This window comes from Erigeron canadensis, chromosome 4, assembly GCF_010389155.1.
Source record: "Erigeron canadensis isolate Cc75 chromosome 4, C_canadensis_v1, whole genome shotgun sequence".
NCBI classification, from domain to species: domain Eukaryota; kingdom Viridiplantae; phylum Streptophyta; class Magnoliopsida; order Asterales; family Asteraceae; genus Erigeron; species Erigeron canadensis.
In genome coordinates, this window is record NC_057764.1 from 38,815,369 (window position 1) to 38,959,116 (window position 143,748).

A 143,748-nucleotide genomic window follows, 5' to 3' on the forward strand; every position below is an offset into this window, starting at 1 on the left:
ACTTATCATGATCATATCCTCTTGATTTGGTTTTATATTTTGATTTGTTGGGCATTCCATAGGAATTTTTGATTGGTATCACAATTTGCGAGTCTCAAGTTATTATTATCGTATCGATTGGTCACCTCTAAAAAATTTGTTCCGAGGTATTTTCATTAGGAAATTCTTTTACATATCATTAGCTTTAGGTTACTAATTTGGGGCATTACCTACTAGCTTCAAGTATATCTATGGCTTGCGGGAACGTAATCAACCTAACTAGCACATATATAATATTAAAAGTACGGTTGTTACATGTATAGATATTTAGGATGTTTAAATGCAATTTGATGCTTTTAGGACTTTATTTTGATTTGTGGATGGAAACTGGGTTTAAAGAAGCTAGAAAAACATTCTGGAAAAATAGTTTTTGGTAGATTTTTGGCAAATTTAATATACTTTTTCGACAGATTTGTAACAGATTTCCAACAGATTTGTTGCAAAAATTATACTTTCCAACGGATTTCCGACAGAAAAATTCCATCGTAAAGCTAAACAATTGGTTATCTTTCGTCTGGAATCCGTCGGAAGCTATCCGTAGGTAAACTGTGTATATTACCGACGAATTAGGGACAGATATGATTCGTCGGAAATAGTAAATCCGTCGGTAATAATCAACATTAGTATCGTCTGAAATCCGTCGCAACATGTGTCCGTCGGTAATATGTTCGTCGCAAATCCGTCGTAAATGTTCCCACGTAAATCCGTCGGTAATATTGTGTGCCGTCCCAAAATCCGTCCCTAAATTTTTCCGAGGCTGTTTTTAGGGTCCGATCAAATCTGTCCCAAATTCGTCGCTAAACATGTTTTGGGACGGATTTGGGACAGAATGTGACCGTCGGTAATACGAGCTTTTCTTGTAGTGTATCACATAAACATGCAATTAATCAAAACTTGGACTAAAAACCCTAAAAAACAAAAAAAAAAACTATATATATATTAAATAAAACATTTTCCTTATTTAAATAATGTAATTAAATTACAAAATCAATTTAAATATATATATATATATATAGCCTAAAATTTGAAAATCAAGAACCCTAACCCCCCTTCAAGTTTTGATTTATTGGTAATCAAAAACATACATAGTAGGCTCGTGATATCATTGTTGGAATATATAACAAATTATCAAATTAAATCACAAAGCACGCAACGGAAGACAAGATCTATGTAGTTATTTAATTAACCAAGATAGAGAATGTGTATCTTAAGTTGGAGAGATTAAAGCAAGGAAAAGGTTTAAAATAACCTCTCTACGATTGCACACACAACGTTGGAATGTATGTATGCTAGTACTTGATCACGAACGAACAACCCTTTGTTTAAACCCGAAAACCTAGCTAAACCGGAAACCCTTTTACCTAGCTAAGTGAACCGAAAACAAAACCCTTTTGGGGTTTGAGTTCGGCCGAGAGAGAGAAAGAGAGAAGAGAAAAAACCCTTTGATTTTTTTAATTGTGTGTAAAACAACTAAACATAGGTTTGTATTTATAGGATTAGGAAACTTAATGACCAAGCAAAGGGTTTGTGAAACCCTTCACACGACCGCCCCCCCTAGACAATTCTAGAGGGTTTCCTAATTGTTTCCTAATTCTAACTCTCCTTATTTAACGTCTATTAATTAATACCATTAACTATTTAACATTTAACGGACTATCGATAGTTCTTCGTGATCAAATTAATTAATAAATTACATTTAATATATTAATTAATTATAATTACATTCATGTTGAGGTGTGACCCCGTAGACTTAAATACCATTCGGACATACGTTCATTTTACGTGATCATATTCTAAGAACATAAACATATTGCCTACAAAATAAGCATACGTAAACATATTGCATACTTAACTGGGAAAAATGGAGCCATTGACATATAAACTACACCAGTACACCCACAACGGTCTAAAAAGTAAAAGAGAGCCATCCACGATTGCATACATACATAGTACAAAACTAATAAGATGCAACATGCGAGAGACCATGTCTCGTTAAAAAATGATATACAACGACCAAAAATATTCATCTGGCGCAGCTAAGCCCTCAGGGGCCTCACAAACAACGCGCTGAGGTGGGCCTCATGAAAGTGTGTCGCCTCATTAATACAAGCCCATCAGTTTGACCCCATGCGAATCAGGGCCTGGGGGTGTAAATTAGAGTTATGTTATATACTTATATCTTTAGAGTCATCACCCAATAGACGTACAAAAACCAAGGAGGAGTACATGTGATAATAGCATGCCAAGATATCAATCTGGATTCTGGTCCAGGTTAATACAGAAATATCAGATTTTATAAGTAGTCATATGGTGAAACCGAGCTAACAGATAGAGAAATTAGTGGGGATAATAGTTGCCGATTTCTAAAAATGAATATGCAGCAGGGATTAAGTTGTCGAGTAATGATTCAGTAGACTCATCAAGATCCTCTAGTGGGTGATTGAGAAGGGATCCCTTGTATACCCTTAGCTTTTGTACCTATTTAATTATCCAGTACAGACATAGCATGACGATCTATTTGAAACTGCCAATCGAAATTTGAGTAAAATGTTGTCAAACAGGTTCAGAAACGAATAAAGGCAGTGGATTTTATTTAAAAAAATGATTAAACCTTCTAATATATACTCGTAAGGATATGATCATCACACATACTACAATCAAAGGATGAGATTATGAGATAGAATTTGTGAATTACACTCAGTGGCGGATGTAGGAACAAAAATCACGTATCCAATTATAATTTACCTACTTCAAATGTTTCAAAATACTTACTCATACTTCATGATTTACCTAGGTCCAAAATGTTGTATAACATATGTCCAAACATAATTTTCAATATGCTTACCAAAAAAGTTTCCAATTTAACCTACGTACATGGACCTATGTGAGGACCATGTAGAACCGCACTTGTTTACACTAGGATACATTAGGAAGATTATTAGAAGAAAATATCATTACTCTACAAAAAAAACAATGATTTCTCATGGTTATTTCTTCACAGTTTCATTGAGTGTGAACTTTTTTCAAAGATTATCTACGGTTTTATGCCTTATAAAACTTGTACACGGTAAATGTAAGGGGGTGTTTGGCCTAGCTTATATTTTTTGGCTTATGCTTATAAAATATAAGTCGCTTTTGTCTTTTTTTGCTTTAAGTTTATAAGCTCTTATGTAGTGTTTGGATTAGTTTTTGGCCTTTGAAAGAAAAATAGGAAGAAAAGCTAAAAAGCTTTGATTTCTAGCTTATCAAAAAGTGGCTTATAAAAACTAAAAAACAAAAGCTCAAAAGCCCACACAAACACTTAAAATGACTTTTTTTTCCCTCAAGATAAACAAAAAAGCTAAAAGCCCCTAAAAAAAGCTAGGCCAAACACCCCTAAGAATATCCACATATACAGCCGTGAATAAACATTCAAAGAGAAGTCACGCTAATTTTTGTGAAAAAAAATACTATATCTTTTCCAAATAAAATACTGTGAACTGATAACTTGTTTCAAGTTCTCAATAAAAAAAAAGTGAACTTTTTCCCCTTTATAAATACACATTAAAAACTGTGCACTTTCTCCTTTCATAAATATTGGTATAAAATGTTGTCAAACGGGGTTCAGAAACGAATAAAGGCATTGGAATTTATTGCACTACAGAACCGAAAGTAATAGCATGCTAGTAAAGAAGTAATACTAGAGACATTACTGACCAGTAGTTTGAGAATATGGAGGTGCTAGAGGGATTAATATTTTGTTGGCCACGGGCTCACTTAATCTTCTTTTCCGGGCGGCTACAAAGGTGCAAGCAGATGAAGAACATTATAACCAACATGATACAATAATAAATAATGATGATAGGGAAACATAAGAGATTGGAACTAGCTATTACCCTGATATGCACGAAAATTGAAGAATTTAGTACGTACAGGTCCACCATAAGTAAGAGTGGTTGTGTATCCATCGATGGGATCGTCTTTCGTCAGTCGAGGTTTGTCCTCTTACAAACAATATATATAAACAAGTTAGCATAATAATAAACACTATAGTGATTATAACCAACACCAGCAACAAGTACACTAATTAAACCAAATAATAATTAAAAAATTAATATGTGATCAAGATGGTAGTAAGTAACCAAACCAAGTAAGCCAAGTTCCTTGAGCTTTCGACGATTGGCTATCATCTGTTGGCGAGAGATTGGATAAATGTCGGTGCTGCAAACAACCCTCGTCGGGATCCCCGTGTATGGAACTTCATCTTCGTCAACTACTTCCGATGCTTGGCGCCGATTATTATTATTATTATTATTATTATTATTATTATTATTATTATCTCCGTCTCCATCTCGTCTTTCATCGCACCCCATTTTTTATTATTATTATTATTATTATTATTATTATTATTATTGTTTTATCGCTAACCAAATCTGGTTCTGGTTTTGATTTATATAGGGTTTATAGTGTGTTTTGATAAGATAAAGTAAGCAAGTAATGCTCTGTGCCGCCTTCGGCGAATTTTGTTTTGATAAGATGGATAACAATTTTGGTTTTGCTATCTATGTTCCCAAAATGAAAAAAAAACTCCAAGCTGAGTGGGTTTTTCAGTTTTTGGGCTGAGCTTATTTTTTCTCATTTGGCAATACTACTATGGTCAAAGGCTATATTATTTCTTAAACTTTTTTTGAAGTATCAAAATAGAAAAACATAATCAATTTCTCCAAAATTTATTGATCGTAAATTCGTTCATATCCATTTGATATTGGAAGGGGCATAATCAATTTATATGTGAATCTCTCTACTTTTTCTCCTTATAGTGTGGATTTATATATGTTGGATAATTTTAATTGGTTGAGTTTTTTTTTATTATATTTATGGTACTTAAAATCCTTAAAAGATGTGGTGTTTCACGTGTTTGTCAAGAAATTCTTTAAACTTATATAGTCGATATATTATCAACCTTGGGCTTTGCTACATCATTAAAGATCCATAATGACACACACAACCTTCCTGGTGTGTCATTGATCTTACATATAGCATCGAAGATACAATATTTGAGTTAGCATCAAAGATATAAGATATTAATATGCATATAACTGCATAAAGCTAACTAGATTAAGCTATATCACATGTGATGAGATATAAACTATTATATAATGTTTGTAGAGCAGATATGGTATAGGTCATGTAAAAACCTTTAATTTATACCGTATTAGACAATACACAATGTGGTTAGCGTTGTGATAACACTAATTTCAAATTCAACATTTGTGTAAGAAAATCTTAACATATTATCCGCAAAAAGTATATTAAATAATGTTCAGATGAATTGAACAAGTTATAAACATTTTTTATAGTTAAAAATCATAAAATTTAGTTTGTGTATATATAAAATTTTTACTAGACTTTCTTTTGATAAAGCCAAAAAAGTTTGGATGCCACATAAACAAAAAGTTTTTTTTTAGTTTGTGTATATATAAAATGAAGACTTTTCTTTTGATGCCTGTAAACCTGTTTGAATATTGCTTGAACTTATCACATTTGGCTTACTGTTTTATTGTTGTGAATCTATCAAATAGGTATCGAAGCTGATCAAACAACACAAGAACCCCTTCTGAAGCGGCCCAGCAAGGATCTTGGCAAGTCAACTGGATCCATGCTTCTCAATGAACCAAACCCTACTCTAGATTCATCTGCAGAAAGTTCTGGTAAGTGCTTTGCCTCTGCTAACAGTTACCTCTGCTTACTCTCCAATGGTTTCATCTTTTTACTGCCAAAAGTATCTGAACATGGAGCAGATTTATCACCAACTAACATGAATAAACTCTTAAAGTTGTTTGGTTTTATCGTTGATCACTAGTGTTAGTTCAAGATACTTTAGAATGCTTGGTTAAATGTAATCTTTGTCTTTTACTATCACTTGTGCTTCGTGTGGATTTTGTACATGCAGTGGGTATATTGACCATATGGTTATCATAGTCTCAAACCCCACGGAGAAGTGGTTCATAAAAAAGTCCATTCTTTCTTTTTAATTTGTTTCAACTTATTCACATGTATGTAGTATTGAATGCTTCGACTTATGGTGTGTTATTGTGTTGGTTAATCAAAGGTACCAAAGCTGAAGTGAAGGAAGGATCCCACCCTTCAGCAGATTCATCTGCAACTGGTGAGTTCTCTACTTCTCTGCATCTGCCAACTGTTAATTCTTCTCACTTGTCTAGCCATTGGTCAGGTTCACCATTTTACTAGATAATTAACTTGGTCAATTGCAATCTTTGCATAGTCAATCCTGAGTTAAATTTCAACCCGTTTAACTTATTATGGATATAATTCCACTCTCTTTAACATAATCATAACTTACCTTGTTTGTGTGATGGTTTTTTTGGTTAATTTATGGGTAACAAAGATGAAGTGAAAGGAGGGTCTGTTCTCAAGCACCCGCGTGTGGATCCTGGCGAATCAATTCATGGTCCGGAATCTGAACCCTGCAGCACATCCAACAGCTATTGATGAGTGCTGCTTTTATTCTCTTATAGTGGATGGGTTTCATCATCTGAATTCTAACACTATATGTTATTACACCACTTTACTTCAGAGTTCATTTTGCATATTGACCATATGATGACCTCACACCCCGAGTGCAAATTGATCTTTTTGTTTTGTAATAAAGTCGGTTTTCGTTTTGTAAGTTGTTTGTTAGAGCAACTTTCAATCCGTTTGACAAGTTTGACTGGTTAAAGATTATCTAGCTCAAACCAACTCATTCCTAAGTAAAGCGGTTGATAATTACTTGGCTTATGGTATTGCTGTGTTTGGTCAATTAATAGGTACCATAGCTGAAGTGACAGGAGGATCTTAGTGACTTGAGTGAAATCGTTGTCATATACTATATATGATATGTTGGAGCAGATTCATTAGTTGCTTCTTGCAGTATAATTAAATCCAGTTGAAACAAATGGACTAGTTGGTCAGATATAAAGATTAAATCATTTGTTTTTGCTTGTATTCTACTTCGGATTTTGTACCTGCTTCTGCCTTTTGGTGTGTTGACCTTTTCGGTTATAACAGTTGTCATCTCGAGTATTATTCTCATTGGGGCTTGTTAGTATTTTCCAATGCTTATGGAACAAAAGGGACTTTTTTATGACATGGTCACAATGATTCCAAGTAAAATATGTTCGTTTGTTACACGGTAAATTCCAAGTAAAATAGAGCAACCCTCAAACATCCAGATTCCAGAGTAATAAGAGCAACCTTAAACATGTCCAAATCTAAAACTAATTCCAAATGTAAACTTCTCATTCTAAATCTGTGATCTTACATCAGTATCCGTTTCAATCAAAAATGGATCATAAGACCAAATGTAATTCTGCCTCGTCTATAAATATTTCTTTTGCAGTTAAAAAAACAATATCCCCCCACAAAAAAAGCAAAAGAAAAAAGAACCAATAAAAACCAAATCTTTTGAATTATTATCTTTGAGAACAATAAAAAGCAAAATCTTGACTTGAGCTTACGGTCATTATTCATCATCTTCTTTCTCAATTAGTATTTTCTTGCATGCCTCATAACACATGAACGATATCCCAGCAGCTGGAACTATTTTAATACAGCTTGGACCCAAACCTCGATATAAACCACCAATACCTTCCTTTTCCAATATGCTTAAAAGAGCATGAAGCATGTTGTCATATACTCGCCCATTAACAGCCCCCGCCTGCATATGCTTCCGAGCCACCTCAAGCGGGAATGTCGCACTACTTGAAATAGCACCAGCTGCTGACCCGATTAATAGGGTGGCAATGTTCTCAATATCATCTTTTTTCATGATTTTCTTGTATGCTTTTCTTAATGTATCGTATGCAAAATAGTTTGTTGCAGCATACGGGACTACACCAATAAGACTTGGTGTCAGTCCCCGGTAGAGTTCTGCAGGTCCCTCTTCTTTCACAATCTTCAAAAACGCGTCTACAAGATTCTTGTACATGCCCCTCTAGAAAAAACACAAATATGTGATCAAAGACATAATTCAGAGGTGACAAAATGGTGAGCAAAATCAGAAAGGTTGACCCGAAACACTGTTTGGCATCTTTTTTGATAAATAATTTATGCATTAGATAAGATTAGTGATTGTACGTATATATGACAATGCTAACTTTTTTAATATATCAATTTAGTAGGTCTGTAACAAATACACACTTCATGCGACTATCAACCAACTCAACCTGTTTCTTGTAAAGCTATAACGTATTATACACGTTTGAATTTTGGCGTGTTAAATATAGATCATAACCCTGACAGGCCCTTTCATAAGTGAACAGGTTAAAATTGCAGTCTTAAATGAAAATTCTTTGATTTGTAAAACTGTGAGTGACAAGAGTTGATATTTTACCTGAACAGTGAGTCTGGTTTTGAGTAACTCGAGAGGGTAGGTGCATATGGTAGAGCTGATTCCGGCAACAGCACCTGCGATAAGTGACTCCGGTACACGGGGTTTTGGCTTTTCTCCAGGTTTAGGAGCTAGGCTTTTCTTGACAGTATCATAAGCAAATAACTGCAAAAGATTGCATACGATTTCAGATAACTAAATTGTAGAACCTAAAAGTGGAGATAAGATCATAAACAGTCAAAATCAGTGACAATAAACGTGCAATAGGATATACGGTTTGAAAGCGACCATCTAATTATTGCAACAATGAAGTGAGAATAATCAGTTTCTAACTTCTGGGTACCCTGTTTTTGCTTATATACCCTTACTTTACGATTCACTAATTATTTAAGGGCAAAATAGTTGGTTTTAATTGTTAGTTTGACACTAGTTACCACAAACTGATTATGAAATGGTAATATACTCATATACCTTTATTTACTCATTGGTTTGAAAGTGTTTGATATCAGCAAGAACAAAACTGGCTATCAAATAGTAGAGTTGAAATTACTTGTAAATCAGAACTCGATAGTCAGCAGTCAGCACCATCAAAAGTGATTATTACCACTTTAAGTAGAATAAACACATTCAAACACTATATCTTGCACTATGTTTCATTAAACTCACTTATTTGAATCGCTTTACTTGATAATTAATCACTTTCAAAACCATGCAATAAAACTCTCTTCAGTATGCATTTAGATTAGCTCAAAAGTACATTGAATTACTACTACAAAACCTATAGAATACCAGCAGTTGGTGGAATGTTCACCATTTTAGACTACCAACAAGCGTAAAAGGTTGATACTAAACGTACTTGCAATGAGTCGACAATCGACCAAAACTCATATAATATATGATCAAATTAACTAAGAGAACATTGATTATTCCAGAGTAAACACATGAGGATAAACCAGAAAAAAAGGTAATACCTCGATTGCTTTGCTTGGGGCAACACGAATGACATTGACTAAATTTCCCCTAAAGAGGCCAGTCCAACCTTCAGTCTGCATAATATCTTGAAAAACTTCAGTAGTAGAATGCCCACAAGTCCCAACCATCAAATGAGTCCTTATCGTCTCTAATGGAGCAACACACGTTCTTGAAACTGCACCTGCAACTGCGCCACTAAGTAACCTCCTTAACGAAGGATTCCCGATCTTGATTTTCAATTTCATACCACCTTTCTTCTTCAAAAAACCCTCATTTACATCCACTTTCGGTACATCAACGGTCATAAAACTAGATTCAGGTGTCGAAACAACCTTAGATAAATATGGAAGTTTGACACCTTCATTATCATTTGTTGTTAAACTTCCAAAACCACCCCTACCACCCATCTGCCCAACACTTGCAAAAAAGCTTCCAGATTGGGATAAATTATCATCTCTTGGACACCAAAGAAACCCAATCCCAGAATTCGGAAATAACCCGTCCCCATTGCTTTCCAATAAACCTCTTGTATCCATTAAACTCACCACCAAGATTTACCACAAATATTGCTTCTTTTCTACAAAAAGTTGAACAAATAAATACAAAAGATATGACAATGGCTGTGTCTTTAAGCTAAGAATATCCTTATGGAACAAAAGGGATTTGCCACAAAACCAATGATGACAGATTAATAAAACATGGTCTTTATTTTAATTATAAAATAATATATACCTAATCTAGTGAAGAATACCATGAATAAGAATAAGCTTTAATTGGTTTTATTTTATTTTTTTCTTTTTAATAGGAAAAAACCATAGGGGAAAATGGATTTTACATTTATCATTTACGATAATAAAAATGGTAAATTTTAAAATCTTTTCTAAGAAAATACAGAACCCAACCAGCCCAATTAATTAATGAAAAATATGAAATGCATACAGGGGGTTTTATACCAAATAATAGCTAAAATTGAAGAAAAACTGAACCTTTTTTCTATTTTATACTGAAGAACCCCAATAAAGTATTAGTATTGATTGATAAGAAACAGAGGAAATGAGTTTTGCAAAAAAAAAAGATTGAATCTTTTTTAGTAATACAGAGAACCCAAATTAGTGACAAAGAAAAACAGGGGAAATGGGCTTTTACAATATTAGAATTATATAACATATACTATAAAAAGAATATATTAACATAGGATTGGAAATGTTTACCAGGTGAGTATCTTGGCTGAATATGAAAGTCAAAGGGGGTCATTCACTCATTGAATTTACTTGTTGGGTCTCTTTATCCTCTTTCAATACAAGAATTGCAGAGAAAGAGAAAGATGGGGGTGTGTTTGGTGAAAAAGGTTGGCGTTGTTGTTGGTTTGGCGACAGTGGGAGTCGTTAGGGTGGGTGTTGCTACGTACGACTACTTTGACCTAAAATTATATCCAGCCAAGTTTGAAGATACACTCTAGTCTCAACTTAAGTCAAGATTACATCGCCGGTTTAGAGTACGAATAGTTATATTTTATTGATTTGTGGTGTTTCTAATAAAATTAGTTATCAACTTATCATAAACATATGCTACATAAGCCATGAGTTTGGTACCAATTACATTGAACCGCTATTGGCATCGAGTATTTTGCTACCGCATCAATAAAACCCGAAATAATTAAAGTGCAGTTTGATATCGTATCAGATACCATAAAAATGGTATTGGCATCAAGTATTTGTCAGATAAATAGTCAAAGTGTGTCACATTGATATCAAGTTTGTACACTAATATGTTTCTGAAGTGCTAAGTAAACACTTTTTTAGATACACGACATTTTAATTTTATTAGTCATGGTTTATCCATAAAAGCCTTTGAAATTCCATGAATAAAATGAATCATTCTAAGTGTGTTAAACCACTAATGGTGCGGCGTTGTAAAACGCATTTTCGCGTACTCGAATTGGTAATATAAAAGTGAAGTATCAATATCCGTCGATGATCATCTTAAATTTGGCCCAAATCAAATACTTGCCTGGTGCATATTTCATCATTTGGTACTTATTTTTGGTACTTTATGTTAATCGTGGTATTCTATTTCTACAAACAATGATGACAATTGACTAAGTAGATTTTACAATCTATATATATATAAAAGTTCTATCATGGTGGTGGAAGAATTTAGCGCATTCTTGACGTTTTATCGATGTGTATTTAATAGGGTTAATTAGTTTACTATAATGCATATATATTTAAGGTTTTGTTTAACATATATACTGTGATAATAATTAAAAAGGATGTAGCTATTAAGTATGTGATTTTAATTTTATATTATTAGTCCAAACTCCGTTCAAAATAACTCTTTGAATCTTAATGAGGCTGTTGATATACGTATTTCTCCTCAAAGAAGTTGGGTAACCCAAACACCCCATCCAATCATCAAAATACTGCATTAATTCATCACATATGCGTATACATTATTTCCCTCCTCTCCTCCGCCGGTTCCCTGCCACTCTCCATACATCACAACCGCCTTTCTACGCTGAAATCGATGATCACCCAGTATGTGTTTTTCCCTCCCTGTAAATTATTCTCCACTCCAATTCTCTGCCTCATCTTATTCTTCATTGAATCTTTAAAAAGTTGACAATCTTTGCAGTTGAAATTTGATCTTGTGGTTTTATATTACAGATTCAAGATTTTTTATATCGGTTTTATATAGTGAATTTGAATCAGTGCTCTATCTAATACGTTCCTTCTAGGATTGAATTGCAGATTCAAGGTATATTTTTTTGCATTATGTTTAGTTTGATGCTATAATTTGTTTAAAGTTTCTTATTTTGATTTGTATTATTAGCCGATTAGGATTCATAAGAAATTTAATATCTAAAGTAAAAGAACAATGTGTGTTTATGTCTTATGTTTTGTAGATTTTGTTGGATATATTTAATAGTATTGTAATAAAACCCTATTTTTCTGTTGTGTGATGTTGCCGGTAACTAATTTTTGGTTGAATTTGATATACTGTCGATCGATTGTTTTGTTGTTGCAGGTAACCTCTTTCAATACATTATCATCATTCTCTTTTTTTATGTTTATATAGATAAACATATAGATAAATACATATATTGAATGTATAAGTCGTGTTTTTATTATAGAATTATGTAGTAGTAGTTTTTGGCTATGGTTAGCCAGAAAACCTTTGGTATTCGATGTTGACCTTAATCGAAAAATTAGGAGTAGATTTTTCTTGAAAACAAAAATTAGGGTTAATATTCTTTTGATGATTTCAGGTGAAAAACTCTTGGTTTCTTGACTAATATTTCATTTCTGTATTATTATTCAACGAGAAAGCTACCGCAAACGGTATCACCTATCAATCTATACGTTTTTCATTAATTGATCTTTTTTCCCATTATGTTTAAGCTTTATATCTCCCTTTTAAAAACTAATCCAGTGGAACAATTGGGGTGATATCTGTTGATGCTGGCATAATATGGATAGGTATGCCAATTGCTAAATACCTTAATGGAATTTGGGCTATCTACTTTTAAGAAAATAACATGTTTTCTTGGTCAGTCATATTATGCTTAGTTTTAGATGATAAGAAATTGAACTTTCGAATGATAAAAACAAAATTACAGGAGACAAAGCTATGGCTATTATTATTTTCAGTTTTGTTTGAATTATAATTTGTTGTTTCCAGTTATTGTTTTTATTCTATGATTTCATGTTTGGGCTTTCATTTGATCTAAAATGTAGTGGCTAAAGCTCTTTGATATGTGCCTGGCTTATTGTGCCGTTGTTAAATGAGGCTTGATTGGGTTAAAAAACTGTAGCTTTTGATGTGACGTTGTTTGTGTTGGTGGTCTTCATTTACGGAAAGACGCCAGTTTGGCATGACAAGGGGATTGGAGATATCTGCAATGAAGTTCATGACAGTCGTAGGTATCACCTTCTTTTTTATAAGTTTATGTTATTACATTTTTCTAATGTCCTTAGATATGATTCTAAGTTTATGTTATTACACTTATATATGTCATTACACATGATTGCCATTTTGATAGTTGTAGCATAATGAAGAAACTCAAAACGGAGAATAGGATGCCTTAAAGGTAAATACACATGTATTGACATCTAAAAAAATGTACAGTCTTAGTAGTCGTCGTCGTCGCGCTTTGTTTAACGTAATTATTGTATCTGTACACTGCTGCAGATTTGATTGGTTATGTGATTAGTGTTGGGGATCCTAAAATCAAATCTAATGGTGCACAAACTTTAGAGTTCAATTTTACTAATGAAAGGCATTGAACGTAGTGTACTTCCTTTACATCTTATAGCATATAGTTGTTACCTCTATTTGCCTGTTGTCCATTGCAGTGGGAGACAAGTCGGGGTAACGCTATGGGGTACTGTTGGAGAAGACATGCTGAAAAAAGGAAGCACATCCAAGATCTTATTCATGCATCCTGACTCCAATGCGTGTTAAAATATATCGTGGTATGTTGCGTAGTGTTGCCCCCCCCCCCCCCCCCCCCCGGTTTAGGTTCTCTACATATGACCCTGAATATTCAAACATGACGTATTCATTTTTGGTGTTTGTATGTTGCAATAAACAATAGGTTTAAGCTTCAGTTGGAGGTAAGGGATGACACGACTTCAGTTGTCGTTACACTGTTTAATGAGCTTGCCAAAAAATTACTGAGCAGGACAGCTAAATCTTTGATTGAAGAAGAGGAGCAGGTTTGCAGACAACTTTAATTTGTGAGTGTTTCCTACTAAACATTTGCACCTAACCCTGTGTGTTTGCTGTTTGTGTTTAGACTGATTGGGATGGTGATGTCCTTCCACCAGTTATTCGCCGACTGGTTGGCACTAAACATGTGTTTGAAATAAAGGGCCACTCATACTATCAAGCTGGGGGGTATGAGGGTTTTAATTGTTTTCAAGTATTTTCGGCTGAACCTAGTGTCCCGGCCGGCGCCATTACTGGGAGCAAACCAGCAAGCATAGCTTCCGTTGGAGGGTCATTGTCTATGCCAACAAAAGAACCTCAGTCGATACCCACACCATCAAAGGAGCGAGAACCAACCAAAATGAAATTGTAAAGACGGTTTTTAAGTTTTCCATATTATATAGTGTCCTGGCACAATTGTTTGGTGACATCCATGTTGTCTGCTCACCAACTTCAGGATCCTTAAAGAACAAACCACTGAAGATTTGGTCATAGCTAACTCGGGCGGGGACCTGGAGGCTGACCAAAGCAAAGGGAAAAAAAGGTATATGATGCAAGTAACTTGGTTCATGCCCTGTTTCCATGTTGTTTGTACATATGTGTTAATGCATAGTTACGATGCTTTTCAAAACAGTGTTGTTGCTAATGCTTCCTTGGAAGTGGCTAATGCCGACAGTGAAGCTGACTGTGTTGCCTTAGATGATGATGTGACTATCAGAGGTAAGGTTTGTGGATATAGTTAGTGGAGAAAGAGGTGTCAATCTATGGGGTCAAGCTACACATAAGCCCAAGTCGGGTTTGTGTAGGAAAATCAATCCGTTGTTTTGACCCGTACTAATAAGTGGCCCTGTTCAACGTATAACCCATATTGCCTGACCCGTCAATCTTGCTACACCTGTTTTATATACCACATATATAGGACGAGAAAAGGCTTGCATACTTGAATGAGCCAGTCATCTTGCAAAGGTATATTGTACTATGCCTCCTCTACTACATATTATTCTTAAAGTGATTGAGACCTTCGATTTTAAGTTTTAAGATGTGTTTGACAGCCACATATCTTTCTTTGTATTATGACATTTCAGGATATTGATAATATTATATGAGACAGAATACCAGGGAAAATGGTGTACCATCAAGAGAAAAATGTACTCTTGCTTCCTTCTTGCTCGGAATTTACTCGGCCTCCTGTTATGCATTTTTTTTATATGACTACAATAAAAGGCACATCCACATTATGTTTTTAAGTAGAGGTGGCAATCTGACCGTGCGCGAGTCAGTTTAGTTCATTTTAATTTTATATTAGACAACAATGTGAAAAAGGTCACACATACTACCAGGCCGGTGAATATGAGGCCTTTAGCTGTTCTCAAGTGATATCCCATGTCATGAATATCCCTGCTGGGACAATTAGTAGCAACCAGCAGCATAGTGTTGCCTTTGCTGGTGGATCATCGACATCACAGCCTGACCCGGTACCAACTCCAAAAAAGAACGAGCCAAAAAACGAAAATTGTGAGTATTGTTCAGCTCAACTATTGGTTCATCAAGGAGCTCATCAACCCAACGCTCAACCTCCATTGTGTACCAATATCTTAGTGAAGCAACCCGATTCCAAAGATCCCGTCCAAATTAATCCTCATTATCCATCACTTACGATATCAAACAAGTCAACAAGCCCGGCCGTGCATCGCACGGGCCTTCACTCTAGTTTGATTTATTTTTTCATCCTTGGTAACAGGGATCTTAGATTGACTATTTTAAGGATCAATAACATTGATTTACAATGGTTTAACATAATATAACACGGTAACGAAGTAAATTATTTTTGTAAGTTTTTCATGATGAGCTATGTCAATTCTAGTTGTATGGAAATTGTTGGTGGTAATATGGTACCATTGGTGGTTGGCATACGATAAATCGGTTAAAAAGGTGAAAGTGATTCATAATGATATTCTGATATGCAGGGGAATAAGTGATCAATAATATGTACAATATTAATAGATAAGGGAATATAGATTTTATTCGCAGTGTGAATATATAATGGTTTATGATTGGATTATATCCATTATTATGATTAAAATATTTTCTAAATGAGATTTAAATTAAACCAAAACTCAGCTCGAACATATTTAACTCGAGTTCAAGTTTTGCATAAGTTGAGCTGGTATAGCTCATAGACACTATGAATCGCCTATAGTTTACATCCTTAATTGGCAATTTCTTTCAAAATTCGAGTAATGTTATTAGTGATTATCTTTATGGTGAATGATCAAATATAAACCATCTTAATTAATTACTTAGGACTTGCATAAAAAAAGATGGATTATGGGTCGATGGCTAAACATAAACAAAGGTCATGGGTTCGATCCTCATCCTATGCAAAGGTTGGAGAGCCTTTTCTACCATTTAGGTAGATACTGGAAGCAGCCTCTCTACTTAGGTAGAGGTAAGGTCTGTCTACATCTTAACCTCCCCATACACCGTCGAGGTATTGGGGCTCAAAACCCGTGGAAGGCGACACTGAGCAGTTACTTACTTACTTACTTACTTTACAAAAATCATATCTGAGGTTTGTTTAAAATTACACTAGTCATACCTACAATTTAAAAATTACGCGAGACATACCCATCGTTGCCAAAACTTACACTGACCATACCTTTCACTGACGGTTGTCTATTTCGCCGTTAAGTGAAGTCACGTGCCATGCATGTGAGGTATGAAAACCGTAATTTTGTGCATACTTCAGGTATTATCCTTGTAATTCATCATAAAAATAATTATTAAGAACTTTAGAGTTTTATTTATACTTCAATTTTTAAGTTTGGTAAATATGAAATTTATTATGAAAAGAAAATTAGTTTTTTTAATGAAAAATATATCAAGAAAAATAGTTGATGCAATAATGTATCTTTATCTATACTAAAAGACAACTGACCTAATAGTTTATTAGCCAATCATAACTCTCGATTTTATCAAATTGGGAATTGATGATGTCATTAATAATCTAATTATAAATTAAAAATCTTAATAATCATTATCCAAATATATTAAAATATTATATTTTACACTTTAATGTTTGTAGAAAAAATATCACTAATTTATACTTTTTTGTTTTCAATAATTTGCACTTTTTACCCTCAGTAAATAATTAATTTATAATTATTTTAATCTACACTTTTTTGTTTTCAATCACAAATTTATACTTTTTACCATTAAATCCAATATAATAGATAATGAATAATAACCGATATAAGTTTTTTAAAATTAATTGTAATATTATCTAATCTTTATAACAATATAAACTCGTGTATTTGACATGGGTCTAAAATCTAGTTTATTATTATATATGTCATCATTATTTTGTTATACATGTATAGTGAATATAACAAGGATGAGAATTATAAAAACCATTAAAATTTTCACTTTTATATTATTATATTTTATTTTTATGATTTATTGTTTTTAATGGAACCCTATTGATACAAAGCAAAAAATATAAAAAAAGCAATATAATTTTCTCGTATGGTTTGATGACATCCATCTCATATTAGAGGGGTAAATAAAAGTCGAAAACTTGTCACCGTTTTAGAATATATCTCAAATTAGCAATCCTGTAGCATTTTGGGTTTGAGTTTCAGGGTTAGCTGTTAGTCTAACTTTAAAATTCCTAAGCCTAAACCTATATCGTTTGATGACATTTTTTTATAAATTTTTTATTTTGAAATAGGTTTTTTAATATATATATATATGTACGTGTGTGTGTGAATTTAATATACAATATTTACCCACTTTAATAAATGAAATATAAATATAAATATCTTAATAATTTTTTATTAGGGTAACTTACACAGATGATACCTGAAGTATACACAAAATTATGATTTTGATACCTCACATGCACGGCACATGACTTGACTTAACGGCCAAATAGACGACTGTTAGTGATAGGTATGGTCAGTGTAAGTTTTTGGCAACGACGGGTATGTCTCGCGTAATTTTTAAATTGTAGGTGTGATCAGTATAGTTTTGAACAAACCTAAGGTATGATTTTTGTAATTTATTTTTGAATATTTATTTAATATCAAGTTACATATTAAGAATTAATCTTTACTCTCGTGTAGACACACAAATTGATTGATTAAGATGTGTGAACAATTATTCGAAGAACCATAACATATTTTTAACCCAAATATGTAAAAGAAATTCTACTTTTACGATGTAACACACACGCATTGGCCCCAAAATTTTCTCAAACAATATTTATCTTGTCTTGATGTAGAGAATAAAATATCATGAAAAAACAATTAAGAAAATAATCGTGAGTTCGTGACCATCATCACAATAGAAGTCAGAAATTACATGATCCCCCCATATGCTTCTTCACCCCCTTTTTCTACATGAAGACCAATTCCTCTCTTTCTCATCTCAATTACTTATAATTTTTTCCAATTAATCTCACAATTCTTATATCCATTAAATTGATTTCCAAAACCCCAATTGAATTGGCTAATCCAAATTCCATATTTTTAGTGCTCAAGATTGGCTTTCTTGATTCGAATTCTGGTAAGAAAACAATCACCCACATCTTTTTACTTCAATTTTAATTATTTACTGTGGTTATTTAGGTTAATTTAGTTATCAAGTTTGAATCTTTTGTCATGGATGGTAATAAAGATGAAGCTTTAAGATGTTTAAAAATAGGGAAAGATGCATTAGGGTTAGGTGATCAAACTCGTGCCCGTAAATTCATTTCGAAAGCCCAACGATTAGATCCATCGCTTAATATTGATGATCTGTTATCGAGTTTAGAATCCGAAAACACCCAGAATGAATCGGGGTCAGGTTCGGGGTCGACTTCAGGGTTATCGAAGCAGGCCGAGAATGGGTCAGGGGTTAGGCGTAGGGCTCCGGAAACGGGGTCGTCAGGTTCGGGAGGTTATACTCAGGAACAGGTCATGATTGTGAGTGAGATTAAGCGGAAAAAGGACTATTATGAGATATTAGGTTTGGAAAAGACTTGCAGTGTTGAGGATGTGAGGAAAGCTTATAGGAAGTTGTCTTTGAAGGTTCATCCGGATAAGAATAAAGCTCCGGGGTCTGAAGAAGCGTTTAAGAAAGTATCGAAAGCGTTTCAGTGTTTGAGTGTTGAAGAGAATAGGAAACAGTATGATCTTGTTGGGTCTGACGAGCCTGTTTATGAGAGGCGTGCTGCTAGGCGTGGTGGAACTGGTAGCGGGTTTTATTATGAAGGTGATGTTGATGCTGAGGAGATATTTAGGAACTTCTTTTTTGGAGGGAATCCGAGGGCGACTACTCAGTTTACTGGTTTTAGTTTCGGACCGGGAATGGGTGCAGGGGTGCAGGGTGGTAACGGGTCAGCAGGGGGAATGAGGACTTTGATTCAAGTGTTGCCGGTGCTTTTGATTATTTTGTTGAACTTTTTGCCATCTAATGAGCCAATTTATACCCTTTCGAGGACTTATGGTTATGATCATGTTTTTACTACACAAAAAGGTATTAATTACTATGTGAAATCACGTAACTTTGAGCAGGATTATCCGCTGAATAGTAAAGAAAGGCAACAGCTTGAAGCAAGTGTAGAGCATGATTACGTTTCTATACTTTCTCACAATTGTCGGATTGAGATACAACAGAATCAGTGGGGGTATTATAAGAAGGAAACGCCAAACTGTGACAGGCTGAGGCAGTTTGAGGCTCTTGCTTAACACTTTGATTGATGTTTCAGATCCTTTATTTTCATATAATTCAAAAAGTTGCTTGTTATTTTTTTTATTATTTTTTTTAACGATATGGAGTATTAGTTAAGTTGATGCATATAGACAATAAGAATTGATGGTGCTACTAAATCATGATTTGTGTTGGTATATGGATTCGATATTGTGAAAATCGCACGGTTTCGCCACTCCCTTGTTCAATATGTGTTAAACGCTATTTTCTTTTCTTTTTGTATGCATTGAGATCTTGGCTAATGTATGTGACAATTGGCATTGCATTAAAAGATTTAGCCATATTACCTTTAATGGTTCAATAAATCATAATGCAATTTTTTGTCTGTTATAACCTGCTAATATCAATGGAGTTTATATATATTTCATGATTAATGTGTTGTGTGTGATCATAAAATTTAGACCTTCATTTTGTATGCAGATTTTGGTCGATGCCAATATTTGTATTGGAGCTTTGAGATTATGCCGAAAGGCTGCGGGATCATAATGCTTTTGTAATAAAGTTGAAATTTGATACCTGCTTTATGCACCAGAGTGATACACCAAAGCTAGTTTTCTAGTAGGAATGTTTGTGTTCCCTCATTTATAACGACAAGAACCATGTTATAACCTATAGGATATGTTTGGATTTGTATGTAAGTTAACATGCGTATATTATATAAAAATTCTTCTGTTACAGAATCCATTCTGTTTGAAAACATGTTGTTTGGTATGGTGAATGGTATTGCGTTCTTTAGGAGTGTGCATGAACTTGCGTGCTCTTCCTGGGTACCCGGACATGATGGCCAAAATCTGTTTATCAAAACCCTTCATGCTTGGATAGACAGAACTTTCCGGATTGAAAAGTCTAACTGGAAACTTAGGTCTGCAAACTCAAAAGAAGTTTAAGGTTAGCCAATGTATGTGACAATTGCCAAATTGAATGTTACTGTCGTGTCTCTAATTCTAACTAGTAACTCGCTCTTCAAAAAGAAGTTTAAGGTTCTGGTTTAGGGCCTAAGTTACCAAATGAATAGAGAGTAATGGGTCAATTTGGGTAAGAGCCTGGACAGGTAGCCTTTGTGTTTGCGGTTAAGATAGGCTTGATCAATGGAACTCACAACACTCGTTCTCTTTATTCTTTCTTTTTTAGCATTTTACAAATATTAAGATGAGCAAATGAACTGGGAAATATTCTGCAGTATGTTTTCCATCTTTTATCACACATTGAGTAGTAAGGATAATTCATGGAATGAAAATCCGTTCTAAAAAAATTCATGGAATGAATATCAGCTCCTTTTTTTTTCTGTAGGGGTACACATACTTTTTTCCCTTTGCAAATAGATGGGTGCATGTTATTGGCAGGAAACAAAAGAGAGAAATAATAAAACTATATACACATTCCGTTCACATACATCAAGAAGTGTTTGGATGCGCCAATTCCCTTATTCAACCTATGTGAGTGTTTCACACCTAAACTTATTCGATTATTTCCTATGTGAGTGTTTCACACCTAAACTTATTCGATTATTTACTACGGGCGAAGTTAACAAAGGTTTAGTTGAGGAAAATACTTTTTGTTTTTCATTTTGTTTTTCAAAGAAAAATAAAAAAACAGAAAACATGATCAAATCATAGTTTTTCTACTTTTTTTTTAATAAGAAATTAGAAAAAACTTTTTTAATTGTTTTTTACTTTTCATTTTACGTTATCTAAATTTTAAAAAATTATCAAAATATAATAACTTCCCCTTATGCCCCCGCCCCGCCCCATCCCACCCCAACCTTCCACCTAGCCATGTTTTTAATGCGTTTTTAAAATTTTCATATATTTTTGAGAGATACAAAACTTTTTTAAAAATTTTGTAAGGGATAAACAATGTAAAATTTTTTACATTGTTTTTTATGAACTTTTTTTTAAGGGATTAACAATTTTATAAACATTGTTATTTATAAGCTTTTTTACTAACAATTTTTTAAGGAATTAAAATTTTTTACATTGTTATTTATAAACTTTTTTTTTAACTTTTTAAGGGATTAACAATTTTTTAAGGCACTCTCGGTTTTTACCCAAGATCTTGAGTTCGATCCTTAAGGTTGGTAAAACCTTGGAGTTTTTCCCTCCGAATACTCATAACCGCTCATAGTCAATATATCGTTGTCTATGGTACATATAAGGTTTCACCATTATACGGTGATGTTGTTCTAATATCGACTGAGGTCATCACGCTTATAAATATCCATGTATAGCTCCAGCCACTCCATGATTTATGTAAAATCACACTTACCGTTAAGAGAAAAAGAAAAAGAAAAAAGAGTGTTAACTCAAAATTTGCAAAACAATAGGGACCATTTGTGACAAAAACTCTTTTAACTTTTTGTTAATTCTTTCTATAGATATATAAATACGGAGTAAATAAAAGCCAGCGATAGATAGATACACAAACCCTAATGAGTAATAAAAACCCTAAAAAAAATCAATCATGAATCGATTGATCGATCCTAATTATTAGGCGGGAGAAAATGTTTATATTCGGTACTCGTCGACGGGCATCCCGATAACATGCGTGTACGATCCCCGGAAACGAGTTATCGTCCCTCATAAACGGGAGAAAAGGGCAATCCGTTTGATGAAGAAACACAAGCTTCTCGGTATCATCCTAATTACCTCATTCTTATATTTTGATATATAAAAATAATGTTTTTTCTCTTTTTTCTTTTCTTATATCTTATCTGTGTTGTAAGGGGATTCACCTCCATTTCCAAAACAGCCAGTCCTCGATTTACGTGAATGGGCAGGTAATTTCATCTTCTGTTTATTATTAATTATAATGTATTTTTCTTGTATGTATGTGTTATATACTTTTTTCTGCATATGGATGTAGCCAAAAGAAAACCAGTCACACATGAACCTGCTTCGATTGTCCGTACTGTGAAAGCTAGAGTGATTTATACAGACGCTGATGGTGAGTGTTGTTGTACGCTTCTTTTGCTGCCATAGTTCAAACCTGTTCTTCTTGAAATATATGTTTGGTTTGGTTTATTAGCGCTACCTTGTCCTATGGTATTCTTTTTCTGTTTGTTCATGAATGATAGGCAGTTCAGTTGAATTGGAACCAGCATCCATTTCCATGTCCTTTGGTGCAGATTCATCTGCAACTGGTGAGTGTTGTATCTCCTAACAATTAACTTAACTCTTATTATAGTGGGGTTTGTATATTCATTAACCGAATCCCTGGTCAACCATACCAACCCTGCAGCAGAGTCAATTGACCTGTATGACTAGTTAATGGTCCAACTTATAATGTGGGTGAAATGTGTGAAGGGATTTAAACAAACTAATGCTTATAGTTGGAAACCTCTATTCTGACAAATTCTATACTTAGTTTTCTTCTCTTCCTGATGATTTAGACTTTTGCATACTTCCAACTTCCCAAATATTATAATCTAGATCTGTTTGTTCTTTTTGACTTGTGCCTTGACTTGCTATACATGCATTAGATATTGACCCCAAGCTTACTAGTATCTCAAACCCTAGGCGCTACTTTAACCCATATGACTAGTTAACTGTCCAACTTACATCTACTCATTTACTTTGGATTTTGCACAAGCATTGGATGTTAAGTGTTTGTTTTTAACTTTTTTACATATTCTCAAACCATGATCATAAAAAAAAATATTTGCTCAATGAAATCGAGATTTGTTATTCTAATGATCATAAAAAAAAAATTTTGCTCAATGAAATCGAGATTTGTTATTCTAACATTGTTTGTGATAGCAACTTTGAACCCCTGTGATTATTTAGACTGGTTAAAATATGTTGTATAGTTTAAATCCACTTATTCGTAAGTAGCATAAATGCTATCTATTATTTGATGTTTCCCGAACTTTCACTTGTAAATGCATCGGGATCTTCTTCTGTCTAAATATATTCTTTTAGGAATTCGTCTCAGGTGCACCCTTTTACCTTGTTGGACTGTTTGAATGGGTACATAAATCAACTTTGGTCAATCTATTCGTAGGTGATTTGGTTGAAACAACCTTGTCTTATGGTATTATTTGATGTTTCCCGATCTTTCACTTGTAAATGCATCGGGATCTTCTTCTGTCTAAATATATTCTTCTATAAATTCATCTCGCGTGCACCCTTTTAACTAGTTGGACTGTTTAAATGGGTACATAAATCAACTTTGGTCAATCTATTCGAAGGTGAATTAGTTGAAACAACCTTGTCTTATGGTATCATTCTGTTTTGTTTATGAATAGGCGGTGAAGCTGAAGTGGAAGTAGGATCCGTTTCCAAGCTCCCTGCTGAAGATTCAACCAGTGAGTGCCGCTTCTCCTGACAATTCACTCCACTCTTTTAGTTGTTGGTTTTCACCATTTGCTACCAAAATTTCTGGAATTAACTTACTCAAACGCAATCTTGGCTTGCACTGGTACTGTATTCATTGGATATAGTCCAACATTAGTCTCAAACCCGCAGCGTCATTCTAACCCGTTTTGAGTAATTTGATTTCTTTAGATACAATTTAACCGCAATCAACATATTGATAGTTCAACAGATTGAAATTACCGATTCTTATGGTGTTATTGTGTTGGTTAATGAATTAATTACCAAATCTGAAGTGGTAGGAGGATCTGTTCTCAAGCGCCCCCTGTGTGGATCTTGGCTAAACAAGTCAAGTTTTGGTCGGGAATGTGAACCCTGAACAAGATTTATCAGCAACTGGTGAGTCTGCTTCTACCAACAATTGTATGGTTGAGTTCCATCATTTAATTGCGAAAATCAACCACAATGTTTGAAATTTTCGAATTAATCTATTAAAAATGCAAATATGCAATCCTACAAGTTAAGTATTGTGATGTCAGCATTTTATTGTGATGCAAACCTACAATATTCGTTGTGATCACTTGTATTTCACTTGGGACTTTGTACATGCGTTGGATGTAGGCCGCATGCTATGATAGTCTCACACAGAATACACAGAATACTGTCTAATTTCTTATTTGTGAGAGCAACTTTCAATCCGTTTTGATTGATCTTAGTGGTTAAAGATATTAATTATAAGCATATTTATTAACAAGTAGATGAGCTGTAATAACTTGGCTCTTATTGTGTTGCCTTAATAGGTACCATGGAGGAAGTGAAAATAGGATCTGTCATAAACAAGGATCGTGGAGGGTCAACTAAAATCCTATTAAAAGTCTGAACCTCGGAGCAAATTCAGTTGTTGATGCTTCTAGTGACACTTAAATCCACTCCTTTAATGGTTGGGTTTCTCCTTGATTACTAGTCTCTAATCAAGTTAAGAAGAAGTATTGTGATGTCAGCATTTTAAATAATTCACTTTTACGTAACTTTGGCTTTTGTACAACACTAGGTGTTAGACCTCTCTCTTATTATAGCATCTTTTAAGAATAGCTTATATATTCATGATTCAATTCAGATCCACTGACTTTTGACTTCTTTCTCATTTTTCGGATCTGATTGGAACAATTGAGAAGTAGGAAGACTTTGGCGATTCATATCATAATAGGTATAATATTTATGTCCCTCATATCGTGTGTTGAATACTTGAATGTACCCTTATGGCAATCTTGTCTTTGCTCTACTGAATTGCATTCTGAAAGGTTGGTATGAGAGTGAAGATCTCAAAAAAAATAGAAAAAAGATTTCATAGAACGAGTCGGAATATCGACTTCCATGAGTGGTGATGACTCGGAAATCCTGAAGTTAGATGTTTTTTCATGTATTTGCTACATAAGTTAATGACTCAATCCTGTCAGTGCCTGTAAGGAGTAGCCTTATGCACTCGTACCTCATTCGTCCTCCCTCAGGAACGAGTCAAGACCGTGGTGTTGGACTCGTCCCTCCATGGCCCATTCGTCCGTCCACGCACATGTGTTACGCATATTTTTTTTTTAAAAGTGCAAGGTTGTTTTTTGAAAGTTTCAGTTTGACACATTTGGCCCCTAAGTTCAATTTTAAACTTTGAGAAATTAACCGGTTTGGCTCCTAACGGATCCTTTTTCTAGAACAACAATATAAAAAAGGGTAAGTTGATAGGAACCCTTTAGTCTCATGTGCCTAAGGCACCCGCATAACCCCCGTGTTGGGACAACATCAAGATAAACTACCAAGTTTGTGGGGATCGAACCTGCGCCCTGTGAGACCAGTCAAAGAATTTTGCGACACTGCCAAAACACTTTTCATCAACAATATATACACTACCATTTACCTAAATCAACAACACACTTATTACTCTATAATCATTCATAAAACATTTCCAAACAACCATGTCAAACTTCTAAGAACCAACAAGTCGACGACTTCTTCAACGCGGCTCTAAACTATGCACCCGCAAGCTAATTTCATTACCACGAATATCGAACCACTCACCGCCAACACCATAATATCCAACCTTTTCATCACCCGTGCATCCAATCCAACCGATGATGCCACATCCAAGTGAGCCCCATTTTCATCAATTTATGCAAAGTTACTTCAATCAATTCTCGCAAGAACAACAACAAATATTTTATCATGTCAGGTCATCGTCATCGACCTCCATACCCGACCCCATTCTTACACCCCAAGCCCCGACCCCATTCTTACACCCCAAGCCGCTTCAACTTTCGTACCCGACCCCACACTCGACCCCATACCTGAACCGTCTCGCCGCAGAGAAGGGGAAACAAAGACGATGGTTAGGCGCAAGAAGAATAAGGAATCAGTGGAAAGCACGATGGAGAAACCGAATTGGTCCGAGTTAGAAATGAAAATTCTAATTGAATGTTGGATCGACCTTCAGAGGATCCGATCGTTGGCAACGACTAAACCGGCGACTGTTTTTGGAGATAAATCTATAAGAACTACAATGCCCGAGCACCCATTCAACGAAGGCCGAATCAATTGTCGGGAAAGTGGAGAACGATCAAGGGAAAAGTGGCAAAGTTCAACTCGATTTGGTCGAGTTATGATTCGCATCAAGAGAGTAGTGAGGACGAGAATCAAGCCCATTCAAAGTTCTTCAATCAAACCAATACTCAGTTTAACATGTATGAAAGTCGGAAGCTTTTGAAAGATAAGTCGAAGTTTCTTCAGGTTTCGGGTGTTGATGTGATGGGTCGCATGATGGAGAAAAGGCGACAACACGTGGATATAGTTGATAGTGATGATGAGCCATCCGACCTATCGACCTTTCAGAGCCAGACATTTTTGGTAGTGATCCGTTTGTGGCCCCTACTATATCAAAGATGCCACAAACCTCGGACACATCTGATGCAGGGTCGTCTCGTCATCAGCTTCGGACCTAGCCACTAGACTTAATGCAGCAACTGTCGCAGCAGATAGAGCCATAGAGGTATCGTTGGTGCAACTCTTTGTGAATAGTCGAGATTAACAAAAGCAAGTGCTGCAAGTCCAATCTGCTTGAAGAGCAACTTTTTTACACTTACACCACCAGTCCCACCCCTACGAAGGATGCCCAAATGAGGGATCCTACATATGTTTCTTGCGATATGCTTCCGAAATTGATACTAACCTTATACTTTAATCTACATTACAAAAGAACAGCACATAGATCCAAGATCTTCCATTTCTAATACCTTGCTACTTATCACATGAATTATACACTAACTCAAATCTCAAAAATTCAATATCCCTTATGAGCTCCTAAGCAAAAGTAGTTATACTGATACTACTTCTCACATAAATTACAATCTTAATTGGGACCAACTAAGATGGCAATCTAATAGCAATGAACTTCTACACTGTACCAAAAATACCCGATAACTAAATAGAATTACAACGGTTCTCTTCGAGATACAGACACACCACTCGAGAGTCTCATTGGGCAGAATTTCTAACCCGAATTCTCGATATAGTTACACCACGAGAATTAGAATTAGCCCTCCAAGATCACCTTCTAACCTCTTTCAAGAAATTAGAATAGCAATGGAAGAAGTATCCTCTAATACAGAGAATAAAATTTGGGGAAATCAAGTCTGCCATCTTATTCCCATTTTCCAGTACATATTTGTGAAAAAAAGAAACTAACAGGAACACTACTCACCCACGTTTCCCACACACGTGTGGAATCTTAAAGTAACTACTTGACAACTTTAATAAAGAACTAACTAGAAATTAGTAAAATAAACACAAGAACAAGATGTGAAATAAAAAGAAACGTGACACAAACTTTCTGCACTTAGGTATTTGAATACTCCAGCTGGGCTAGGTTAACCCATTTTTGAGTTGGGCTTGTAGGTGGTGGAGTATGGGCCTGGGCTGTTGCATTCCGAACGATCATATACAACGAGCATACCGAACACAACAAACATATAACAACATAACGATCACAACGAACATATAGCCTTGAAACCTTGAAACCTTGATTTGGATCATTTAAATGATCACATAAATTGGATCAATAAACAATCACAAGCCTTGAAACCATGATTGGGTCATTAAAGGGACCTCATAACCTTGATACGAACACATAACAATCATACATCCTTGATTGGATTGATAAACAATCCCATATCCATGATTTGATCAATAATTGATCATTTAATCTCGATACGAACATATAACAATCAAACAACCAAAGAAACACCATCTAGCTACACTTCGTACGACTCTGCATTCAAAGAACCTTCGATGCTTATATATAGGGTCACCCACAGCCTTCCCACCACATCTCCAATTCTTTGAATGCATCATCGTCTTCCATGTATGTACAACTATCCTAATCTCAACAAACATTCATAACCACAAGCATAATCAATCGAGCAACAAGTCTATACTTCAATCTAACAATCAATCAATCAAATCAACAAACAAACAAGGATGTACACTTTTCAGCCCGTATCTCAATTGAGTAGGGAAGGTTACGAAACTCACCTTGATCGGCAATAGCAGTATAAGAATGACCATAAGCGGCAATAGCAGTATAGGAATGACCATAAGCATTCAACGAGCATCACAAGTCCACACCTTAGATAATCATCATAGCATAGCCAAAAACAGCAGTTCTCCCTATTTCAGCACCAAAAACAGTAGTGATTCTGCCCATTTCAGCACCAAAAGTAGCAGCAAAACTGCACGTTTGTATCAGCAAAAACAGCTTCAAAATTGCACGTTTTCAGCAGCAAAAACATCTGCAAAACTGCACGTTTTTCAGCAACAAAAACAGCAACAAAACTGCACTGTTTCAGCAGCAAAACAGCACTGTTTCAGCAACGATTCAGCATTAATTCAGCACCACAAATAGCCATAACCTTCAGCACGAAAAACAGCAACAATTCAAGAACAAGTCACGACCCAAACACCACCTTAAACCCAGATGTGACCTGAACTCGACCCATAATACAATTTCCAAGCTCAAATTCGACCAAGAATATACCAAGGACACCAAAACCCTAAATTTTGACCTAATTGCATCTTTGACCCGAAATTTGACTCATGGGTACCTATGTTTGACTAGAAATGCGTTTAACAACATAAAATGATGATATAGAAACAAGTTTTACTTACCAAAATACCCTTCAAAAAGCCAAATCCGAATTTGAGCTTTAAAATGGTGATTTCTTGCACTTGAAGAACCAAATCTTTGATATGATGCTAAAATGATGTTATTGATGGTAAATCTTGAATTAATCTAACTTGAAACACATTAAATGAAGATTTGCTAGAGAGAGAGAGAGTTGTAAGAGTGTGTGTTATTGGATTGCTTAGAGAAAGAAAGAGAGATAATGAATGAGTGGATGGTGAAAATGGGTGAAAGGTTTTGTGAGAAAGAGATAAGGTTGGGTAATTTTGTGTGTCTTGGGTCATGGGTTTCACTCATGGTTCGACCCGTCACATTTACTAGCTTAACCAATTGTTATCTCGTATCGTTTAGTATTGCATCGCCAAATAAGTGGTCAATTGACCCATTAAGCATAATATTCGTCGTTAAATCAAGAAGTGCATTTAATTACATCTTTATTAAGGTCATTAGTCAAATCACATCGTTAATCAAACAAGATAAAAATCACGGTTGTTACAGAATTAAACCACTAAAAAATATGAAGTTACATTAGTGGTCGTCCAAATTCAGGTTGACACTGACCAAACAGTTCAAAAATAGATACATCATCTATTAGAGCATCCGCTATATAAGGTTTTTGTTTATTTGGATGTCTTTCATTCAACCGGATATGTACGCATTATCATTATATATGTGTTTTAACGTTTTGCTCGAATAATTTAAGTATACACTAAAATAAATAAACAACTTAATTATAAATCTATATATCGCATGTTGTGTTAAAGTAAGTTAAATTTACGCATAATATCATTGCAATTTTCATACAATTATTTTTCTGATATATAATTGTGATAGCTTATTATAGATTGCATATATGTTTTTTTGACCAAACATTAATTTAATATAAATGTTACGAGTTAATGATAAAAATCTTATTAAAAAAATCCTTATAACCAAATTTTATTCCTTATATGATAAAAATCATATACAAAAATACAATCTAATAAAAACGTATTGCATTAAAAATAACAGTTCTGTTGTAAAAAATTAAAAATCAATTTTAAAGATTAAAAAGTATGTAAAAATATAAAAATATTAGTTTCCATAATTGTATCATTAAAAGCATTAATTATTAATGTCTACAAACTTAAATAAGGATGTAATAATAATGGGGTGAGTTATTTTAAAAACTAATAAAAAAAATAATGCGAGAACAATTATGGATCAGATATTTTGTGTAACCTTTTATCTCTTCAATTAAATATGGAAATTCATCTAAATCATTCAAAATGTTTTATCTCACAAATCGTAAATCGTCATATGAAAAAAAACATGTGTAGTCTCAAAATTTCGTCCTCTTTCATTAGAGATGCAATTCGATATATTTTTGACGACTTTTTAGTTTTCGTTTTTTTGGTACTTACACATAACTTACACATGTGTAGATTAAACAAAAATTATGATTCGGAACGGGCTTCGCCCTTAAGGATATTCATAAACTAAAGCTGGTGGGGTGATAGGTCATAGTGTGATAGGTCATAGAAGGTGATAGGTCCTAAAAGGTGACCGATGATGAGTAATCTACCTAACAGGCCCCGCCTTTAGCCGCTATGGATCCGCCATGGACTGACGGGCTCCGCTCTTGGCCACGATGGCTCCGCCATGGATTGACGGGCTCCGCCCATAACCTTCGTTGTTGTGTACGTATGTTCATTTACTAATTTACACGTGAAAACAATGATCTTACACATGTGTGGGTACACAAATATAAGAGGGAAAAGAACCAAAAATTAAAAAGTCGTCAAAAGTATATCGAATTGCATCTCTAATGAAAGAGGACGAAATTTTAAGACTACCCATATTTTTTTTTTCATCTAACGATTTACGGTTTGTGAGATAAAACATTGTGAATGATTTGGATAAATTTTATTATTTAACTGAAAAGAGAGAAAGACAAAAAAAAATATGTGGTCTAAAATTATTCTCATATTCTTTTTTATTTGTGGGTTCTTAAATAATCCTTTCTCAATATTATCATTATATAAACATATACATATACATATATACACATATATGAAATAATGATGATCATGACCAGCTTTGTAAAACATTGATTCTTTTAGGACTATAAAGATAAGCATGTATGGAGTCAAAAATCAGTTGCCATTTCTTCTAATAATGTATCAAAAGAAACCGAAACAAACCTAAACCGAGTCAAAAAACCGAACTAAGTCAAAACCGAATTCAAGAGTTCTTGATTTTCTAAAACCAAACAATTCAATCTAAATTTCACCTTTAAGCAAGAATCAACCAACTCTCATGATCGGCCCTACTAACATATAGCTTAACCCTTTATTCAATAATACGTACAAGGCTTTACCATTATATGATAAAATTTCCCTAATGTCACATACCGACTAAATGTTCTAAAAAAAATATTTACCCATGTAAAAGTGCACCATTTGAACATTATCCACAACCTGGCTTCAAAATTACTAAAATAACTTTAATTACGTCACCGTTTGAGACACAATTATCAACAACTTGGCATACAAAATTACTAACATGCCCTTAACAACCAAAAGCCTAGTAGCTTCCTCTTTAAACCCTTGTTGACATTGTTCAGAGTAAAACCCTAGCCTCCCTTTCACCTTCCTCTCTCTCTCTCTCACACACACACGCAGTCTTCAAATCCGCCGTAAAAATGGTATCTTTTTTCTTTAATCTTTTTAAGTTCATAGCTGCATATATATATATATATATATATATATATCATGTATCTATAAATCTTGTTTTCTTTTTAAATCTAATCAAGTTTTGTTATTGATGTTGCAGACTGGTGAAGCTGTGAATCCAAAAGCATACCCACTTGCTGATGCTCAACTTACTATTACAATCATGGATCTTGTTCAGCAAGCTGCTAATTATAAGCAGCTTAAAAAAGGTGCCAATGAAGGTATATATCTATAAAATCAAATCTTTATTTTTTATTCTTTTTCTTTGTATATTTATATATATATATTTGTTGCATGTATATTTTTTTGTATGTAATTTTCAAATCTTGTACTGGTTAGGTCAAATTTGGTTGATATAGACAGCCTTTGGAAGATTTTTCTCATTTAAATTTATTAATAAATTATTATATGGTGTTATTGTATTTAGATGTTTCTTTGAACTAAGGGGAAGTTGATTAATATTGTGATATGGGTTTTGTAAGTTAGTTAAAAGTGAGATACTTTTGTAAAAATCACTCATAGTTGGCACAAGTATAATTGACTTTTTAGGCTATAGATGGATTTGTTATGTATTGGGTTCCTATTTTAGTTAAAATTAAGATACCACTATTGAAAGTCATTCACTTTTTTGTACAAGTATATCAGATTCTTTTAATTCAGATGAAATCTTGAAGGAATTGATGTGGGCGTCTTTGTTTCACAAAATTTTTTTGTACTTTGTTAGTGATTTTGGATCTTGGAAAGAATGAAATATGAGGTATTTGTGATTTTTAATTGGTATTTGTTAATGTTGGCTGTTTATCGATCTGATCATAGTTTTGGTTTTTTGATTTTTACAGCTACAAAGACACTTAACAGGGGTATATCTGAGTTTGTAGTGATGGCAGCAGATGCTGAGCCACTTGAAATTATTCTTCATCTTCCTCTCCTTGCCGAAGATAAGGTATTTAACGTTTCCTTATTGTTGTATCTAGATCCCTATCTAGATATTGTAGTATTGTAGATAGATTGGATGTACTGGCATTATTTTATGTTGATCTTAAACGTGTTCTTAACATGAAGTATGTTAAACTCTTTGTATTACAATAATCTGATAAAAAGATAGTTACTTGTAAATTAGGATTTTGTTCTTACTATTGATTGTTATTTGGTGATAGATACTTGTTTTGGTGTAATGACCTTTGTAACAGAAGCGTAAAAGTGTTGACTTACTTTTGTGGTTTTGGCAGAATGTCCCCTATGTTTTTGTGCCCTCGAAGCAAGCCCTTGGACGCGCCTGTGGAGTCACCAGGCCCGTTATTGCATGTTCGGTGACCAGTAACGAAGGCAGTCAACTGAGATCCCAAATACAGCAGCTAAAGGTTAGTGTCACCTGTCTTTTTTATTGTGCTCTCTGTGCCGTTTCGTTTATGGTCTTAAATTGCTTATTGGCTTAAACTTCTTCTATTTGATTTCCAGGATGCTATTGAGAAGCTTTTGATCTAGAAGAAGAAATATGGAAATTCGGTGTGATGGGCCTTCTGGGATGTGACTCCCATTAGAGGCTTTGATCTTTCTTTTCCTATAAAAACTATCTTTACTGTACTTGAATTTTCTTTCTGCATGCATTTTTGAACCAAGGACAGAATGACCTCTAGTTATATGTAACAATGAAGTTTTATGTGCTATTTTTCTTGGTTATTAAGAGTGTTTTTAAGACATACGTCTTTAGCGAAAGGCATATAGTAGCTTTTCACAAGTGGTATGTTTTGTAGCATTGTCAATTTCTGATGGTTTTTCTTATGAATCTATTGGATTTGGTCTCTGATGGGAAGCTTACCTAACAAAACATGATGTCAAGTAGGTTGGAAGTGGACTAACATCTAGTCATCTACTAAAAACATACCAATGTTTTACATCTTCAAATCTGAATATTTATATATATTTGTTAAAGTCCATTTGACCTCACTATTTCAGCTAACCTGGACTGATTAAACCGCTCTTGTATTTTGGTTTCGACTAGTGTTCCAGATTGTATATATTGATTTTGTTTTTAAACGCTAAGAGTTTTGCATACAACCCTATTTGTTGAAGTTAGACACTTGGTGGTTGTGTTTTGTATCTGTAGCTGCTGCCTCCATGTTTTTGGTGGTTGATAATGTAAATTTCTTTTGGTAGTTTTGGGTTCATTCGTGTTGTTGTTTCTCCACCGCCTTTTTCCCTGATAAACAGCAGAAGTGAGATCTTTTTCATTTCTCCCATCTAATTTACTGCTACCCAACATTTTGTAAGAGAGAACAAACCACATAATTTATAAAAAGTTACTTAAATACATTGTTGAACGATTGTTTTCCAGCATATGGCTTTCACTTCGCTATTTCATTTCATGATTTAACATATCAGAAAGTCAAGACATTATCCATTTGGCATGTATAAACCCCGACATTGCAACCTTATAATCTCTAAATGTTAGATGACGTTATATACTTTTGTATTGGTTTAGGAGATGGTCTCACATTCATGTATAAACATTTCCACCATATTAACACCAAAAGCCTCTATAATCTGAATATGTTTGCTGGAAATTGTATAAACTTCACGACACTAAAGCAAAGGTAAAATGACTTGTATATCAGTAAGTGTCAAAAAGTACCTTTAAATCTTTGATAGGCAAACTTGTCAGGATACTTGCATTATGCAACGATAACAAATATGCAAGAACTATAACATTTTGGGTTTTTATGTCTATATATAGCGGAACATCCACGGTAATGATGTAGAGAACTAGAGATAAAAAGAATTTATTGCTAAACGATGATCCACATAAAAGTCATCTCATCAAAGAAACCTTATTAAAACAACTTATACTGATAGTATCCGTATCGTATATAATTCACTTGTATCGTTATGGTGATATTAAGTATAAATGATATTTTATTATACAAGTGTGTAAATATAAAACCCAATTGAGTTTATATGTTTATATACGTGTGTTGCTTGATCATAGCACAAATTCTGTAACGGTAATAATGTTATTTACCTTTTTATATCAGCTGTGTAAATTTGTTAGAAGATTGTTTTAGTAGTTTTCTGTACAAAATTGATACTTAAATGTTTAAGTAAATGCACAACAAAATATTAGCATATGTGGTGGACGTGCCGGAGTGGTTATCGGGCATGACTAGAAATCATGTGGGCTCTGCCCGCGCAGGTTCGAATCCTGCCGTCCACGTTCTGATTTTTTTTTTTTTTTTCTCAAAGGCCTTTTCTGTTCATCCATTTCATTCCAAAGGTGAGAGCACAGCCATGAGCCATCAAGTGACTGACTTTCTCATTTTGAGTTGTGGCTTCGCTACTATAAGCTATGTTCTCTCACTTCCGAGCTCTAACCCCTTACATGTTTGGTCCACAAACTAACGTTTGTCCTCGACAATCATTTTATCCTCTTTTTTGCTTTCTACGAACTTCTCTGGGATCAAAACCATGTCTAAGAGCTGTTAAAACCTGTTCATATTTCAGTATGGGTGCAAGTTCGAGTAACCATAGCCGAGTTGCTTCAACCACACAACCGACTGCAAGAAGGTACCAGGCTACCTGCCAGTCTTTAAGATGAGGCCACCAAGTCGTGAAAAAACATTGTTGATATTGACACAAAATTCAGGAGACGTTTTGAAAAACAGACTAACCAGCATGGAATCTATGAGAGTGTATTTAGAATATCCACGAAAATCATAAGTTTTAATTGAGAGTGTATTTGAATTTTAAAAATATTGAAGAACAATAGAACATCACATTTAAAAAAAGCAAAAAAAAAAAAGAATTCAAACGGAACATAAGTAAAACCACGGCTTGATTTGTTTTAAGTAATAACAGTGAAATATATTTGAACCAATGAATACATACTTATCGACTTATCAATATTAAGTAGATACCAAGAAAATAGTCTTCAAGTGTACATGCTGAAATGACGAATACTGTACAAGTTGTTTCTTGTGATACTTGAATCTACAACATAGATTTTGATGTCTGCAATATAAAAGGCAACATATATGGAGTGTATCAGACTATCAGTGGTTTCAAAGTGGGTTACTTCATGGTTGCTTATCAACTGTAACTATCATGTGATACATCTATTGATGCTTCGGCGCAAGAAACAGGATTTGATCAACTATGGTTTAAAGAGTCATTCAATGAGAATTCAGTGAGAATTGTGTTGAAATTAAAAGTGAAATGTATTCTTGAGACATATTGATGAAAATGTTGACTTAAAAAATGGACTAATAGTTACAAAATTTGCTTCCTTTTTAAAAATAATCACATCTATCATCTCTATAGAACTTTAACTTGCTCAATGACATCTTTCCCCTTTACAGACTTCATTTCTGATCCAAGAAACCTGGCCATCTGATAAATCTCATCCGTCTGTGGATGAGACGTGTCATCTGATGAAAATGCATGTGTCGACCCTTTGACATTATGAACATCGGCCCAACTTAATCCCACAACTTTCTTCACATTTTTCTCCCTCATCCCTTTCCTTATCTTTGCAACTTCATCCCAATCCCCTCTTTCTGCATAAAGATTCGACATTAACACATATGAACCTGATTCTTTAGGCTCCATTTTCAATAAAACTTCAGACACACGCTTTCCCATCTCCATGTTTCCATGAACTTTACATGATCCTAACAAGCTCTGGAATACTGGGAGCCCGAGCTGGCCCGGGATATGGGATAGAAACTCTTCTGCTTCCGTTAACCGCCCAGCCCTCCCATACATATCTACTATACAAGAGTAATGTTCTGGGGTTGGCTCGATTTTAAAATGTCTGATCATCGACTCAAACACTTCTTTCCCCTTTTCCACCATTCCCTTCCTTCCGCATGCTGTTAACACAGATAAAAATGTAATAGAATCAGGCTCAAAAGATTGGTTCTTTAGGTCTTCATATAAGTTCATGACAGCTTCGTAGTCTCCATGTCTGGAATGAGCTGATATGATTGCGGTCCATGCAACTTGATTCTTATCCCTGATTTCATCAAACACCTTACAAGCTTCGTTTATACTTCCCCGTTTTGCATACATGTCAAGAAGGGCTCCAGAAACTATTGGATCCTTGTCTAAACCTAGTTTTAACAAATAAGAGTGGCACCATTGTCCATATCTTAATGATATGGCTTCAGAAGACGCAATTGCGCTTAAGACGCTCCCAAATGTGTATTCATTCGGTTTTGAATCCATGATTGTAGCGGAGAATGTGTTTAAAGCTTCTTGAAACATCTTGTTTTGAGTGAACCCTGAGATTAAGGCGTTCCATGATATGATCACTTTCTGTTCCATTTCTTGAAAAACTTTGATCGAATCTTTTATTGACTCAAACTTAGCATACATGGTAATGAAGCTATTAGCAACCACTAGCTCTGAAAAGAAGCTAGACTTTATACATAACGCATGAGCCATTTCGCCTTCTTTCATCCTATTAGCAGCACATATGGCATGAACCAAGCCAACAAATGTTACCTCATTCGGATAAACACCATCCACTCTCATGTCGTTGAACAATGATACAGCTTGCTCTTCACTTATAGAAATCATGGTGGTCCACGAAACTACATTACGATTCACCATCTCCTCAAAAACCATCTTTGCATCTTTAATTTGATCGCATTTTGAATATGTAGAGATTAAAACATTGCAGACCGATTCATGTATTCCATATCCTCTTTTAATAGCCAGACCATGTATCTGTTTCCCTAGATGCAAGTTTCTAGCATGCCCACAAGCTGAAACCGCACTGGTAAATGAAACATGATCGAGCTTCATTCCCAATCTAATCATCTCAATAAAAGTTGAAATTGCTTCTGCCCCATAACTTCCTTCCTGACTATAACCTGAAAGCATCGCGTTCCATGAAACTAAATCCTTGCTCGGCATTTCATCAAAAACCCTTTCTGCTTCAAGTATACGTTCCCACTTAGAGTACAACGTTACAAGTGCATTTGCTATAAAACCTTCACACTGCATTCCAGCTTTCAACACTAGCGAATGCAACTGAATTCCAAATAGAAATTCTTCACAATCTGCACAATGTGCCAACGCAGTAGTGTAAGTCACTGCATCAAAAGTAACCCCTAAATAATTCATTCGAAAAGCAAACCTCAATGCATCATTTCCGTCCTTAAACCCCGAGAGCAAGGTGTTCCATGAAACAATATCCCGGTTAGGCAACAGATCAAAAATATCCAAAGCACGATCAAGCTGTCCGGATTTAGAATACATATGCATCAAGGAATTAGATACAGATAAAAATGAATCAAGCCCTGAAGTCAATGCTAAACCATGAATTTGACACCCGAGTTTCGGGTCACCACGACACGCCTTGACAGCAAGAGCAGTCGAAACTTCATCGACATGACTAACACCTACTTCCTGAATTTGCTTATTGAAGATGTCAAGTGCTTGAAATGGGCGGTTTTGGTGTAAAAGATCAAGCATGGAGTGATGCAAATAGCCGAGATTTGGTTGAGGCATTTTATCAAACAGTTGGTGGGCATCTTGTAACGAATGAAAGTTTGCTAGTTTTTTAGTGTACCAAGATTTGAATAATAATTGGCGGGTAATCATTGGGGTTGGGGGTACAGAGCTATACTTTTTTATTTTATTTATAAAACCAGTGTTTTCAAGATTTTGTTGGGTAATTAAAAAAGATTGAATCTTTATAAATCCTGTTTCCTTTCATTGTATTTGGTATTTTTGATTTTAGGTCAGGTTCATGTTAGTTTTTAGCTTGGGGATATGTCCGGCCGTCCGAGAGTGTTAAAAAAGTGTCGGGTTGGGTTTTGGACTTAGAGGCAATAAAACACAATTGAGTTTGGTTAGTTAAGTTTGGGTTATTGGGTTGGTTCTGTTGTATTTGTTTTGGCAATTGGACCGTAGCTACATTTTTCAACATTATTTGTATTTGTATAAGGCTCTTTTATTTTACTAGCATTTTACCCGCGCAATGCGGCGGTAGTCGTGACGGTGACGATGTGGTGGTAGATGTGACTATTTGTGGTAGATGAGACGTCGATTGATGTAGATTATTAATAGAGATATTTAAAAAAATAAAGGATTGATAGTATAACTTAATCATTAATGTTAAGGGGTAGTGTAAGTAAAAATATTTTAGTGTTAAGTAAAAATATTACATATCTTAAGGGTGGTAGATTAAAATATTACATGGAAGAGCATTTTAGACATTTTCCCCATGTAACTTTCAACATAAGAGTTATTTCCTTTAATAAGTAGTATGGATAATTAATCGTTTTTTTTTTCTTTTTAAATTATTTTTTAAACGGTTTCTCATATTTTTTACGGTTTATTTTTTATTTTATATCATTAATACGAGTAGTAGTTTTCATTCGTTTTGATATTGCCATATTGGAGTACATTGTTTTAAATTCCCAAAGCAATAAAAACAAGTTTCCTTTTTAAGAATGTAAAATAACTTTGTTATAGTTTCATTTTACTTTGTTCCAAATGAAACGCAATGCTTCTCCGTATTTCTCTTACTCAAATCAAGACTGTTTCTCCCACTTAAACACAACACATCACAAAAACACAAACAAACACTTTCACTTTTTTTTCTTCAATTTTATCAATGGTTTTGTTCATCTTTCACACAATTATTTGGATTCATCTAAACAAAACCATTCTATAGATATATATCGAAATCATGGGCAAAGGAGGAGCATTAAGCGAAGGCGTGTTAAAGAACATCATCCTTTCTTACACATACGTTGCCATATGGATCTTCCTAAGTTTCACCGTAATTGTCTACAACAAATTCATCCTAGACCGTAAAATGTACAATTGGCCATTTCCGATCTCACTCACCATGATTCACATGGGTTTTTGTTCTTCATTAGCTTACATTCTTGTCACCATTCTTCAAGTTGTTGAACCGGTCCAAATGACACGCGATGTTTATCTAAAATCCGTCGTACCTATTGGTTTGCTTTACTCCATTAGCTTATGGCTTTCAAATTCCGCTTATATCTATTTATCAGTTTCTTTTATTCAAATGCTAAAAGCCTTAATGCCCGTTGCGGTTTACTCTATTGGTGTTCTGTTTAAAAAAGAACCTTTTAAATCACAAACCATGAGTAATATGTTGTCCATTTCTTTTGGTGTCGCGATTGCTGCTTATGGTGAAGCAAAATTTAATGCGTGGGGTGTTATGTTACAACTTGGTGCGGTTGTTTTTGAGGCGACACGTTTGGTTTTGATTCAAATCTTGATGACATCTAAAGGAATTACATTTAACCCGATAACATCTCTATATTACGTTGCACCTTGTTGTTTGGTTTTCTTGTCGGTCCCTTGGATGGTTGTTGAGCTTCCTGTATTAAGAGAAACATCTAGTTTCCAATTTGATTTTGTGGTGTTTGGGACAAATTCATTTTGCGCTTTTGCATTAAATCTTGCGGTGTTTTTGCTTGTTGGAAAGACGTCTGCTTTGACTATGAACGTTGCAGGGGTCGTTAAAGATTGGTTGTTGATCGCGTTCTCTTGGTCCGTGATTAAGAATACGGTGACACTGATTAATTTATTTGGTTATGGGATCGCATTCTTGGGTGTTGCTTATTATAATCATGCAAAGTTGCAAGCACTTAAGGCTAAAGATGCAGAAAATAAGCCTGTTGAGGAGGTTGGAAAGCTTTTGGAAGAAAGTAGAGAATTAGATGGATCAAGGAAAAATGAGTCAAGTGGTTAGATTAATTTGATGCATAAATTTTCATATATGTTACGATTTTGTTTTGTTCAATTTCGTTTTGAGTTTAGAAATTATGCATATGTGAACGATGAACTTCGATTCAATTCGTGTTTATATCGAGTCTCTTGATGTTGTTTATTTAGAAACGGACATAGTTAAGAATATTTGGTATTTTAGCAAAACCAATTACTTTGTATTTTATAATGGACATCAATCAATTTTCACCATGCGAGAACCGCAATATATTTGTCACAACTTAAATTAATAGTGTATAATAACATACTATGACCGTTCTTAAGTTTAAACAAAATAATATTGTTCGTGTTATATGATGCTTGCAAAGTTGCAAATATAAATCAATTATTTTGATTTTGGTCACGATTGAAGAAGAATTAAAAAATTTCACAACTATGAGTCCAAATCTAATACCAATTTAGAGACAAATGCACATCTTGTAACTTTGTAAATAATAACTCTCATAAGTTAATAGATAACATAAACAACATATATTTATTTGTATTGTATGCGTATCAAATTAGATAATTTCACATTTAACAACCTCTCATCACTAAAGTTTCATCAATCAATACTATTATTTTTAATCTTGAAATTTATAATAGTTAAAAGAAAACAATTTAAAATAATTAATATGATAAGTGCTTAATTTTTAAGCTAGGAAAAAAAATATATATAAAACACTATCTTCTTTCAATTTTAATTTAATCAAAATCAAATATTTTAGGCACTTTGTTTTATTTTTGGTTTTAAAAATACTCCGTAACGAAACACTCTCCTAAAAACTAAAACCACCATCAATCAATCAATCAATCAATCAATCAGCATCAGCCACTGGAAAACCAACACTCTCAAAACCCTTCCCAGACCTTCAATAAGAAAAACCCCTGAGGCAAAAAATTAGGGCTCTTTTCCCGCCTTTCTCAAAACCACACACAAAATTATTCTTACTTCGCCGGCGGCGATGGTGACAGCTAAGCAGCTACTATCCACCATTGAATCGACGCTATTAGTCTCCACCACTCCTTCTCCGTCACAGAGGATTGAACTCATTCACGCTATTCGTCACTCCCTTCCCTCTCTCCGTACTCTCTTGTCTTTTCCGGTACTATTATTTTCTCTCTCTATACATATATACACATATATGTATTGTTTAGTGTTTTTTTGATTTTACAAATTTTGAAAATATTTTGTATGTGTTTTAAGTAATTGTGAAGTATTGATGGGAGTATACACATGATAATTTGTAATGTGACTGAAAAGTAGGATTTTTTTTTTTTTTAACATATCGGTTACGATATGGTTAAGAAGCTAGTGTTCAGTTGTAAGAAACCCTATTTTAGTGAGTATACAAATACTTATATGTGGAATGCATTGAATTCCGGAGTTTGATATTTTGGAAAAAGAATCTGCAAAAAGGAACAAGTGTTATTCGACTGTAAACGAACATAAAAAGAATTAGAAAGAGGGAATGTTGAAAGTTTGAGTATATATAGATGTAAGCGAATGTAATGTACATTTATGCAGAATCATGTAAATAACCATTGAGTTTAGCGGAATAGCGGTACATAATAACTATCGAGTATATTTTGATGTAAGCGAATGTAATGTACATTAGGAAGGTTTGTATGCTAATATTCGTCGATTTTGTATCATGCTAGTTTTATATATATATAATTTTTTTTTTTAAAAATTGTCACATGTAGCCTCCAAAGCCTTCAGACAGAGCACAAGTTCAGTTGAAAGAAGTTAGGCTTCCCAATTCAGGGCCAATCCCACTTGACGATCAAGATGTGCAGATTGTTAGTTCTCATGCTATAACTATTTCTTTCTTTAAGTTGTATTTTAGAACAGAACTTGGCTTCTATGTAAATGTTCACAAAGTTGGGAAAAAAACGTTTTGTTACAGAGCAATTTAATTAAGTGTCCACGCTTAAGTAGTCTGTCATTTGTTTCCTAAATCTCACCACACATGTAATTTAGGCTCTCAAGCTGAGTGATGATCTCCACCTCAATGAAATAGACTGTGTGCGGCTTCTTGTTTCTGCTAATCAGGAGGTAGACCTTCTTTTACTGTTTATTTAGTTGGTACTTTTAGTTGGATTTACATATCTGATTGTTATAAATGCATCACATTATTGTAGTGGGGATTACAAGGAAGAGGGCCGTTGGATATTTTACGTCTTACAGCAGGGCTTTGGTATACAGAGAGAAGAGATTTAATAACGGCTTTGTATACACTTTTACGGGTATTCTCTAATCTTCCATCTCCCACACCATCTTTTCTTTTTTACTTTGGAGTTGGCGGATGTTGTTGATATTACGCCATACATAATTTATGTCATTTGTCCATGTATTGTAGGCAATTGTGCTTGATCAGGGACTTGAGGTTGATCTTCAAGCTGACATTTTAAAATATGTTGAAGATCTTATTAACGGTGGGCTTCGACAGCGACTAATATCTCTTATAAAGGTACTCCTTTCATCGACAAGATTTTTAAAAATGTTGGCAATTGATGGATGCGTTGGCAATATTATCTTGAGTAGCTTCACATTTATTTATTTATTTTTTCTTTTTACTTTGTAAGGCTATTTTTATATGCGGATATGTTTTTTATGTATTTATCTTTAGTCGATGAAGCTGTTTCTTTATCTGTGAATAAATTTCTGCTCTCTCCATTCATGATATATCTCTACTAGTGCACCCTTATTTTATTGCGTTAGTTACAACAGTTAAGTTATGATGGTTGTTTTCTCTTGAAATATAAAAATAATTTCAAGATTAATTGGGTAAAGTTAGTCTTAAAGTCAGCTTTGGAACTGGGAAACAGAACTAGTTTAGCAATAGTAAATTTGTTGTTTGGAGATGAGAAGACTGTTATTGTTACATACTTTGCTATCATAAGTAATGTCATATCAGTTTAGGTTATTTCATGGTTGATATCTATCACAATATTTGTTTCCACTTTTAGGAACTTAATCGAGAAGAACCAGCGGGTTTGGGTGGGCCCAATTCTGATCGGTATATTCTTGACTCGAGGGGTGCTCTTGTGGAAAGACGAGCTGTTGTTTGTAGGGAGAGGCTCATTCTTGGTCACTGTCTTGTTCTATCACTGTTGGTTGTACGTGCAAGTAAGCTATCTTTTAATACTTTTTGGGCATGGTTGTAAATCTCAGTTATCTCGGCTATATATCACTTATCGGTAGTCGACCGAGATGACATATTCCCGATATATCCTCGATAAATCCGATATATCCCTGGTATATCGCTTATCGGTGGTCGACCGAGACGATACCGAAAAGCGATATTTACAACCTTGCTTTTTGCTGTTCAGTTCTTTCCCGTTTTATCTCAGTTTTTCATCTTTCGGTCCTATCAGTGTGTAAACTTAACTGGCGAGGGCATGAAGTGAGGGTGGATCTTTTGCTATCTGGTTGTACTTTCACATAAAGGATATATTTTTGATTACTTGAGTGCTTTGTTTTCAGGCCCGAAAGATGTTAAAGATATTTATACAGTTTTAAAAGATAGTGTGGGGGATACCAGCGGCAGTACTGACATTGTAAAGAACCAGGTATTCTTATGTAGTACCCATTGCGCATTGCATTACACTTTTTTTACATCTTGTATGTGCTGCCTTGCTAACTGATTGTTTTTCTTCTTCTTCTTCTTCTTCTTCTTCTTCTTCTTCTTTGTTTGCAGATCACATATAGTCTTCTTTTTTCTCTTATAATTTCTTTAATATCAGATGCACTGGGTGCATCACCGGACCATATGTCTATCTTGTCTCAGGATACATCCTTTAGGCATGAATTCCATGAAACCGTGAGTGCAAAATCTCTCAGTTCTCTGCTGTTAATGTGTTTTTCACCATAATTGGGAACGTGATAGCTGAGTTTCTTCAATAGGTGATGGCAATAGGGAATGATCCCACAGTTGAGGGCTGCATAGTCTGTGTCAGACTTGCATGGGCTGTACATTTGATGATAATACAAGAGACAACTGATTCAAGGGACGACGGAAGAATTAATTCATGTCTTGAAGTTGTTTTCTCGAGCAACGTTTTCCAGTTTTTTCTTAACTCAGTTCTTCGAACGCCATCCTATCAGGTATGTTTCCATGTTAAATTTTTTTGTAATTACAATTGGCAAGTCACAAAACATAGTTTCATACTTTCATGTATGTATTATATGATTATATCTTTATTTATTTCGGAATATAACCTTCATGTGGTTATTTGTTGTCCAGAATGATGATGAGGATATGATCTACATGTATAACGCATACTTACACAAGCTGATAACATCATTTCTTTCGCATCCACTTGCTAGAGACAAGGTTAGTTATATATATCATACGTTTTGACTTTTAAATCTTTAAAGTCATTTACACTACACATAGTCTATTGAGCTTGAGTCATAAGGAAATGTCATCTCTGAGCTTGAGCTGATGGTTTCACATTTTTTCTAAGGTGAAAGAAACAAAGGAGCAGGCCATGACCGTTCTCAGTCCATACAAAATGTCTGGTTCACATGATTTTGTTTTGGATGGTAACAAGCATTCTCAACAAGCTTCTGAATCTTTCCCTCAAACTTTTGTCTCTCTCCTGGAGTTTGTTAGTGAAATATATGAGGTTAGCATACTATATTATTGGGTTCTCAACCAAAGATCTACATAGATTTGGAGTTATTTTTATTAGTATACATGTCAAGTAGTACTAGTTGTCGTTTCATGTGTTCAACTCCACTATCAATTTTTTACTCAAAAGTTACTTTATAGCAGTGCTCTTTACTCTTTTTGGTCTTACTACAGAAAGAACCTGAACTGTTATCTGGCAATGATGTTATATGGACATTTGTAACGTTTGCTGGGGAGGATCACACTAATTTTCAGACACTTGTGGCATTTTTGAAGATGCTTAGTACAATGGTAGGTATATTTTGGCTTATATTTTTAATATTGACAACATATTTATGGTCTATTATGTATTGTCCATCTGTTTGACGCATCATCTTTTAGGCTTCAAGTGAGGAGGGGGCTTCCAAAGTGTACGAGTTATTGCAGGGCAGAACATTTCGCTCTATTTCTTGGAGCACTTTGTTTGATTGTTTGTCTATTTACGAGGAGAAATTCAAGCAATCATCTCAAAGTGGTGGCCCGATATTACCAGAAATACAAGAGGGAGATGCAAAAGCTTTGGTTGCTTATCTGTGTGTTCTTCGCAAGGTGTGTAGTTGTTTTTTTGGCCAGAGCTGGTCTCGTTTCTGTTACATTTATGTTTTGTTTTTAAAATGGCAGAAAGTAATCATATTAATAATTTACCTCGTACGTCTACAAAAAGTTTACCTCATACACATGAACTTGACTAAGTAGGTCACAATGTTGGTTGACAGGTCTTGGAAAATGGGAATCCTATTGAAAGAAAAACATGGTTTCCTGATATTGAACCATTATTTAAGCTTCTTAGTTACGAAAATGTGCCTCCGTATCTGAAGGTTGGTTTATCTCTACGAAACTCAAATGTTCATTTGGAATTTGATTGTTTACTATCTTTTAAAATGTTTTTTTGTTGTGTTGCAGGGGGCATTGCGGAATTCAATATCAACTTTTATTCATGTTTCCCCAAACCTGAAAGATACCATTTGGGGTTTCCTTGAGCAGTATGATTTACCAGTAGTAGTTGGACCTCAAGCTGGCCAAATAATGGGTTCCCAGGTTGGTCTTGCATATATGATGAAAACTAGCTAATACTTTACAAAAAAACAAGAACCTTGGATTGCAAGTTACACACTTTGATAATGATTTGACCCTGACAGGTTTATGATATGAGATTTGAGTTAAATGAAGTAGAAGCAAGAAGTGAGCATTATCCATCCACAATCTCATTTCTTAATCTGTTAAATGCTCTCATTGCTGAAGAAAGGGATGCAGCGGATAGGGGACGTAGGTAATGTTTCATGTTGTTCAATGTTTTCTCAGTCCATAATACTTGTGTCATACCTAACTCTAATGTTTGGCAGGTTTATAGGCATCTTTCGGTTCATATATGATCATGTGTTTGGGCCATTTTCGCAGCGGGCCTATGCAGACCCTTCTGAGAAATGGCAGTTGGGTGTTGCATGTCTTCAACATTTTCAAATGTATGGTACTGTTTCAAGTGTTTTATAGTTATTTTGGTTGTTATAACTCTTGTAGTAACTGAGTAATGGTGATATTGATACTTATACCCTCTATAAATGCAGGATATTGAGTATGTATGACATAAAAGATGAAGATGCTGACATAGTGGCAAGTCAAACTCAGCTCATGGCACCACAATCAACTCCGCTCCAGATGCAGCTTCCTGTCATAGAATTGCTCAAAGTAAGTATGTTTGTTCTTTTATCTGAATTATTCTTCAAGTCACTATATCTGGTGTATATGCTACTCATTTGTGTATCTGGTTTTCTGATTCTGTATATGTCCACATCTATATCCTCATTTGTGATGTTTGCAGGATTTTATGAGCGGGAAGACTGTATTTCGAAATATTATGGGTATTCTTTTACCCGGAGTGGATGCCATAATTGCTGACCGAACCAATCGGACTTACGGTTTACTCTTAGAAAAAGCTGTGCTCTTATCTCTGGAAATTATAATTCTGGTTTTGGAGAGGGATTTATTAGTTTCTGATTTTTGGCGTCCCTTATACCAGGTTAGCATGAATCAAATTTATGAGGCTGAAAGTTTTAGTATTTTGGTTGTGCTGATAATACCATTACAATATCTAACTTCATTGCAATCATATAATCTTATTATTATATGGCTAAATATACTAACATATTACATTGTCTGTTCCTGTGCAGCCTTTTGATGTTATTCTTTCTCAAGATCATAATCAGATTGTAGCCTTGTTGGAATATATCAGATATGATTTTCATCCACAATTACAACAACTCTCCATAAAACTAATGAGCATCTTGAGGTATCCCATAGTCCCTTACTAACATTTCTGATTTCTATTTTGCTATCTTCTTTACGGTAATTGCGACCGATTTATGGGTAAATGGTTACTTATTTTCTTTAATGGGTCAAATAATAATATCAGTGAAACCTGAAATGGGCAGGCCAAAACAGGCAGAGTTTTATTATAATGCAAAAAAAGATTTTCTAAGACGTTTTATGTCAGACGACTTGGCTTATCATCATAGCTGCATGATTTTTGCTATCATAGAACATTAGTTGATGAAAGCTCAAAAGAAAAGTACAGCAAACTGTTTCTTGGTCAGCCCTATCTCTGCAGTTAAATTATCCTTAATGACTTTAATGGCTTAACCTGTTTTGTACAATTGACCAATCTATCCAATCTTCCTATTTTGTCAGTTGTATATGTGACCAAAAAGTAACCTTGTTCTTTGCATGTGATAGCTCTCGCATGGTTGGGTTTGTACCGTTACTACTAAAATCCAACTCTGCTGGTCTTCTGGTTGAAGATTATGCTGCTTGTCTAGAGCTGAGATCAGAAGGATGTCAAGTTATAGAAAACAGCTCTGATGATCCGGGTGTGCTTATAATGCAAGTTAGTATATTTGTCCTTGCCTTGTTTATATTTTCCCCCGATGATTTGGAAACTCAATTTAAATTAAATTATTTTCCTCTGTTTTGCAGCTTCTCATTGATAATATTAGTCGCCCAGCCCCCAACATAACACATTTCTTGCTGAGGTTTGATCTTGATTCTCCTGTAGAAAGAACGGTGTTACAGCCAAAATTTAATTACAGGTATCTTTATAATAAAACTTTGGAATATGTAATTTTCAACTTATTTGTGTCATATCTATTGTGTTATTTAAATTATATCTGTGGTATCAGTTGTTTGAAGGTTATTCTTGATACTCTGGAAATGCTACCAAAGCCTGATATTAATTCAATGCTTCATGAGTTTGGATTTCAGGTTGTTATTTCAGCCATATATAGATATTTTTTAACACCCTATGTCTTTTGTTGCTTATAAAGACAAGTTGTGTTCTCCTGCAGCTGCTTTATGAATTATGTTCAGATCCACTCACAAGTGGCCCTACCATTGATCTACTTAGTACAAAAAAATATCATTTTTTTGTAAAGGTACGTGGCACCCCCCAGTCTTTTATAAATGGATATATATATATATCCACTAATTGTACAACTGACTTATTTAGCATTGACATTGCAATAGCATCTGGATAACATTGGTCTCGCGCCACTACCAAAAAGAAATAACACCCAGTCACTTCGAATCAGCTCTCTGCATCAGGTTTGAATTAGGATACCTCTGTGTACTGATTGCTATAAAGTTATAAAGTTCACTCTCAATTATTACTGCTTTTGATAATAATTATATGTATGCAGAGTTTTAAAATGTTTGTAGAATTTCATTCCCTCTCTCTGAACAATTTTGTCTCAACTCTTTGGATCTATATTTGCATTGTTCATACGTGATGTTTGCTGGAAAAACAACTATGCATATACCAGAATGGTGTTTATAAAGTATCATTTTACACACTTTTTAATCTAAAAGGTCAAAAAGTTAATTAATCTTTTAATATCATAGAGTTTATGATTAGTTAAGATTAATCTATGCCGCAGTAATAGTAATATTCATGTTGAGGTGTATCTGTGGACTGATACACTTCACGAAGCAGATTTCTTGTTTCTACCACGGTTTTATGGTGGCAAATCAAGATACTTGGCTGCCATACCTTCCCCCACCTCACTCACAACCCACCAAAAAAAGGAATTTCTTGTTTATTCTTATTTTTGTTTGATATTTTGACTGAAATCAAGCGTTTTTCTCTATGGTTCAGAGGGCTTGGTTGCTGAAGCTTTTTGCACTTGAATTGCACATAGGCAATGTGACATCACCCACCCATCGAGATGTGTGTCACAACATTATTGCTCACCTGTTTGGTCTAGGTGAAACTGGATACCACAGTGATAACAATATTCTTCTACTTCAAGGTAGTCCTGAAGATTCTGCAAACAGAGCCATTGGCAGGAGCAAGGTACACTGTACACTTTTGGTATTACTGACATGTGTTAGCTTTATATATGAGTAAAATCTTAATTTAATTTATTGCATTTTGAGGGCAGGTGTTAGACTTGCTTGAAATAGTTCAGTTTAGATGCCCAGATATAACAATGAAGCATTCAGAGGTTCTTTCCCACACAAAATTTGGACCTGTGGTAAGCACCAAGTTATTATCTTAATGTTAATCTAAAAATCTTATGTCATTTTATTGTCATGATATCTTTAATTTCTTTTGATAGGCTGATGATATACTTGGGAACCCTTTAACTCAAGAAAAAGGAGGTGTCTATTACTACTCAGAACGTGGTGATAGGTTGATTGACCTAAATGCATTCCGAGACACACTTTGGCAGGTAATTTTTTTGGTTTAATTTAATTTTATGTTGATTTTGACTTCTTACCGCTTTTATTATCTGAGTATCCCCTGCTTTTGTGTTTTCTTCAGAAGTGCAATTTTGACAATCCACAGCTGAGCTCCTTTGGCAGTGAAGCTGAACTCAATGAAGTAAGAAGTGCAGTGCAGCAGTTACTTAGATGGGGATATAAACACAACAAGAACCTTGAAGAGCAGGCTGCACAACTCCATATGTTAACAAGCTGGTCACAAATTGTTGAGGTGAGTTATCAAATTTTTCTTTGATTTATAATTAGTTTGGCAGACACTGCTGTCTAGATTAACAATTTATGTATATGATCTATTGATCAGATTGCAGCTTCAAGAAGGATGTCCCCGATGGAAAATCGATCCGAAATATTGTTTCAGTGCGTCATCCTTCTCTTTCTCTCTTGATTAATGCTATACATAATCCCTCTAATGTCGTGTTGTAACAGTTTTTTACCTTGCCAATAGGTTGCTTGATGCATCTTTAAATGCTTCCAGCTCTCCTGATTGTTCGCTAAAGATGGCACTGATTTTAACTCAGGTATTTTATTTTTTTTACATACTGTTACTAGCATAACATTTATGTGGGTTTTTCCTCATATATCTGAGTGCTGCTTATATTTTTTTTATATATCTCAAGGTTTCTATCACATGCATGACTAAACTACGCGATGAGAGGTTTGTTGGCCCAAGTGTGCTGAACTCCGACACTGTTACGTGCCTTGATGTTATAATGACAAAACGACTGTCGAATGGTGCATGCCATTCTATCTTGTATAAGATTATGATGGCAATCCTGAGACATGATACATCAGAAGCATTGAGACGACGGTATGATTATTATTATTGAAAATATTTTTCTGCTTATGATATTCTGTATCAATGCTGAGTGGTGTTAATTTATTCAAATTGTAGCCAATACACATTACTTTTAAGCTACCTCCAATATTGTCAGCATATATTGGATCCAGATGTCCCTACTACTGTTCTGCAATCATTATTGATGGATGAGCAAGAGAGTGCAGATTTGGATCTGGAGAAGGTATGGAGAGAATGAATTGTTTGTTATCATCAACTCTTACATATTTATTACTAGTACATTTGTACACCAATTGGCATTTGAGATAGAAATTTTGGAGGGTACTTCAAACTCTTGGAGCACTTTGTCACATTCTTAAATGTCCAGAATTTTTTATGAATGACGAAGGTTACATTTTTCCATTTCTTCAGGTTGACCAGGATCAGGCTGAGCTGGCACGTGCAAACTTATCTATTATTAGAAAAGAAGCCCAATCAATATTAGATTTGGTAACCCCCTACTATTTGTGTTCATGTTCTGAGATGTTGTATATTACTGTGGTAAAAATAGTCTCTGTTGGCTGTTCAGTTTCTGCTGGTTAATTGTGTTTCACATTTATATACTCTTGCATATATTTAGATACATAGTGTAAACATCTTCAATTATCTGTCATCATTTCTTTAATTAGATCTTACAGTTTTTATATTTCTGATTGATGTCATCATGTCTTTAAATATAGGGGTTAACAAGTATGCTACTAGAAGCATGCTTCTACCATGATTTTCAGGGGTAGGGGGGGAGATTTATATTCACACGTGAAAAACAGGGGGGGAGTTTGTGAGTGAGAAACTTAGAAGCAGCCTGCTTCTAGCAGCATATTGGTTTTTCCCTTAAATATATATGTCATCTCTTATATACTCCAACTAATGATTGCATCAGTACTTTATTTAATAATTGCATTTAAGTTCATTGTTCACCAATTCCACTGATGTGTAGGCCATTAAAGATGCAACTCAAGGCAGTGAATCTGGAAAGATAATGGCGCTGTTTGTTCTGGATGCATTGATTTGTATCGATCATGAGAAGTTTTTCTTAAGCCAACTTCAAAGTAGAGGCTTTCTTAGGTCTTGTCTCATGAGTCTCAGCAACATTTCATATCAGGTTTGTGCTCATCGTCTAATTTCCCTTCGATTTGTTGTTTCCAATATGTTTGTTGATTCATAATTTAATTTGGTAGTGTGTGTTGCCTTTATGTCAACATAATAAATGTATTTATTGTTTACTATTTAAAGGATAGCATGCACTCAATAGATCCATTGCAGCGGCTGTGCGCTCTTGAGGCAGAACTTGCTTTACTATTGAGAATTAGCCATAAGTATGGTAAATCAGGGGCGCAGATACTCTTCTCCATGGGTGCATTTGAACATATATCGACATGCATGACACAAAACATGCAAGTAAAGGTTAGTTTCTATTCTTTATCTGCTTAAAGTTTAGATTTTTTTTTCTTTTTATTCTTTCTTCTATTAAAACTGAAGCCAAATTCGTGTACAGGGGAACCCAAGGCGCTTTGACAGCAATTTTGGGAAAGATTCATTTGCTGATGTTCACAGACAAAGAATGGTCGTTTCCCCATCACTTCGATTAGTTTTCTCGTTGACCTCATTGATTGAAACAACCGACTTCTTTGAGGTATGCTTCTTGCTTTCTACTAGATTTTTTATGTATGGTATCAACATATATATTTTTTGCAGGTGAAAAACAAAATTGTTCGTGAAGTTGTTGACTTTGTCAAAGGTCATCAACTACTTTTTGATCAAGTTATTCGCCAAGACGTTTCTGATGCTGACGATTTGGCTATGGAACAGATGAACCTTGTTGTTGGTATACTTAGCAAGGTTTGCGTTCTGGCACTATTTCTTTTAAATACTTAGTTTGAAAAAAATGACAATAGTTTTTTTTTATCTGTTTTAATTATAATTTAATATACTCACTTAGTGCTACTTTTCACCTGTTATTCTCAGTTTTATGTTTCTTATGGATCAGTCGTTTACACTGTAGGTTTGGCCTTATGAGGAAGGTGCCGAGTACGGTTTTGTTCAAGGACTTTTTGGGTTAATGCACTCTCTTTTTTCACGTGACTCAACATCTCTTTCTTTAGCTCAGACAGTAAGCTCTATTTATTCTCCTGTGATAGTTGAGCATTATTGGTGACATATAAACTTCTGCATCATCTTATCTAATCATATTTTCTCACTCCGCAAAGGATTTTCAGAGACAGAGGATGTCCGAATTAAGTGCATTCCGCTTGTGCTTTAGCCTTAGCTCCTACCTGTATTTTCTTGTTAAAAGGAAATCTTTGAGACTTCAGGTGTGTATTGATTAATTGACTGTTAATATAAAATTCCTTTTTTTGACAAAATTTTCTGACTACAATGTTATAACCAGCTTTCCAACAATTCAACTGATTATAGCGCGCCTGCTGGACAGCAGCAACCAACCTTAAGCCTACTTGGTTTTCTTCTGAACTCTGTGACCACCGCTCTTGAAAATGCCGCTGAGGAAAAATCTTTATTACTTAATAAGGTTGCCAGTCTTCATATTTGCTTCATCTATTACTGCCATGTTAGCATACATCTGTGCTTAATCATTTTCTGATGCAGATTCAAGACATAAATGAACTACCACGGCAAGAAGTCGATGAAATTATTAAGATGTGTGTTCTTGAAAATCAAGTTGCATCATCAGACAATATTCAGAAAAGGTATCAGCGTTGCTGGAACTTATTATATTTTTATTGTCTTTTATATGGTATTTGATGGTTTTGACTACTGATGCAGGAGGTACATTGCAATGGTAGAAATGTGCCGGGTGGCTGGAAACAGGGATCGACTTATTATTCTGGTGCTTCTTCTTGCAGAGAACTTGCTGAACATTTTTCTTATCCATTTTCAGAACAGGTTTACCCTTAACTGGTTGAGATTTTATCCAAATCAACTATTTCTCTTTAAATATAATGATTGTTGATAATATTGTTTATCTGACAAGTTTTGACTTTTCTTTGCAAGTTCAATATCTGATTCTAGTCAAGCTGTCAAGGCACTTGCATATGGTTCAACAGGAGAAATTGGCGAAGACCTAGAGTCGTTTTGTTCAAAACTTATTCCAATTTTAGAAAGACTTGAATTGCTAAAAGAGGTATTGCATCTTATTACTTTGTTTTTAATCTGTTAAATTCTCAACTTTATAATATTAGAAGTATATGACTTGTCACCTGTGTGGTTCTTGTCAGGATAAAGTGGGTCATAACCTGAAGGTGTTCCAGAGATTAGCGAGTTCTTTGAAGGAACTGACAATTCAAAAGTTAGGACTGTGAAAGGGTTGATAAATTTCCTCAAGTCTATATTATAATGGGTACGAATGTTCTGTTAGGTCTTCTGGCTGGCTCTGGTGCTTAAAATCTTGTATCATGTATGATATTCTTTGCACTTAATTTATAATTTTATAAAGAGCAGATAAAATGATAGATGCAATATTAATTAGAGCTTCCCACTCCGCAAAGGAAGCCAGGAGGCGCATTGACTGTGTTGGGCGACTGATTTAGAAGCCAACCCACCTAATCTGTCACCAGGATTATTTGTTGAATACTTGAAGAGTTGAAGGGGACTGAACCCAGTGGAACATCACTAGATATGTCAGAAGAAAATTAACAGTTCAAAGAATTGCTTTTTTGGTTAATGCAATGATTTTCACTCTACATGTGTTTTTTTTTTTCAAATTTGTTGCGGTGCAAAATGTTATTGGTCACATATTCAGTGACACGTGCTTCTTTATCTTGTTGACTGAAATAGGGTCTCAAATCGGATGGGTTAGAAATGTGTATCCCGCGTGTTGGCATGTTGGAAGCAATACGCAGTTTTTTTTTATATTGTTGTCAAATACATGCTAGTTTGTATTTGACTCGTCCATAGCAAGGATACGCGACTTAGGTATACAGCATTCTAATGAGGAAAGAAAGATACTAAAATATAAATGCTTAAAGGCCAAGAGTAGCTCCTAGCGATTGTCTTTTCTCATCCAGAAAAAAATGCCCTTGCGTATTTATCTTAGTGGATAAATATTTCATATTAAGACTTGATGATGCATAACATTTAAGTTGATGAAAGTTATTAAGTTCTGGGTTTTGTTAGTTGTACACTTATTTTGATTGGAAAGGTATATAATTTTTAATGCACCTCAAGTGAAGCCTTATAGGGCTTTATTTAATATTTTCTTATATTTTTTCCTTCAAGTTTTTAATAATTCTATCCAAGCATAGAGCTTGACTGATAAGCTTGATTCTTGATAGGTCATCAATCCGTCCCAAAGTTGTTGACAACAATACGAATAAGAGTATTGTTGAGTTTTTTGTTTAGTATTAATTCAGTTCTAAGAATATTGAATCTTTTATTATATTTATCTGCTTAATTTTGAAAGTACTCTTTTATTTATGACAACCTAAACCAAAGAAGTGGAAAGTGATTTTGGGACAAAATGGGTGAATAATAGCAATTTCAAATGATAAAAACAAAAGTCTAACTAATATGCACCACAAAAGCAAAAAGCTAAATGGGCACAAGCATTTTAAATAGGCCTAAAAATAAACCTTATTATCAGCCCCATTGGGTTTTTTTATTTATTTATTTTATAGCTAGGACGACGATCTGATTTGGGTAATCTAACATCTCTGATCAAAGAAGAAAAACATCATTTTGATACATTAACTATCATTACTTGTGTATTTAACAACTCTAGTTGAGCAACTGTGTGTTTGTGGAAGGAGTCTCTTTACCCGAGGGTAAAAGTATGGCATCCCACACCCTACAAGCCAGATTGGGTATCGTTGTTGTGTTTGTAGATTATATATATATATTCTAGTCACCAACAAAGAGTTAGTCTAGCGGTAAGGAAAATACTTGATGACCTTAAGGTCTCAGGTTCGATCCCCGCTTGACACAAAAATAATTCCTTTAAGGTACCAATGAAGCCTAGACTCACATGTGAAGTTTAAATGCGTGGGTTTGATCCTTCGGGGTGCCTAGATGATGGGGGTTAAGATGAAGCTCATACAAGGTAAGTCAATGAGTATCCAATTGCGGTACCGAGACTAAGGTTTCCTCCATTACCTTTTTTATTTTCTAGTCATTCGTAAAATTATAGATGATATACTGTTAATTGATTCCTGTAAATCAGGTAGCAACGTGAGGCAATTTCAGAGCTCCTTCTGTGGCAATTTGTTTTCTACGAGTCGGTTTACTATGAGACTAATTAACCTTTTTTCATGTTGCTAATTAACATTACTCTCGTGTATATACACATGGAATTGTACATATAGTTGATTTTTTACTAATTTTTAGGTTTGTGATGTAAGATTAAGTTATGTCAAATGGTTGTCTTCTTGAAAAACTCAGTTATGAAATCGGGATGGAATTTTTTGTTGTTCATGCATGTGATGAAACAAGTGTTTTTTTGCTGTATATTTTAGTTTTCACTTGGTAAGAAGAAGGCCAAAGGTAACCAATTAAGAGAGAAACTGTTGTCCCCGATCCAGAATTGTTTTTCTTGGTTTGTACTGATCCCGTAATCTTTTCCTTTGACAACTTTGCATATTGTTATCTATGAGATGGGCATGTTTATTTACTCCTTCATTTCCTTTCAACACTTTCAGTAAGTTCTGATAGTTTATGTTAAAACATTGATGTAACAGGTGCAACCATGCAACTGGTGGTTTAGTCTATGGAGCTAGATATCTGATAGCAGCTGCTCCTGTCAGTCTCCTTGGTTTACTTCTACTTTTTCAGGGTGATCACAACTTTGCATTTTCTGCTATTATTTATAGATATTGTGCATCTTTTGATGAACTTAAAGATTACTCATTGTCACCATAAGATCGGAAGGATGGGCAGAAAATTGGCAAATTAGTTATATATCTTATTTTTGGGGGATGAATGTTCTTTAACTTTAGATAAACTAACTTTCTTGAAACTTCTATTAGCTATACAAGTTTGTACTTAGCTAATGACTTTATTAAATTGATAGGCTTAACAGTTTGTTCTTGTTAATCTTCTACAGACAACTAGGGTGAGGCTCTTTGACAATGAAGCTCTGGTTTGTGCCTTACTCCCTATTTACTTCAATACATATAATCATAATGAAACTTTTTGGGTGATTCCTGTTTGCAGAAACTAAAGATACATATGTGTACATCCTTTACAGTATAACTATATTGTGAATTGTGAACCCGAGTAACTAAAAAACTAGAGACATTTATATATATATACTTACACATATGCATACATCGACAGGTAAATCTTTGATTTAAGCGAAGGAAGTGAAAGTAGGAAAAGAGCTTGACGAGTTAGGGGATAATGTGTTTGTTGGTGGAAAACTCGTTGGAAGTGGGTATATAGTTTCTTAGATTTGTAGATAAACAATCTCCAGAAAAACTGACATTATGACAGGTACTCATCATTTATAAACTGGGAGCTCTGGTGGCCAAGTTTCCCGATACGGGTTTACTTACAAGAATCACAAACAAAACTGAAGGACAAATCGACTATTTCCAGTGATTTTTGTAAGAATTCAATTGATACGAGGATTTTGTGTATTTTTATTCTATGAATGTGTGTTATTGATTTTCGTATTTTGGTTGATGATTAGAATGGGATACAATTGTATGATGTTAACTGGATTTAGTTTTACTGTTATTTATGGGGATTTTGTCCATAATATCATATTTGGAAGGTGAATATACGTTTTTTAAAGATACATGTAACAGGTCAAATATGATATGTTATTGAAAACTGAAAAGCTAAACATAACACAATGTCTAGTTTGCTAGTGAATTCCTGTTGACTACGACTTCACTTGACCCACCCAGATCCTTCTTTCAGACAGATTCTCCTCCTTTCAGGTGGAAATCCTCTCAAGTTGGAAATAACTTGGGGTCAAGTTAAAAAAAAAAAAATCCTCGATCATATGATTAAAATCAAAAGCCAAGATTTAAATTAAAGCTAAGCTGTGAATTTTGACCCTTAATTTTAATTTCTCGTCTCCTTTCACTTCCTCTATGGTACCTATTAATGCAACAAAACAATAGCCAAGTCATTACATATTTACATCTCATAATTGTTAATAAATTTGCTTAGAGTAAAGTTAATATCTTTAACCACCAGATCAATCAAAACGGGTTAAAAGTTTTGCTCTCACAAAAAAATTAAAAAAATAAAATAAAATAAAAATCAATCTGACATGTTGTGTGCGAGACTATCATAGCATGCGGCCTACACACAACGCATGTACAAAGTCCTAAGGCCTTACCCAACCCTAACATTTTTCTCACCTCTTTTTCACTGCCACATCAGTGCCACATCACTTAATTTTCCTTTTCAATATCAGAAAATATCACTACCAACCATACTTTTTGTCTCACTTCTTTCTCAAATTATTTATTATATCCTTCAAAAATAAACAAACTTTTTTATTACCCTAGTATTATTATTGTGGATGAAAACAAAAGTTGGCCCACTTGAGCTCTTTCTCCTGTTTTCTCACAAGGATATAAGAGGAGATTTTCTCCAGAAAATGCTTCAGAAAATGTCATTGCCAATGCATACTTCCAGAAAAAGATGAGAAAATGCTTGAGAATATGAGCGTTGGGAATGGCCTAAGTGAAATACAAGTGATCACAACGAATATTGTAGGTTTGCATCACAATAAAATGCTGACATCACAATACTTAAACTTAACTTGTAGGATTGCATATTTGCATTTTTAATAGATTAATCCGAAAATTTCAAACATTGTGGTTGATTTTCGCAATTAAATGATGGAACTCAACCATACAATTGTTGGTAGAAGCAGACTCACCAGTTGTTGATAAATCTTGTCCAGGGTTCACATTCCCGACAAAAACTTGACTTGCTTCGCCAAGATCCACACGGGGGCGCTTGAGAACAGATCCTCCTACCACTTCAGATTTGGTAATTAATTCATTAACCAACACAATAACACCATAAGAATCGGTAATTTCAATCTGTTGAACTATCAATATGTTGATTGCGGTTAAATTGTATATAAAGAAATCAAATTACTCAAAATGGGTTAGAATGACGCTGCGGGTTTGAGACTAATGTTGGACTATATCCAATGAATACAGTACCAGCGCAAGCCAAGATTGCGTTTGAGTAAGTTAATTCCAGAAATTTTGGTAGCAAATGGTGAAAACCAACAACTAAAAGAGTGGAGTGAATTGTCAGGAGAAGCGGCACTCACTGGTTGAATCTTCAGCAGGGAGCTTGGAAACGGATCCTACTTCCACTTCAGCTTCACCGCCTATTCATAAACAAAACAGAATAATACCATAAGACAAGGTTGTTTCAACCAAATCACCTACGAATAGATTGACCAAAGTTGATTTATGTACCCATTCAAACAGTCCAACAAAGTAAAAGGGTGCACGTGAGACGAAATCCTAAAAGAACATATTTAGACAGAAGAAGATCCCGATGCATGCATTTTCAAGTGAAAGTTCGGGAAACATCAAAATCTAGCTTTCACAGTATGGACAATCGAAGCAGGTTCATGTGTGACTGGTTTTCTTTTGGCTACATTCATATGCAGAAATAAAGCATATAACACATACATACATACATACATACATACATACATACATACATACATACATACATACATACATACATACTAATTAATAATAAACAGAATATAGAATTATCTGCCCATTCACGCAAATCGACGACTGGCGGTTTTGGCAATGGAGATGAATCCCCTTACAACACAGATAAGATATAAGAAAAGAAAAAAGAAAGAAAACATTAACTTTATATATCAAAATATAAGAATGAGGTAATCAATGTAAAGGATGATACCGAGAAGCTTGTGTTTCTTCATCAAACGGATTGCCCTTTTCGCCCGTTTATGAGGGACGACAACTCGTTTCCGGGGACCGTACACGCATGCTATCGGGATACCCATCGACGAGTACCGAACATAAACATTTTCTCCCGCCTGATAATTAGGATCGATCGATCAATCGTTTCATGATTGATTCTTTTATAGGGTTATTACTATTAAGGTTTTGTATATTGTTCGTTTATTATTTCAGTTTCGGTTTGTATGTACGTCTATTTTTTTTCGTTAAAATTTTATTTATTTATAGGTTTTGGATTTTATTTTAGGGATTAGTTTCCTGGAATGTAACTATCTTTGTCCGAATGTCTATAGTAGGAAAAAGCTAAAGTTATGTGTATTGTATGTAAGCAACTTGAAAAAATGTTTATTGTATGTAAGACTACATACGTGGCAACCATATACAGGTGCCACTTGTCAGATTGTAATTGGTTGAAACGAAATTCTTACATACAATAAACATTATTTCAAAGTTGTTTATATACAATACACACAACTTTAGTTATTTCCTACTATAGACATTCATTCAAAGTTTCTTACATTCTAGGGAACTAATCCCTTTATTTTATGTATGAAATTAGTCAAAACCGTAGATTTTTTGTTCAAGTGGTCTCCTATAATTTTTGTCAATTTGTTTAACGTTTTGTTTGATGACACAGCCGGCTCATTATATTTAGGGCCTATCAATCGTTTGAGGCTCTTAAAATTTCTAAGTCCTCAATTTTTTTTTTTTAATAGACTAATGTTTTAACTTTGGGTTAAGTATCTCTATCTCTACTACATTATATAAAACATTTATTCTCTTTACTTTTTTAACTTTTTACACAAGTTAAAATCCCAAAATACCCCTTTCACGTATTCATAATAACTTTAAAATAAATCTCAACCACTCATATTTTTTTCTCTCTTCTCAAATCTCAACCACTCATTTTTTCCTCTCCTCCATAAATTTCTCTAACTAATTCAAAATCTTTTATCATAAAAACTGTAAATCGATAAATTATAAAAATTATATAGGTGTTCTTAAAATTTCATGTTCTTTCATTAGAGATGTCATTTGATATAATTTCGACAAATTTTTAAATCCCAGGATGGATCCCGTACGGCTAAGGCATTTGGCTATCACACTCTATGACTTATCACAAACTATGACTTATCCCTTACCATCTTACCGCCGCAACGCGCAAGTACTTAATCTCGTCATTATATGATTTTCATTGCAGTATCACCTTTATTGGTTTTAGATCAACCTGTATACATTTTTTTATATTAGTAGTTTTACAACATAATTTGAGGGTTTTTTTTTTACTTTATTTTGTTTACATTTAATTAGTATTTTAATGTTAATGAATTAGGTTTTAAAATTGATCTCGTTTAAGACCATTATATACTTGCACTAATACAGGATGCTGAGTCATCCATCAAATCCGATGTTTCATCCTAGTTTAATTGGTGTGTGCCTATTGTAGTTACCTTGGGGGGTATGACATTTGATCAAATTGAGAAAAAGAAAAAGTAACTTCTAATATCGTCTTCAACAGGTTTTGAGTCCCAAAATGAGACATATACAAAAAGAGACATTCTTTAATATACTTAATATAAGTGGCCACACACAGATCTAAATTTGATTCATTATAGACATTATTTCCGTATCATTACTGTCTTGGATTCAAACTTTTATATCTATAATTCCTTATAAAAGGTATTGAAATTAAGTTTAAGCATCTTTTTCATTCTCATACTACCTTTCACATTTACTTTATATTTTACATATCTTATTCCTAACTACTGAAATTACCCTTAAAGAACATTAAACCGACAAAAATAAACCGATATTTGATTCTAATTTAATTAACATTGATCTTTCTATATGGTTTTAAAACAATCAACAAAATCTCATAACATATATTTTTGACACATTATGTAACCAATGTGTTCATCCACTAAAATATTTATAAACTTCCGCCGCAACGCATAGGTACTATGCTCTTTAAATATAGAAGAAAATGATGATGATTACATCAAGGCTATTAACTATCATTTTTAAGTTGATATGTCAACTTAATTTCAAATGTCGTTCTTAAGTTAAGTCTCGTGAAATGAGTTTACATGACAAGTGAACTACGATTAAGGCATATATATGAAACCTGAAGGTGAAGATGAAAAGGTCAATGGTTTCACCCAGGTAAAAGGTGGATAAATGGTCCAATTTTTTTATTTTAAATTTAATGTTTTATTTTGATTTGCTATATTACGATAGGTGAATGGTTAAGTGAAAATAAAAAAAGTGAAAGAAGTAAAACTATAAAACTGTTAAGAAAATATGTGGGTAAAAAAGGTTACTCTAACTTTAGAGAATCTCTATCCCTAATTATGGAGGATAACCCTGTAAAAAAATTCCATTCTAGAAGACACGGTTGGAGCAACTTGTCATCCCCAAAACTCCAACTTTGGAGTAACAGTGTGTTTTGGAGGCAGGAGCCTAAGTAGGTACATAATTGCCTGTATATTTAACCTCGACCGGATATATGGATGCTATATGAGTGGTAAAAATCTGGATTTGGGACTGGTAATATCAAGGTAAAACCCATCCACTATAAGAGTGGATTTAAGTGTCACTATAAGCATCAACAAATGGATCCGCTGATCCAGGATTCAGATTATCGACTACGATTTCACTTGCCCCACCAAGATCCTTGTTTATGACAGATTCTCCTCCTTTCACTTCCTCTATGGTACCTATGATTAATACAACAAAACAATAGCCAAGTCATTACATCTCATCGACTTGTTAATAAATTTGCTTAGAGTAAAGTTGATATCTTTGACCAGTAAGATCAATCAAAACGGGTTAAAAGTTGCTGTCACTAATTAAAAAAAAATTTCAATAGCATGCTGTGTTTGTGACTATTGTAGCATGCGGCCTACACCCAACGCATGTACAAACTCCTAAGTGAAGTACAAGTAATAAGATTGCATATTTGCATTTAACCATGTTAATCCGAACATTTCAAACATTGTGGTTGATTTTCGCAATCAAATGATGGAACTAAACTATGCTATTGTTGGTAGAAGCAGAGCACTCTACCTATAGTTGCTGCTGATGAATCTTGTCCAGGGTTCACATTCCCGACCAAAACTTGACTTGCTTCGCCAAGATCCACACGGGGGCGCTTGAGAACAGGTCCTCCTACCACTTCAGATTTGGTAATTAATTCATTAACCAACACAATAACACCATAAGAATCGGTAATTTCAATCTATTTGACTAGACTTTTGATATGTTGATTGCGGTTAAATTATATCTAAAGAAATAAAATTAGTCAAAACTGGTTAGAATGATGTTGCGGGTTTGAGACTAATGTGGACTTATATCCAATGAATACAGTACCAGTGCAAGCCAAGATTGCGTTTGAGTGACTTAATTTCAGATATTTTTGGTAGCAAATGATGAAAACCAACTACTACAAGAGTACGTGGAGTTAATTGTTAGGAGAAGCGGGACTCACTGGTTGAATCATCTTCAGCAGGGCTCTTGGAAACGGATCCTACTTCCACTTCAGCTTCACCAACTATTAATAAACAAACAGAATAATACCATAAGACAAGGTAGTTTCAACCAAATCACCTACGAATTGAATAGATTTGACCAAAGTTGATTTATCTACCCATTCAAACAGTCCAACAACTTAAAAGGGTGCACCAGAGTCGAATTTATAAAAGAATATATTTAGACAGAAGAAGAACCCGATGCATGAACAAGTGAAAGTTCAGGAAACATCAAATAATAGATAGCATTTACGAATAAGTAGATTTAAACTATACCACATATTTTAACCAGTGTAACTGGTCAAACAGGTTCAAAGTTGCTATCACAAACAATCTTAGAATAACAAATCTGGATTTCATTGACCAAAAGATAATTTTACGATCGGGGCGTGAGAATATAAAAAAACAAACGCTTAACATCCAATGCTAGTGCAAAATCCAAAGTACAAGTGATGATAACATAGTCAACATATATCATATTATCTTTGATATAGGGAATTCTGAGTAGATGTAAGTTGGAGCGTTACGGGTCAACTGACTCTGCTGCAGGTTTGTATGGTTGACCAGGGATTCGGTTGACAACCCAATTAATGTACAAACCCCACTATAAGAGTTTTAAGATGATAGTTGGGAGAAGCATCACTCACCGATTGCTGATGAATCGTACACGGAAATGGATGCTGGTTCCAATTCAACTGTACTGCCTATCATTCATAAACAAACAGAATAATAATACCATAAGACAAGGTATGTAGCGCTATTAAACCAAACATATATTTAAAGAAGAACGGATTTGAATGTTAGCAGCAGCAGAAGCGTGCAACAACACTCACCATCAGCGTCTGTATATATCACTCTAGCTTTCACAGTACGGAAACTCGAAGGTTTATGTGCGACTGGTTTTCTTTTGGCTACATCCATATGCAGAAAAAGCATATAACACATACATACATACATACATACATACATACACGTAATTAATAATAAACAGAAGATGGAATTACCTGCCCATGCACGTAAATCGACGACTCGCGGTTTTGGAAATGGAGGTGAATCCCCTTACAACACAGATAAGATATAAGGGGAAAAAAAGAACATTATTTTTATATATCAAAAAACGAACCGTTGACTTCGGCAACGGTACCCACTCATGGCAAAAGCGCAGGGTATAGAGGCTATGACCTCTGGCCTAGGATTCATGATTATATATATAAAAATTACAAAATATCAAAATTCTTATAGAAAAAGTATATAACAATAATTGCCCTAGGATTGGAGGGTTATGATTATCAAAATATAAGAATGAGGTAAGGATGATACCGATAAGCTTGTGTTCCTTCATCAAACGGCGTGCCCTTCTCGCCTGTTTAGGAGGGACGGGAACTGGTTTCCAGGGACCGTACACGCATGCTATCGGGATACCCGTCGACGAGTACCGAATATAAACATTTTCCTGATTAGGATCCATCAATTGATTCATGATATTATTGATTCTTTTTTACTATTAGGGTTTGTATATATATCGTTCCTTCGTTCGATTATTTTTGTATGTCTATTCTTTTCGTTAAAATTATATTTATTTATAGGTTTTGGATTTTATTTTACGTACGAAATTCATCAAAGCCGTAGACTTTTTGGTCAAATAGTCCTCTATAGTTTTTGTCAATTTGTTTAACGATTTGTATATATGATGATCCAGCCGGCTCATTATATTTAGGGGTTAGCAATTGTTCTAGTCTTTCAAAATTCTAAACCTGTAATTTTTATACTAGATTTATTGTTTGAACTTTGTGCTAAATATAACTCCTTATTATATAATTTTCATTTTTATTGCAGTAATACTGTTATTGGTTTTAGATCAACCTTTATACTCTTTTTATATATTAGTACTTTAACAACATAATTTGAGGTATTTTTTTTTTTACTTTTAATTAATATATTAATGTTAATGAACTAGACCTCAAAATTAATCCAGCTAAAGAACATCGTATACTTGCACTAATATAGGATGTTGAGTCATCCATCAAATATGGTGTTTCATCCTAGTTTAATTGGTGTGTGCCTATTGTACTTACTATCGGGTATGACATTTGTAGGCTAAAGATTTGATCAAATGAGACATATACAAAAAGGAGACATATTCCTTAATATACTTAACAAAGAAAAAAGAATAAATAGAGCAAACATGTAATTACCGGATTGGTTCTTATGTGCTATAGTAGATGCTACACTAATTACATCACACTACTGACATTCATGCTTTGTTGTTATATAAAAAGTGGCCGCACATAGACATAAATTTGATTCATTATAGACATTATTTTCGTATCATGACTGGCTTGGATTCAAACTTTCAATATAGAAAAAAAAAGTGAAGATTACGTCACGGCTATTAACTACGATCATTATTTTTATGTTGATAGGTAGTTATCCTCACAAAGCCGCGGTTTTTGTGGCGGCAACGATGTGGTGGTAGGGGACGGTTGTTGGTGGTAGTGACAACGTCGAGTGATGTTAGATAATTGATGTAAATGGTTAATGTATATATATTAAAGAAAAAAAGCCTGATAGAATTATTTACTCATTAAGGGTATTTTAGTGATTTTCAGCCATGTAACTTTTAACATAGAGACTATTTTCTTTATTATGTACTTCCCCCGTTCCATCGAAAGTGTCATAGTTTGAATTTTCAAAGTCTTTATTTATAAACTTTGACCTCAAATATATTTTTTGTGTTATATAAAAGTTGATGAAAATTATAATAATGAAAACACGTCTAAAACACAATCAATTCATATAACATTATCGAATATTATCTAATATAAATAAAATTATTTAAGGTTAAAGTTGTAAAAGTTAGACTATTTTAATGGGAAGGGAGGAGGGGAGAGTAGTATTTATATAAAAGAAGTATAGATATGTCAACTTAACTTCAAATGTTGTTCTTATGTTAAGTCTTAACTTTGTATAACACGTTGAAATCGCATTTAGTTTACTTATAATCAATTATCTTCAATAGTGTAATGGATTAGTTTGGTTATTCTTCTAGGTATTTTCAATTTTGTATATCAAGCATGTTTTATATTGTTTATCTAACGAATGTAATATACTAATGACATAATAAGATAGTTAACAATGAATGCATGGTCCATTCTAGAAGACACGGTTGGAGCAACTTGTCATCTCCAAAGCTCCAACTTTGGAGTAACAGTGTGTTTTGGAGGTAGGAGATAGCCTAAGTAGGTACATAATTGCCTGTATCTGTAACCTCGACTATAAATGGATGCTATATGAGTGGTAAAAATCTGGATTTGGGACTAGTAATCAAGGTAAAACCCATCCACTATACGAGTGGATCTAAGTGTCACTAGATGCATCAACAAATGAATCCGCTGATCCGGGATTCAGATTATCGACTACCATTTCACTTGCCCCACCAAGATCCTTGTTTAGGACAGATCCCCCTCCTTTCACTTCCTCTATGGTACCTATTATTAATACAACAAAACAATAGCCAAGTCATTACATCTCATCCACTTGTAATAAAATGCTTAGAGTAAAGTTTATATCTTTAACCAGTAAGATCAATCAAAACGGGTTAAAAGTTGCTCTCCCTAACAAAAAAAAAAAAATTCAATGGCATGTTGCGTGCGAGACTATCGTAGCATGCGGCCTACACCCAACGCATGTACAAAGTCGTAAGTGAAGTACAAGTAGTAAGATTGCATATTTGCATTTAACCATGTTAATCCGAACATTTCAAACATTGTGGTTGATTTTCGCAATCAAATAATGGAATGGAACTCGACCATACAATTGTTGCTAGAAGCAGCACTCACCAGTTGCTGATGAATCTTGTCCAGGGTTCAAATTCTCGTCCAAAACTTGACTTGCCTCGCCAAGATCCACACAGGGGCGCTTGGTAACCAATTCATTAACCAACACAATCACATCATTAGAATCGGTAATCTCAATCTGTTGAACACTTGAACTATCAATATGTTGATTGGGGTTAAATTGTATCTTTAAGAAATCAAAATAGTCAAAATGGGTTAGAATGACGCAGAGGTTTGAGACTGGTGTGGTCAATATCCAATGAATACAGTGTTAGTGGAAGCCAAAATTGTGTTTGAGTGAGTTAATTTCAGTTAATTTTGGTAGCAAATGGTGAAAACCAACCACACTCACTGGTTGCAGATGAATCTGCAACAGAGCAGTTAGAAACAGATCCATCCACTTCGTCTTCAGCTTCATCGTCTGTTAATAAACAAACAGAATAACGCGACAAAGTTGCTTTAACCAAATCATCTATGAATAGGTAGACCAAAGTTGATTTATGCACCCTTTCGAATGGGCTAGCAGGTCATTATATTAAACATAATCAAAATGCAGCTTACAATTACTAAAGTAGATCCAAAACTGCCTAATTCTATGGATACATTATTATTTTTTATCTAAAACTTAAAACCTACCTGAAGAAAGAGAAGAAAGATGGACGAAAGCAAAAAGTATGAGTCTCCTGGTTGTGATTCAATTTCTTGATTTCTCTCTTGAGAAAAGAAAAAAACCTAACAATTGCTTCAAAATCAAATCAAAATGGATTCATGGATGAAATTATAGGCATATAGGGAAACAAAAAATTAAATTATGTAGCAAAGAATTTTCAAATATCAAACTTCAGGATTTTTGAGTCATCATCATTCATGGAAGCCGATATTCTGACACATTCTATAAAATCTTTTTTCTATTTTCTATGAGATCTTCATGCCTAAGCCAACCATTCAAAATGCATTTCAGTAAAGAAAAGACAAGATTGCCATTAGGGTTTCAGTAGAGAAAAGACAAGATTGCCATAAGGGTACATTAATTCAGTATTCAATACACAATATGAGGCTATAATAGACAAAAGCTTAGTGTCGTACAAAAGCCAAAGTAGCGTAAAAGTGAATTTAAAATGCTGACATTACAATACTTAAACTTAACTAGATTAAGGACTAGTAATCAAGGTGACACCCATCCACTAAAAAAGTGGATTTAAGTGTCACTAGAAGCATCAACAACTGGATCTGCTCCAGGGTTCAGATTATTCAAACGATTTCACTTGACCCTCCAAGATCCTTGTTTATAACAGATCCGCTTTTCACTTCCTCTATGGTACCTATAAATGCGACACAACAAGAGCCAAGTTATTACAACTCATCTACTTGTTAATAAATATGCTAAACTTAATATCTTTAACCAGTAAGATCAATCAAAATGGGTTGAAGGTTGCTCTCACAAATACAAACTTAAATAGCATTCTGTGGGTGAGACTATCATTGCATGCGGCCTACATCCAACGCATGTACAAAGTCCTAAGTATAGCATAAGTGATCACAAAGTAGTACGATTGCATATTGCATTTAACCAAACTAATCCAAACATTTCAAACATTGTGGTTGGGCAATCAAATGATGGAACTCAACCATACGATTGCTGGAAGAAGCAGCAGTCACCAGTTGCTGATGAATCTTGTCCAGGGTTCAGATTCCCGACCAAAACTTGACTTGCTTCGCCAAGATCCACACGGGGGCGCTTGAGAACAGATCCGCCTACCACTTCAGATTTGGTAATTCATTCATTAACCAACACAATAAGTCAATAACACCATAAGAATTGGTAATTTCAATCTGTTGAACTATCAATATGTTGATTGCAGTAAAATTGTATCTCAAGAAATCAAATTAGTCAAAACGGGTTAAAATGACGCTGCGGGTTTGAGACCAATGTGGACTATATCCAATGAATACAGTGCCAGTGCAAGCCAAGATTGCGTTTAAGTGAGTTAATATCAGACATTTTTGGTAGCAAATGGTGAAAACCAACTACTATAAAGAGTGGAGTTAACTGTTAGGAGAAGCGGTACTCACTGGTTGAATCTTCAGCAGGGCGCTTGGAAACGGATCCTACTTCCTCTTCATCATCACCGTCTATTAATAAACAAACAGAACAATACCATAAGACAAGGTAGTTTCAACCAAATCACCTACGAACAGATTGACCAAAGTTGATTAATGTACCCATTCAGACGGTCCAACAAGTTAAAAGGGTGCACCCGAGACGAACTTATAAAAGAATACACTTACGATTTAGATAGAAGAAGAACCCGATGCATGAGCAAGTGAAAGTTCGAGAGACATCAAATAATAGATAGCATTTATGCTACCTACGAATAAGTGGATTTAAACTATACCACATATTTTAACCAGTCTAACTGGTCAAACGGTTTCAAAGTTGCTATCACAAACAATCTTAGAATAACAAATCTCGATTTAAGATAATTTTACGATCAGGGTGTGAGAATATAAAAAACAAACGCTTAACATCCAATGCTTGTGCAAAATCCAAAGTGAAGTACAAGTGATGATGACATAGTCAAGACATTTCATAATATCTTGATGTAAGGAATTCAAATATGAGTAATCTGAGTAGATATAAGTTGGTCCGATAACTAGCAATACGGGTTAAAGCAGCATCTAGGGTTTGAGATTTTAGTTAGCTTGGGGTCAATAGCCAAGGCATGTATAGCAAGTCAAAAAGAACAAACAGATCTTCCAGATAATAATAGTTGGGAAGTTGGAAGTATGCAGAAGATTAAATCATCAGGACCATCGAAGAGAAGAAAAATAAGTATAAAGTTCGTCAGGCTAGAGGTTTCCAACTCAAAGTAATATCAAGCATTAACTAGAAGTATGATTGAATTTTAAGTTGTTTAAGATATGGACATCTGCCCGTGGTATTCATTTTCCCAAGGTTTGTTTAAATCCCTTCAATTTATAAGTATGACTAGTCTGCAGGGTTTGTATGGTTGACCAGGGATTCGGTTGACAACCGAATGAATGTACAAACCCCAGTATAAGAGTTTAAGTTAATTGTTGGGAGAAGCAGACTCACCGGTTGGCGCTGACTCTGCATCGAAGTACATGGTAATAGATGATGGTTCCAATTCAACTTTATTTCCTATCAATGAACAAGCAGAATAATAGCATAAGACAAGGTGGCGCTAATGAACCAAACATATTTCAAGAAGAACGGATTTATATGTTAGCAGGTGCAACAACACTCACCATCAGGATCTGTATACATCACTCTAGCTTTCACAGTACGGACCATCAAAGGTTTACGTCTACGTGTGACTGGTTTTCTTTTGGCTACATCCATATGCAGAAAATCAAATAAGACATACATACATACATACAAGAAAATTACTCGTACATGACAATTAATAATAGATAGAAGATGGAATTACCTAGCGCTGGACGTACACCGAAGGCAGGCGGTTTTGGAAGTGGCGGTAAATCCCCTTACAACACAGATAAGTAACAAGAAGAAAAAAAAAAGAACATTGTTTTCATATATCAAAAACCGAACCGGCAACAAAAGCACAGGGTATGGGTAAAGAGGCTATCACCTCCGGCCTAGGGCTTTAAGCCGAAGAGAGAAGACCGAAATCTCTATCTCGGATCTAGATCCCTATTGACAGAGAGACGCTCAAAGTTTTTTTTTATAGAAACAAATATCAAATTATGATGTAAAAATAAACATTACAAAATATCAAATTATGATAATTTTCAAAATATAAGAATGAGGTATTGGATTTATCTAATGTGCGGAATTCGTCAAAGACAAAGAGTTTTTGTCACAAATGGTCCTCTATAGTTTTTGGCAAATTGTTTAACATTGTTTGCTAGTTGATCTCTTTCTTGTGATTCAGGAAAGGGCTACCATTGTATACTTGCACTAATAGAGGATGCTGAGTCATTCATCAAATCCGGTGTTTCATCCTACTTTAATTGATGTGAGCCTATTATAGTTTGGACTATCTTTTTGCAATAACAAATAGACCAATGTATTTCGTTCTAGTATGCGGTCCCGATCCATGCCGTTGGTTGGCTGCTTGGTCCACCTTTATGTGTTTACCCATGTTTGTAGCTAGGCTTGTAGCAATACATATAGTAGTGTTTTTTTTTGTAGGTATTGTCAAATACATGCAATAGCAAGGATATCACGACTTAGGTGATGCAATTCTTCTATGCTCCAAGTTAGCCTTACACTTACAGCATTTGAACGAGGAGAAAAAGATATACTAGTAAATATGCTCAAACTCTTATTTCGTTAAATTCCTTCCAGAATAGCAATTCTGTCCTTTCTTATGGAGAAAAAAATGCTTGCGTATGTATCTTAGTGGATACATATATTTCGTGTTAAGACTTGATACATGACATTGAAGCTGATCAATCTGGTGTCGAAGGTTCTAAATGATAGAGCTGAATAAGTGAGCTTTTTTTCCTCGACAGCCAAAATTTATATTACATAATGAGCTAACGGAACATTAGCTCAAAAAAAAAAACCTAATATAGGTAAAAAAAAAAAAAAAAAATTAACATAACTACCCAACAAAGAGAGGATATGCTTGGTAAATTGGTATACAAAAGGATTAAAAGTCCCCAATTTAACAATACCAAGGAAATCCTATTCAATGTTACTTAAAAAATAAACCAAAAGCAATATAGTCAGCTAAGGCCGTGTTTGGTTCGCAGAATGTTTTTGGATGGAATGAAATTTGATGGAATAGAATCTGATGGAATTGAATTTGATGGAATTGAATTTAATTCCTGTTTGGTATGCAAATTTATTCAAAGAATCATAATACGCATTTTATGAATTGACATAACTAGCCTTCTTATTAAAAAATTAAAAAATCAACCTACCTAACCCAACTCTACTTTTATGACCATTTTCTGCTTTTCATCGAGACATCTATCATTCATTTCCTTCATTTTTCTTTTCTGTCTTTTTTTTCCCCGTCCATCTATATAGCAACAAAGAATTAAATCATATGATAAATCACCAACACTGATCTAAGATCTGGTACTTTCTCTCAATTTCCATCGTACCCACATCGTACCCATATCAGTCAATGGAGGTTAGCCGCAAAACCCTTTTGTTTCTTTCTCTTCTCGCCGGAGCAACATTGATTACATATGGTAGTGGTGGTTGTAGATGGAGGTTAACCGGAGGTAACATATTACTTCAACTTTTGGCAACATGAAGGTTACAGATGAACAATGAGTTAAAAGTTTTGTGATGAGTGTATGTTGTGTTTGATAAAGGTGGGTATTATTGTCTTTTGGAGATAAAAGGTATGATGGAATGACATTCAATCAATACCTCCTAAGGAATGTCAATTCTGTATTTGAAGGAATCTTCACTTTCTATGGAATCTGATTTATCTTAATTTTGTCTACCAAACATGCCTAAGGAATGGAATTGAATCCCATCAAATTCCTTCAAAATCCACAAACCAAACGCGCCCTAATAGTCCATCCATCCATCCCAAAGTTGTTGACAACGATACGTCATAAAATATTGTAGATGCAGTTTTTGTTTAGTATTAACTCAGATTTATAATACCTGATATACTTTGATGAAATATTAAGAACTTGATTGTTATTATCTACTAATTTTTAAAAAGTCATTTTTTCAAACAACCTAAGGTCCTGAACCAAAGAAGTGGAAAATGATTTTAAGACAAAATAAGTTAGAAAAAGCCTGTTTGGAGGAATGGCTTTCCAAAACTAGCTTATAAAACCCCAAATGCTTAGGTCCAAATATTCCAAAACATCTAGATGGCTTATCTTGTGGAATATAAGCCGCAAATGCAATAAGCATTTATAAATAAGCTAGGGCAAACATCAAGATGGCTTAACTTATCACTTACGCACCTCAAATGGCATACATACCATTATATATTCCTTTCTCAGTCGTGTGTAACCTAAGTTAACTCCCCAACATGATATAGCCAATATTCTCGAATCGATTCTTCATATTGTTCGCTTATGATATAATCTGCTTCATACTGTTTCTCTTTGTCAATTTGTTTAACTTTTCGTTTGCTAGTTGATCTCTCTTTTGTCTGCCTCTTGTACTTACTAATGAGTATGGCATTTGTCTTAGAGTAAAGATAGATCAAACTAATCCCTAGTGGTACTTTAAACTAGATAAAATTGGGTTTTCGATCGCCACGACGCCAGATCAAGTTTTAATGTCGTAAAACTATCTTTAACCATCTTCATTTCTCATATCTCCATATATGTAGAAATAACATCATCATCTATTCATCTTTATGGAATATTTTTCTTCCAGAAACTTTTATCACCAACCATATATTCCAAAAACCATTCTCCAAAACCTTGGCTTATTTTACTAACAATGCTTCTTCCAGAAAAATTCATCTACAACCATATATTGTATTCAAAAACTGCTCTAAAAATTTCTCCATGGTTGAAGAGTGAAGACATGGTTGGAACAACTTGTCATCTACAAAACTTCTGTCAAGTCAAGTAATACAAATTTTGGTGCTTTATTTCTCCGGTTCTCTACTTGATTTACGGATGGATACATAAGATCATAAGTGTGTTTTTTTTTTTTTTTGATAATCAGTTTTTATGGTTTATTGCTTCATCTTAAGCGTTTTGATAGTAACAAATTAAGTCTTGTGTAGAATAGGGTGTCAACACTAGTCTTATTTTTATTGATGTGTCATTTTGATTTTTGATGTTAATCGGGAATCCAATCTTACACATATAACTATGTGTTTCTTTAAATATAGGCAGTAAACATCATAACAAAGCCTGGAACCCGGAACAGCTAGAATTTACGCTATGTGTTCTCGTACCATTGAGTTTCCACATCTAAATCGCTGCTACTACTTTGGGCCACTAGTCTTTGAAGGGCCAGCTCGTTCCACCATAACATCATACAATTGTTTCCCATTCTAATCATCAACCAAAAACACGAATATTAAAAGATGCACATTCATAGAAAAAAAATGCAAAAGTTTTTGTACTAATTGAGTACTTACAAAAATCACTGGGAAAAAATGGACTTGTCCTTCAGGTTTTGTTTGTGATTCTTTGAAGTAGACCAGTATCGGGAAACTTGGCCACCAGAGCTCCCAGTTTACGAATGATGAGTACCTGTCATGATGTCAGTTTTTATGGCGATTGTTAATTTACAAATCTAAGAAAATATATACTCACTTCCAACGATTTTTGCCACCAACAAACACATTTTCGCCTGAATCGTCAAGCTCTTTTCCCACTTTCACTTCCTTCAGTTGTAAAATGAAAAGAAATTAAAGATTTACCTTTCCATGTATAGATATGTAAGTATATATATATATATGTCTCTGGTTTTTCATGAAGTTATTCGGGCTCACAACTTCACAATATAGTTATACTGTAAAGGATGTACATGCATGTATGTAACTTTATTTTCTGCAAACAAAAATGACCCAAAAAGTTTCGTTATATGTGTTACTAATAGAAGTAAAAAGGGACTAGGGCACAAACCAGAGCTTCATCGTCAAAGACAAACCTCACTCTAGTTGTCTGTATAAGAATGATAAAAACAAACTGTTAAGCCTATCAATTCAAAAACTTCATAAGCTATGTACAAACTAATAGAGCGTCTCAAGAAAATTAATTTATCTAAAGTTAAAGAAAATTCATCCCCCATGAATATCAAATAGAACTAATCTGTCAATTGTAAGCCCATCCGTCGGATCTTATGGTGACAATAAGTAATCTTTACGTTCCTAAAAGGATGCACAATATTATAAGTAATAGCAGAAAATGCAAGTCGCAGTCACCTGAAAAAGTAGAAGTAAACCAAGAAGACCGACAGGAGCAGCTGCTATTAGATTATCTCCATAGACTAAACCACCAGCTACACCTGTTACATCGATGTTTTAAGACAAACTATCAGATTCAGAACTTACTGAAAGTGTTTAAGGAAATGAAGATGAAAGAGTAAATAACATGACAATATCATAGTATTTTCTGATTATTACAAATAACATTATGCAAAGTTGTCAAATAAAAAGATTACGGAATCAGTACAAACCAAGAAAAACAATCGGTATTCGGTAATCTGGATCTGGGACAACAGTTTCTCTCTTGATTACTTTGGCCTTCTTCTTACCAATTGAAAACTATAAAATACAGCAAAAAGAAACACACTGAAGTTATTATAAACATCAAAAACCAAAAATTCATCTGAGTTTGTCAAGAAGACAAACATTTGGCATCATTTAATCTTTCATCACAAACAAAAATATTAGTAAAAAATCAATTATATGTACAATTCCATGTGTGTATACATATGATACACAAAGATTGATAACCGGCCCATCATCACCCACACCAACTAGTCCCACTGCCAACATGAAAAAAGGATAAATTGTTTAACACTATGATAGATGACATGAGGCGGGATTTGAACCCCTAACCTCCCGCTTGGCCGCTTTTATGCCACATGTCCTCTACCACTAGGCTACCATCGTTGTCGCCTGGACTACATGTCTACATGTAGGGCCCCAACCACAAAAAAAAAATAAACCCCTAAAAAAGCCCAACTGATATTTCTTTTCCCTCAATATCTAAAGCTTATGATGAAGCTTTTTGACAATTCACAGTTTCACTCACACAGGTAAACATATTTCGTTACACTTTTTTTACACAATTCACACACAGGTTCTTCGGTTTGTAAAAAAAAAAAGGTCTACATACGATAAGACAAAAGAACAAGCATCTTACCAATGAAGTGATTGTATTGCTACTTCTGGTGCAAGTATAAGCAGCAGCATTATTATTTCTTTTAGTAAACCAACACTCAGGAAACAAATTGCCACAAAAGGAGCTCTGAAATTTCCTCACATTGCTACCTGATTACATAAATCAACTAACATTTTATGAATTACAATGCCATCCATAATTTTATGAATTACAAACACAACAACGATACCCAATCTCTTTGGAGTTGCAGGATAAGGGGATACCTAGAGAAACTGCTTCCAAAAGTTATTTACAAACATACATTTGCTCAACATAAAAATAGAAAAATCAAGATTTATGAATATAATACCAAATTCTTTAAAATTTTCAAAATTTCAAGTTCATGGTGTAATATCTGAATCTTATGGTGCGTAATTTAAAGAACCCAAGTTGAGTTTGAGCCTAAAGATACTTACTTTGGATGGAAAGACATCTTGCAGACAATAACAGTGTGCTCTCCATTCTTATATATTGAAATTATTATTGTGTGTTTCTATTTTGAACAACAGAGCTAAAAACACAAGATTGTGTTATGTGGAAATGGGTGGATGATGGGTTGAGCTTGGGGGGTTGGGTTTAACTCAATTGACAAAACTAACCTTTGGGCTTTTGGATTTTTGGTGATCGATATTGAATTTGTTGACTTTTTATGGGTCTTAAAAATTCTTTTGTTTTTCTTTATGGTATATTAAGAATTTTACAATCACTTAGAAAATGCACACAAATATTTGATCATTCGTTGGACCTGTGCATCTATGCGATTTGTGCATCGTTTAGTGGCTTAGTGCCGACAAAGGATACATGCATCTACATAATTTTGTTAACAGAAAATTTGAAGATATATATATATATATGATAAGAAAATCATCTGTAATGTAAATTATTAAATAAACATGTTTGAATCATTTGGATTTGAAGGGGCAACGCATGTTATAGGTGTTTTATATTAATTAGTCTTAATACTTCTATGATATACGATACTTATATAATTAATAGTTCTAATACCCGTACGATGTACAGTAGCTTTATCGATTGTATCATATGGAAATTCGAATATGCATCATACATGATTCGTGAGTATAAAATAAATTGTGGTTAAAGTAAACCGATGATCGAAAACGATAATGATAAATATAGTATATGTTTATTAGAGTTTTGGATTTAGCTTAAATTTTTAAAATCATATCCAAATCGGAACTTGTAAGCATAATGGATGACGTCAAATAACCTTGTGATTTCGAATCGTAAACTCAAATTTTTAAAATATTAATGTTAATTTATTATAAGTAATATAAATAAAAGAGTTAAAAAACTTTAAAAAAAAAAAAAAACAAAACAATTTATTAATGAGATAATATGTAGCATACATATTGAGTTAGAAGATATACCTTTATGAATTGATGAATACATGTAGATTGATATTCAATGTTATGGATATCTTTACATTTAGTCTACATAAATGATTAGATACTGAATCATCATTCATCAATGACGAAACTTTAAACTTTTTCTTTATTTTAGTTCCGACGATAGAATGAAACTAAACTAAACAAATTCCGTATGTTTGATTGCGAACCAAGAAAATCCCATTGTTTAGTTTTTGCGACCAGGATAACAAAACTAAGTTTTGGTTTCCCTAGTTTTCTGTTTTGTTTTAGATGGTGGAGCTAACAAAATCAAAAGGATTATTATATTTATGTATTTAAGAGATTTTATTGTGAAAGAATAACTAAATTTTTATTTTAATTCGTAACATTATAATAGGAATACAATTATTAAATATTTGAAAGACATATATTAGATATTGTCTTTTGATAAATATTACTTAGTTAAAAATTAGGAAACCTTAAATTATAGTTTTAATGGGACACATGTCGTTCAAAGAAAACGGCATGTGTCATATAAAGAATACTTCTATTCTGTTTTAGTATATTGGTAGATTAGCCCCAATGTCTGTCTGATATACGATACCTATATAGATTGTATCATAAGAAAATTCGCCTGCATGATTCGTGAGTATGAAATAAATTGTGGTTACAATAAATTGATGATCGAAGCTAAATTATACTCCATCCGTCTCACTAAATGTGTCCACTTTCAAACTTTCAAAGTCAAACTTTACGAATTTTGACCATAAATATTTTTATGTGTGTTATATAATAGTTGATAAAAGTTATACCAATGAAACATACATCTAAAACACAATCTATTGATATAATTTTTATCAAATATTATACATCACAAACAAAAATATTTATGGTTCATAAAATTTGACTTTGAAAATTTAAAAGTGGACAAGTTTGGTGGGACGGGGGAGTAATAAACAGTAATGGTAAATTTAATATATGTTTAGTTAGAATTTTGGATTTACGTTAAATTTGTAGACACACATCAAAAATGGCAGTGGTGGGTCTTGAAAGTTTTAACCGTAGGGGTCAAAAAAAAAAATTTTGGCCAACTTTGTATCCGAGTATTATATTAGGGCCATGTTTACTAATTTGGGGTCGGGTCAAATAAAAATAATACTAATAATCAAAGTTTTCCATTCAAATTACCAATACATAGTTTCTACCAAACAAAAAACTACATATACTTATGAAAATACCAAGACAAAAGGAGTGTACTAAGCACTGGAGTTACAAGTCTGTGTTACGATCTTTAAGCTCTTTAAACAAATTTACTATCCAACTCATGTATTTGTATATCCAATGTGGCTGTAAACAAATCTACTAGGTAGTAATGTTCAATGTGACATGAAGATATTTTTACGAGGTCGAAATCGAATAGATGTATATGGAGCTTTCATATCCGGCATCTCTACTTGATGCTTGTTACATAAAAAGGTCACTTCGTCAAGTAAAGAATCAAACTCACTGTTTCTGTAATTATTTAGATTCATCTTAGTTATTGAAACAAAAAAAAAAAGACAAAGACAAAGCCTAAAACATAAAATTATTAATGGGCTAAGTGAACCTTATGGTATAAAAACTGAAAAAGTAGAGTTTATTGGACTATTATCAAAAAAAATTTTAAAAATAATCCCTGGGGGCGACTTAATATACATAAATTTTTACGAACGAAATACGGGTATACTAGCACTACTAATCGAAAAAACGACGGTGGCCCGGGCCCGAAAGAACCGCCCTTGAAAATTGGAACTTGGAAGCATAGTGGATGATGACAAATAGCCTTGTACTTTCGGATCGTAAATTCAAAGTTGTTGAAGTGGTATTGAATATGTTTACTGAACTTAGTATTGGTTATTGGAGAAGTAAAAGAAGCCGGAATTGCTTGATCATCTAGCGAGAATAGATATGTAAATTAAGTGGTAGGAGGGGATTGAGTGTCAAAATCAAACATGTGTGTGGTTTAGAAGTATGCACTGTTAGTATTTGAGAACGATATTTCTTAAGTGGCTCATGAACATGAGGCGGCCTGTCGCAAGAAGATCAAGCTAACGGCTGGTTAGGTAACGGCTCAACATCCTTGGAGTTTCGATCAAACTTTGTACGGAAAAAGTGTTTGGCCGAGAAGTGGGGCCACGCGCGTGGTGGAATTAAAATAAGTTGTTTTGATTAAAATGGAAAACCTTCGTCTTAAAGCTACAAATTATCATAAATGTTCTTTTTGATCAGAACGTATATCTATAACTTTTAAGTACTATTATTTAGGCAACTTAATTCTTCTAACTTAATGTGTTTTCATGTTTATTAGGACCTTGGGTGCTACTTGTTGATGAAGCAGGGACTAAAGCTAGATTTCTAAGAAGATAAAGGTTGGACTACTGAAGAACAAAGATGAAGAACAAAGGGTGCTTTGTGTAACATTGTGGTCACATGATCTTAGTATGTTTGAACCTTCTTTGAAACCCTCTGATTCTGTTTTCCTTGAAAATAGTTTAAACACCAATCACTCAATACCCAATGATGAAGGGAGAGTTCAATTAGATGCATTAAATGGTGATGGCAGTGGTGATGTTCACTTTGGTAGTCCCTTGACTACTAGTGACATAGATGGTTTTTCTGGTGACACATCTATGCATACTAGGAACCATGCTCCTTCTGCAACACCTATTAATGAAATTGTTAATACTTCTGAGGGAAACTCTCTAAATTCTCAACACATTTCTACCACTCAAACTCATATGGATGATCAACCTATCACTGTTGGACCTAGAAGGTCCAACAGAACCACTAGAACTCCCAAGAACTTAAGTGATTATGTGCTTAACAATAAAACCAAACACTCTATTGCTAACTTTGTGTGCTACTCTAAGCTAAATCCTGAAATTAGTTGCTTTGTTACTAATTTGAACAAATTGCATGAACCTACTTCATATAATGAGGCTTGTAAGGATCCTTTATGGATTGATGCAATGAATTCTAAAATTGAAGCTCTTCATAATAATGGGACTTGGGAATTGATTGACTTACCACCCAATAGGAGTCCCATTGGATGTAAATGGGTTTATAAAATCAAGTACAAGTCCACTGGTGAAGTGGACAGGTACAAGGCCAGACTTGTTGCCAAGGGGTACTCCCAAAAGGCAGGTATTGATTTTGATGAAACCTTCTCCCCTGTTGTTAAGATGGAACTGTTAGGTGTCTTATTTCTGTTGCTGTTTCTAATGGTTGGCCCATTTATCAAATGGATGTCAACAATGCTTTTTTATATGGTGATCTTGAAGAGGATGTGTATATGACACCACCTCCTGGCTATTATTCTGTTTCTGATCCTAAGGTATGTAAACTAATTAAATCCTTGTATGGGCTGAAACAAGCCCCTAGAAAATGGAATGAGAAGCTAACTTGTGCTCTTATTGAATATGGATTCACACAAAGCAGGAGTGATTACTCTCTGTTTACTAAGAACTCTGGGAGCACATTTGTTGCTCTCCTTGTCTATGTTGATGACATTGTCATCACTGGTAACTGTTCACAAGAAATTAACAACTGTAAACTGTTTTTGAACACAAAGTTTTCTATAAAGGATTTGGGTAATTTGAGGTACTTCTTAGGGATAGAAGTCATTGATACTAAAGAGGGACTTTGTATGACACAAAGAAAATATTGTCTTGACCTAATTTCTGAATTTGGTCTTCTTGGCTGCAAGCCATCCCAAACTCCCATTGATTCTTCCTTGTTACTGTCATCTAAAGATAATAATGACAAACCTCTTGAAAATGTGAATGGTTACCAGAAATTAGTTAGGAAACTTATCTATCTCACCTTGACCAGGCCAGACATAGCCTATCCTGTTCATATTCTTAGCCAATTTATGCATGATCCTTATGAATCACATCTTAAATTGGCTTTTAGAGTTATAAGATACCTTAAGGGTTCACCTGGAAATGGTATTCTCTTTAGAAAAGACTCTGATCTCTCCCTCAGAGCCTTTGTTGACTCTGATTGGGCCAAGAAGGCTACTGCCAGGAAGAGCATCACAGGGTTCAATCTCTTCTTGGGTGGTTCCCCTATATCTTGGAAAAGCAAAAAACAGCCCACTATTTTTAGATCTTCTGCTGAGGCAGAATTTTAGGGCTCTTGCTGCAGTTACTTGTGAGTTCATTTGGGTTTTAAAGATCCTTAGAGACCTTGGCATTGAATATAACTCCCCTGTTCAGATTTTGTGTGATAGCAAAGCTGCAATTAAAATTGCAGCTAATCCAGTCTTTCATGAAAAAACTAAACACTTTGAATTGGACTTATTCTTTACTAGAGAAAAGGTTAATATAGGGATCATTGAAATCATCAAGGTCAGCTCTGAGAATAATATAGTTGATCTTTTCACCAAGGGGCTTTCACAACTGCAACATAAAGTGTTATGTAATAGACTTGGGCTAACTGATGTCTTTCATAATTAAGTTGAAGGGGGGGGGGGTGTTATTTAGGCAACTTAATTCTTCTAACTTAATGTGTTTTCATGTTTATTAGGACCTTGGGTGCTACTTGTTGATGAAGCAGGGACTAAAGCTGGATTTCTAAGAAGATAAAGGTTGGACTAATGAAGAACAAAGGGTGCTTTGTGTAACATTGTGGTCTATATATGTAACCTTAAACCTAGGTCTAGGTTATCAGTCATCCCCTGTCATTCTCTGCGCCTCTTTCTTTTACCGTTATAACATTTCTCACTCTTTTAATCAATCATGTAATCAGTTTGGGGATCTGTTCAAATTTATCTTGTAATTACTCTTATTTTATTTCTATCAATCATTCAGCTTCTTTGTTAATCATGTGTTTCAAGCTTTATTTCAGTTTATTTATCAAATCTTCTATTATTATTATTAAAATCTATATCAGTTTCAACTAGTTTTATCAAGTACAAATATATATACAAGCAAATTAAATAGTCAAATACTTTGGATAGTTAAACTTGAATTTATCAAGTTTAACAAGTGGCAACAAAGGTTCTTTAAAGCAAACCATCAAATACGATACTTATAGAATAACTTATCTGAAGTAAATATAATGATTAACTAAAGTTATTGGTGAAAAGACACAAACAGATAGAATAATTTCTTTATTACTCGTATTAGGAAAAAAGAAAAAAGAAAAGATAGAACAAGTGGAGTGGGGTGACATAATAAATGTGTTAATGGGATAACCAAAGAGCATAAAAGAACCAAACCTTAGAATATGCCTTATCATCATCGTCGATCCTTTTTCTTTGTATGCTTTTTAAAAGTCATTTCACTTTGAAAATTCATGGGATCTTTCATAATATGCTGCTCTTCTATCCCATCTATGCCCACGACCCTACCTTTATTAGTAATTATTTATGCATGGGGGAAAAACGTAGAAGTATCAATCAAACTTCTTTGAAATAAATAGTGGAGTAAATTACATTTTTTTCTTTTAAGTTAACAAGATTTACCGTTGTTGTTTTTAGATGAATTAATTGTAAAAAAATCCAGAAGCTACTCAAATTTTTCATTATTCACTCCACGTCTTAACGACATCCAATTTTGGCCGTCAATCTCTATACATGAAAAACACGTGAGGGTATTTCTGTACTTTCCTCCACGTAATGTTCTTTTTTCTATTTTATACTATTCTATCCTTAGTTTATTTCTAAGCTTTATGTACATTATATAAAGGTATTATATCTATATACACATATATTACTTCTCGCTTCTTTTCTACCGTACCTTCATTTGCATCTTTTTATATTATACCTTTATCATATTGTGTTACTATCATCTTATATTATTGTAATTAAAATTATATTGTTGATTCAAAATAATTTATTTCTAAAAATGGTCTCTCTCAATGTTTTAAATACCGGTAAATATCCGTCGGTATTATTGGTATTACCGGTACCGAAGGGTACTCCGGTATTTTAAGCCCATTTTTTCCCCGTATTTTCACTATTCAATACCGGTCGGTGTTTTTGGTATTCTCGGTATTTTCTTTTTTTTTTAATTATTTTTAGAACACTTTAATGTTGTTTTTTGTTATTTGTAAACTTTAAAACTTATATTTTGTTATGAAATACCTATTTGATATTATTTTTTATAGTATTTAATTATAATTTGAATGTATTCGTTAAATAACAAGTTTTTTAAGGTTTTTATAAAAATATATTAAAAAATTTAAATAGTTATACTCACCAGTTTTTTTGATAATACCAGAAAAATTCTCCATATCGGTTTTGACTAAAATATCAATTTTTAAAACATGCTTTGGAACGTGTTTAATGATATAGAGTGGTACCCGCGCGATGCGGCGGGACCTGAAGAGAAATCCGAAACCAGACATTTTTGGGCCGGGTTCGGGTCTGGGTATGCGGGTCTAGGGTCGGGTACGAGGATGGTTTTAGTTTTTTTGCGGGTTCGGGGACGGTCTTAAATGAAAACCCGTATACCTGACCCGCATACCCGACCTATATATGATGATAATAATAATAATAATAATAACAGCAGCAGCAACAACAACAACAACAATAATAATAATAATAATAATAATAATAATAATAGAAGGCTCAAGTAGTATAGTTGATCACTTGATCTCATTATCAAGATTCTCGCTCCTTGTTATATCGTAGTGCTTCAAATCTTATATTTTAATACAGTTGTACTAGTAGCAAATCTGAATATGACTCTACAGATAAGTATGCAAATATAGATAAGTATGCAAATATACTGATGTTGTTTTAGAAATAATATGATATTTTAAAACGAGGAATCAACTCATCAAGTTATTGGATTACGTTATAGCTGATCGTTGTTTTCATAGTATTAAGTTCAAATTTAATTCTTCCTTTTTAGTTTTATCATTTACAAAATAATTACACTAATAACGGATCTCCGTTTATCCGTGAGGAAACCTGTTATCAGACGGTTAATAAGTAAACGGAGACCCGTCGGGTCTTGGTCCGGGTTTGGGACATGGATTGTTAATCGGGTCCGAGTCTGGGATTTACAAAACCCGGACCATACCCGACCCGTTGCCATCCATATATGCGAGAGAAAGAGAGAGAGGGGGAGAGAAAAATAAGAGTTGATACATATTGTGTGTGCTTTTCTGATTAAATGTGTGTGTGTGTGTTTTTTTTTTTTTTTAGTGTATGCCTTTAAAAAGGGTAATTTCGGTACTTGTATGATGTATTGTGTGGAAGTGGTTTAAATGTAGATGGTATATTAGGTAATTTAAAGGTAGATGATTGAAATGGTAGGTTATATAGCGGTATAGCCAATTTTTGTATCAATGTGATGGAGAACCACACTCCCACCGTCATTTTTTAATTTTTTTAAAAGTAAAATTTCATACGATGATGCGAAAGAAAGCAAAGAAGAATAAAACCAAAAATATTCGCCCACTTCCAGAATATGCTGTTCCCTTCCCTTCGCATATTCTTATTCTAATAAGTTTTCTCCCTTTAAATCCCCCAATTCTGCTTCCTCTCTCCCCTTATTATTATTTCCATTTTCATTATAACAAAAAATACTTTCAATCATCCAATTAATTTAATTAAAAAAAAATGAAATTCGGGAAAAGTTTAAGCAATCAAATAGAAGAAACATTACCTGAATGGAGGGATAAATTCTTATCTTATAAAGAACTTAAAAAATGCTTAAAACTTATTAATCTTAATCCTAATAATAAATCTTTTTCTTCTCCTGTTCATGACGATGATTCTGATCGTCCGGCGAAGAGGACACGTGTCTCCGGTGACGAATCGGAGATGTCGACTGAAGAGATTGATTTTGTTGAGCTATTGGAACAGGAAGTTGAGAAATTTAATTCTTTTTTTGTTGAAAAAGAAGAAGAGTATATCATCAAATTGAAGGTATAGTTATTTTCATTAATATATATTTTTTTGAGACATAATTCTTTTTATATAGCGATAATAGATCTGTGTAGTTATGTTAAATTTTTCTTGATTAAAATTTGTGTCTAATTAGTTAGGTTATGTGTTTCTTATAATAAATTTATTATCTTTTTTGAGCGATTGTTAGACATATATCTTTTTTGACACTTATATAAAAGTGTCAAAGCATCAAACTTATTAAGTGTGTATAGTATTAGTATTTGGATGGTGTTTGGGATTGCTATTTTGAACTGCTTATTCGGACGCACTTTTATTAAAGGAATTGATATTCGTACCGTTGTTTTTAATTAATTTACCACATTGTTGACTGTATATATGATACATAGACTGTGTGCATGTGTGTGGTAGATTTAAAGTTATGTGGTACTAAAATCATCACCTTCTTATTAAGCATCGTTGGAAGTAAGTAGATTATGTATATCAATGTGATCTTCTTAGATATAGTAATTTACGGATAGAGATCCTCTAAAGTTGGTAATAACTTCACTAGTAAAGTTGAGAGAATTTTGACAGTTAAATTACAACCAAGATTTTAAAGTCATCTTTGAATCTTGACCTTTGATTTTAATGTAAAGGTTAAGATCATTCAACTTTATTGGTAAAGTTGTCCTCAACTTGAGAGAATCCCAAATTCTCAATTCGTAATTTACATAGAAATAGAAGGCAATTCCAATAGATATAGGGTGCTATCATGGTTGGTTTTTTGTGTTCACTTCTCATAAACTTGTAGTGTATATTATATGTTAGATTTTGTAATTTATGAATCTTAGACAGTGTTTGGGACTTGGGAGTGCATATATGTTAGGTCCTTATGACTCAAAATTTGTGTTCAATAAAGCAGTTAAGAGTGTGTGTGTGCATCCCTTAAAATATGCTAAAATGCTCTTAATAGCCAAACAAGTGAAACTGCGCAAAAAACGCAATAAGCGGTACACGCTCCAAACATGCTCTTGATACCTTTTTGATAAAAATAGAAATAGCAAAAGTTTCTCTTGCATATCCTTAATGTCGTATAATTGGCAATCCATATTCAGTAGTTACTGATGAATACTAAGAATATAGTCGTTATACCGTAGAATGTGTGCGCTCCAAACTCCAGGATTTGCACAATCAAAGTGCCCTGTACATGATTTAGCAGGGGATGCAAACATTCATGTTTCCTAGAGTACTTAAAATTGCTTTTGCCTGGACATATTTATATTACTACTGATAACATTGATATGGATATCAAGATTCTGTTATGTTTGTTTTTTTAAAGATATATAAGACAAGTAGTAAAAATGGCTGATGGAATATTATAATGTTCCATTAGAGAGTTTGAAAAGGGGACTGCACTAGTTCACTTTAGTTTTTAGTGGTTTTTGTCTTTTAGAGATTCTTTATGTTGTCAACAACTAAAAACAACCCTTCAATACTTTGAAGTGGTGGATATGATTACTTTGTCCATTCCATATGAAACTCATTATTTTAATAGTAGTAGTCAAGCCATCAGTTTGAAGTCGACGTTGTGTAATTAAACTTGTTTATATCTGTTTTTGGGCATGCAGGAATTGCAGGATAGTGTCAAGAAAGCCAAGGATTCAAACGAAGAGATGATCAAGATACGAAAAGAAATTGTCGATTTTCATGGGGAGATGGTTTTGTTGGAAAACTACAGTGCTCTTAACTATACAGGTCTTTAATATTTTTTTAAAATGATTTACATTTCAATTTGGTTACAAAAGTTATCATCTTGTTACCTGAGTGTCGACCTTTGACCTTTTGCTTTGAACAGGAATAGTTAAGATACTGAAGAAATACGACAAAAGAACAGGAGCTCTGCTTCGTTTACCTTTCATTCAAAAAGTTCTACAGCAACCATTTTTCACCACTGACTTGATTTTCAAGCTAGTGAAGGAGTGTGAGGCAATGCTAGACCGCCACTTCCCTCTAACCGAACTGCCATCTCTATTTGATGAAGTTGGCACTGATACTAGTGGTGGTGATGGTGTAGACGAGGGGCCGACCACCAGTGCAGAAGCCAATGAGGGACCATTAAAAGCGAAAGAACTTGCTGAACTTGAGTACATGAAGAGCTTGTACACAAAGAGCACCATTTCGGCGTTGAGGGCTTTGAAAGAAATCAGAAGCAAGAGTTCCACGGTTAGTGTCTTCTCATTGCCACCTTTGCAAGCAAGTGGTATAGAAGAAGCTTGGAATAAGCTTCCTCTTCATGAACAACTAGCAAAATAACATGCATGTAGGGTATGCATGAGCTGTTTTACATGTTCAAATTGAATGCACCAATGGTGCTCTGTATTAGATGCTAACTACGGCTGTAAAATAGTAAAATACATAGATGATGATGATAATTAACCACATGATGTAACTTTTGTCTTCCCTTGCCTACTGTTGAAGACAATCCTTTCTGTGTATTTGTTTAAAAAGCTTATAAATTCTATAATAGAAGTTGGTACGTTAAAGTTTAGACTAACAAGGCCTTACATTTCAAGCGCCATATTGTACTTCCATACACGAGGATCTCCAGTATTACTGTATTAGTATGTTACATATGTTTCAGCCGTTCCAAAAAAAAAAGTATGTTACATGTGTTTTACATCTTTAATGGAGTAATGGGCTAGATACAGTACGCCCATTAACATGGAGATGACAAAATGGGTTGCAGGGCTAATGGGTTATAAGTAAATCGATTTGATAACCTGAGATCAACATTTTGTTCATTTCTTTTAGCCTGTTGTCAATTAACGAGGTATAAATGTATAATATGATCAAGAAATAAGGATATTTAGAGGTTGTAATCTTGTATATACTTGTATTGTATGTAGTAGTTCCTTGTAGAACTACCTATTTGTTTGGTCCAGATTACCTGTTTAAGCCCAAACATAACTAGGTTGACCTGCTTATAAGCAAAAATTTGTAAAGTACCATTTGTATGGCTGTATCTATAAACTAACAATTGTACATTTGTACCTGGCTGTACCACTAGTATATAATATGTTCGGTAGATGTTAATATTGGTATGCTGATAACATTTAAGTTTATAAACTAGAACAGGGCATGCATGAGGTGACAATTTTGCGGTGATAGTGCATGTGAAATTTACTTTTTTTTAAATCGTGGTGGTGATAGTACAAGGGAGAACAATGATCGTCTCTTTTTTAACGGGTTAAAACTTAAAGCTTGCTGAAGTGATAACTTTATTTTTATATTTTAAAATGTTGGAAAATGGTGATTTGATGCTTTCTATTTGGTGTTAGCTAAAATGTGGAAAGGGTGTTGGACTTTTGGTTATGTATATACACATACATTTTTCCCAATCTGCATATTTGGGTTAGCCGTAATACAGCCGTACAGGTTACCTTGGGAGACTGGGGTTTAGAAGGGGGTTCAAGAAATTGGAACATGGTGGGCAAACTAATCTTTTTGAATTAAAATTGAAGGGCATAAATAGGGGTGTAAACAAGACAGTTCGCGAGCTACCCGAAATCGACTCGCAAATTATTCGAAATCGACTCGGTCTGAGTCGAGCCGAGCTCGAGCTCGAGTACTCGAGTAGATTTTCGAGTCGAGCTCTGAGCCTCAAAATAACCTCGAAAAGCTCGCGAGCTTAATCGAGCTTGTGCTTATTTACAATTTTACCCTTGAATATTATATTTTTTTACATAATTACTATCCTACTGAGTCGAGCTTAATCGAGTCGAGCTTGAAATTGTCGAGCTTATAAGACTAATTTGACTTAAAATTTAGTTTAATACTTAATCGAGTCGAGCCGGGTCGAGCTCGAAAGTGTCGATACGTAAGTCGAGCTTAAAAATTAAAGTTCGGTCGAGCTCGAGTCGAGTTTCGAGCTTCGAGTAAGACTTAAAAATTAAAGCTCGATACATAAGTCGAGCTTAAAAATTAAAGCTCGAGTTTGGCACTGTATCGGTTTGACTCGGCTCGTTTACACCCCTAGGCATAATGACCAAAAACATGATATATATATATATATTAAAAGTTTTTGGGCCCTAATGCCCCATGTCTTTCTACCAACATACATGGGACTATGGGAGGATTCAGTGTATAAATATCGCGACCAACCGCCTCCCGATGACCCAAAAATTGTTAGTATAGATATATATTATATATCTGTATATTTTCATGTTTTTGTTTCATAATGCCCTCTAGTTTTTAAACCCTAAATTTTTTCACCCCGAATAATCCAATTTCATGGATCCGCCTACATGGTTATCTGGTCGGCTGACAAAGCGGGCTAGATACTGGGCTTGATAAAAATGAAAAGAAAAAAAATGCATATACAACTGATTATTAGGAACAGATAGCACCTGTAAGTCTAGGGAATTTCTTGGGTATAATCATAGAAAATATAGATTTCGTTAACATTAGAAAAAGGTATGAGTATCTTATAATTAGACACCTTAACAACAAAGTTTACAAACATAATGCTTTGAAGGAGCTTTCAAACTTGCTGTTCCACCCCTAACACGTTTTCTTTTTGAAAAGTATAAAATATGATTATGGTGCTAATACAAGGATTTATGATAAAACAAACAGAGGTTAGTTGATATGAACATAGTTCATGCAATAATGCCACATATATAAGGGCGATACTTCTTATTACTAAAGAATGTAGATCATCATGCAAGCTGATACATGAATCATTAACATCTAAAAAGGTAATGTGAACATATTGACAATTGCAAATGATGCAACAATCACAAAAAGAAGCAGCTAAAACCGCGTAAGTGAATTTGCGCAAAAGATATATAGCATTACAGAATCAAGAAAAAGACACCAATCAAAATGAGTCAGTCGAGCTCCACTAATAACTAATATGCTTTTTTTTTTTACTATATATACACCATTAAAATTGACTCCACTTAGCCCATTGATACTATACATATAACGCATTATAAGAGCCTGCAAGATACAATAATCTTATTATAGAAGAGATGGGTATAATTAATTCTTTGCTAATCATAGTTAGTTTGAGTTTAATCTTGATCCCGGTTATTAAATCTCAAGGAGGATTACAATCCGGTTTTTACTCTTCGACGTGTTCCAAAGCTGAAGCTACTGTGAGGTCAACCGTCGAAACACATTTTAAGAAGGATCCTACTATTGCTGCTGCCCTTCTCAGGCTTCATTTTCATGATTGCTTTGTTGAGGTGACAAATTATTACATAAAGAGTTAACTTTTGAATAATCAAAAAAGGTTACTAATTAACTTTATTAATGGCCGGTTTGTTTTGTTAGGGCTGTGATGGCTCAATCTTGATAAAGGGTAGTTCTGCTGAGATTAATGCTTTGCCTAATCTTGGATTAAGAGGTTTTGAAGTCATTGACGATGCTAAGACGCAATTGGAAGCTTTGTGCCCCGGTGTGGTTTCTTGTGCTGATATTCTCGCATTGGCTGCTCGTGATTCAGTTGACCTGGTGTGTAATCTTTATTATTCCCCTCATACTAACTATTCTACGTAAAGTCGTTAATGGTAACTAAATATTGATCTAACATGTTTTAGAGTGAGGGTCCAAACTGGGCAGTGCCAACAGGCAGACGAGATGGCAGAGTCTCGGCGGCATCCAAAGCTTCTAACTTGCCATCACCGTTAGATTCAGTTGATGCCCAAAGGAAGAAGTTTGCAGATAAAGGCCTTGATGATCGTGATCTAGTTACTTTAGCTGGTATGTTCTCAATTCCTTCAAACTTGCAAAATACCATCCTAATCTTGCATGTTTTATCTATTAAACCTTTGGCATGTTTATACTCGCGTGATAAATGATAGTATTCATGCACCAATAAGAGATAGGAAATGTCTTACTTAACGATTATAAAACAGACTAGACTTGATTCAAGAATCATTAATTTTGCTAATATATGGTAAAGTTATGTAGACTGAAAAAGGTAGGTTTTTATGGTCATTTGTATTGATGATTCTAACATAAACACATAAGATATTAACGGTATGCCATGTGGTATAATCATAATATTGTTAAGGCGCCGTATGGAGACGGAATCAAATTGATCATGTATAAATGTATTGATGGTTTATTATGTGATGCAATTGCAGGTGCACATACTATAGGCCAAACAGATTGCAGATTCTTCAAATACCGTCTATACAACTTCACAACTACCGGTAATTCAGACCCTAGCTTGAGTCAGTCGGCTCTAACACAGTTCCAGACCATGTGTCCAAAGAGCAGTGATGGCAAAGAGCGAGTGGCATTGGACATAGATAGCCCTATGAAGTTTGATGTGAACTATTTCAAGAATGTGCGTGATGGAAATGGAGTTTTGGAGTCAGATCAGCGATTATGGGGCGATCCAACGACTCATGATATAGTGAAAAACTATGCAGGGACCATTAGAGGGTTGCTGGGACTTAGATTTGATTTTGAGTTCAAGAAATCCATGGTCAAGATGAGTAGCATTGAAGTGAAAACTGGTGCACAGGGGGAAATTCGAAAGATTTGTTCCAAGTTTAACTAAACAACAAGGACAATATAGCCATTTTGTATGTATTGATTAGTGTGTACGTGTACCTTTAAAGTGATTTTGATATATCTTCTTTAGCTCTATTGTATCATATTATAAAAATTATCAAGTTGGTTATTACTGTATCCATTGTTTTGCTCAAGCTTTTATCTAAAAAAAGGGGTTTAAGTGTTTAACAAACATATTTGATGATAATATGCTTACGTTGTAAATTGTTTAAACCCCTCTGTCCAATTAGTTGTTTGCAAAAAAAATGCCCTTGAATGGTCATGATCTTTATTCTTCAGTATGGCGTAAGCAGGCATTCAAAAACGCCTCTATGTCAATAATTCAAAAGTATCTTTGTCATTCATAAAGCTAAGCAAAATGTACACCCATTGTGGTTACTTGACAACCGTTTCTACAGCAAACAGGTTTTCCTTTCAAAATGAAGAGATGCAGTTATTCCCCACAACTGTTTTTAAAAGTGTCACTTTGGCAACTTTTGATCTAGCTGACTTGCTTTGTTTTTACAAAAACTTATTTGACCTGTTAGAGAACAAAACATAAGCCAAATTCAGCCACTCACAATGAACAGCTTAAATAACTTACACGACATGTTACCAAAGAAAATATTAAAACGCCCTATGGGCAACCTATTTATCGCACAATAAGAGACTTTTACAACCAAAAGGTCAATAGATATTACATGCATATAATCTAGGGATACATACGAGTAATAACATAATGCTAAGGTCAACATTCGTCAAAATTTATTTAAACATTCCATTACACCGTCAATGACATTAGAAACCAAAAGATAAGAGTGGATCCCCCTTGTTAAGTTACAGATCCTCCTTACAATTCCCCTTTGGTACCTATAAATTAACCAACACAGTAATACCATAAGCCAATGTGATTTGCCTTTGTGTTGTGAGACTGTCATAGTCATAGGCATAGGATCAACATTCAAAGCATGAACGATACAATATCCAAATTGAACCAACACATTAAACTTGCAACAATAAGAGTGGATTTTTTTTGTTACCAACAGCAGAAAGAGAACTCACCATTTGCCTTCTATTCTCCTGCAGGGTTTCACTCGCCAAGATCATCGCAGGGTCTGAGAAGGGATCCGCCTTGCACTTCAGCTTTGGTGCCTAACCAACACAATGATAAAATACACAATATGGCAATTACATAAGACTTGGTAATGACGAAGTAGAGTTGACTCGAGTTTAATATCATTATCCAGTCAAACAGGTTGAAAGTTGCTCTTACAAGCAATCTTGAAAATGACAGTCTGACTTTATTGTCCTTTGTTCAGTATCCAAAGTTAAGCAGAAGTGATAATAACATGATAAGATTATATTTTAGCAAAATCCAAAGGAATATAAACACTTCTCATATGTTTGGTAGTCAAACTGTGAAGCCAAACAACTATAAGAATGGACTACAATAGTTACCAGAAAATGCAGCAGTTGCTGTTGCTGCTTCTGGTTCTGGCACAGGGTTTGTATCAACCACCAGGGATTCATTTGATAATTTGGACTTCAGAGGGTAATTATGCATCCCTTCAGTTTGGATACCTACCAATTATTAAAGAACCATAAGCCAATGAAACTTCATCCCTAAATACATACAAAAAGCCATATAAATTACTTGAAGCACATTTTCATACACAACAAAGGGGTTAAGCAATGACGAACAGCTTAAAAAGAGACGGAAGATGAAGCTGTCTTTAGGATATGAGACTATCATAAACATGTGATGAAGACCCAATGCATGAACAAAAAAGAACTTAAAGGACATAGATGATAACGTTGCTACAACGCAGTTGACCAAAGATATTAGACACTTGCAGTTGACCAAATTTATTATTAACAACTATATAAATCAATGGAGTTAACTTTTAACAGAAGTAGAGCCACTCACCGGTTGGTTCTGATGGATCTGCAGCAGGTCGCTTGACACCTCCCTCCATATAACTTTTGGGCGAATGATTTTTATCCTGGGTAGCATGAGATCGGTGCCTATTGATTGATAATACGTAGAAGAATAAGCCAATGTAATGAATATCAACCCTGTTTACTTGTATGTAATGTGGATCAAACAGATCGCAAATTAGTCTATGATAAACAGAGGAAAATTTCCCTATTTCAAGTTATCGAAGGAGGCCGAGTCTTTGACTCAGATGTACTCAGCCATATTGGGGCATCCCCTTGACCGTTTGTGAACCATTTCCATGGCCCTCCCCAAGATGTTTATCTAGAAAGGTTCTTGTTTTAAAAAGGCGATATGCACTCTGAGGCGATAAAGGTCAACATGACTAGGGTCTAGGCGCACACCTCACGTGATCAGAGTCTTATTTTACCAAATACTTGTATCAGAGTCTTATTTGCCACAAAAAAATTGAAGCATGCTTAAAAGTCACTTCTACTGTTCTACATAACAAATATACAAAAGATACTTCATGCTTCAGTTACATACCAAAAGTTTTCATATAAACATAGTGACTAGCAAGTAATAGTATCACAGTTAGCTATTTTGCACAATATCAGAATTAACATTCACCGAGACAAACAATTAAACACTACTATATCTAGGAGCTGCACCACCATCATCCTCTTTTTCTCTTGGCCCTCAATTGTGTTGATAGTGCAGAAAAAGAGACGCCCTTTATTTTCATATCCCAGACTTAAAAAATGGCCCAACCCGGTGGCCCAATAAGATACTAAGAAAAATGTCACCTAGACACTGCTAATAAACATAACATTTCGAATATATATAATAACAACGTGTTACCAGAAGAAGCAGTGACTGACCCGTAGTATTAGGTTTGAAAGCACTCATATATGGTGCAACAGCTTCCATGGTCAGACCCAACTCTTCAACTAGCGTTTTAAATCCACTATCAGGCGGGACACCCTTAGCAGCTGTAAATGGGTCACAGTTAAGCCAATTTAAAACAGTCAGCCTGTGAATAAATTATATCGGCATCCATACAAACAGTGTTGTAAGAAAACGTTTTTTGTTTTTGTTTTTCTTTTTCCAGAGTAGTATATCCTAAGCATTACTATTTTATACCAAAAAAAAAAAACTTAATAGCTAACAAGTAGTCTTAAATTTGTGAAATTTGCAACCTTTAATGTAAAACTTATGCAAACACAAACAAAGATTATATATATGTGTAGAGAAAAGAGGGAGGTAAAAATAGATATAGATATAGATATAGATGTATATATACCAAGTCTGGCATCAATGCCTCTAGGGGGGCGTTGAAGAGCCTTAATCAAACGACGCCGTTTCCATGCTTCGTATTTGGGGTTAACAAAAACCTCGCCGAACATCATATCTTGCATCGGTATCTTCATATATCTTGGTGTTTCATCATTTTCTCCTCCTTCTCCTATATTTAAGCATGATTGCCCCATTATATTCGATCACAATTTAGGTTTCCTTTGTAATTTAGGTTTTGTTGGTTTGTATTCTGTAATTACGAGAGACAGAGGGACAAATAAAAGCGGGATTTAGGGCTCGTTTATATATATTCACTTTTTTTTTAATTTTAATTTTCTCCTAAATCTTAAACCAACAAATATATTTCGGAAAAGGGTAATGATCCGTACACCGCTAAATTTTAGCCGTACACCACTAGATGTGCATAAGGGTGTTGTACTGTACAACACTGTAAAGCATGATTAGTGGTGTACATATCAATCACCTTCATAAAAGTAGATTTTTAAAAAATGTTCTTCCAACAGTTAAACGGTTAAACCTTACCTATAACTATGTAAGCTAGGTCATACATGTTATAATCTTTAGGGATAAAGGCATGGGAGTGTACCCAACCATGGCAAAAAGGCTATGTAATGTACCCTAATACTCGACTTGCTATTCGGTGTAACCAACTACGTTTTTTGGGTTATCAAGTGCATGCTACCGGATACACAAGGTAATTCATCCGGTTATAATTTTTTTTTGCCACGTGGAATTCCATTAAACAAAAACAGATTATAAATATTATATTTCTGGGATTCCACCCCCCCCCCCCCCCCAATTACCTTCTTTTCCTCTTTTTTTTCTTCCTCCTCCCGCTCGTTCCTCTTTCTCCCCATGGATTCAATTTCATCAAATTCCACAAATTCACGTTATATAAACTGTAATTGTGAAGCCAGGATGTACATTATCACTTCATGGACAGCTAAAAATCCTGGACGTCCATTTTGGTTCGGTTAACTGAGCGTTGGATGGTTTGGAATGTGCTGCCACACAGTAGTAAATTAGTACGAGTATTAATTTTAGTTTTCTTAATATATAGACTTACATATATGGAAAACCAATGATATTGTTGTAGTTTAGTTTAATCTTTTTTTGCTTTTGTATAGTAAGTAAGTGATCCGAATGATATTTTTTACGATGGTGTATGAAGCATTTAAGATGTAGACAACCTTATTACTATCAAATGTGTGAGTATTGGAAAACCGAAAATGTAAATTTATTTTATAAAATTGTCTTGGACTCTTGGTAACAGTAAGTTAAGTTATACAAAAACCATATAAGCTATTCTTTTTAAGAGATTGTTGGAATAATGATAATAAGGGCATAATGAAACATGTTCGACATAACAGTATAACACATCTCTATGATCTTCAGAAAGTTTTATCGGATATGTTAACTAATCATAAGTTCACAGCAATCAATATTTTCAAAGAATTCCGGTCTCTCCTACGAATTATATGTCCTACACACCTGCATATTTATATAGTTACAGTGTACATACACAGTTAGATCTAATCTTTTTTTCAACATGAAACATTAACACATAATATAATTACAACAAAAACAACCCATAAACAAACACACACCCACAAAAAAAGAAAAGAAAAGAAACCCCCTCAAGGTACCAAAAACCAACGTGTAGCCATATTTTTTAGGTGGTTAGTATTGGAGGCATGTAACTTGCATAGGTACCAAGAACCCGAGCCTTTGTGTCCGGGAAGTACATCGATCCCGGCAGCTCGGTCACCTCTCCTTCCTCCGTGACTCCAACAGGGTAACTGAGCAGGTGGCCAGGTAAATCATGATTGAGATTTTCGGAACAAAAAAGATCCCAATATTTCGATGATATCTTATTCACCTTTTGAATACAAGCCAAGGTCTCTGGACGAGCAAAACAATCGTCAAGGAGCCCCATATGCTCATACCACAACGACATCCTGAACCCGTGAATCTGGCCCCTTGCAGGCTGTCTTTTTGATAGATGGCATGGTTGAAACGCTCCCATTGCTATCTCGGAATCTCTAGCTCCATCCATCGATCTTTGGTTGATGTTAGCCGATCCAACGATTATGTACTCGTCATCGACTACAATATCACCAATCATTTATTTTTATCAACTTATTTCATCAGTAATATAGACATGTCTTGCTTAATTGAATAAAAGCCCATTTCAATTTACATGTACGATATTTACCCATTTTGACCCGAACCTATTTTAATACAGTACTTTAAACGAGTTAGCTCCTACAATATTTCTAACCCGGTATCAATAAAAGGTTAAAAACTAACTGTATAAACAAAACTTACTCATGTAATGAACACTATTACTAAAGGATTAAAACCTTACCTATCATCATTTTGGCATGAACATATATCATAAACCGTCGCGCTTCTTGGGCTTTACGATAGTTACTACCATCCTCAGGCTTCTCGGAGGGAATATACTCGCCATCCTTCTTCGTCTCCCGATTTCCCAAACAAAAAAATGTCAAATAGTCCTTCGGGTTGGCCACAATGTGTTTCGCTTTCAAAGCATGAATTATATCAGTATACATCATTTGCATTGTCCTCCTTTGCCAATCCAATATCGCTTGAACTGATGCACTCTCGGGTTCGCCTTCTGGCCACATTGGTAACACGACATACACTCGAAAATCCTGTCCTGCTTCGATCTTGCTAACGATTTTAAGTGAAAGTTCTTTCGGGATTAGATGTAAGGCGTTTATGTCTGCGTCATTGATGTCATTTGAGTTCCAACCGAATGAGCTTCCTAGAAAATATTGGTTTTCGATATAAATGAAGTTTTTTGCTCTTCGGATTGCATTTATGTAACCGTCTTGAATGCTACGGTCGATAATGTTATCTTTTCCACTAATTAGACCTGCACGGGCTGCATCTTCGGGTTTGTCAGGAAACCCGAATGCAGCCCCGCCATCTATGGAACGAAACAGCTGAACGTTCCATGCTTCGTGATCATTTGGAAGCATCACAGGTGAGGGCGGGATGATAATATGAGAAAGATCTCGAATGTCGTTAAGTAGATCCTTCCCCCCTTGTTTCAGCCATCGTTGTTCAAAGTTAAATAGCACGTCCCATGCTATCGGGCCTTCGAGCTTGCAATGGATGTCATGCCATGGCTCCCGAGGCCCACCTTTGTTGATCGACGCATTCGCAAAGTTTGGTTGGTGGAAGTCGTCGTGGTGGACGGTATCAAGAGTGCGGAAAATCGAGTGAAAAGGGGTGTCGTAACGCCCATCGCAAAGATCGATTCCTCCTATGAAACTCACAATTCGACGTTTCTCTTGGTTGCCATTAGGCAACCCGCTATCGACCACGACAACTTTTTGGTGATGAGTCAGCATCACTGAGATCTCGATGTTTTGGACTAAACTACGCCCATCATCTGGATTACGAGGACACAGGACACAGTTAACTTCCGAGCCTCTGAAGTAGGATCCTGTGTCCTCGTCATGGGTTGCCATGAACCCATTATTAAACAGATCTCCCGAAGTACGGTCATCCCAAACAAGCATCAAAACCCGAACACCTTCACTGGCCTTTTTCTTTAGCAATTCGCCTAGCGTCATATCACCACCGGGCTTTGGCCTTCTCAGATCCCGAATCAAAGTGATTTCCGTGTAAACTGACCACCCCGTTATATAAATCAAATGTTTCGCGTTAGAAATGGCATCAAAAATGTCCTCCCAACACCGATTCGGTTTATATAGTTTTCCTCCCGATAAGGGTATTTTGGGGATAAAATTGTCGGGTAAGTGTGCGTCTTGATAAAGAGTAACTTTACATCCGTTTCTTTGAGTAAAAAACGTGAAGGGTACCCCGGGGAAATTCGGGCTTTGTATACCTTTAGACCATTGACATTCTCGTGTGACTTCAAAGAATTGTACCTTGATGTGGATTTTCGCATGCCCGTGTACTGGCTTACCACGGCTATCGAATATTTCTAGCCATTCGTCGAATACTTCTTGGTTTAAAAGTTTGGTAACCGAGATAGAGGCGCGACCAAGTAAAGTCGCGCCTATCGGGTCATCTTCTTTGATAGTGAATATAAGGTTAGAGGCCATATGAGCACAATAGATGTGGAATGACTCGTACCATCGTGGGTTCGTGTCGTGTTCGAGCATTCGGGTTCGACCCACTCGAGCTTTTTCCAAGTCTATGGTTGCATAAAGGCTTGCAGCATTTTTCTTTAGTCCCACCGCATGTTCTAGTCCATCTACAATCTACACAAAATGTAAGACAAAGCATAAATCATCTATTTTTGTAAAATGTTGACTTTGGAATTGAAACTCTTATTAACATCTAGTTAAATATATTCCAGGCACAATAAAATCCACATCAAGTTACTATTTTCATCTCAAAAAGAAGAATCCAGATAATAGTGGCTTGAACCTTTGTGGATTCTAGAATGTTAAATTGTAGATAAGTCATTAAAAATAAAAATCGGGCTATGAGAACACAAATTTTATAAAAGAAGAATAATAATATATCTCTGCTAACAATAATTATCGACCGTTATATACAACACTTTATTACGTGTCAACGCTTTAACAAATTCTGTCGTTTAAATAAACGTACATTTCTAAGAATATGAGTAGATTTTTACGAGTTGCATTAATTGTAGTTTTTTTAAATACTTCTATAACTTGATACCGTACCGTGTAAGTTAGAGGGGAAGGAGTGGGAGTTGACTAGGACTCGGGTAACACCACCATGATCGGCTACACCGTTTCCACCCTTCGGCTACGACTCGGGTAACACAAAATCGGGTATTAGTTTGGTTTGTGAAGCCGAGCTTGGTGTCCAGATTTCGAACGTTGGAGATCGGTGGGTCCCCCCATCTTGAACGTTGATGTCCACTTTTCTAAAAAAAAAAAACTTTTTACCCTTTATTTAAACAAACACCCACCTATTTCAAACTAATTTAAACACTTTCTTCTTCTTCTTCTTATTACTTTCTTCTTCTTCCCAAATCCATTTCACACAAAACTTACTTATTACTAAAATGGACCTTTGTGATTGTAAAATGTCCATCCAAACCCACCTCAATTACGACTCCAAACATCTCTCTGATGTGAATAACGTGATTGCATCCGTTTCTGAGAACAAAGCGGCTTACCAAGCCATGATCGACCGACTTACTGCCCCGGGTTATGCTCCTAACAACGCCGAAATTGAGCATCTTGTATATCTTCGTCAGAAGATCGACTGGCTGAATCAAGTTATTTTCCAACTAAGCGCCGCTTCTTCAACGTTGACCCGTACGCTAGATCACGGGGTATTTTCGCAATCCAGTGTGGGTGGTGGTCAGTACGTACCTTACTACTCTGAGCCGGTGGTATCCTCGCAAGCCAGTGTGGGTGGTGGTCAGTACGTTTCTCCTCAACCCGTTGACAACTCTCCTGAACCCTACCGCTACATTCACCGCAACGACGGTGACAACACCGTTGACTCGGACTATTCCGAGTGTTAGTTTTCTATTTTAGTAGTTTAATGAAATGTTTTTATTATGTGTTTTAGTATTATTTATGGTTTATGTGTTTTTAGTAATATTTATGTATTGTGGTTTTTTAATTTTAATGGAATTATGTTTATGTTTTATGTTTATATTTTAATGGAATTATTGGTATAATAAAAAAAATGAAAAAGAAAATGAATTTGGGTAAGTTTAATGAATTGGGTATGTATTTCAAGTGATTTGAGTAAGATTTTGGTAGAATTAGGTAGTTGTGAGTTGTAAGGTTTTGATTGGAGGAAGGATTAAGTAAGTTAACCAACTAGTAGACCACTCCTTCCCCCTTAAAGTCTTATTTATAATTGTTAAAAAACAAATATGCGCGCATTTGGACCTAATTAATAACTACCATAATCATAATAAGTTTTGAGAACCATTATTTGAAAAGTGCAGTGGTACTTGGAATCGAATATATTAATAAGCACCCCTCATATCCCAACCAAACTTTTTTGGTATCTAGACCACACCTACTATTTGCAGTGATAATCGCTGCAAATAATGCGGGCTCCTCTGTCTGTAATGGCAAATCTGGTAAAAAATAGCGGGCCCCCTGTCAGTAATCGCTGCAAATAATTGGATATGGACAAAAACACCACTATTTACAGCGAAGTCTGGTTTAATTACCAAAAAAGTGGTCGGAATACCAGCCGCCATAATAAGTATGCGCATAGTGTAGTAGGTGGGTATATGTAGTTGTGTTAATTTAAACTTTAAATGGGTAAGTAGGTGTGTTTGGGGATGGAGGCATGGTGAGGGCGGTTAATAATGAAGTAGGATATGGTTCTTTCAAAACAGATGAACGTGGTTGAATGTCTAAATGAAAGCCACGAAAAAAATATGTACGATGATATATATTCTAAAGTGTTTCCAAACTAACAACAAGCATTTTATTAGTTATTTGTATGTATCAAATTATACTTCGCATTATTTTCATTATTATTTTTAAATGAGTTTCGCAGTTAAGATACATGGTAGACTTTTTTTATACGAAAAATATAACTTTTTTTATGGACGTTAATTACCGGCATAAAAACAATATTTAGCATTACGTGGTAGTGGGCCTTATTGAAATAATCCAAACGAAGTCGCCTTTACAGGAAGAATTGAATCAAGTAGCCAATTTTTTTAGTTAAAGGAATTAATTGTTCATAAAAGAAAACATAAATTGGTTTGGTCATGTTAACTCAAATTAACTGATGTAATTTACTTCCAATATAAGCCTATTCAACTAAAAAAAAAGGCAAGCTCAAAATGAACAAAACCAATTTACTTATTTATACCAAGTAAATTTGCATTTTACTTCAGCCTTTTCTTTTTTCAAAAATTCATAAAGTCAACAGTATTTCATATATATGTCAATAACTATAATAACATCATCAAGATTTCAAGAAATCTTGAATGATTGCTTGAATGGTACAGTACGTACAACTTGAAAAAGATAAACCAAAAATCAAGTTTATAAATAGTTTGACTGATCGAAATATGAAGATAATTAATCGAGAAAGAATAGAGCAAGTAATTAGAACCTTATGAAGCAAATTGGACTTGAGTTTATCTACTTCATAGATTGTTGCATGAAGTGTTCCATGTAGCAATATTTGTGCCATATATCTCCACACACCTTCAAACACTTTACTTGATATCAATCGAAAGAGAGGTTTGTATGCGTGTATCTATAGATAAATAAAAGGGTGATTTGTATATATGTAGAGTGAGTGGATGAAGTATGTTTTATAAAAAATGGCAAGTTGTAGCCAACGAAGAAGAAAGTACTACAGGAAATATCAAACCAATAGGAAGTGTGTATTAGGTGAGATATATATGTTCAATAAAAACAAGCCACATGTGTTTGACATTTAACTGTCTCTCTCTGGCTAGAACGTACACAAAAAAAATATATATATTTATTATGAATAAATATTAAATGGATGTCTATATGGTAACTAGATATTTGTATTATATTTAGAGATTTGTTTCTTGGAGAAGACTCTTCCTTTGTATCTATATAAACATATGTATTGGTAATGTTAATAATAGATTTTTCCATTGTCTCTACTTCTCTTGTCTTCTTTATTCTTTATTGTTGGGTTTCTTTTGTTTTACAACAATATTATAATTCTTCACACGTTAAGAGTCAAGACCAGGCATATATGTATTGGGCCACGTACCATGATCCAAAAGTTTGGGTTTACTAATGGTCCGCATCAAACTAAACCCCATTCTATTAATTGTCGCTTACAATGATTGTTGTAAAAACAAAAGTGAGATTAGATGTTTGGTATCCCTACGACTAGACACGTACTAATATACTAATTCTTTCTACTCGTAAGGTTTTGTTTGGTTGTCCCCTATGTGTCTACTTCATCTTTGAACTTAGATCGAATAGATTAATTCAGTAATCTCATGTTATTAATTTTATTACCAGTTCTATGTTCAAATAAGACATTAAACTTACTTTTGTATAGCACCTTACATTTTCGAGATTTTTATATTGTTTGTTCCAACACAAAAAAGTTAATATGTTTTTTAATATTTCATTTTAATTATTTTGATATAATTAACTTTGCATTATATACCGCCATATTTTACATTTATGATCAATTACTCTGAAGTTTATTACTGCAATATGTAAGAGACTATGAGTTAATTGGTTAATGATGTTTTTAAATTTAAATCGAATATGACGAATGTGAACTAACTAATTAGCTTGTCTCACGTAATTTTATCCTTTTTTAAATCAATAAATTATTTTATATAATGGATATTAAATTATCATGACTACTAATCTACTATCATGTGCTGATAAGTAAAAGTATTTAGATTATTAAACATATAGATAAATGAATTGTTATTGACCATGAATAATAATACATAAACAATGGGACAAACATGTTGTAACAACCACAATAATTTAGCAGATTCAATTATACGAAGTTACTTAATTATATATGTGATCTTGACGACACTAATACACTATGTAATTAATCTGGAAGATCGATGAATGTTAACTTTGAGTAAAAAGATAGGATCTAAAAAGAAATAAAAAATAAAGACTAAATGTCATTTTCCATGAATTTTGAATGTCAATATCATGACGGTATACGAGAGAGATTGTAATGTAAACAACATTAACTATTAAGATAAAGAGCATGTTTCCAAATTTTATTTAAATAATTAAAAAAGACCTTTAGTTTTTACATGAGGTGATGATTAAACCCTCGATATATCTGTTTTCAAAAACAAAGATGTTATCTAACCATATTATTTTTAGGATCTAAAAAGAGTTGGATGTATATGTCTTGTGTTTTGAGTATTGTCTTTTATTTTTTGTTTAAGAATCACATAAATTAATGGTAGGTGGTGAAACATTAAAAGAGATGTGTCTAGTTGCACTTAAGAAAGATATATGGTCTTTAATTTCGTCTTGTGCTACCATCTTGTTTCATAACAGGATTATTTAAAAACATTTTAATAAGATTCTTTTAGCTATTTATATAACATTAAAATTAAAATGTCATATTGTCATGTGGGTTAACTACTATACTAGTGAACACTTGTTCATGTATGGCCGGCAGCCCAAACCTCGCGCAGACGGGCCAAGGAGAAAGAGAGGAACGAGTTTTCCACTTGTATCAATAAATTAATAATACTATTTTACGTTAGCCACTCCATGAGACTATGAGTCTATGACTACTTGGCAACTTCATCGTGACTCGACAGAGTATAAAATTAATCGGGTAGAGATTCTCTCAAGTTAGAAAAATTTAAATGATAAAATTAAGATGATCTCAACTTTTAAATTAAAATTAATGGTTAAATTAAAAGATGATAATTGAATTTTGAGCATTGATTTTAATCAAAGGGTCTCCAATTTTATCTCTCAAATTACACTTAACTTAAAGGAATCCTCATTTGGTTCAATTTTAGAGGGTTGGTTACTTGATTGGATGGAAGTAATTGATAAAAGTCATGTCAGTTGAATTAAAATTAAAGTTATGTTGGATTAGGGATGAGCATATGACCAGAAAACTCGTGACTCGGATCAGAACTGCCCTAACCAACCCACACGATAAAAGTAACAGCGGGGTCGCGGGTTCGATTTTGTTGCACTGTCGTGTTTTGACACGTGACGAACAAAATGTCCCTTAAACCCGAGAACCGAACCAAACCCGAACTGACCCACCCCGATAGGGGTAACTGACCAGGTCCCGTGTCCAATTTTGTTGCGCTGTCAGGTTATAGGTTTGCATGATGGGTCGGGCCGGATTTTGACTCGTGCTCATGCCTATGCTGGATGGAGGGGTAGTTCAACACCTTCTAGGCTGTTCGTAACTTTGTACACCCTTAAACGCTCAAAATCCTAAAACTAATTAACAGCTAACCCGAAGTTCATAACAATTAAAAGAGGTTATTAAAAGAGACATGCAAGAAATACATCAGTTTGTTAATGGAACTCAATGTACGTACATCTTTTCAAAGGATCATGTTTCAGGGGATTTTGACTAGCATGAGAGAGCGAGAATGGATTTAAATTTGTGATCTATGATCTATCTAACAAAATTCTCCATACTTATGTTTTGAAAGATATCTGCATTGTGAAATCATATTACCAATGCTAAAACCTCGTATGTAATAACTTTGAATCCAAATCCATATGGATTAGGTCGCTATTCTATGCTTGTTACGATACACTTTTTTTGACATTACATGTGTTGATACAAATGTTCATCTAAAATTTTATTAAAACGTACTATTAAGTCAGGTATTTGCTACCTACCCCGTAAGTTCAAATTATTCACAATGAAACTTGTAGCATTAATGTGTAATTTGTCTCTCAAGTCTTGAAGGATAAAGAAAGGAAAATCTCTTATTGTTATAGTTATGTTATTGTGAAGTTATTATATACTCGACTTTCACATGGAAAGTTAATAACTGAACCAAAAAAAATAAAATCTTATTTGCTTTTCACATAAATTCCATGTCATAGCAGTTTTCATTCAAAATTATATATTGATGAGCCTTGGGCCACATCCCGTCCATGAGTCCATGAGTCCGCGTCTCCGCCCGTCCAGAATAATAAACTACGCTTGGTTGAGATCTGAGGGATCACTTGACGTTCCTTTTTGTGCTTTACAATGATTTGGGGATTGGCTTCAAATCATGACAAGCTAGAAATTGTACGTAGATGGATACTACTTTTTTAAATATTTGTCAACTTCCGTTAAGACACCCATGAGAGGTGAGAGCGGATGGCTTTGTCTAGTACTGACTCTGACTTTGGATTTTTTAAAATACGCCGTGATTGTTATTTATTTATTGGTAAAATACTTACATATATAAATGATTAAGTAGATTAAATACAAAATAATAAAAATATGGGAATGTTAAAAATTTAATAACTTGAACCATGAATTTTCAGATGAAAAAGCTATTAAAAACTTTAAAAATTAAGACATCACACGGCTGCCCAAATACACCAACAAATGCAGCATACTTGCAACGGGGGAGGAGTTATGGACCCGTACACTCGACACTTACACGCTTTATATGGTGTCGGAGATGGCCTTATTATATTTATTCATCAATTTGTTATAGTTTAACCACTAACTAATTAATACAATTGTCTTGTATCCAACTAACAATGATGTTGGTATATATATAGCACATAAAGTGACAATAATTACCACGTTTAAGTATATCACGAATACACAATTCAATTGAACACCAAATACTCGTATAACGATTCACGTCAAGATATATCGAAGATGGTGATCATATTTCGCTAAGAATATCAATCCTATTTGTGATCGAACTCGTCTTCCATATTTACCAATTAAGTCTCTCTTTATATAATAAACACAACCAATTAGACTAATTAACCCAGATCTTGCAATCCACCTTCATCACCACCTAATTCTCAATTCGATCTATAGTTTACATATATAAACACCACCTAATTTTCAAAATCGAACATGTGACCCGGTCAGTTACCACACCCCGATAGGGGTAACTGACCGGGTCACGTGTTCGATTTTGTTGCACTGTTGGGTTATAGGTTTGCATGGGTCGGGCCGGATTTTGACTCGTGCTCATGCCTATGCTGGATGGAGGGTTCAACACCTTCTAGGCTGTTCCTAACTTTGTACACACTTAAACGCTCAAAAAGTCAAAAATCCTAAGACTAAATAACAGCTAACCCGAAAATCATAACTATTAAAAGAGGTTATCAAAAGAGACATGCAAGAAATACATCAGTGTCTTAATGGAACTCAATGTACATCTTTTCAAAGGGTCATGTTTTAGGCGATTTTGACTAGCATGAGAGCGAGAATGGATTTAAATTTGTGATCTTACAAAGTCCTCCATACTCTTTTTTTGGAAGACATCTGCATTGTGAAATCATTTTACCAATGCCAAAACCTCGTATGTAATAATTATGAATCCAAATCCATATGGATTAGGTCGCTATTCTATGATTGATACGAGAGACTTCCCTTAACATTACATGTGTTGATACAAATGTTCATCTAAAATTTTAATGAAAGGTGCTATTAACAGGTATTTGCTACCCCATAAGTTCAAATTATTCACAATGAAATTTGTAGCATTAATGTGTAATTTGTCTCTCAAGTCTTGAAGGATAATAAAAAAAAATAAAAATCTCTTATTGTAATAGTTGAGTTATTGTGAAGTTATTATATACTCGACTTTCATATTGATGGTTAATAACCTTAACCAAAAAAAAAAAAAAACTTATTTGCTTTTCACATAAATTCCATGTCATAGCAGTTTGTCTTCATTCAAAATCATATATTGATGGGCCTTGGGCCACATCCCGTCCATGACTCCGCGTCCCCGCCCGTCTAGAACAATAAATAAGAGAACTTATGAATTGTAAACTACGCATGGTTGAGGGATTGCTTGACGTTCCGTTTCGTGCTTTACAATGATCTGGGAATTGGATTCAAATCATAACACGCTATAAATTGTACATAGATGGATACTAATTTTTTAAATATTTGTATAACTTCCGTTAAGACACCCATGAGAGGTGACAACGGGCGTCATTGTCTAGTACCGATTCTGATTTTGGATTTTCTAAAACATACCGTGTTTAGTATTTAGTTATTGCTAAAATATTTGCATATATAAATGATTAAGTAGATTAAATTCAAACTAATAAAAAACAGTCAGTCCGTAGTTGTTGTCATGCTGGCAGGGAATATTGAAAATTTAATAATTTGAACCATGAATTTTTAGATGAAAAGGCTATTAAAAATTTTAAAAATTAAGACACCGTATGGCTGCCCAAGCACACCAACAAACGCAACGTACTTGCAACGGGGGAGGTGTTGTGGACCCGTAAACTTGACACTTGAACGCTTTATCTGGCGTTGAAGATGGGCTTATTATATTTATTCATCAATTTGTTATAGTCTAATCACTAATTAATACAATCGTTTTGTATCCAACTACTAATGATGTTGGTAAATATATAGCACATAAAGTGACAATAATTACCACGTTTGAGTATGTCACGAATAAACAATTCAATTCAACACCAAATACTCGTATAACGATTCACGTCAAGATATATGATCAAAGACGGTGATCATATTTCGCTAAGGATATCAATCCTATTTGTGATCGAACTCGTCTTCAATATTTAGCAATTAAGTCTCTCTTTATATAATAAACACAACCAATTAGACTAATTAACCCAAATCTTGCAACTATTCGTTCCTCCTTTATCACCACCTAATTCTCAATTCGATCTATAGTTTACATATATACACACAACACAAAAACCATGCCTCAAATAATGGCCAACAAAGAAGGCTTCAATCACAATAATCTGGACATTGTTTTCAAGTTACACAAAACACAACGATACATAGATATTATGAACAAAGTCGAGGATGACCTTGACCCAATATATACATATACTTCTATTATGAAAGAACTTGAGGATTTCGATCATGTTCTAATTAACAGAAAAAAATCATCAGAGACAGGGTCGGTTTTGAAAGATGATTCAAAGTACCACCAAATGGTTCTCGAATGTAACACATTGTTAGGCGACATAGAAAAAGAGATAGGCAATGTCCATAATTTCATTCGTGATGAATGCCGCCTCAAGTTTCCTGAACTCGAGTCACAAGTCCATGACCCGTTCCTTTATGCACGAGCGGTCAAGTATACAGGGAATCATGTATACTTTCCTTCCATTAAACGTCGTCTCCCTGAGGAAGTTTTTCAAAAGGTCTTTCAAGCGTGTGATTTGGTGCTTACATTGGACACATCCAAAAATAAACTTTTAGAATATGTGACACGAAGAATGGTGTATGTTGCACCGAACCTTTGTGGTGTTGTTGGGAGAGAAGTAGCGGCAAAACTTATGGTCGCGGCTGGAAGTCTTGAGTCATTAGCTGATATGCCGGCTAGTGATGTTCAGCTTCTAGGTACCGAAAATAACATAAGCTTGTTATCTAGTCATTATTCTAATAAGTTCGGTGTTGCTTACATTGAAGAAACAGATGTTTTTAAGACGGCACGTCGTGATATGAAGATGCTTGTTAGTCGGCATTTGGCTGAAAAATCAGTTATTGCGGCACGAATAGACTCTGCTAGAGATGATCCATCCGGAAGTTATGGAAGAACATGCCTGCAAGAATTTCGAAACAAGAATATTGATCTCTTTTAGTGGAAATTACCTAAACTCGTCAAGTAGTTCAAAATCTGGGAAACAGTAGATAAAACCTCTCATAATTAGGCGATAGATTAACTAGGATTAGGACTTAGGAGCATAGTTAGTCGGATTATATAATCTGTTTTATATTTCTTTCAATTAATTTCGGTCTTTATTAGATTACTATACTTTCTGTTTTATAGGTTACTCATTATATTTGTTTCATAAAATACCTACTTATCGTGACTCGTGAGACTCTGGCACGAAAAGGCCTGCACCTCGGCATCACCTCGACAGTTTTTTTTTTTTCCACGGTACGTCTTTTGGAAAAATGGGCCACAACTATCATTTCCATTGGGCCTTATTATTAAAGCCCGGTCTGTTTCTATAAACATAAAATACTCGTATTAGTGTAATGTATACTTAAAACTTCGTTCCTTTGATTTAAAAATCTTATTGCTCTCTTTGATTAGGATATCACAATTTCTGACTGATCCCGTGACTTATAAACGAAACGTAAATCATATAATAGTTCTAACTTCTAAATAGTGTATTCATTTTCTAATTTCTACCCATCTAATGATGTAGGTATAAAAATAAACATCATAAATACAACGTGTGATGTTTAAATAACAAATCACAAATGTGCAATTCACCACCAAGATATATTATAACTTGCATATAGGGATGAGCACGGGTTCAAAACCGGCCCGAACCATCAAGACCCGTGACCCGAAAATGCATAAAAAATGGAACCGAGACCCGGCCCGTTGATCCCCCGGGCGGGTCGGTTCGGGCCCGGGTTTAACCGGGTCGGGTTCGGGTTTTAATCGGTGACCCGAAATATGTTATGAATCCACATCTTTTTATCTTCTCCAATAGTTTTGAACAATGAGTAGTAACAATCTTCGAAAGCAGCTTTGCATCCTCGTATATTTGTAGTTATATAAGGTAAATATACAAGATATATACACTATATATATATATAACACATAAAAGAGACTATCGTTGTGATGGTGTTTATGGAAATGATGAAGAGCACCGGAGATGGAGATGAGGGTGTCAATGACGATGATGAAGAGTATATATATCGTTACATATTTTTGCTGTCAAGAATTAAGATTGGAAAGCAAAGAGGTGTTGCCTCATGTGAGTGAGAGAAAAAATATACGAGTATCAATTAAAATATACATGTAAAGTGGTGTAGCAGAAGATTTGGCCATATAATATCGAATAAAAACTAAAGTGGTGTCACATCCAACAGATGCAAGTGTTGATGAAGTACACGTACTATATATATAATAATGTTAAATACATATATGGAGCATTGTAGTGTCACATTTATGTAAAGTAATCTTGCAGGCTTTATCATATACATGCTTTGTCATATACTTTCGGGTTTCTTCGGGTTTTACCGGGTTTGAACCGGCCCGACCCGAAAACCGAAAATCCACTAAAACCTGAACCGTGACCCGGCCCGTTAGAGCTTCGGGCGGGTCAATTCGGGTCGGGTACGGTCGGGTCTAAGACGGGTCACGGGTTTTCGGGTCTTTTGCTCATCCCTACTTGCATATCATACTTAGAATTAGTATGTACCGAAATTAATTACTCGTTCTTATCGGATCCTGTGTAACACCCCAACAAGGCGGAATCATGGGGTATCACAAGAAAAGCACAGCACGACATGGAAATTATGTAGAGTAAGTCTAAATGCATAAAAAGGATCAAGTAATCCATACGAACCATTCAATAATGCAAGTATCTGGATCACACATAAGCGTAACCCCTAATTCGGGAAATGAATCACGGATCCAAGGAGTCCAAGTCCAAGTCTAGCATGATAAAGCAATCAACCATCCAAATACATCTCTGAGCTAACTTGTTCACCTGAAAAGTGTACTAACACGCGTCAACATAAAGTTGGTGAGTTCGTAGGGGCAAGTTATAGGAAACAAGTGTCGGGATACAACCGTTATCGATATACAAGGATTAGAATACCTAATCACGTTCCAAGGAAACCCTGAAAGGATTTCACGTTATCACAAATCAATACAAGTCAATACAAGTCAACGTCCAATAATCGTCCATATATAATATCGTCCAATACGCGGGTTAAATAACCCGTATCCACGGTTATGATCATGCCGGATGTGGATTCGTCAATCCACCGCTCGCGTCCACGTCCACGTTTTACGTAATATAAAAATATATGTTTTAACAAAATATTGTTATAATGTGGCAATGATCATATCGGGTGTGGATTCGTCAATCCACCGTCCACGTCCACGTCCATACATATATATAATATAACGTCCAATAACGGCGCGACTTACTTATTGAATAATGCGCGATAAACCGGCACGACTTACATGATAAACAATGCGTAAAATACGTTACAGGCACGACTTACATATATTTCAAATGCGTAATATCACGGCACGACTTACATATATTTCAAATGCGTAATATCACATTTCGTTACAACTAAACATTCATATACAATATACACGTTAAACAATATCGTTTACAACAATGTTATGCCACAAATCGTGATCATTATGCCATCAAGATGGACTTAATCGTTATGCCATCAACATGGCGGGAATATGCCATCAACATGGTGGAAATATGCCATCAACATGGCGGAATCACGTTATCTCAATCACATGTATACAAATACAAATCTATAATACGTTAAGGGGGAAAAAGTTATCATGCAAGATCCTATGTCCCGATCCTTATCAAAACGTTTTTCAGCAATCAACAACACAATGCACATACACTTCTTACGATTCTAATTTCAAGGAATCATTGATGCTTATATATAGGGTCACCCGCAGTCTTCCCACCACATCTCCTATTCATTGAAAGTATAACCGTCTTCCATGTATGTACAACTACCCAAACCACAACAAGTATTCATAAACGGAAGCATAATTAACCGAGCAACAAGTCCATACGTTAATCAAACAATCAATCAATCGAGTAAACAACAATAACAAGCACGCACACTTTTCAGCCCGAATCTCAATTGAGTAGGGAGGGTTTACGAAACTCACCTTGGCCTCTAGAAGTCATTAGAATGAGCTTAAGTGGGTGAGCGGGGAGCACAACAATCACAACCTATTAAATCAACAATTCATCATCGCAAGGTATCCTCAATTGGTAAGGTTTGGCTAGCTAAACTATGCTACAATCCCGAGGATGCTTTAAAAGTGATTCGAGAACGTTTAAGCGACAAGAGAAAACTTTTAGTTAAATTCGGTTCAATGACTTAGTACCAAAATTTGACTTGAGAATCAAAGTGTTTAGAATTGTGTTTAACCAATTTTGTTGACCTTAGAATGATGATATAAGACTAATAAACAAGTTTTGGATCATTGAATGTCGACCGGTAACCGTACGTAAACGTGAATGAAATGGACAGCGAATGGAGGATGGTATGACGGATGGTAGACGATATGGCAGATGCTACGGCGGATGCGAATCATCCGCAAATCTGCTGATCATCCGTAGAATTGATGAACACATACGGGTTTTGACCTAAAAATCGACAACCTTAGAAGCCAAATCCGGTTACCAAACTTTAACACAACCAAATACAAGTATGAACAACACTAGAAAAAATCTTGTTTTACAAACCCAAGTCCAAAATCATTAGATTCATCTTCAAACCCATTTTTAAGCAAAAATACCCATTTTATGCCAAAATCGACCACCAAACGTTTAAGTTGACAATAAGGAAGTAACCTACAATGTAAAAGGAACATTTTGAGCTATGAAACACTTACCAATTCGGTCTAGAACCTCAAAATCTGAAATTAGGGCTCAAAACCTTGGATGAACACTTGAAACTTGTAAAAATCTTGGACTTTGATGATGTAGGTTATCATTGCTAATAAGTTTAGTTAATTTAACACTCACAACACAATATTTGCAAGGATTTATCATGAATTTATGGTGGGGTTCTTTTGGTAGATGAAGAAGAAGAAAAAGGAAGAGAGAAATGAGATAAGGAAAGGAAATGTGAGAGTGTGGGTGTGGGAGACTAAGGGAGCCGGCCTTGGTGTCCAAAAAGGAGGCTCCCGCTCCGCTAATTCCGACCAATAGCTATTCGTTAAACATTTAAATGCCAAAATGATCCCGTTAACACATTTAAACTCAACGTTACGTTAAAACATATTAAAACGTTCAATAAATTATATACATTCACGAAATCGTCCTCACTTAATTACGTTTAATTACAAGTCAATTGAGGTTAAAAGTCACGAATGAGCAATGAATGATTGTCATTCACTAAAGAAGATGCCATGTTCAATTACTACTAGACGACAAATGGACACTCAAACTTAACAACAACAGGATTTTTAACACTAATTGTAGGGACAAGAGCATATAATAATGTACGTACTCGTCTTGGTTTATTACACCCGGTTTAGTCTTTAACATCGTATGTATTCAAGTATTAAAATACTTTATATGTATATTGACATTTTATAGCTTTGTAAACCAATAATGTAACACAGATTTTGACAACTTATACAATAGTCACGTCAATAGAAAACATTTATTACCCAATTAAGAGGTAAACGAATATATTTCAGTAGTATGATAAACCAAAAATTTACGAGTAATACATAGAAAGTTTTGAGAGTTTGATACACGCATTATTACAATAAGGTAATTCCACAATAATTTCAACTTAATTGTAAAACACCTGTCACTATATATTGTATGTCACCTCTTCAGCATTAAACAAAGGATAAAATTTTGTGTATGTGTATGAATTGATAATAATAAAGATACTAGTACTAAAGATAGGTATAAATTCTTTTAGTGTAAATGTTTTGTTTGGTAAATGTAGTTATAGAGTATTCTTTTAAGTTATCACGAGTATAGTGTCCGCGCATTGCATCGCGCGGTGGAGATGAAAAGCAGTGGTGGAGATCGAGGGAGGTGGTGGAGAGGATGACAACGACAGAGGGTGATAAAAGGTCGAGGAAAGTGTGTTATGATTAGAAAGAATGAGGAAAGGATGGTATATAAGGGTTTTATGTTTAAATATGGGTATTTTAAAAGAAAAAAAAAAGATGCTTAAAGGTTATTATGGAAAAACTAAAAAAAATACTTAATTTTTAAAAATAAAAGCCAATATACTTTACAGAGGTTTATAGATATGGATAGATTATAGCAATGTGAACCCGACCGTAGTGTGAAAACTAGAAAATATGGATAGTCAAGTGAACGTCAAGCGTTTTCGGAATTGGCATTCAAGTATTCAACATTTGGAATATTCACATCCACTCCTTGTAAACCTAGAAAGTTAGAAAATTATACAAAATTGGCTAATTTCGACAATACACACTACATTAATTAGGACCTTTATAAATAAAAATCTTAAGAGAAGTTGATTATGTATTTTGAAACTTCTTCATGACCAATTTATACAAATATCGATCCTTTTTTTTATCAGATCAATTGAACGTTCTCAAAAGATAGAATTTCATCAATTATGTATATTAGATTTTCGTTTTATGATAATAATGATATGTTTAATTTTTAATCTTGAACAACATAATATGAGCTAGTAGATGATTGATTGATTAATAAACGCCGAGTAGAGAAACTCTTTATAGATTTGGGTTCAATCAAAATCTTACATATAAAATTGGTTCTTGGAGAGGGACAAATATTCTCCGGCTCTTCAACTAGCTCCGTCTATGTACGATTATTTTGCCGGTTTTTACAATTAAAAATATTTTTCTTTTAATTTTATATTGAGTATACGAAGACAAACTGCTAGACCTTAATAAAAAAAATCAAAAGGAAATTTCTAGGCATGTGAAGAGATAGAAATCAGACAAATATAATGACAACAACTGAAAACTTTCTTTTATGTTAACATGCCTTGCACGACCAAAGTACTTGTACACCATTCTCGACCTCCTATTTTTCTTCCTAATCAAACCCCATCCACTTTCTCTCTCTTTTCATAAAGCACCCCTCTAAACATTATTGTTTGAATCAAACAATGTGTGGATACGATTATTAGTAGCAATTAGCCAATTAGTATATTCGAAATTGTATTTTTGTGACTTTCACATGTGTTGTCATATATAGTGTATGGTATCCAACTCATTAGCCGTTCAAGTCTTTGTGTAAGTCATACGAGTAGTATTGTAAAATATGTAAATAATTTATTTGGCGTATTCCCCTTCCCCCCACCCCCACACCCAACGCAACCAATTCATGTCGTATACATTCTCTCTAAAACATCACAAAATATCATAACATATTCTGAAGTATTTTTTGTTAGTGTATATGAATGAATATGATGATGTACTCAGGTACTACATCTTGTCGTTTTTTTCTATATGTATTATACTTGGAGTGACGCTAAAAGAGGTTAAGGACTCGTAGTAATAATTAATAAAAACACACCAAAATTAGGATGGTTGATTTGTGCATACTGTTGATGGAAATTTCTTATCAAAAATGTAAATAATATCGAAATAGTTGTGATCATCTCTATAGTAAGACTACTACGTTATGTATCATCGTGTCCTCAAATTTAATCATTCATAAAACCGTACACTAACTTATAGTTAAAGGTGATTTTGGCAATTCAACATTGTAAATTTTATACTAGTTGCAACAATAAGTCATATAATATAGTTTCTAGAACATCTTTCTTAGTAACTAGTTCAATATTAAATTAAATAAAAGACCAATAATCAAAAGTGTAGGAGTTACTTTTTGTAATGTGAAAGTGAGTTATATTGAAAGGGTTCCTATATAAATCAACCATTGAATGTTTTTCATTGCTTGTTCAAAGGAAAGTTCACCTTACATTTTCAAGAAAACCAACAATATAAAATTTCCCCTTTTTGTTCAAACTTAGTCCATCCCAAACTTCCATATTCAACACACACTACACACACATACACATTCATACTCCAAGTTTCTTGATCTTGGCTTCACATTTCTTCCTTCATTCCAACACAAAATCTTGAATCTTTTCTCACACCCATTACAAAATTTTGAATCTTTCTTCATACCCATCAAACAAAGATTGAATTTTATTTCATAGCCACTATAAATCTTAAGTCTTATCTCATACCCATAAAAAAAGATTGAACCTTTTCACATACCCATTAAAAAATCTTGAATTTTTAATCACACCCATATTTAAAATCTTTCAAAATCACCAAAAAAAAAAGTGTGAAAAATTGAAAAAAGGATCACCATGTCATCAATCTTGGCTTCAAATGGGATGGTTTTGGCCACCGCCATGGCCGCCGTCTCCGGCACCGTACTCCTCCTTGCCTTCCACCTCCAGAAACCACCCTCCACCGCCGCTCAATTTTCAGCCATCCACCACCCGAGACCGTGCATCTCTTCAGGTGTCTTTCTTTTTACCAAGTTCTCAAAAATTCTGGCTTGGTCAAACTTACCGTTGACTTTTTTTATACTAATTAATTTTTTTAATTTTGGCAGATGGAAAGAAAAGAGGGAAAAAGAACAAGAAAGTACACTTCGCAGAGGATGTGATGGAACCAAGTGGAAATGGGGAAGAGTTTAGAAAAAGACTTCAAAGTAAAATAATTGTTCAAAAGAGGACTTTTTCATCAAAATTGAAAGAGGAAAGGGGTGAAAAGAAAATTAAAAATCACGAAGCTATTCCTGCAAATCGAATGGCACTGTATTCTGGAATTATCAGAGATCGTGGTGTTCATAGGATGTCATGTTGACTCTTGACTTTTTCTTCTCAAAATTAGTCTTTTTTTTTTGGGTTTTTGTATATTTTTAGTTTGAGCCCTTCATCTTTTTAGGAAGTGTAAATTGCACATCCTTTGGTCCCAATTTCTTCTTAGTCTTCTTTTTTTGGTTAAGAGAACCGTTTGTATCTAGGAATATTGTACCGTAGGTGTACCATCTTGTACAAATTGAAATCAACAAGGAATATTTTGTACTAGTACTAGTTATTAGTCCTTTAACTAATGATTATAGTCTCAACTCTCATCTCTCAAAAGAACCCTTATGTGTTATTCATATTTATTAAGGTAATTGATTGATAATTGTAGCATATATTTTGATAAAAATATGACAATTATACATTATATTTTGGTACAGTCTATATCAGTTGTTGAAACTAGTATGGTGTATTAATAAAAAAATCTGGTAAATAGGTAAGAACCATCTTTGTACCTAGAGTGCATACAACATAAAACTCATGTCGTTAAATTATCATTCTCACACATGTATTACAAGAACTTATTCTTCATATGTGACCCTATGTGATCACATGATGGCGTACCACGAGAGTTTCAACTAGGGATGTACAAATAGCCCGACCCGTGAAAATCCGGCCCGGCCCGCAACTCGCAAGTGCATGAAAATAGGAACCGTGATCCGGTCTGTGAAGGTACGGTTCGAGTCGGATTGCGGACGGGTCACGGATTTTTTTCTCATCCCTAGTTTCACCCATTGGTATCAAGAAAACAAATGTAATGTATAGTGTATGAATAACTATTATTGGGTTATATATTAGAATTGATATGCGAACATATTTTTGCTTGATCACTAATACTTATTAATTCGTTCGGCAACTAACAAACCTGTAAATTGTTGACATGGATCGATGAGTGATTTCATAATTCATAGTTTGTATTAAATCTCTAACAATCCGGTACGGAGGCAAATATCGTCTTGTGAAAAGAACATCACATTATTAAGTTCGGGTTAATTTGCAGTGGTAATTGACCATTATCTACTAAGATTCTATTCAAATGAAAAAACCCGATACAATATTATGAAGCAGTGTAGTGGGTTTTACATCATGTCCAGTACCAAGATGATCTTGGTTTTAAACGTTACAAAACAATAACCAAATTTGAAATGTAATGAAGCATGTTGCTACTATTGTAATTTGCAAGAAACATAAAAATATTCAAAGGGTCATTAACAAACGGTTGTCAACAATTTAAAGTTTGGTAGTTAGTCATCTATCTAGCAAGAAAGTCCTTCTTTATTTATTAATTTTGTAGATAGTGTTAGAACCACGTTAGTATGACATTCACCGATCATATATCAATCCTGATATAATAATTGACGATAACTGAAATCTTTACATATAACGGGTGTATTTACTCTTAAAGACATACTATAGGGTTTCCCATTAGTTGATTATAACTATGAGGACTAATGTTACACAAATTAAACACCAAATGAGTTGAATGTGTAAATACTCTTATTATAGCCTAGAGAGTCATTAACCCTAATTTAAGGTTAATGAAGAATCACACAATCACATAACAATACCCTCACTAATTTCGTGTGTGTAATTCCTCCATAAATTCGTGTATAAACCTTATACGAAGTATTTAACATCCCATTATTACTTAATCATCTTGTTTTGGGAATCCGAAATCAATAGCAATCATGCTTAATGCTTTTACAGGTTTCACAGGACGATATAGAATGAACTATCACTCGAATCGAATCATGTTTATTCCAACATATAATTGTCTAAAGTTGAAAGTTGCTGGTACCTCATGAATAACATTATATATTAGCCACGATCCACATGTCTTAAAACTTCGCTATAGAAACAAAGTGAAGTATTGTTATTTATATGTACGTGTAGGATTGCAAGATAGTTTTTGTTTTGTTTCTCACTTTTTTTAATATGTGAAAAGATAAATCAGAATGCATATGTATCTTACGAATTTTAAAAATATTGCACATAAATTCTAGAAACCGGAATGTATTTTGTAAATGGTATGAAAATGAAAGCGTAATAAGAAAATGTATGTACCATGGTCAAAATTCAAAACTCAAAAGGCGTCAATGTAACTGAACATCGTTTTGTCATTTTGTTGGTTTGAATACAAAATCCTATTAAGTAGACGAATTTACAGTTGAGATTAAGAAATATGTTGCCATGTTGGTGTTAAATATTTAAGTTTGTGTATAAAATCTTCACATATATATATCACATCTATATATTTTTTAATATATTTTAAAAACATGAATAGGCGATCAATAATATATATTAAAAAAAACTAGTATGTAAAAGGTACTATACCTAATTAAGTTATACGAGTATTATAGATAGTTATATATTCACTTTTCTTTTATAATTTCATAACTAGATTTTAGACCCGTGTCCAACACTGGACACGGGATTTACGATATTATCAATATTAGATTTTCATACATTTAAGTCATAAAAGCTTATAGTTTTGAAGATATGAGGTTCTAAGTGTTATACTTTGCAAGTTGTAGTACAATAATCATATGTTCGTCACTGTCATTATTAACTGAGACATATCGATTAAATTGTTCGTCGTATTTATTCCACAAGGCACATGTTATAATAATTTCTCTATTATATAACTTTTTGAAACCAATTGTCTCATAATGTGATACTATTATGAAAGATAATTAAGGATTAAAATATAAACATAATTTTGATCATGTATTTAACATTCAAGTATATGTTTGAGATATATATATATCTAGAGTTCGAATTGTGTTTATATTAAATATTAAATTAAATATAATTTTTATAGTTTATAAAAATCTGATCTTATATTTGTTAATAAGTCATTAGGTTTTGAAATAATTTTTTTAGACAATATTTAATATAGAGATTCTTTTTGACCAATTAAATGATTATAAATTTAAAAAAATTTCTCTGAGTTGATGGCTAAAAATAAATATAGATTAAATATTCAGGGCTAAAAAGTGTAAATTATTGATGGAAAACAAAAAAAAATGTAAATTAATGAGACTTTTTCTACAAAATAATATAAATACTAATATAAGAATATATTTGGATAATTATTATTAGGATTTTTAATTTATAATTAATCTAAATGATGACATAAGCGAAAGTCAATTTGATGAAATTGTGCGATTTGATTGGTTACTAAATCATTAGCACAACTGTCTTATATAGTATACTAGATTTTATACCCGTGTCCAACACTGGACACGAGACTTACGACATTATTAATATTAGATATGAATACATGTAACTCATAAAAGCTTATAAGTTCAATGTTGAAGATATAAGTAGATACTAAGTGTTTAATTCAAATGTTAAGAATGTTAAGCCAATATAAAGAAAACTAATGTAATAAAACTACATTGGAAACATATGCCCTCCTTCATCATTTAAAAGACTTCTTTATAGATGAAATTTGTTTTAGTGTTTTTTATCTTCTCATCTTTGTACATATTAACACCTTAAAGCCCTTCTCGGCTTACTCAAGATACTGCAATGTACAATTGTTTGTTCGTGTGTGAAAACTGGATTTTGTAGATAAAACCCAATTTTATTAACATATTAAAAATAATTGTTTTAGTTATTTGTTTTTTATTAATTAAATAAAATTATGTGAAAACTCAAATGATAACATTAGCGAGAGGCAATTTGATGTAATCGAATGATATGATTGATTAATAGTTATTATTAAGATCTTAATATATTTACATTAAATTTAATTTATTTTTAATTATATTTATATATCTTTTATTATACTAAAGCACAGTTGCTCTAATAAATTATCGACCAATCATAGCTCTCGATTTCTTAATGTTGATTTCGTCTATAAAGAAGTCTTTCAAATGATGAAGGAGTGTATATACTTCCAATATTCTTTTATTACATTAGTTTTCTTTCTATTAGCTTAACATTTTTGACATTTGAATTGAACACTCAGTATTTACTTATATCTTTAACTTTCACTTTATAAGCTTTTATGAGTTACATGTATTACTATCTAATATTAATAATGTTGTAAGTCTCGTGTCCAGTGTTGGACACGGGTCTAAAATCTAGTATATATATATAGATATATGATAGAACATATTATTGGATATATATTAGTTTTTATTTAATTGGATAAATATTAGCTATTATTCTATCGGATATATATTAGCTATTATTATTTATTTATTATATTAATATATTGGATAAAAAGTGTAAATTTGTGATGAAAAACTAAAAAGTGTAAATTAAAGTCAAAATTGAAAACAAAAGTCAACATTAAGAAATCGAGAACTGTGATTGGTCGATAAGTTATTAGAGCAACTGTGTTTTAGTATAATAAAAAAATATTAAGATTAAGATAAGATACTTTTTCAAATAATTGTAACATCGTGTTATTTGAGTTATCTTTTTCCATATTGTTTGGTAACTATGAAGTTTTTACGGTTATATATAGAGTTTTAAGAAGCGGAACCGCTATAGAAAATGTTTTTGTCACATGCATTTAGTTTGTTTATAAAAATATTTTCTATAGTACAAATCTTGGATGTAAGGGCTATATTATTTTACTTTCTGGTTAACAAAGAGTAGATCAATAACGTATTATAAACGTATGTGCATGTGAAAAAGGAATCCCAGTCATTTATAATTTTATATAGTTCTAATTGGTAGCGATTTATTACATATATGACAAATTGATGGTATTCCATACATGCACATATCGTCTTGGAGTATTTGACCAAAATTTTAGGAAGAAAATTTAAGCAAGTAAAATGGGAGATGGCTTATTGTAATTTGTAGGATGATTTGTAAGTTGAGATGTTCCAAACTCTATGTTGATCTTCCTTATAATAAAAGGCCAATGATTGTGACCATTTTTATGTGTTGTCAACTACTTGGTGGCCAATGGCTACATACCCATCATGTCGTAGTTGTGTCTTGTGGTCCTATATATAGAGTGGTGGGACGTTGAGATTAGACACATAAGATATGTTTTAAAAATGACAAAAATAACAAACTTTGATTCTAGAGTTTATCATAGTTTAGAACTTAAATTTGACCGATGATTCAACGGAAAACTCAACCTTATGTTTTCCTGTCAATTGGGAAATGCGAAAAAAGTTAGTTGTTAACTTTAAATGGTACTCATGAAAGATTTGAAAACACTTTCTTCTATGACGAAAAATATTGTAAGTGTAGCAGGAGATATATTTTGAAAATTTGTTATATCATCGCATATTCGCATTAGTAATTGAAAGTTCTTTATTATTATGATAATAATTGCATTCATTCCTTAGCTGACGATTTTAGAGTCTTCACACAATGTCCATGCCACAACCATAACCCTTTAAAAAAAATAACCTGAATGACAATTATTGATTGGGATGTAAAAGATAAACAATGATACATTCTGATCTTATGATTTGTAATTATTATAATGATATCTAAAGTAATGGTCATGTGTTTTGATTAAGAATTTGGAAAAAGACATATGCAAATCCTTTGGTTAAGATTGCTTTCTCAAATGACATCATTCGCACTTGATTTTTCTAAGCAAAGGTACTGCAATTTATAATCAAGTACTGTATCTTTTATCTTATTTGTGACAGCACATAAAAAGAAAATACTTGGAAGTTATAAAATAACAATAAAATTCAAAAGTAGCCTTTTATATTATAGAAAATAATTTTTCTTTATGCACATTAAGTGCAGCCTTCATCAACAACATAGACACCAAAGCTTGTATTATTGAAGTAATAAAACGTCAGCATCAGAATTGGAATTACTATCCATGTAAAAACCTAATAATCTTTAAAATACGATCATAATGTCTATAATTTATACCTACTTGCTTTTTTCTTATAATTTTTGTTTATATATATATATCTTAAAAAAGGTTGAAGTAATCGTCAGTCTTTACGGTCGGGCGAGAGATAAAATCTAAATTTTTTAAGTTGAAAGTGGTGTTACTTTTATGGCCATTCAAGAAAAGCGGCATCACTAATTTACAGCACAAAAGCCACCAGTCAGTCATGTTGTTTATTAATGTCACAACAAATACTGTTCATTCCAAGTTGGGCAAAGCAAAGCAAAGCAAGTGGGTATTTACTCATCAACAAACAGTAATAATAGATGACGATGAAGTCATCATCAACTTTAGTAATACACTGTTAAAGTGTTGATTAATAATACTGAACTTTTAAAAAATATTATGTGACGACACCAAAGTTGGTAAAATCTTCCTAACCAAATACTCGTAATATATTGAAACTCATGTACTCTTCTTTTAGTTGCTTACGTTTGACGATACTGCTGCTGGGGCTAAAAGCCTAAAAATCATGTAGGAAATTTTCGTCGTCTAAAGCATGTAGCTGGATCATGTCTATATAAAAGCGTATTTGGACTTTAATCGGTAAAATAAAATAGTGAATGAATAGCTTTTATACATTTATTCGAGTTTGTAATAATGGCACAACTTTTTCAAATCCAATGGTTTAGACTTTAAATTACATCATTTGAAGCCATTCTTTCATAATAACGTTATCAATCTACACAGTTACTTTATCTTCTCTCTTCACTTAGCTATTTTTGTTATATATAAATGTTTACATTATCATATTGTACTACCAAATTAAATACGGACGATTTGAGGTTGAGCTTCCTCATGAAGTTTGTCATCATATTCAATTATTCATATTGGTGGATTGTAACTTGCATAAAAAGACCAAAACCCAATCCATAAACTATCACCCCACGACATGTAAATGATCATACAACCACCCATCAAATGGCATATATCCATATGATGTGTCCTTTCTTTCTTTACAATAGAACTACATAGATTGATAGATAGATGGAATTATAACAAAGTTCAAAATGTAGTTTTAGTTAAGCCAAGTGTCACTTTGAAACCAACAAAACTTAGATATAGTCACATTAATCATGTACATAGTAGGTAGCTTCCCTTTTTCTTATTTTTACGTAACCACACATCTACCAACTACATCCACAAAATCAAATCTATTTATACAAACAAAAAATTTCTACATATAATTATTCCACATCAATCAAATATTAATAACGAAGGTTTTTGAGTCATCACCTATGTCACAAAACAATACAACCTTCTAGATACCATGGACCCTTGAAGAACACAAAGGTCAGTCCCTCCACCCCACAAATAAAGGAAGCTAATATATGAAAAGCAGAGGGTAACACCACCAGGCAAAAGTCAACCCGACCAAAGTATTCACGGCGACGTCGCCGCTAATACTCTGACACTGACAGGGGCCCGCTAATTTCTCGTTCAAATTTACCATTACAGACATGGAGGCCCGCAGTATCAGCGACGATGTCGCCGTTAATACCCTGTGTGGTGGGGTTACACATTTTTCCCTGGTAGGGTTACACATCCTGATATGAAAAAGTATACTATGACTCCATAAGAAGAAATGAGCAGTTTATACACCAACTTAGAAGAATTGGTGAATTTCTAGATTTGATTAAAAAATATGAGCAATGAAATCCATGTAGTCAATTTTCACATTATTTATTTCTAAACAAAAATAAGTCATTTTGGGCCTCGTTTTATTGATCAAAAACAAAACAAGAACATAATTCACACAAAGTAAATTTAATTTACTCCAATCAATGTTCCTTGGATCAAAGGCAGAATAAATATTCCTTGTATCAGGGTTACCAAAATATTGTGCGTAATTAACTGCCAAAAAGGTACATGTGAAAAAACACTTACACGCCATGAACACATGACACCATGTATATGAACCTCAGCTGAAAATTTGATGTTATTATTCCACGCGTATTGTTGCTGATACGCGAATAACTTCTGAAAAACAAAAGCCAAAAGGTGTCGTACCAACACTCGACAATGATGGAAACCCTGCATATACATGAGATAAGGAATTCCATAGTCTTGTGTGAATAACCAGAGCTCGACACTGTGATTTGACCCAATTATCCATGAATGGGTATCAAGATTATGTGTTTATCTTTAACAGGTAATATAAAAACAAAGAGGTCATTTTAATGGATATGATAAAACCCCCAAAATAACCTCTAGTAAATCCAGATTATTAGTGAAGTGATATTTATCAAAATAGCATTTAACTTTGCAAAACACATGTATCATCCCACCCAGACATCTTATCCCTTCACCCAACCCATCACAGCCACCAAATTTGCCACCCTTAAATAACGCAGTTGTTACTTATCCGTACCAAGATATGGGCTCTAGCAGAGTGCGGGATTGGTGACAGGTTCTGGCTGCAGAGCTTTCTGCACAAGTTCCGACTGTTCTCTCCCATGAACGGTGTAGAAACCAGTTGCAGTTGCAGCAGATGGAGCGCGGCCAACATATTTGACATCATCTATGGTACCTCTATCCAATGCCTTCATGGCAGTAGCAAGGCGTGGGGCAATGTAACTGTAGGCCCCCATATTCATTGGTTCCTCTTGGCACCAAACAATTTCTGCATCTGAAAGATTACACAAGAAGGATGTTTTGGTCAAATGTTCAATAGTTACACAACAATTTATACAGAAGATACTTGGAGAATATTTGAGGTTTTTTATGTATTATCATGGCTACTATTGTCGTATTAAGAGGGTATCTGAATTTTCAAACCTATCTGAGTATGGTGACTTCGGTTTCTAGTGTTCAGATAATACTTCTGATTATTAGACTATTCATGGGTCGATTAATCAAGTTTCATACCCTTTTTAACCAAAATGCTTATCAAGAAATATTTACTCTTATTTTAACTAGTTAGAAAATTTCCTTCCATTTCAGGAACCCTGTAAAGTCTTCAATTAACATATGCTTTTAGTCATCTATCTCTTAGATTCATAGATATCGGAATTCCCCCCACTCAAAAATCTTATTATCAGTATTATGACTTTGAGCGGTAGTCACATAAACCTAAACACTATTTTCAACAGCCTAGTTTACAAAAAAAAAAGACTTCTGACTAATTTTTTACTAAATGACATAATCAGTTCTAGAACACACAATCCGAACACCCCTAAAGTTTGAACTTACTTGGATAGCGTTTTAGCTCACGCTGGACAAGGTCATACGGGAATGGGCAAAGCTGTTCAACACGGCAAATTGCAACGTCTTTACCATCTACTGACTTCCTATGTTCATCAAGTTCATAATAAACCTGGAAAATACCTTCTGATTAAAGCTAAGCAACTGGAATGACAAAAGCACATCCATGGAAAACCAAAAACTAGGTGAAAATTTCAAAATGCACTTACAAATGGAAAGTTGTCATATGGAAGAAAATTTTACCTCTAACATATAATTTAGATTAATTAAGAAGAAAAAGAATATCTAAAGTGGTAACTTGTCAGACGGGTGAAACAGGCCAAAAGTACCCAAAGTGCTTTTTACAAAATATGATACACTTCAAATATCATTTTAGTTAAAAGGTTTGACTTTTATTTATGCGTTACAAGTTTTGCAATCATTCTTACAACTTCTGAATAAAAAGTGTTTTGATCAACCCAGTCCGGGTCTTTAATCAACTAGCAAACCCCGCCCACTTGCCACACCAGAGAACTGTGAAGAAAATCTATCAGAGTTTTATTATCTATAATCTTGACAAACCTTTCCGGAGCAAAGAACTAAACGTCTAATGCCCTCTTCAAGATCTGAGTGGTCATTCTGGTCCTTAATGAGTCGCTTGAATCTGGTCCCTTGTTTATCGAAACCTGGGTGACCTTGAACATCATCAAACTCGGATAGATTTGACTTGCACTCTTTGTGACGAAGCAAATTCTTAGGGGACATGACAACAAGTGGCTTACGGAACTCCCTATGCAGCTGTAATATGACAAGAAAATGTGAGATAGAAAAAATCCCGTAGAACTTCCATTCATATTATATGGATGAACTTACTTGTCGACGTAAAACATGGAAATAATTTGCCGGGGTTGTAACATTGACAATCTGCATATTGCATGTTTGAATTTGATTGCGTAGTGTTGGTTCCATCTCAGGTATAACATACGGATTATCATCAGTCATCTGTCATCAGATTTACATGGTAGATTGAATTAACATACGGATTATCAAAAGTTATAGTACTAGAAAGATAGGTGCAAATTGAACCCATTTGCTTATTATTGACTATTGAGCCAATCTTGGTTATGTTTCATCACTAACATGTCAAATGAGCTAAATTAGCAATATTTATAGAATGGTTTAAAAGTTGCCAATGTGTCTTTCTAGTGCATACGTTCTTCTAGATCTTTCAAAAGCAACCATTATAATGACATACTTTTAAATAACTGTAATAAAACCATCTAGAGCCTATTGGATACCAAACCAGGCCACCACCATGTTTTGCCAAAACATTAAACTTCCAAGAAAAACCAAGCAACACTTGCAGAATATCCTAGAGGAACTTTAAAATTAACATATCTGACATGAGTAATACCTGAAGGAAGCGTTCCAGCCTTGCACTGGAGTGTTCGGGACCCTGACCATCATAACCATGAGGTAGCAACACAACTAATCCAGTCTGACGCAGCCATTTAGCCTCGCCACTGCTCAAGAATTGATCAAATATCACCTGAGCTCCATTTGAAAAATCACCAAATTGTGCTTCCCACAATACCAGTGAATTAGGATTTTCCATTGAATAGCCCAATTCAAATCCCAGGACGCCAAACTCAGAAAGAGAACTGCATTGAATTGAAAATTTGGACATTAACTTATTAAGACTGGAGATTTGGATGTCAGTGTTCAAAGGATCTCGTCAATTTTGAAATAGGGATGTCTTGAAATGAAACGGTGGAGACTTGGTTGTCAATCCTAATGGCATGTTATCTCACAACATGCATATCATGATGGAACTAGATTACACAATAAGACATTAGATATAGATGAAGATGCTGTTTAAAGAAAGATAGAAAAGAAGATGCTACAAGTGCAAATACAAGTCCAGATGCACAAGCACCAGCTCGGTTACTCTATGCTCTATTATAGCATAAAAATATAAAACTACAAAATAACATGCAGATCTGCTCAGGAGGTGAAATCTTTCAACCAAACACACTACTGTTCACTTTTAAGACTATCAAAGCATTCGGGGTAGTTACATTACATCTAGAATAAATAACGAAACAAACAGATGGAAGCAAAGTAAGAACCATGAGAGTATGTGAAAGTAATATGGATGCTTTGGGAGTTACTCTAGAGTTGCAGCAAAAGATGAACCTGAGTCCTCCAATAATGAGCAGTCAAAAGACATCAAAATTGACATGCCACAGTGGGCGTATTCTGTCAATAATATTATCTTAACAACAGATGTTTGAATGCACAGGACGTCAGGACTAGAACACGGGACTCTGCCTACAGGCTTTTAGCCAAGTTGAATATTTGGGAGGACAATGACAGGATTTTCATGAGTGAAATATCCCAGTGAATAAGGACTATTGAGTCACCTCATCTCTAATTTAATTCCACTAGATTCCATTAATTAATAGTCCCACCCTCCCACTTCCCATTTTACATTGTCCGAAAAAAGCAGTATTTCCACTTTGGAGATTTGACCATTAGTGATTAGACACATAATTTTATTAAAATGGGTGTCTAATTAGATGTCCAAGTTTATTGGAAGGTTGATACTTCTTTTGGCCCATTCATTTGCCTACTCCGAGCCACCCCACCCCTGACTACATGTCATTGAAGAATGAGATGTGTTCATCACAACTTAACTTGATTTCATGACATGGAAGCTCGTCATCCACTTGGAAGGCTCCATTCAAATGATGACAAAAGAATGGCAAAAAGACAAGCTTCGGATAAAATAACAGATAAATACAAAAAATGATGTGCATTTACCTGTTGCTTACAGTAAACATCTCCTCATTTTGATTCATCATCACATGGTCCAAAGGACAGTAGCGCTCTCCGGTCTCCTGGTCATGAACAACAGAATGCCTGTGACTGAAAGTACCTCTCTCAACATCCTGTCCACTCAATCTTACATGATTTCCTTCCACCAGCAAGGTTGCAAAAGCAAGGGCTTCTGCAACTGCCCAGTCAACACCCTCCCCGGTCTCGATCATCTTTAAACGATCTGCGAATATCTTCTTAACTGCTCTGTGAGGCTTGAAAGTTTCTGGTAAAGTTGTGATCGCCTTTCCAACGTTCTTCAAGATCTCTGGTTTGACCCTGCAAAATGGTATGAACCCCTCAATATGATAAAATTATAATTATATCTGAGCAAAACAGCATACAAAAAACTTACCCAGTGTTACGAATACGTGAAAGCTGTTCAGGGGACTTAAATCCAGTCCAGTAAGCTGAAAGCCAATCTCTTCTTTGAGGTACATAATCCTTGCTAGCAAGAAACTCTTCATTAAGAATGGAGGTAACCTTGCTTTGTATCCTATCAATATCTGCTTTTGTTGCTTGGCCAGTTTCTAAAAGCTTCTTCTGATAGATTTCTAGTGATGAGGGGTGATTCCTAATAATCTGTAGCAACCAGTACAGCTCAGAAACTTAAAAAATAGTGTTATATTAGTTGATAAGAAACTTGAAATGATGTAAAAATTGTACGAGAACTGACCTTGTACATTTTGGGTTGAGTAAAAGAGGGTTCATCAATTTCATTATGCCCAAATCTGCGATAACAGACTATGTCAACAACAACATCTGAATGGAATGTCTGACGCCACTCAGCCGCAAGCTCACAAGCATGGACAACTGCTTCAACATCATCACCATTGACATGAAAAATGGGAGCATTCAGAGCTTTAGCAACATCCGTACAGTACTGCGAAGATCTTCCTGCCTGTGGATCAGTGGTAAAGGCGACTTGATTGTTCACAACAATATGAATAGTCCCGCCAGTTGTGTAATTTGGAAGACCACTCAGATGCAGAGTTTCATAAACGACACCTTGTCCTGCAAAACTTCCATCCCCATGAATCAAGATACCCATGTTCTTTGTTCTATCCACATCATTTGAGTAATACTGTTTTGCTCTGGTTTTTCCAATCACAACTGGATCTACAGCTTCCAAGTGGCTAGGGTTTGCAACTAAAGACAAATGAATTCTCTTTCCACCCCTTGTTGGACGATCGTATGATGTTCCCAAGTGATACTTGACATCACCAGTTCCAGTGTAGAGCCCAACTTCATCCACAGGCTTCGTCCCTCCACTGAATTCACTAAAGATTTGACGCAATGGCTTTCTAACAACATTACCTAACACATTCAATCTTCCTCTGTGAGACATTCCAATCACAATACTCTCAACACCAAGATCTGCTGAACGATCAAACATCTCTTTCATTCCGGGGATTAATGTCTCTCCACCTTCAAGTCCAAACCTTTTTGCTGCTGTCCATTTGGTAGCTAAGAAGTTCTCAAACTGAGTACTCCAAATGAGCCTGTCAAGGATAACTTCACGACGCTCACTGTTATATTGTGTTGGAGTTGGAGTCTCGATTCTGTCTCTCAACCAATTACATCGTTCACGATCAGCAATGTGCATGTACTCGTAACCAATGCTTCCACTGTAAGCCTGTTCAAGTCTGGTCAATATCGACCTAAGAGTTTGCACTGGTCGATTTTCAGACAAAAACCCAGACATCCTCCATACACCGAGGAAAAATTCACGGTCTAAATCAGCTTCACTGAAACCATAAAAAGCAGGGTCTAAATCATCAGGAATCTCCCTCTTTTCCAGACCCAACGGATCGATTTTAGCTTTCATGTGGCCATACACTTGGTACGCTCTAACAAGCAGCAACAATCGCATGCTCTCTTGTATAGTCTGGCCAGATATACCAGGAGATGTAGCAGCCTGGCCAACAAAGTTCTTGAAAAAATTGTCCCATGACTCGTCAACGCTATTTGGGTCATTCTCCCAAGCTCTCTGAAGCTCTTCAAGGTAAACACTACTAGTTCCATCTAAAAAGCTGTCTGTTAAGCGAGAAAGTGGAACAGCTCGAGGGACAGGTGCAGATTGTGCTTTTGATCTGACCACTGTTGTATGGAAATATCGATTGCCTGAAGGGACAACATGCTTCCTTGCTGCATATGATCCACTTGGGGATAAGGTCCTTCTGACCGCAAGCTTTGCTATACTAGATCCGGCCCTAAACCACGTCATCTTTTACCAATACCAAGTCCTTTTTATCTTAAGTTATCTCTAATACTGCGTATAAAAAAAACAATCTTTAGTCTCGTAGTCAATAAATTCTGACAAAAACAACAAACAATCAAAAAAACAATTCATTAATCAACCTCTATAACAACATCTAGTTGTCAAAAATTGCTTGTGCTGATTCAGATCATACAGATATATTCACAATATAGACAGTACTATACTTTGGTACAAGTTATATCCTTAATGCTTCATCTAATTTGCACTCGTTTTATGTTGATTGTTCCGTGATCAGATACTTATTACTAGCCATAGTGATCAACATTTCCTTTTCATTTGTAAAATAATGCACAAATTACTAATTAGACAATACAAGGCCCTCGTTAGCACTTTCAAAATCTCACAAACACAATAAATATATAAATATCAAAATGGGTCATATAAAATATTCCACAGAACACAGTCATTGACTCATTGCTTAAAAAATCGAATCTGCCGTGATTCAGATCGTACAATTCATTCAATCCACGACATAAACAACACAATACTATTCCGCCTTATTTGTATTAATTGCATGCATTTTTGTTTAGACTCCAGTAATAACAATAGCAACTACTTGGTTCACCTGGACTGTTTTCCATATCCATATCTATATAATCTACTACACCTGTATCTATATATCTATGATTATACATATATGTAATATGTATAAATACAGCATAATTACCATAAAACAATACAGAAACATAACCTAATCAACACAACCAGGTAAAATCAAATCAAAAAACTAGATCTAAACAATAAATCACTACGCAACGCTAAAAATTCTAGCTTTACAAACATATTTGCACGTTAAGGTTTACGCATCTACAGATATATAAAAATTAAAACAAAAACTAACTAAAAACACAATCATTAGTACAGTAACAGTGATAGTAAAATTATTGAAAAAAAAGAGTAGCAAACCCTAGTTTAACGGAGAGAACTTTGCTTTGCGTGAATCTATCTATCTATCTAGAAATGGAGAAGAGGGATTGATTGTTTCATAATAATAATAATGAGAAGGTTGTGATGCGTTGAAAAAGAATTGTTACAAGTTTGAACCGACTTCACGACTCGAATGAAACACAATATACGGACAATATTATATGATGGTGGCGCTACGATTTTTCTTTATTCTTATTACCATGTGTTGTGTTTGTATAGAAAAGATATTTTTTCAAAAAGAATAGTCTGATCACTTTCTTTTGATCATTACGGTTTACTAGACGGATATTTGCACGATGGAGCGGTGATAATGGTAGTGATGACGGTATGGCAACGGCGGCATTGGTGGTGCCAATGTGCGACGGCGATGGCGGTGGTGGTGGTGTGATAGTGATTGTAAATTAATTGATGTAAGAATGGTTAATATGGTTATTTAAGAGTTGAAAGATCTATGTTGTAATTTATTTTATTTAAGGATTGGAGGATGTACGATAAATCCTCCTAACCAAATAGCCTAATAATCCTCCTAACGCATTAAGAATGTGACATGTGGTATCCACTAATTCTCTTTTTTAATCCTGCCCCCTGATTTTTTCACATGTTATCATCTCATGATTAGAAGGATTATTAGGCTATTTGGTTAGGAGGATCAATCATTTCCCTTAAATTAGTGAATAAAGCAACTGGGTAATATGGTCATTTTAAAGTCTTAATTACTTAAATGGGGAGATGTAGTTTGCTTTATATAGAAGTATAGATAGATATAGACTAACATGGCACCCGCACATCACGTCATAATAGTTACAATCAACAATATTATGTATCGTGTTTTTTTTGTTAAAAACGATACTATGTTTTTTGTGTGTGTTTTCGTTTCCAAGTGGTGGGTTGTGTGTGTTCAATGGATAAGAAATTAGAAGAGTATAAGTGAAATTTTGCCATATGTAACTTTCAATATTAGAAGAAAAAGAGCTATTTTTTATAAAGAAATATAAAAATATTGATAAAGTTGTCATATAATCAATTAATTAACAAGATTATTAGAATAAATTTTTACAAAAAAAATACATCATTCTAAACATCTATATACGTGTTTGTCTTAGTTGCTGGACGTTGGTGGTAGTGGTGGGTGGTAGTTGTGGTGGCGGTGACGGGTGTTGAAGGAGGTAATGATAAAAAGGTAATTGATGTTAAAGAAAAAACGATAATGATAAATCAACTTAATTTGTATGCCTAAAAAAGAACCTAATATAGTTTTTTTAGGAATTGAGTATTTATATTGTAATTTATTTAATTAAGGACATTATAATTATATTAGTAAAAATGTTTAAATTATTAAATAAAAAAGATAGGTGTTTTAGGTATATCAATTCATCATTTGAAATTTTTGGGAGGGGGTTCCCCTTTTATAAAGTATTATAGGTAGATAGATTATGGATACAAATAATTAATTTCTTCATGTCATTTTTATCTTTACTCTTTTATAAAACAAATTACCCATTTTCAACTTTTTATTTTTAAAACCCAAAGTACTTCTAACTTTTAACGTATTCTTAATTGATACATTACATCTAACCAAAATATTCTTAAATTTTTTTTCAGTTCTATCTATTCAAACTATCACTCTCATTTATTCACTAATTTAAATATTTTCATCTAATATATTTATAATACCTTTAATGATTTTTTTTTTCCGGTGAAAAGATGAATTATATTACTATCCAATATACAAATATACAACAAATAAGTAGCTTGGACAAGCCAAGATACCAGAAATCAAACACATCCTATCCTCACTAAATCTTAAAAACCACAATGAAAATTCTACACAATACAAGTAATTAACAGCTTTATCTGCTCAGAACTACAATCATCAATCACAATGAAATTATTTACACCACACATCATTTAACCATTGAAATGTATACACTACCTCTTTCACATCAATTACCTATACATTAAAAACCACACTGTTATTGTTGTCACTTCCACTACCACCATCCGTCACCGTCACCGTCGTTACATTGCGCGGATACCCCTCTCGTATGTTCATACAAGAAACACAAATGAAGGTAAAGATATAACATATCACTAAACTATAAGCATTATGCGCAAACTTGACATCACAAAAAATCTATTCGGGATAGTTAATATTTTGCATGCTTAATTTTGTTTTTAACAAGAATTATCACATGTTAAGATGTTAAAAGAATTGCTCAAACATTATAGCTACATCTCAACTTGCGGTTTGTCAGCATTGGTAGAAACGAAACTGGTTGAACCTAATTGGGATGAATACACTAGGAATGAGGAGTATCATACATTCATACCGATGGCAACTCTATTTATGAATCTTATCTTGTGGATGATGTATAGTTGTATATGAGGATGGTGAATGGTATTTGTTGTTAAATGGTGGTTTTATGGTGGTCATAGATGGTGGCGATGGAAGTTCTACAGTGGTGACAAGTGGTTTGGTGACTAACATTGCATATCCATCTTTAATGCTGGAAGCACGGGGGAGCTCGATTGTTGACCCTAGTTTTTTGGGATTTCAAACTAACGATGATTTGAGTCATTTGACTAAACAAGGAAATTAATAATAGGGTGATTATTCAATGGAAGGAAGATATCTTGTTTTCTGGTGATGAAGATATGCTTACTAAACACGATGTTGGGTTCAAACTAATTTCTAACATATTTTGTAAGGGTAAAATACAGGTGAGTTGTCAATTAATGATTAGCATTAAGGATTTAATTAAACTTACTAGTTGTGGTGGTGGGCCTCATATAAATGAAAATGTTACTGATTCAGTTTTAAGAGGCCATATAACAAATAAAATAATTGATAAAAGCTATTCGACAAAAGTGGTAGAGCTAGATAAAGATGATATTCTTTTCGATCCAGGTGGTTTTGGTCCAACAACAAAACTCGAGGACGAGTTATTTCGAAGACGAGGAGAATAATGCAGGGTATTATCTTTGGTTTTATATTCCAAGTTTATTCTTATTTGTATTAGTATTTTATTTAGTTACCTTAAACGGTTTATTTTGTTACCCAGTTTAGTGGCTCTAGGATCTATTTACAGGGCTTTTGGTTATCATAAAAATCAGTTGATTATTATTAAGTTTATAAGAAATTTGACATTTTGTCAATGTATTCAGTCTTTGATTAATACTTAGTTTCAAGCCATTTGATTATGTGTGAAACTGCATCAAAAGTCTTCATAGTATTATAGGCTAATGTCACGGATGATTATGTGGAAGTAGTTGTTCATGCTCGTGAGCTTTCAGCGTTGATATATTTTGTTACCTTAGATCTGGGAACAATAAAATGGATGAACCTTCTTTTACTCAACCCAAAATGTAAAGTTCAGTTCTCTTACGTTTTACATTATTTTAGTGTTTTCATTAACTAATGTAAGTATATCTCCCGAGCTCTTGGAACACTCGTGATTTTTGGCCCGTTGACTAATGAAATTATTATTTGTTAAACTTTTATGAAATAATGTTTCGGAAATAAATATTTGAGAACGTTAGTGTAATTTATGCTTTTAGTCATTTACATTACACCTGCATCAAGGTAATCTGCTATTTGTGTTGCTTTAGTAGACTAAAAATCCACTTATTTTCTTATCCCCAAACCGGCCCACATGCCCCCACTATTAGATTTTTGGTTCCCTCTCTCCGACTGATTCCTTATATTCTTATCTTCTTTCTCTCTCGCACACTTCTTAGGGTGAGGATCCCAAGTTAATATCAACTTGATGGGTAAATTTGGAAGGATCATAACCATTAGATTGAAATCAATGGTCAAGATTCATTATTCATCTTTGAATCTCAACCATTGATTTTGATCAAATGGTCAATATCTTTGCAACTTTACCCATCAAGTTGTGATAACTTGAGGGAATCTCTACCCCACTTCTTATATCTATCTTCCTTTTCTTCTCTAGATTTTTGCAAGAACACCAATTTAATTTCTTCATCTTGTTAATTTCTTCAATATTTTCGGACTTAATCATCAAGGTGGTCGACAAATCACTAGTATTTTGTTTATAATAATAATCATCATTAAAAGTCAAAGGTTTTTCTTCCACTTCAAGTGTTTGTTTCTCCCCATTGCTTCAATTACGGATTTCTTGCTTCAAGAAGATCTGGGTAAGTGTTTTTACTCTATAAATACTTGATTTATTTTATTGTATGTCTTAGTTACTAGATCTTTTGATGTATTGGTCAAAATCTCTAGAAATCCAGGATTAGGGTTAAAAACTTCAAACCAAAATAGGGGTTTTCTCTTTGACAAGTGTATGATTGTAAAATGAGCATGATTTTACTTGTTTTATGTTGAGGAACCAAAAGTGATGTTTAACTGGTGTCTATCTTGGGCAAATCTTTGAGGTTTTTTTTTTTTTTTTTGAGTCGGTTTGAATTTACGATTTTGAAAGTGGGTTTGTGAAACGAATTGATATTTTAAAAGACAATTAAACATGAATCAATAACAATAAACGAATTGTCCGTTTCTATTTTGAACAACAGAGCTAAAAACACAAGATATTGTTATGTGGAAATGGGTCAACCCAAATGGATTTGACCCAAACTTGTGTAAACCTATTACCAAACCCGCCCGATCAACCAAGAGTATCCCAATCTGTGCTTATGATTTGAGAACATAATCAGTGGGAAAATAATCGAAACATTTTGATTCTTTAGTAATCAGAAAGTCACACCGAGCCAATACACAGAAAGTGGAGGTTACACTTTACTATAAGCGATTACTTTGACAAGCTTATCACAACATTATTTTTTTCTCTAAAAGAACACAACAGAATGATTTTGAAAATTTTATGTTACCTATTAAAGAAAGAACCAAATTCTGTCAATCAGTAAAACTTGCACAAGTATATAAAGTGGTGTAAAGAATATTTAAAAGCCGATCACTCTCTTATCTGCACAAATGTACACTAAGTGTTATAGCTACCCGCTAATCGCTCGACTATTGACCGGAGGTATAACAAATATTAATTGATTTCTTTGCAAATTAAAACTAACCCTACAATTTAAATTTTCAGTAAGTATAAAACATAAATAATGCGAAAACATCAATGTTGAAATGTTTGCATATATTCCATGTTGTTTACAACTCCATAATTTGTTAGCACTAATTCACTAGATGTTGAAGAAGTCAAAAAACCCAAAGAAGCACACATCCGTAATTTGTTACAACTCTATAGACGGTTTCAATCTCATCTTAAAGGGTAAGTAATGAGTCAATTTTTGTGTGGTGTTTTAATCAAACTAGACTATATAGAGTAGGAAATGGAAGTGGAAGATGAGGAGCTTAAATGGTGAGGTGGGAAATTGCAACAGGCGGGGAGGCCTCGCATGTAACACCCCAACAAGGCGGAATCATGGGGTATCACTTAGAAAAGCACAGCACGACATGGAAATTATGTAGAGTAAATCTAAATGCATGTAAAGGATCAAGTAATCTATACGAACCATTCAATAGAGCAAGTAACCGGATCACACATAAGCATAATCCCCTAGTCGGGAATAATGAATCACGGATCCAAGGAGTTCAAGTCCAATTCTAGCATAAACAAGCAAACAATCATCCAATACGTCCTGGAACTAAGCTGTCACCTGAAAAGTGTACTAAAACGGGTCAACATAAAGTTGGTGAGTTCGTAGGGACAAGTAAAAGGAAACAAGTGTGTGTCGGGATAACAACCGTTAACGATATACGAGGATTAAAATACCTAATCACGTTCCAAGGAAACCCTAAAGGGTTTCACGTTAGCACAATATCAATACAATCAACGTTTAACAACAACGAGTCATATAATGATTAGCAACGTTCAATAACGTGGGCTCAACAACCCATAACGTGGATATAAAGATACCCATAACGTGGATATAAAAATACCCATAACGTGGATATAGAGATACCCATAACATAGATTCAACAATCTGTAACGTAGATATAAAGATACCCATAACTTGGATTCAACAATCCATAACGTGGATATAAAGATACCCATAACGTGGATTCAACAATCCATAACGTGAATATAAAGATACCCATAACGTTGCGACTTATATAATGAATAATGCGCTATATCACGTTACGACTTACATATATTTCAAATGTGTCATATCACGTTACAACTTACATATATTTCAAATGCGTCATATCACGTTACGTTTCAACTAAACATTCATATACAATATACACGTTAAGCAATATCGTTATCAACAACGTTATACCACAAATCGTGGGCTTGTCGTTATGCCAACAAGATGGACTTAATCGTTATCACAAATCATAAATCTATAATATGTTATAGGGGGAAATACTATCATGCAATGTCCTATGTCCCGTTCCATATCAAAACGTTTTCCATCATCCAACAACACAATGCACATACACTTCATACGATTTTACTTTCAAGGAACCTTTGATGCTTATATATAGGGTCACCCGCAGCCTTCCCACCACATCTCCAACTCATTGAAAGTAAGATCGTCTTATATGTATGTACAACTAACCAAATCACAACGTGTATTCATAAGCGAAAGCGTAATTAACCGAGCAACAACTCAATGTGTCAACTGAACAATCAATCAATCGATTAAGCAACAAACAAGCAAGCATGTATACTTTTCAGCCCGAATCTCAATTGAGTAGAGAGGGTTTACGAAACTCACCTTGATTGGATATGCAAGCTAAGTACAAGTTATAGTCGAGTTGTAAACGTCCAACAATCGCTTAGCGTTCACCACCTATTAACATATACATTACAAATCACGTGTCAAACCCTATCCAGGTTCTAGAAGAGTAAATCAACCTTAGAGGACAATTGGGACTCAACTCGGTTACGTTACAATCCTAAAGTGTCTTATTGGTTCAACCGAATATAAACAAGGACACTTTAACACGACATTTTTGGAAACAGTGGAGGATTCAAGATACAAGAGTTATACTATGAGAAAGTAGACTCTCTCACGATTCCAACGATAGGTCATACGTCTAAAAAGGAGTTACGGTTCAAAAGTTATTGACGTTTAAAAACTGATGCGCAAAACAAACGAAAATCTGAAAAGTGACTCAAGGTAGGGGGCGTAAGCTACGCCACAATGGGGCGTAACCTACGCTAGTTCAAAATTGTATGGGCGTAACTTACGCCCAAAGTTGGCGTAACCTACTATCACTTGGAAACTCAAGTTTTGGCGTAAGGACTGTCGTAAGGTGGGCGTAAACAGAAGGTTTTGGGCGTAACGTGAAATTGACATTTAGAGATAGGCGTAACCTACTACCACTTAGGCGTAACTTACGGCCCGAAATTTTACAACTGGCGTAACCTACTACCCAAACTGGCGTAACTTACACCTAACCAGAAACAAGCAAAAATCTGGGCAAGTTCTTAATTTTCCCTGCACGAACCCAATAACCTCTAAACCTCATTTTTGACCTTGAAAACGATTTAGGAGGTTACAAGACTCATTTTGAAGCATAATTAAACATACTTTAACATAAATAAACATAACCCACATCTTAGTTTCATTCCATAACATCATACAAATCCGAATTCACCTCTAATTCAACCAAAACCCTAAATGAAACCCTAAATCGACCCAAATCCGTTTTTGACCCGAAATCAAGCAAGAACTCATAAGATTTGACTAGGGAACATGTTTAATGACATGAAATGGAGAAATTAAGTTATGTTTCACTTACCAAATCTTCCAAAAGCCTTTGAATCCGAATTTGACCCAATAATGGAGATTTCTTGCACTAAGAGGTTTGATCCTTTGATATGATGTTTAGTTGATGATGATGATGATGAAGTATTTATCACTAATCTAGCCCAAACAACAATAGAAAAATCCAAAGAATTTAGAGGGAAGGAGAAGGTATTTTGGTGTTCATCTTAGAGAGAAAGAGAAAGAAAGAAATGAAAAGGGAAAGGAAGGGGGAGTCGGGGGCCGGCCTATAAAGGTCCAAAAGTGGCTCTTGCTCTGCTAACTTCGACCAATAGCTATTCCTTACCCAATTAAACGCTAAAACGAAACCGTAAACACAATCTAACTCAACGTTACGTTAAAACATGTCAAAATGTTCCGGAAATTTGTCATTTTAATCATACCTTAAATTTCGTTTGGTTACAAGTCAACATAGTCAAAAGTTGCAAATGTTGCATCGCGTGCATATTGAGGGAGAGGGGTACGGGAGTGGCCCCAATGGCCATTCTGATATGGGTTAATTACTAACTCTAGAGACCACCCACTGCAACCGATTATCATACAAAACAAAATGATTTCATCCTCAGTTTCCTCGAATGAAAATGAACCATGCCATGGGATGACAACGCCAAGAAAGAGTGATCAAGAGGCATGGAAGAGATATGTCGATAATGGTTAAGTGCGTCGTTGATACGATGAAGTAGGATCTTTGTTATGATGGTGGCATTGGCAGGGTGTAAGGGATGGGTATGCCGAACGAGGGAAACCAACCGATACGTGTTCGGCCAAAGAGTCGGGTTATTGTGTGCTGCCAACGAGGGAGATGCACTAGGTGTTCCCGTGGAAGTCTGATGAAATACGGTTGCTGATCGACTGCATTTCTAAAAGATACAAAATACATGAGCTCGCCATCGTACATAGCCATCCAACGTGGATCAGACGGGTCCATATCATGAGGACCAAAAGCATGAACAACATCCAAAAGAGCTTGCCAATTCTGTCTTTCGGAATTCAATCGGCACAAACGTGGGACACATCATCAACCAATTCAGCATCATCCAATGGAGTTGTATGATGTTGTATCCCACGTTTGTGCTGATTGCATTCCGAAATACAAAATTGGCAAGTTCTTTTGGATGCTCTTCATGCTTTTGGTCCCCATGATATGGACCCGTTTGATCCACGTAGGATGGCTATGTACGATGGCGAGCTCATGTACTTTGTATCTTTTAGAAATGCAGCGATCAGCAGCCGTATTTCATCAAACTTCCACAGGAACACCTAGTGGATCTCCCTCGTTGGCAGCCCACAATAACCTGACTCTTTGGCCGAACACGTACTGGTTAGTTTCCCTCGTTTGGCATACCCACCCCTATACCCTACCAATGCCACCATCATAACAGAGATCCTACTTCATCGTATCAACAACACACTTAACCAGTATCAACATATCTCTTCGATGCCTCTTGATCACCCTTTCTTAGCGTCGTCATCCCATGGCATGGTTCATTTTCATTGGAGGAAACCGAGGATGAAATCATTTTGTTTTGTATGATAATCGGTTGCAGTGGGTGGTCTCTAGAGTTAGTAATTAACCCATATCAGAATGGCCATTGGGGCCACTCCCGTACCCCTCTCCCTCAATATGCACGCAAGGCCTCCCCGTCTGTTGCAATTTCCCACCTCACATCTTAAGTTCCCCATTTTCCACTTCCACTTCCTACTGTATATAGTCTAGTTTGATCAAAACACCACACAAAAATTGACTCATTACTTACCTTTTAAGATGAGATTGAAACCGCCTATGGAGTTGTAACAAATTACGAATGTGTGCTTCTTTGGGTTTTTTTGACTTCTTCAACATCTAGCGAATTAGCTATAACACTTAGTGTACATTTCTGCAGATAAAAAAACTGTTTGGTCGGCGCCGTCGATGGTCCGAAAAAATCTGTAACTCAATCATATATTGGTACTCAGTCGCCACAACCTTGAATGCCACTACCTCTGGGACGACCATGCGGAGGAAAATCTCCTCCATCATATTAGGTATCATCAATTAATTCTCCATGATTCAAATTTTAAAACCCTAGACGATAATAAAACCCTAATTATTCGCTTCCCCCCTACATCCTTTGACAACGACAACGATACCTAGTTCCGGCAAAAGCCGGAGTATGGGGGGGTATGATGTAGACAAACCTTACCCCTACTCAATGGTAGAGAGTTTGCTTCCAGATCCACCGGAGTGGGAGGGACCTCCGGCCCAAAAGTGAAAGATATGGTTAGATCCATCGTAGTGGAAGCCTTAACCGGATCTTGATCTCAAACTCTCAATTTCAAACTCGATCTCACTCTCCGGATCACAAATTCAGATTTTAGATCTGGAAATTTGTTACTGTTAGGGAGAGGAAGAGGATAGAGAGAGAGAGAAGAGAGGAAAAAAGATCTTGAAATTTTTTCTTTTTGTTTTTTTTTTGTTTTTTTTATTATTACTCTTATATTATACGTGGTGTATCATAATATAACCCTCATTCACCATAGTGAAACGGCAAGGAAATGTGGTCGTTTTGCTTTGTTCACAGTGGCAAAACAGTAATTACCCTCAAACTTTTGCCCAAATTCTCAGCTACTGAAAACAAAACAAAAAAAAAATAAAAAAATACGCACCATCTCTCCCGAATCTACCCAAACTTGCGGCCGCACACTGTCGTCGTTTTCAACCGGCAGCCACAACTCCCCTACGAAACTTTTGCCCCCACACCAAGAATTTACATGTTACTTTCACAAATGTCTTCCCTACCAATGACGTCTTCCATTAATCTGATGTCTTTATTATTATTATTGTTATTATTACTATTCGGGATAGTTTTTGTAAGGTGGTAGTAGGTAGTTGAAATAAACACTTTCAATTGGTGGTGGCGACGAGTAATTATAGCCACCGCCGACAATGCCGGATCCGGCGATGGGGGTGTTGTACTAGCTGCCGAAGGTGATGAACATGAGGAATGTGTTAACTTTTGACATCCCTGTGAAAAAAAATGAGTAATAAAGGAAATTATGTGGGACTCTGGGAGAGTTTTGTAGGGGTTGGATCATGGATGAGAGCTACAGACAAAATAACTGAAGTAGTGAATAAAGAAAGAAAAAATTGCCCACAGGATTGTTTTCCAAATCGGTGGATATGGTTTCTTTTCGTATATGTATTTTTTTTAAATAAATTATTAAACTTACATTCATAACATATGCATTTGTTCTTTTTGACATATATTTAAAATTATAAATTTTAAGTTATAGTACACAAATTTATATTTCATGTTAAAATACTACTCGTAGGATTGATTTTCTTTCATCCCTACGAAACCCGGGGCAATCTTTCTAGTATTATTATTCCTATACATCTCATTTGTGGTAATTTTGCTGTCAATTTTGTCAAAATAAATTGTCATTTTAACTACTGTTCACGATGGCAATATTGTAAATACTATAACACTGTTGCCCAAATACAAAACAGAAAAATAAAATATTTAAAGAAGGTGG

General features: G+C 34.4%; 15 protein-coding genes, 2 long non-coding RNA genes and 1 other non-coding gene across 27 annotated transcripts; 11 read left to right on the plus strand and 7 right to left on the minus strand.

Annotated features, from left to right (window-relative positions):
* Positions 1-7,385: 7,385 nt before the first annotated feature.
* Positions 7,386-10,887, minus strand: LOC122596354 (adenine nucleotide transporter BT1, chloroplastic/mitochondrial-like). Its single transcript, XM_043768919.1, has 4 exons — positions 10,594-10,887; positions 9,382-9,959; positions 8,414-8,575; positions 7,386-8,014 (listed from the first exon to the last, which is right to left on the minus strand). The coding sequence occupies exons 2-4, from the start codon at positions 9,916-9,918 to the stop codon at positions 7,544-7,546; spliced, it is 1,170 nt and encodes a 389-aa protein (XP_043624854.1). The 5' UTR covers positions 9,919-9,959; positions 10,594-10,887; the 3' UTR covers positions 7,386-7,543.
* An 877-nt stretch (positions 10,888-11,764) lies between these two features.
* Positions 11,765-15,926, plus strand: LOC122596486. 7 transcript variants are annotated; one of them, XR_006323332.1, is made up of 10 exons: positions 11,765-11,919; positions 12,049-12,139; positions 12,651-13,305; positions 13,425-13,472; positions 13,574-13,624; positions 13,738-13,857; positions 13,980-14,100; positions 14,181-14,461; positions 14,550-14,636; positions 14,727-15,926. It is a non-coding gene; the product is annotated as an uncharacterized LOC122596486 (long non-coding RNA). The 7 variants fall into 7 exon arrangements; XR_006323329.1 differs by lacking the exon at positions 13,574-13,624 and having other exon boundaries at positions 14,727-15,058; positions 15,178-15,926; XR_006323328.1 differs by lacking the exon at positions 13,574-13,624.
* A 2,728-nt stretch (positions 15,927-18,654) lies between these two features.
* On the plus strand, positions 18,655-20,018 carry LOC122598510 (chaperone protein dnaJ 49-like). Its single transcript, XM_043771105.1, has one exon. It carries the CDS (start codon positions 18,754-18,756, stop codon positions 19,819-19,821), a length of 1,068 nt encoding a protein of 355 aa, XP_043627040.1. The 5' UTR covers positions 18,655-18,753; the 3' UTR covers positions 19,822-20,018.
* Positions 20,019-31,953: 11,935 nt separating this feature from the next.
* On the plus strand, positions 31,954-33,791 carry LOC122596467 (NHP2-like protein 1). The gene is made up of 5 exons (XM_043769048.1): positions 31,954-32,063; positions 32,192-32,312; positions 32,931-33,034; positions 33,321-33,452; positions 33,550-33,791. The coding sequence occupies exons 1-5, from the start codon at positions 32,061-32,063 to the stop codon at positions 33,574-33,576; spliced, it is 387 nt and encodes a 128-aa protein (XP_043624983.1). The 5' UTR covers positions 31,954-32,060; the 3' UTR covers positions 33,577-33,791.
* Positions 33,792-35,220: 1,429 nt separating this feature from the next.
* On the plus strand, positions 35,221-35,302 carry TRNAS-AGA. Its single transcript has one exon. It is a non-coding gene; the product is annotated as a tRNA-Ser (tRNA).
* Positions 35,303-36,259: 957 nt separating this feature from the next.
* On the minus strand, positions 36,260-38,827 carry LOC122598242 (pentatricopeptide repeat-containing protein At4g32430, mitochondrial). The gene has a single exon (XM_043770844.1). It carries the CDS (start codon positions 38,692-38,694, stop codon positions 36,400-36,402), a length of 2,295 nt encoding a protein of 764 aa, XP_043626779.1. The 5' UTR covers positions 38,695-38,827; the 3' UTR covers positions 36,260-36,399.
* Positions 38,828-39,785: 958 nt separating this feature from the next.
* LOC122598594 (probable sugar phosphate/phosphate translocator At5g25400) lies at positions 39,786-40,941 on the plus strand. Its single transcript, XM_043771188.1, has one exon. The coding sequence runs from the start codon at positions 39,788-39,790 to the stop codon at positions 40,826-40,828; it is 1,041 nt and encodes a 346-aa protein (XP_043627123.1). The 5' UTR covers positions 39,786-39,787; the 3' UTR covers positions 40,829-40,941.
* A 628-nt stretch (positions 40,942-41,569) lies between these two features.
* Positions 41,570-54,996, plus strand: LOC122595198 (nuclear pore complex protein NUP205). Of its 4 annotated transcripts, XM_043767529.1 has the most exons (46): positions 41,578-41,948; positions 42,550-42,645; positions 42,827-42,901; positions 42,988-43,092; positions 43,206-43,316; positions 43,816-43,975; positions 44,333-44,418; positions 44,547-44,669; positions 44,753-44,953; positions 45,093-45,182; positions 45,316-45,477; positions 45,657-45,773; positions 45,864-46,070; positions 46,238-46,339; positions 46,425-46,559; positions 46,661-46,791; positions 46,865-46,984; positions 47,087-47,207; positions 47,341-47,538; positions 47,690-47,808; positions 48,252-48,402; positions 48,492-48,604; positions 48,695-48,776; positions 48,860-48,946; positions 49,038-49,115; positions 49,666-49,863; positions 49,952-50,044; positions 50,129-50,242; positions 50,335-50,505; positions 50,596-50,651; positions 50,740-50,812; positions 50,912-51,102; positions 51,187-51,313; positions 51,502-51,579; positions 52,067-52,231; positions 52,363-52,533; positions 52,625-52,762; positions 52,825-52,968; positions 53,132-53,239; positions 53,337-53,441; positions 53,519-53,656; positions 53,734-53,834; positions 53,911-54,030; positions 54,139-54,268; positions 54,363-54,484; positions 54,586-54,996. In XM_043767529.1, the coding sequence occupies exons 1-45, from the start codon at positions 41,808-41,810 to the stop codon at positions 54,444-54,446; spliced, it is 5,616 nt and encodes a 1,871-aa protein (XP_043623464.1). In that variant the 5' UTR covers positions 41,578-41,807; the 3' UTR covers positions 54,447-54,484; positions 54,586-54,996. The 4 variants fall into 4 exon arrangements, with proteins under 4 accessions (XP_043623466.1, XP_043623464.1, XP_043623465.1 ...); XM_043767530.1 differs by having other exon boundaries at positions 53,346-53,441; positions 54,363-54,996; XM_043767528.1 differs by having other exon boundaries at positions 41,579-41,948; positions 54,363-54,996.
* A 1,521-nt stretch (positions 54,997-56,517) lies between these two features.
* Positions 56,518-57,283, plus strand: LOC122595061. Its single transcript, XR_006323187.1, has 3 exons — positions 56,518-56,674; positions 56,817-56,911; positions 57,182-57,283. It is a non-coding gene; the product is annotated as an uncharacterized LOC122595061 (long non-coding RNA).
* An 11,175-nt stretch (positions 57,284-68,458) lies between these two features.
* On the minus strand, positions 68,459-70,745 carry LOC122594896. The gene is made up of 5 exons (XM_043767191.1): positions 70,693-70,745; positions 70,520-70,585; positions 69,496-69,555; positions 69,082-69,183; positions 68,459-68,744 (listed from the first exon to the last, which is right to left on the minus strand). The coding sequence occupies exons 1-5, from the start codon at positions 70,736-70,738 to the stop codon at positions 68,674-68,676; spliced, it is 345 nt and encodes a 114-aa protein (XP_043623126.1). The 5' UTR covers positions 70,739-70,745; the 3' UTR covers positions 68,459-68,673.
* Positions 70,746-74,138: 3,393 nt separating this feature from the next.
* Positions 74,139-76,792, minus strand: LOC122596381. Its single transcript, XM_043768947.1, has 8 exons — positions 76,659-76,792; positions 76,225-76,352; positions 75,533-75,620; positions 75,279-75,361; positions 74,980-75,018; positions 74,668-74,738; positions 74,490-74,604; positions 74,139-74,402 (listed from the first exon to the last, which is right to left on the minus strand). The coding sequence occupies exons 1-8, from the start codon at positions 76,702-76,704 to the stop codon at positions 74,334-74,336; spliced, it is 639 nt and encodes a 212-aa protein (XP_043624882.1). The 5' UTR covers positions 76,705-76,792; the 3' UTR covers positions 74,139-74,333.
* Positions 76,793-85,155: 8,363 nt separating this feature from the next.
* Positions 85,156-88,034, plus strand: LOC122595365 (SPX domain-containing protein 1-like). The gene is made up of 3 exons (XM_043767714.1): positions 85,156-85,530; positions 87,120-87,246; positions 87,347-88,034. Exons 1-3 carry the CDS (start codon positions 85,222-85,224, stop codon positions 87,802-87,804), a joined length of 894 nt encoding a protein of 297 aa, XP_043623649.1. The 5' UTR covers positions 85,156-85,221; the 3' UTR covers positions 87,805-88,034.
* A 2,419-nt stretch (positions 88,035-90,453) lies between these two features.
* On the plus strand, positions 90,454-92,196 carry LOC122595364 (peroxidase 25). Its single transcript, XM_043767713.1, has 4 exons — positions 90,454-90,740; positions 90,829-91,008; positions 91,095-91,257; positions 91,644-92,196. The coding sequence occupies exons 1-4, from the start codon at positions 90,525-90,527 to the stop codon at positions 92,063-92,065; spliced, it is 981 nt and encodes a 326-aa protein (XP_043623648.1). The 5' UTR covers positions 90,454-90,524; the 3' UTR covers positions 92,066-92,196.
* Positions 92,197-92,745: 549 nt separating this feature from the next.
* Positions 92,746-95,547, minus strand: LOC122598479. The gene is made up of 6 exons (XM_043771071.1): positions 95,298-95,547; positions 94,876-94,986; positions 93,986-94,083; positions 93,517-93,639; positions 93,121-93,210; positions 92,746-92,928 (listed from the first exon to the last, which is right to left on the minus strand). The coding sequence occupies exons 1-4, from the start codon at positions 95,482-95,484 to the stop codon at positions 93,604-93,606; spliced, it is 432 nt and encodes a 143-aa protein (XP_043627006.1). The 5' UTR covers positions 95,485-95,547; the 3' UTR covers positions 92,746-92,928; positions 93,121-93,210; positions 93,517-93,603.
* A 1,206-nt stretch (positions 95,548-96,753) lies between these two features.
* LOC122596613 (phospholipase D alpha 1-like) lies at positions 96,754-102,633 on the minus strand. Its single transcript, XM_043769224.1, has 3 exons — positions 102,392-102,633; positions 97,680-99,573; positions 96,754-97,417 (listed from the first exon to the last, which is right to left on the minus strand). Exons 1-3 carry the CDS (start codon positions 102,470-102,472, stop codon positions 96,984-96,986), a joined length of 2,409 nt encoding a protein of 802 aa, XP_043625159.1. The 5' UTR covers positions 102,473-102,633; the 3' UTR covers positions 96,754-96,983.
* Positions 102,634-108,687: 6,054 nt separating this feature from the next.
* Positions 108,688-109,569, plus strand: LOC122597571 (U4/U6 small nuclear ribonucleoprotein Prp31 homolog). The gene has a single exon (XM_043770147.1). It carries the CDS (start codon positions 108,688-108,690, stop codon positions 109,567-109,569), a length of 882 nt encoding a protein of 293 aa, XP_043626082.1.
* A 6,823-nt stretch (positions 109,570-116,392) lies between these two features.
* Positions 116,393-117,532, plus strand: LOC122596725. The gene is made up of 2 exons (XM_043769349.1): positions 116,393-116,957; positions 117,052-117,532. Exons 1-2 carry the CDS (start codon positions 116,801-116,803, stop codon positions 117,303-117,305), a joined length of 411 nt encoding a protein of 136 aa, XP_043625284.1. The 5' UTR covers positions 116,393-116,800; the 3' UTR covers positions 117,306-117,532.
* A 7,416-nt stretch (positions 117,533-124,948) lies between these two features.
* On the minus strand, positions 124,949-132,603 carry LOC122598650 (2-oxoglutarate dehydrogenase, mitochondrial-like). Its single transcript, XM_043771237.1, has 10 exons — positions 132,445-132,603; positions 129,934-131,529; positions 129,613-129,839; positions 129,204-129,536; positions 127,795-128,041; positions 127,254-127,382; positions 126,963-127,178; positions 126,390-126,513; positions 125,569-125,826; positions 124,949-125,231 (listed from the first exon to the last, which is right to left on the minus strand). The coding sequence occupies exons 2-9, from the start codon at positions 131,482-131,484 to the stop codon at positions 125,582-125,584; spliced, it is 3,072 nt and encodes a 1,023-aa protein (XP_043627172.1). The 5' UTR covers positions 131,485-131,529; positions 132,445-132,603; the 3' UTR covers positions 124,949-125,231; positions 125,569-125,581.
* Positions 132,604-143,748: the final 11,145 nt, after the last annotated feature.

Coding starts and splice junctions, on each gene's coding strand:
- LOC122596613 (XM_043769224.1), bottom strand. CDS start 102,472: ATGGCACAAATATTGCTACATGGAACACTTCATGCAACAATCTATGAA. Junction 99,574..102,391: donor AGTCCAATTTGCTTCATAAG/GTTCTAATTACT, acceptor CATTTTGTGTAG/ATTGTAGATGGACTAGAACA. Junction 97,418..97,679: donor TCATGCCAAAATGATGATAG/GTAAGGTTTTAA, acceptor GTGATATTGTAG/TCGATGACGAGTACATAATC.
- LOC122598510 (XM_043771105.1), top strand. CDS start 18,754: ATGGATGGTAATAAAGATGAAGCTTTAAGATGTTTAAAAATAGGGAAA.
- LOC122598242 (XM_043770844.1), bottom strand. CDS start 38,694: ATGATTACCCGCCAATTATTATTCAAATCTTGGTACACTAAAAAACTA.
- LOC122594896 (XM_043767191.1), bottom strand. CDS start 70,738: ATGGTCCGTACTGTGAAAGCTAGAGTGATGTATACAGATCCTGATG. Junction 69,184..69,495: donor CCCTGCTGAAGATTCAACCA/GTGAGTACCGCT, acceptor CCAAATCTGAAG/TGGTAGGCGGATCTGTTCTC. Junction 68,745..69,081: donor ACAAGATTCATCAGCAACTG/GTGACTGCTGCT, acceptor TCGCATTTATAG/GTACCATAGAGGAAGTGAAA.
- LOC122595364 (XM_043767713.1), top strand. CDS start 90,525: ATGGGTATAATTAATTCTTTGCTAATCATAGTTAGTTTGAGTTTAATC. Junction 90,741..90,828: donor TTCATGATTGCTTTGTTGAG/GTGACAAATTAT, acceptor TTGTTTTGTTAG/GGCTGTGATGGCTCAATCTT. Junction 91,258..91,643: donor TGATCTAGTTACTTTAGCTG/GTATGTTCTCAA, acceptor ATGCAATTGCAG/GTGCACATACTATAGGCCAA.
- LOC122597571 (XM_043770147.1), top strand. CDS start 108,688: ATGGCCAACAAAGAAGGCTTCAATCACAATAATCTGGACATTGTTTTC.
- LOC122595365 (XM_043767714.1), top strand. CDS start 85,222: ATGAAATTCGGGAAAAGTTTAAGCAATCAAATAGAAGAAACATTACCT. Junction 85,531..87,119: donor AGTATATCATCAAATTGAAG/GTATAGTTATTT, acceptor TTGGGCATGCAG/GAATTGCAGGATAGTGTCAA. Junction 87,247..87,346: donor CAGTGCTCTTAACTATACAG/GTCTTTAATATT, acceptor TGCTTTGAACAG/GAATAGTTAAGATACTGAAG.
- LOC122596381 (XM_043768947.1), bottom strand. CDS start 76,704: ATGGAGAGCACACTGTTATTGTCTGCAAGATGTCTTTCCATCCAAA. Junction 75,019..75,278: donor GTTTACTTCTACTTTTTCAG/GTGACTGCGACT, acceptor ATTCTTATACAG/ACAACTAGAGTGAGGTTTGT. Junction 74,403..74,489: donor ATTTTTTCCCAGTGATTTTT/GTAAGTACTCAA, acceptor GTTGATGATTAG/AATGGGAAACAATTGTATGA.
- LOC122598479 (XM_043771071.1), bottom strand. CDS start 95,484: ATGGGGCAATCATGCTTAAATATAGGAGAAGGAGGAGAAAATGATGAA. Junction 94,987..95,297: donor AGGCATTGATGCCAGACTTG/GTATATATACAT, acceptor ACCCATTTACAG/CTGCTAAGGGTGTCCCGCCT. Junction 93,640..93,985: donor AGATCCATCAGAACCAACCG/GTGAGTGGCTCT, acceptor AATAATTGGTAG/GTATCCAAACTGAAGGGATG.
- LOC122598594 (XM_043771188.1), top strand. CDS start 39,788: ATGGGCAAAGGAGGAGCATTAAGCGAAGGCGTGTTAAAGAACATCATC.
- LOC122595198 (XM_043767529.1), top strand. CDS start 41,808: ATGGTGACAGCTAAGCAGCTACTATCCACCATTGAATCGACGCTATTA. Junction 50,243..50,334: donor TCCGAGACACACTTTGGCAG/GTAATTTTTTTG, acceptor TGTTTTCTTCAG/AAGTGCAATTTTGACAATCC. Junction 53,835..53,910: donor TCAGACAATATTCAGAAAAG/GTATCAGCGTTG, acceptor CTACTGATGCAG/GAGGTACATTGCAATGGTAG.
- LOC122596725 (XM_043769349.1), top strand. CDS start 116,801: ATGTCATCAATCTTGGCTTCAAATGGGATGGTTTTGGCCACCGCCATG. Junction 116,958..117,051: donor GAGACCGTGCATCTCTTCAG/GTGTCTTTCTTT, acceptor TAATTTTGGCAG/ATGGAAAGAAAAGAGGGAAA.
- LOC122596467 (XM_043769048.1), top strand. Junction 32,313..32,930: donor TAAAAAAGGTGCCAATGAAG/GTATATATCTAT, acceptor TGATTTTTACAG/CTACAAAGACACTTAACAGG. Junction 33,035..33,320: donor CTCTCCTTGCCGAAGATAAG/GTATTTAACGTT, acceptor TGGTTTTGGCAG/AATGTCCCCTATGTTTTTGT.
- LOC122598650 (XM_043771237.1), bottom strand. CDS start 131,484: ATGACGTGGTTTAGGGCCGGATCTAGTATAGCAAAGCTTGCGGTCAGA. Junction 129,537..129,612: donor TCACGTATTCGTAACACTGG/GTAAGTTTTTTG, acceptor ACCATTTTGCAG/GGTCAAACCAGAGATCTTGA. Junction 128,042..129,203: donor ATGTTTACTGTAAGCAACAG/GTAAATGCACAT, acceptor AATTCAATGCAG/TTCTCTTTCTGAGTTTGGCG.
- LOC122596354 (XM_043768919.1), bottom strand. CDS start 9,918: ATGGATACAAGAGGTTTATTGGAAAGCAATGGGGACGGGTTATTTCCG. Junction 8,576..9,381: donor CCCCAAGCAAAGCAATCGAG/GTATTACCTTTT, acceptor AATCTTTTGCAG/TTATTTGCTTATGATACTGT. Junction 8,015..8,413: donor AAACCAGACTCACTGTTCAG/GTAAAATATCAA, acceptor TGTTTTTTCTAG/AGGGGCATGTACAAGAATCT.